At 42.2% G+C, this 121,896-nt stretch overlaps 7 protein-coding genes and 1 long non-coding RNA gene across 11 annotated transcripts in view; 2 read left to right on the forward strand and 6 right to left on the reverse strand.

The window, feature by feature from the left end:
* Window positions 1-929, reverse strand: part of LOC115576562 (trace amine-associated receptor 13c-like) — a 1,121-nt gene extending 192 nt beyond the window's left edge. Inside the window, exon 1 of the mRNA XM_030409088.1 lies at window positions 1-929. This exon is cut by the window's left edge and continues 192 nt beyond it. Coding sequence (XP_030264948.1) covers window positions 1-798 — 798 coding nt within the window. The 5' untranslated portion in view covers window positions 799-929.
* Window positions 1-2,024, forward strand: part of LOC115576565 (uncharacterized) — a 2,946-nt gene extending 922 nt beyond the window's left edge. Inside the window, exons 3-4 of the long non-coding RNA XR_003982884.1 lie at window positions 1,691-1,730; window positions 1,890-2,024. This is a non-coding gene — a long non-coding RNA (uncharacterized LOC115576565). The remainder of the gene's footprint in view (window positions 1-1,690; window positions 1,731-1,889) is intronic.
* A 675-nt stretch (window positions 2,025-2,699) lies between these two features.
* LOC115576564 (trace amine-associated receptor 13c-like) lies at window positions 2,700-3,689 on the reverse strand. The gene has a single exon (XM_030409090.1). The coding sequence runs from the start codon at window positions 3,687-3,689 to the stop codon at window positions 2,700-2,702; it is 990 nt and encodes a 329-aa protein (XP_030264950.1).
* A 4,295-nt stretch (window positions 3,690-7,984) lies between these two features.
* On the reverse strand, window positions 7,985-8,974 carry LOC115576561 (trace amine-associated receptor 13c-like). The gene has a single exon (XM_030409087.1). It carries the CDS (start codon window positions 8,972-8,974, stop codon window positions 7,985-7,987), a length of 990 nt encoding a protein of 329 aa, XP_030264947.1.
* Window positions 8,975-10,475: 1,501 nt separating this feature from the next.
* Window positions 10,476-11,538, reverse strand: LOC115576560 (trace amine-associated receptor 13c-like). Its single transcript, XM_030409086.1, has one exon. It carries the CDS (start codon window positions 11,536-11,538, stop codon window positions 10,549-10,551), a length of 990 nt encoding a protein of 329 aa, XP_030264946.1. The 3' UTR covers window positions 10,476-10,548.
* A 5,193-nt stretch (window positions 11,539-16,731) lies between these two features.
* hemk2 (HemK methyltransferase 2, ETF1 glutamine and histone H4 lysine) lies at window positions 16,732-21,178 on the forward strand. Of its 3 annotated transcripts, none has more exons than XM_030410055.1 (7): window positions 16,733-17,189; window positions 18,837-18,923; window positions 19,012-19,102; window positions 19,191-19,274; window positions 19,349-19,490; window positions 19,830-19,932; window positions 20,389-21,178. In XM_030410055.1, exons 1-7 carry the CDS (start codon window positions 17,053-17,055, stop codon window positions 20,390-20,392), a joined length of 648 nt encoding a protein of 215 aa, XP_030265915.1. In that variant the 5' UTR covers window positions 16,733-17,052; the 3' UTR covers window positions 20,393-21,178. The 3 variants fall into 3 exon arrangements, with proteins under 3 accessions (XP_030265916.1, XP_030265915.1, XP_030265917.1); XM_030410057.1 differs by lacking the exon at window positions 16,733-17,189 and adding an exon at window positions 17,196-18,293; XM_030410056.1 differs by lacking the exon at window positions 20,389-21,178 and having other exon boundaries at window positions 16,732-17,189; window positions 19,830-19,936.
* Window positions 19,949-34,901, reverse strand: gart (phosphoribosylglycinamide formyltransferase). The gene is made up of 23 exons (XM_030410058.1): window positions 34,794-34,901; window positions 34,511-34,602; window positions 32,386-32,535; window positions 31,410-31,505; window positions 31,153-31,327; window positions 30,446-30,557; window positions 29,833-29,901; window positions 29,596-29,755; window positions 29,458-29,541; window positions 29,287-29,372; window positions 29,042-29,210; window positions 27,567-27,798; window positions 27,208-27,302; window positions 27,017-27,126; window positions 26,361-26,559; window positions 25,982-26,233; window positions 25,356-25,508; window positions 24,820-25,023; window positions 24,597-24,737; window positions 24,110-24,240; window positions 20,904-21,045; window positions 20,700-20,815; window positions 19,949-20,561 (listed from the first exon to the last, which is right to left on the reverse strand). Exons 3-23 carry the CDS (start codon window positions 32,528-32,530, stop codon window positions 20,376-20,378), a joined length of 3,057 nt encoding a protein of 1,018 aa, XP_030265918.1. The 5' UTR covers window positions 32,531-32,535; window positions 34,511-34,602; window positions 34,794-34,901; the 3' UTR covers window positions 19,949-20,375.
* Window positions 34,902-35,960: 1,059 nt separating this feature from the next.
* LOC115577169 (uncharacterized) lies at window positions 35,961-118,132 on the reverse strand. 2 transcript variants are annotated; one of them, XM_030410054.1, is made up of 6 exons: window positions 118,019-118,132; window positions 117,497-117,540; window positions 37,859-38,162; window positions 36,536-36,802; window positions 36,322-36,462; window positions 35,961-36,227 (listed from the first exon to the last, which is right to left on the reverse strand). In XM_030410054.1, exons 3-6 carry the CDS (start codon window positions 38,145-38,147, stop codon window positions 36,061-36,063), a joined length of 864 nt encoding a protein of 287 aa, XP_030265914.1. In that variant the 5' UTR covers window positions 38,148-38,162; window positions 117,497-117,540; window positions 118,019-118,132; the 3' UTR covers window positions 35,961-36,060. The 2 variants fall into 2 exon arrangements, with proteins under 2 accessions (XP_030265914.1, XP_030265913.1); XM_030410053.1 differs by lacking the exons at window positions 117,497-117,540; window positions 118,019-118,132 and adding an exon at window positions 38,489-38,578 and having other exon boundaries at window positions 37,859-38,160.
* Between the last annotated feature and the right edge of the window lie 3,764 nt (window positions 118,133-121,896).

Here is a 121,896-nt window from a genome sequence, read left to right on the forward strand (position 1 = left end):
ATAGTAATACGGACAGAAACACATCAGAAACACGGCTACTACAATCCCAAGAGTCCTGGCTGCCTTCCTCTCTGATTTTTTAGTGGTTGGAGCTGCTCCCACAGTGGTGGCAGCAGTCTGCAGCCGAATGACACGCACCTGAGACACAGCAACCACAAACACCCTCATATAGAGAACAACCATGACAGTACAAGGCCCCACAAAGGTCATAAAGAGATCAACAGTTCCTGAGGTGTGGCTGATGACCACTACACACTCCCCATGACAGGAGCTGAATCTGTCCGGCTGCCCTAAGTGTCCCGTCAGAATGCAACCATTGTAGATAATTGAACAAGCCCAGCATACACAGATTGAAATTTTAACTCTGTTCAGTGTGATCTTAGCGGAATAGAGCAGTGGGTCACAGATAGCCAGATATCGGTCTATAGATATGAGCACCATGTTTCCTACGGAGGCAGAGAGTAGACAATAAGAAACATAAGGAGTCAGAGCACACATGAGCCCCCCCAGCAGCCAGCATGTCTCCATGTAGCGCAGGCCCTCGATGGGCATCACCAGCAGCCCCACCACCAGGTCGGACACAGCCAGGGACAGAAGCAGGGCGTTGGTCGGGGTGTGAAGCTGCCGAAAGTGGGAGATGGAGATGATGACGAGCACGTTGAGTGTCACTGTGAGCAGAGACATGAAGGCCAGCAGGGTGTAGAGTACTGCAGTCTCAGAGCGGGGTCGAGGCAGCAGCCTCCTGCAGGAGGAGTTGAGGTTGGGAAAGCAGAGAGGAGGGCTCTCAGCACCGTCCATCAGGAGAGAGAAGAGATGCAACTCCCCATCAGAAAGCTGATTTATAATCCTGTAACCAGCAGTTCTGCCTCCCCAAACACCTTATGGATGATGCAACATCTCTCCCTCTTCATCATCTTCATCACTTCCCCCCTCCCTAAACTTTTATTGTATTGATCCCAGGTTAAATTGTGTGGATCTTTAGGTACGTATGGGTGGTAGCAAGTAGTTGTATAATCTGTATTTTCCACAAGTAGCTATGAACAAGTCCTGTTTGGTATAAACCTCTACCACCTCAAAAGTAGAACAACAATAATTTTAAGCCAAGGTAGTAATTAACGTACTTGAATGTATTAAACTAAATGGAATTGATCATAACAGTTGTGTCTGTGAAATACAAGTTGTGCCATCAGTTTAAAATTAGTGAGAATCTGATCAGAATGAATTGGTTTTAAAAAGGGGAAAACAAGGTGTTAGAGTGCTTTAAAGCACGGCCGAATGTGGATTTTGCAGTATTTTGTAGGTCTGTAGGCCCTAAATCTTTCTGCTGTACAAACAGGCAGAAAGCACCTTCTGCAGTAAAGTGCTCTCTCATCACCCCCATGTGGCTACAGCCAGAATGTGAATGCCTTGTGACTGTGGCCCAATTCAACTGATTTGCTGAGATTTATTTGATCAAGAACCGGTTGATGTGTTTAACAAATTCATCTTTTACATTTTATTTTAGTTTTCACAGATTTATATCTAAGGAAATCACACTGCAAACAGCCGTCTACCACTCTCCAGTGTGAGATATGTCTTGTAAAATCAGCTATTCTTTTCCTCTTATTCATTATTTATTTTATTTTTGTAAATCTGTGACACTTCATGCTCTCATGTTTTCTAACTGTTTTCAAATCATTGTGATTTACAGGCCTGATTCAAACAGACACCTGGATGAAGCTCTCAAATTGGTAAGTCCATGGAGGCAAAAGGATCATTCTGAATATATATGTGAATATGTAGCATTATACTTATTGTACATGCACATTATGTATGTTTTACTTGGTGGGGCAGAACCCTTTTTTTGCATTTTGTTGCTAGAAATTCCTAGTTTTTGTGTTTCTTTTCAGAACCAGTAAGTTGCAGGGAAGACAGGAAGTGCATTTGACAGCAGCTCAGCGTTAAAGTAGATTGAACATGGCAGAGATGAAGACAACACAGGTTTGATTATCTTTAATAGCACAGCTGGCAAGGAAGCTAATAAAAGATGCAGTACAGCGCTGAACAGTAGTGCCAGTGATGACAATTTGGAACATACAAAAGTAAAATAAGGACAAAGTCTAGCAACGTCTATGGTACCCGATACTCCCCACAATTTCCCCCCCAGAACTCCCTGGGGGACACGGTCATGGACTTTCTCCACGTCCACAAAACACATGTAGACTGGATGAGCAAACTCATGTCTACCCCCTGAGCAGTCCTGCAAGGGTGAAGAGCTGGTCTACTGTTCCACGACCGAGAAGGACTCTGCATCGACAAAGAATAAGTAGAGAAACTAAAAAAGTCAGCGAGGCCCCCTGTTGAACAAAGACGTCACAATATATTGGCATGCATTAATTTAAAAAGCATTGATAAGACATGGATATAATTGTCATTGCACATGTGGTCAGTGGGAGGTAAACCTTTACCACCTTTTTTTTTATATCCAAGGAGTAATGGTGCATTTGTACATGCATAAGCCACTCACATGTACAGAATCAGTGTATAAGCAAAGTATTTTATGTCATATTTCAGGTTTCTTTTTTTGTGTGTCAGCTAAAGTACACAGATGAAATGGAAAGAACTGCACCAAAACATTCAAGTCATTGGACATCGGACAACATGCCAGAAAATGCTTTAGTATTTCTCATCCTTCATGTATGTATCAATTCAAGGCCTGTCTACAAGACCTTGACCTCCCGGGAGTGATGCTGCAGTATTCTCATCGTGACAATGAGTCTGATAGCTTTCCTAAACCAGGGGTAGAAGAGAGCATAGATCAGAGGGTTCACACAAGAGTTCGTCAGCATGATCCAAGACAAGACCGCAAAGTATGACAAGCTGTTTGAGGTGTCCGCACCTGCGATGGCGGGATAGTAATATGGACCGAAACACATCAGAAACACAGCTACTACAATCCCAAGAGTCCTGGCTGCCTTCCTCTCTGATTTTTTAGCGACTGGAGCTGCTCGCACAGTGGTGGCAGCAGTCTGCAGCTGAATGACACGCACCTGAGACACAGCAACCACAAACACCCTCATATAGAGAACAACCATGACAGTACAAGGCCCCACAAAGGTCATAAAGAGATCAACAGTTCCTGAGGTGTGGCTGATGACCACTACACACTCCCCATGACAGGAGCTGAATCTGTCCGGCTGCCCTAAGTGTCCCATCAGAATGCACCCATTGTAGATAATTGAACAAGCCCAGCATACACAGATTGAAATTATAACTCTGCTAAGTGTGATCTTAGCGGAATAGAGCAGTGGGTCACAGATAGCCAGATATCGGTCTATGGATATGAGCACCATGTTTCCTACAGAGGCAGAGAGTAGACAATAAGAAACATAAGGAGTCAGAGCACACATGAGCCTCCCCAGCAGCCAGCATGTCTCCATGTAGCGCAGGCCCTCGATGGGCATCACCAGCAGCCCCACCACCAGGTTGGACACAGCCAGGGACAGAAGCAGGGCGTTGGTCGGGGTGTGAAGCTGCCGGAAGTGGGAGATGGAGATGATGACGAGCAGGTTGAGTGTCACTGTGAGCAGAGAGATGAAGGCCAGCAGGGTGTAGAGTACTGCAGTCTCAGAGCGGGGTCGAGGCAGCAGCCTCCTGCAGGAGGAGTTGAGGTTGGGAAAGCAGAGAGGAGGGCTCTCAGCACCGTCCATCAGGAGGGAGAAGAGATGCAACTCCCCATCAGAAAGCTGATTTATAATCCTGTAACCTGCGGTTCTGCCTCCCCAAACACCTTATGGATGATGCAACATCTCTCCCTCTTCATCATCTTCATCACTTCCCCCCTCCCTAAACTTTTATTGTATTGATCCCAGGTTAAATTGTGTGGATCTTTAGGTACGTATGGGTGGTAGCAAGTAGTTGTATAATCTGTATTTTCCACAAGTAGCTATGAACAAGTCCTGTTTGGTATAAACCTCTACCACCTCAAAAGTAGAACAACAATAATTTTAAGCCAAGGTTGTAATTAATGTACTTGAATGTATTAAACTAAATGGAATTGATCATAACAGTTGTGTCGGTGAAATACAAGTTGTGCCATCAGTTTAAAATTAGTGAGAATCTGATCAGAATGAATTGGTTTTAAAAAGGGGAAAACAAGGTGGTAGAGTCCTTTAAAGCACGGCCGAATGTGGATTTTGCATTATTTTGAAGGTCTACAGGCCCTAAATCTTTCTGCTGTACAAACAGGCAGAAAGCACCTTCTGCAGTAAAGTGCTCTCTCATCACCCCCATGTGGCTACAGCCAGAATGTGAATGCCTTGTGACTGTGGCCCAATTCAACTGATTTGCTGAGATTTATTTTATCAAGAACCGGTTGATATCAAGAACCGGTTGATGTGTTTAGCAAATTCATCTTTTACATTTTATTTTAGTTTTCACAGATTTATACCTAAGGAAATCACACTGCAAACAGCCGTCTACCACTCTCCAGTGTGAGATATGTCTTGTAAAATCAGCTATTCTTTTCCTCTTATTCATTATTTACTAGTGCAGTGCCCGTAAGAAAAGTGCATTCCTATAAAAAAAAGTGGGAGGTTAAGCAGCTTTTTCATGGATGGCCAAATGAGGCTGTGTTTGAAGGTGGGACGTCAGGGATATTTAAGTTTTCTTTGAAATCCGATATTCCAGGGTATAATTGGCTGTTTTTGACTATTTTTGATTTTGCCATTATATTTCACCTTAAAAGCTATTTACTTGGTGTCATTATTTACAGCACAACCTCATTTGAAGATTGAACATGGCAGAGATAGAGACAACACAGGTTTGATTATCTTTAATAGCACAGCTGGCAAGAAAGCTAATAAAAGATGCAGTACAGCGCTGAACAGTAGTGCCAGTGATGACAATTTGGAACATACAAAAGTAAAATAAGGACTATTTCCACTGAGAGAATATTACTGAAGAGATATAAATCACTAGATAATTGACATTTTAAAGTTTATATCATTATATTTGCACGTTTGATGTCATTTTGCTGTCTAACACAAAATTTGTGCATTCACTGTTTCATCCATCCATCCATCCATTTTCTTCCGCTTATCCGGGGCCGGGTCGCGGGGGCAGCTGCCTGAGCAGGGACACCAGGACTTCCCTCTCCCCGGACACTGCCTCCAGCTCTTCCGGGAGGATCCCAAGGCGTTCCCAGGCCAGCTGAGTGACATAGTCACACCAGCGTGTCCTGGGTCTTCCTCGGAGTCTCCTCCCGGCGGGACATGCCAGGAACACCTCCCGAGGGAGGCGTCCCGGGAGCATCCGAAACAGATGCCCGAGCCACCTCAGCTGGCTCCTCTCGATGTGGAGGAGCAGCGGCTCTACTCCGAGCTCCTCCCGGGTGACAGAGCTCTTCACCCTATCTCTAAGGGAGCGCCCTGCCACCCTGCGGAGGAAACTCATTTCGGCCGCTTGTATCCGGGATCTTATTCTTTCGGTCATGACCCAAAGTTCATGGCCATAGGTGAGGGTAGGAACGTAGATTGACTGGTAAATCGAGAGCTTCGCCTTTCGGCTCAGCTCTCTCTTCACCACAAGGGACCGATACAATGACCGCATTACTGCGGCTGCCGCACCGATCCGCCTGTCAATCTCACGCTCCATCCTTCCCTCACTTGTGAACAAGACCCCAAGATACTTAAACTCCTCCACTTGAGGCAGGAACTCTCCCCCAACCTGGAGGGAGCAAGCCATTTGGAGGTGCTGATTCTCATCCCAGCCGCTTCACACTCGGCTGCAAACCGCCCCAGGACATGCTGGAGGTCCCGGCTCGAAGGAGTCAACAAGACCACATCATCCGCATCCTCCAGCACCCTGGAATAGACTTTCCCAGGGAGGCTGAGGAGTGTGATCCCCCGATAGTTGGAACACACCCTCCAGTCCGCCTTTTTAAATAGGGGGACCACCACCTCGGTCTGCCAGTCCAGAGGCACTGTCCCCGACTGCCACGCGATGCTGCAGAGACGTGTCAGCCAAGACAGCCCCACAACATCCAGAGACTTGAGGTACTCAGGGCGGATCTCATCCACCCCCAGTGCTTTGCCAGTGAGGAGCTTCCGGACTACCTCAGTGACTTCAGCTTGGGTGATGGATGGGTCAACCTCTGAGTCCCCAGCCTCTGCTTCCTCTATGGAAGGCGTGACAGTGGGATTGAGGAGATCCTTGAAGTATTCCTTCCACCGCCCGACGATGTCCCCAGTTGAGGTCAACAGCTCCCCACCTCCACTGTAAACAGTGTTGGTGGAGGTCCGCTTCCCCCTCCTGAGGCGCCGGATGGTTTGCCAGAATATCTTCGAGGCTGACCGGTAGTCCTCCTCCATGGCCTCCCCGAACTCTTCCCAGACCTGAGTTTTTGCTTCCGCGACTGCCCGTGCTGCCGCACGCTTGGCCTGCCGGTACCCGTTAGCTGCCTCAGGAGTCCCCCGGGCCAGCCAGGCTCGGTAGGACTCCTTCTTCAGCTTGACAGCAACCCTTACTTCCGGTGTCCACCACCGGGTTCGGGGATTGCCACCGCGACAGGCACCAGAGACCTTACGGCCACAGCTCCGGACAGCCGCGTCAACAATGGAAGTGGAGAACATCGTCCATTCGGACTCAATGTCCCCAGCCTCCCTCGGGATCTGGTCAAAGCTCTCCCGGAGGTGGGAGTTAAAGATCTCCCCGGCAGAGGGTTCCGCCAGACGTTCCCAGGAGACCCTCACAATACGTTTGGAACTGCCAGGTCTGTCCAGCTTCCTCCCCCGCCAGCGGATCAAACTCACCACCAGGTGGTGATCAGTTGACAGCTCAGCCCCCCTCTTCACCTGAGTGTCCAAGACATACGGCCGGAGGTCAGATGACACGACCACAAAGTCGATCATTGACCTCCGGCCTAGGGTGTCCTGGTGCCACGTGCACATATGGACACCCTTATGCTTGAACATGGTGTTTGTTATGGACAAACTGTGACTAGCACAGAAGTCCGGTAACAAAACACCACTCGGGTTCAGATCGGGGAGGCCGTTCCTCCCAATCACACCCCTCCAGGTAACACTGTCGCCGCCCACGTGTGCGTTGAAGTCCCCCAGCAGAACGACGGAGTCCCAGGTTGGAGCACTCTCCAGTACCCCTCCCAGGGACTCCAAGAAGGCCGGGTACTCTGCACCGCTGTTCGGCCCATAAGCCGAGACAACGGTGAGAGTCCTATCCCTGACCCGAAGGCGCAGGGAAGCGACCCTCTCGTTCACTTGGGAAAACTCCAACACATGGCGGCTGAGCTGAGGGGCTATAAGCAAGCCCACACCAGCTCGCCGCCTCTCACTGCGGGCAACTCCAGAGTAGAAGAGAGTCCAGCCTCTCTCAAGGAGTTGGGTTCCAGAGCCCAGACTGTGCGTGGAGGTGAGCCCGACTATTTCTAGCCGGTACCGCTCAACCTCCCGCATCTGCTCAGGCTCTTTCCCCCCCAGCGAGGTGACATTCCATGTCCCCATGGCTAGAGTCACCATCCGGGGATTGGGTCGCCGGGGCCCCCGCCCACGACTGCACTGGCCCCTTCTGAACCCTCCCGCGAGTGGTGAGCCCACGGGAGGGCGGACCCACGTTGCTCGTTCGGGCTGCGCCCGGCCGGGTCCCGTGGGCATTGACCCGGCCACCAGGCGCTCGCCTGCGAGCCCCAACCCCAGGCCTGGCTCCAGGGTGGGGCCCCGGTGACGCCAATCCGGGCGACGTGAACTTCCTTGCTGTTTTTTCTGTCATTAGGGGCATTCACTGTTTCATTCAAAGTCAATACAAGACATGTGCAGTGAGAGGTCACTGGTTAATGTGCTTCACCCAGAAATGAGGTGTGTATTTATGAGAAACAGCTCTTTACAACACAAGTGTGTGACAAAGGAGGTGCTGTAGGGGGTCTGTGATGATTGACCAGAGCTGAAACAAAAAACTGCAAAGTGCCTGAAAACTGATCATTTCAGTCCTGCTACAAGACCTTGACCTCCCGGGAGTGACTCTGCAGTATTCTGAGGGTGACGATGAGTTTGATAGCTTTCCTAAACCAGGGGTAGAAGAGAGCATAGATCAGAGGGTTCACACAAGAGTTCGTCAGCATGATCCAAGACAACAGAGCATAATAGGACAAGCTAGTGGAGGTGTCCTCACCAGCAATAGCGGGATAGTAATACGGACAGAAACACATCAGAAACACAGCTACTACAATCCCAAGAGTCCTGGCTGCCTTCCTCTCTGATTTTTTAGTGGTTGGAGCTGCTCGCACAGTGGTGGCAGCAGTCTGCAGCCGAATGACACGCACCTGAGACACAGCAACCACAAACACCCTCATATAGAGAACAACCATGACAGTACAAGGCCCCACAAATGAAAAGAGGAGATCTAGCATGCCTGAGGTGTGGCTGATGACCACCACACACTCCCCATGACAGGAGCTGAATCTGTCCGGTTGCCGTAAATGTCCCATCAGAATGCACCCATTGTAGATAATTGAACAAGCCCAGCATATACAGATTGAAATTTTAACTCTGTTCAGTGTGATCTTAGCGGAATAGAGCAATGGGTTACAGATAGCCAGATATCGGTCTATGGATATGAGCACCATGTTTCCTATGGAGGCAGAGAGTAAAGAGTAAGAAACCAAAGGAGTCAGAGCACACATGAGCCTCCCCAGCAGCCAGCATGTCTCCATGTAGCGCAGGCCCTCGATGGGCATCACCAGCAGCCCCACCACCAGGTCAGACACAGCCAGGGACAGAAGCAGGGCGTTGGTCGGGGTGTGAAGCTGCCGGAAGTGGGAGATGGAGATGATGACGAGCAGGTTGAGTGTCACTGTGAGCAGAGAGATGAAGGCCAGCAGGGTGTAGAGTACTGCAGTCTCAGAGCGGGGTCGAGGCAGCAGCCTCCTGCAGGAAGAGTTGAGGTTGGGAAAGCAGAGAGGAGGGCTCTCAGCACCGTCCATCAGGGAGGAGGAGAAGCAGTGATGAAGTGGGGCAAGAGAAATGGTTAAATCATCTGATAGACTGTGTATTTATCCACCTCCAAGATCATCCTCCTCTTTGTGGACCCTAAGAGATGATGTCATCTCTGTCCCTCATCTTCAAGGCAATCACCCCCTCTACATCTTATCTCCCTCTATTATCCTTTTACATTTTAAATAAGTTCAAATAATGCCTTTATTAATGTTTAATAAAGTATTGAAGTATATGTTATATTGTAAGAATCCGCCAAGAATAAGAACAATTTTGAGATGCTAGTGAAATACAAGTTGTGCCATCAGTTTAAAATTAGTGAGAATCTGATCAGAATGAATTGGTTTTAAAAAGGGGAAAACGAGGTGGTAGAGGGCTTTAAAGCACGGCCGAATGTGGATTTTGCAGTATTTTGTAGGTCTGTAGGCCCTAAATCTTTCTGCTGTACAAACAGGCAGAAAGCACCTTCTACAGTAAAGTGCTCTCTCATCACCCCCATGTGGCTACAGCCAGAATGTGAATGCCTTGTGACTGTGGCCCAATTCAACTGATTTGCTGAGATTTATTTTATCAAGAACCGGTTGATATCAAGAACTGGTTGATGTGTTTAGCAAATTCATCTTTTACATTTTATTTTAGTTTTCACAGATATATACCTAAGGAAATCACACTGCAAACAGCCGTCTACCACTCTCCAGTGTGAGATATGTCTTGTAAAATGTCAGCTATTCGTTTCTTCTTATTCATTATTTATTTTATTTTTGTAAATCTGTGACACTTCATGCTCTCATGTTTTCTAACTGTTTTCAAATCACTGTGATTTACAGGCCTGATTCAAACAGACACCTGGATGAAGCTCTCAAATTGGTAAGTCCATGGAGGCAAAAGGATCATTCTGAATATATATGTGAATATGTAGCATTATACTTATTGTATATGCACATTATGTATGTTTTACTTGGTGGGGCAGAACCCGTTTTTTGCATTTTGTCGCTAGAAATTCCTAGTTTTTGTGTTTCTTTTCAGAACCAGTAAGTTGCAGGGAGACAGGAAGTGCATTTGACAGCAGCTCAGTGTTAAAGTAGACTGAACATGGCAGAGATGAAGACAACACAGGTTTGATTATCTTTAATAGCACAGCTGGCAAGAAAGCTAATAAAAGATGCACTACAGCGCTGAACAGTAGTGCCAGTGATGACAATTTAGAACACACAAAAGTAAAATAAGGACAATTTCCACTGAGAGAATATTACTGAAGAGATACAAATCACTAGATAATTGACATTTTTAAGTTTATATCATTATATTTGCACGTTTGATGTCATTTTGCTGTCTAACACAAAATCTGTGCATTCACTGTTTCATTCAAAGTCAATACAAGACATGTGCAGTGAGAGGTCACTGGTTAATGTGCTTCACCCAGAAATGAGGTGTGTATTTATGAGAAACAGCTCTTTGCAACACAAGTGTGTGACAAATGAGGTACTGTAGGGGGTCTGTGATGATTGACCAGAGTTGAAACAAAAAACTGCAAAGTGCCTGAACACTGATCATTTCAGTCCTGCTACAAGACCTTGACCTCCTGGGAGTGACTCTGCAGTATTCTGAGGGTGACGATGAGTTTGATAGCTTTCCTAAACCAGGGGTAGAAGAGAGCATAGATCAGAGGGTTCACACAAGAGTTCGTCAGCATGATCCAAGACAACAGAGCATAATAGGACAAGCTAGTGGAGGTGTCTTCACCAGCAATAGCGGGATAGTAATACGGACAGAAACACATCAGAAACACAGCTACTACAATCCCAAGAGTCCTGGCTGCCTTCCTCTCTGATTTTTTAGTGGTTGGAGCTGCTCGCACAGTGGTGGCAGCAGTCTGCAGCCGAATGACACGCACCTGAGACACAGCAACCACAAACACCCTCATATAGAGAACAACCATGACAGTACAAGGCCCCACAAATGAAAAGAAGAGATCTAGCATGCCTGAGGTGTGGCTGATGACCACCACACACTCCCCATGACAGGAGCTGAACCTGTCCGGTTGCCGTAAGTGTCCCATCAGAATGCAACCATTGTAGATAATTGAACAAGCCCAGCATACACAGATTGAAATTTTAACTCTGTTCAGTGTGATCTTAGCGGAATAGAGCAGTGGGTCACAGATAGCCAGATATCGGTCTATGGATATGAGCACCATGTTTCCTATGGAGGCAGAGAGTAAAGAGTAAGAAACCAAAGGAGTCAGAGCACACATGAGCCTCCCCAGCAGCCAGCATGTCTCCATGTAGCGCAGGCCCTCGATGGGCATCACCAGCAGCCCCACCACCAGGTCGGACACAGCCAGGGACAGAAGCAGGGCGTTGGTCGGGGTGTGAAGCTGCCGGAAGTGGGAGATGGAGATGATGACGAGCAGGTTGAGTGTCACTGTGAGCAGAGAGATGAAGGCCAGCAGGGTGTAGAGTACTGCAGTCTCAGAGCGGGGTCGAGGTAGCAGCCTCCTGCAGGAAGAGTTGAGGTTGGGAAAGCAGAGAGGAGGGCTCTCAGCACCGTCCATCAGGGAGGAGGAGAAGCAGTGATGAAGTGGGGCAAGAGAAATGGTTAAATCATCTGATAGACTGTGTATTTATCCACCTCCAAGATCATCCTCCTCTTTGTGGACCCTAAGAGATGATGTCATCTCTGTCCCTCATCTTCAAGGCAATCACCCCCTCTACATCTTATCTCCCTCTATTATCCCTTTACATTTTAAATAAGACTTCAACTAATGCCTTTATTAATGTTTGATAAAGTATTAAAGTATATTTTATATTGTAAGAATAAGCCAAGAATAAGAACAATTTTGAGAAGCTAGCTTGCTAATAATCTCTTGTACATATTCCTGTAGAGCTGTACCATTCCTTTCATCATGCAGGAATACTACCTAAATCCTGACAGCCTTCAGAGAGCATTCTGATGAAAGTAAGTAAAGTAAGTTTTGTATTGTCTGATTAGTCAGTAGGTTTGCAGTTTTAGATATTAGCAAGCCATCCATAAAGGGACTTGGGTGTCTCATTGAGGAGCGATCTAAAAAGACAGCAACTTTGGCAGCAAAGAGTTTTAAAAAATTTATTCGACACACAAGTGCACTCATTTACTTTTCAAGACTTAGAGGAGAAATCAATACCACTCTCATGAAATGACAAGCAGGACTCTATTGAACGCCATTCATCACCTTATGCTTATCTTGGGTGATGACAGGTGCAGTGCTTTAAAACTCCTCCAGTGGTATCCCGAGGCAGTCAAAGGCCCTGCCCTGGTTCACTTCTGAGTTGGTCATGCCTATTCCGAGCTCTGTCTGGATGTTCGAGCTCCTCACTGGCAGGAAACCATGGCCTCAGTTTGGAAAGTTCTGACCATCATCCTGGCTGCTTTACACTCAGCTGCAAACCACCCCAGTGTCTGCTGGAGGTCATGGATGGAAGAAGCCATCAGAACCACTCCATCTGAAAAAATCAGAGACATTGGACAAACCTGGCGAAGTCTAGCAACGTCTATGGTACCCGATACTCCCCACAGTTTCCCCCACAGAACTCCCTGGGTGACATGGTCATAGGCTTTCTCCACGTCCACAAAACACATGTAGACTGGATGAGCAAACTCACGTCTACCCCCTGAGCAGTCCTGCAAGGGTGAAGAGCTGGTCTACTGTTCCACGACCATGAAGGACTCTGTATTGTTTCTCCTGAATTCAAGGTTCGACAATCAGTTGGAGCCTCTTCTGGGTCCTCAAAGATTTGCCACCTTAGTGTGGTGAGGGGTTTGTGTTTGCCTTTGATCCTGGGGGGTGTTGTAGGGACAGTAGCTTCTGGTACAGTTTACTAAGGCAAGTTGCTCTCAGGGGAGGGTCCAGACTAAGGGCCCGTCTTCGCCTGCCACCTGGGCATCCTGATCCCTGGCATCGCAGTCTGGTTGTAGAAGGGGAAGGAACTGCGATTGGAGCTGGTGCTGGACTTGGAGTGGTACCAAATAGATAAAAAGAGTTCAGCCTCTTGAACCGAACTCCTGGAGATGGGCTATACTATCTCCTTTTCTGGGGTTGCCCTGGGTCACCGGAGCAGATGCACAAAGTTCAATAAATTTGAACCTTGTCTCCAGTCACCTGACACCATTTCTTGAAAACCTTGGATTCAAGAGTGCAAACTTGTTCATGTTTATTTGACCTAACCCTTAGTGAATATGTTGGTTTAACTTTTATGTTTTGAATGACTCCAACCTTCAGACGCTCTCACACCTCGAGACTGGATGAGCAGCCGCCAGGATCCTGCTGGAGAAGTCGCAGGCCTCAGTGACCCTCCTTCATTTGGCCCTTACTGCAGCTCAGCAACAAGGCAGATAAGCTATACATCTCACTGAAGGCCGAGGACCATCGCATATCCATCTTGGATGAAAAGGTTTTTTCCATCTCAGAGCTAGGCTCTATCACACCCAGTCACCCACATTTAGGGGTGGTTAATCGGCCCAATTTCCCGATTCGATTCTGATTATTGAAGTCTCGATTTGATTACAAATCGAGTTTCGATTATTAACGATTATCGATTCGATTGTCAGTTATTAACGATTATTGATCTTCCATTTAACATCAGTCAGCTGCTGAATTATTTTACTTATCTTTTGAGTAACACCTCACAGCACCTTCAATATTGTATAGTGTAACTGTAATATCAAAATCATTATTTTTTTGTTTTAAATGTAGTCTTTCACTGTTAAAAGAAAGTTGCCAAGCTCAGCAGCCGGACTCATGTTAGAAGCATTGTTGGTGACGAGAACCAGGGTGTGTTTATCTGTTCCCCACTCGTCTGCCATTGCTTTGAGAAACTCACACATATTTGCGCTTGTGTGGCTATCATCCATAGCTTTCGTCTGAAGTACGTAGCACATTGGCTTCCATTAACTGCTGACATAATGAGCTGTAACGGTCACATATGAGACTGTAGCTCTGGATGTCCAGTCATCACAGGTTATTGCTACCCTGTGAGCAGAGTTGAGGGACTCTTGCATGGAAAGGTTTGTCTCCTTGTAAAGATTTGGAATCGATTTAAGTGTGAAAAAGCTCTGGGATGAGATAACATATCTTGGCTCCAGACTGTGGACCATGTAGCGGAAGCCAGTAAGAGGAGGACTCCAGTTTGTATTACTATTTCAAAAAAAAGAAAAAAAAAATTTAAAATCGATTTTTGGAAATTTAATAATCGAATCATAATCGTCAATATTATAATCGCGATTAATCAATAATTGATTTTTTTCACCACCCCTACCCACATTGTGTAAATCGTACATGTACGTGCACTGATAGCGGATTGCTATCTTGTGGCAGTGCAAAATGACAGTGCCATCAAACCAAAAGCTCGTCTACAGTCAAGAGCGCAGTCTGTTTACTGCTATTTATAGGATGCATTAGATGCGACTAACATTCAGGTTCATACAGTGCATGCACATATTATCATTTGAGAGTCTGTTTTCCAGTATTTTATACAGTTTGAAATGCTTCCAGGTACTGGCACACCTGGCTCTTAAAGGGAATTGGAGCCAGCACTTGGATTAGTTTGACTTAAGTTCTGCCCAAAACACACCTATGAGTCTAAATAATAAATAATAAATCAGAGTCTAAATATCCCTTCTTTGCCCTGATTATCCACTGTTTGACTAGAAAAACGAACTTGGAAAGGCCTAAACGCACTAGCACGTTGCACTTTAGACCATGCACTATAGACTGTCTAAATAGGGCCCAATATGTACAAGATGTTGACATCATGGTGAAAAAGACGGTGTTGTTGGGCCCCAGGAAAAATCACAGAATGTGTCAAACCTCGTCAAGTAAACGATCCTGTATGTTGAATATTTTTCATGACATCCAGGGAAGGTTGCATCATTTTGGAATACTTTTCCTAAGTTTGATTATCAAAGTTGCCATTTCACTTGTTTACCTGTTTTCATCATTACAGTTTGTTTTTTTAACACCTCAGATTGGCCCGGTGCTTCTGTACTTTAGAGGTGTTAAGGAACTGGCTCTTCTGCTAATGAGAGACGGCGCTCAGACATTAACTGTAATCGGTGCTTGTATTGCTGTGGTGTGAAAAGCTCTAATTTGATCTCGGAGGTATTGCTCTTGGTGTTTATTTGCACAGTTCCATGTGCTTGTTTGCATCACAGATGTTACATCATGTATTATCCCTATAGTGATGTAGAGGGGAGCAATTATGTTATGGGAAAGATCCATGTTAAGGCAAATATCAACAAAGGTTTTTATTTTGAATCACCAACCTCTCAATTACAAATAGTTTTATTTAAAAAAACAATGTTTAATTTATGTATTAAATCTTTAATCCAAAACAAACTTTGTTATATTTCATAATTACTTTTCACAAGTCAGTATTTGAACTTTTGCAATTACAGTGATTAGTTTTTCTAACAACTTGCCAAAACAATTATGATCAAGAAACTGTGTTTTTCATAAACTTGCCTTTAATTGTTGTTATCGTTTTTTTTATGCAGCGATAGTTTTGTTTATTTATTCGCCTGGAGTCCAATATGGCTCCTTAATTCAGCTGAATGTGTGTTAATAAGCCAGAACTATTCATTTCCTTGTTATCAGTCTGATATTGTATTCAGTGACCACTCAGTTGTTTATTTTGTCTCATTGCCATTATTTGTTTTGGCTTTAATGAATCCAGCAGACCATTTCCTCAATTTATTGTTACTGATTTTTTAATTCACAGCACTTATTGCAACCTTTTAAACAGTAGGTCAGTCTAAGATTTTCTCCTGCCCAGAATACACTCTTTTACTTTTTTCCTCTTTGGTCTTTTTGCATCTATGGCGTCTGTAAATGCTGCTGAGCTTGGTTGAGATTGTAGAGTAGATTCCGGTATAGCTAATAATCCAAATTTAAAGCCCTGAAACATTGTCCCTTTAATTAGATGTTTTAAATTGTACCTATTCTGTTCTCTTCTTTCATCTTGTATCTACTTCCCTATATAATTGTATGTTTAAACTCCATTTTTTCAGAAAGGTGCGACGCAACAATGATGATAATAATTCTGTGTCCATATTTACTTTTACTTCTGGTAACTTCAGGGACATTTAGCAACATATACAACAGTCCCTTGACCCTTCCTGTTAGTTTGTGCATCAGTTATTCTAATCCAAAGATACACTGGAAAATGCTACTTTAAAGTAGAAACACAAGGAGTACTAGGTGTTTCTTGCTTGTTGCACAATAATAATAACTTACAAAAATCAGCTAGTGGAGCAAGGGAAAATTGTCTAAAAATGAGTCCCATTTATTTCACTGAAATGCTACTTTCTAGGTGATTATGTCTTATCTCAAATGCAGTGAGAATATTATATTATATGACTAGAAATTAGTCAAATATCCTCAGTAGTATTTTGAGGTTTTGCAATGTTTATATTAAAATAACACCAATAATTCTACTGCATGATAACTGTTATTCTGAAAATACAAATGCACCTTTAATGCAGGACTTTTCCCTGTAATTTAGTTTTCTTATTCTGTGGTTTTGCGACTTTTAAGAAGCAAAAATAGTTAAGTTTGTAAACTGAATACAGCGAGTCATAAATATCAAAAGGTCTGTAGTAGCAGTGTAAGTATTACTGGAGAAGTACTATTACTTAAAACCAAACATTTTAGGTCTGAACAATTAAAAAAAGTTACTTTGAAACCCATCCGGTCCAGTTTTAAGGTCACATTGACACGTCACCGGCAAGGAAGGGGTTACGTGACGTCAGTGTGACGCAGTTGTATACACGGAAGTGTGTCGTGAATGAGCGAGTACGGACCCAAACCTAGCTATCTTTAATTTGCTGCTTTTATGGAAAATATTAGCGGTGTTTTTGAATGAACTTGACCGGAATGTTTGTCCGATAACACGGTGCCAAAGTCCGTTAACACGACCGACAATGTTAAAGTAACTGACGAGGAGCCAGGAGCACGTGCGGCCGGTTAGCGCTGCTGTTAGCGAGCTGCTAGTTAGCTGTTAGCTAGCTGCTAGCCTCCAGCTGTGAAGCCAACATGTCTGCAGGGTATCCCACTCCAGTGTACTCTCATGCTGGAAGAGGAGACTTCCGAGATGTTTACGAGCCTGCAGAAGACTCTTTCCTGTTGATAGACGCTCTGGAGAAAGATGCAGAGAAGCTGCAGCTCATGAGGTCAGACACAAACATGTAACTAAGTACATTTACTCAAGTACTTAACACTCAGGTAAACTTCAAAGGTACTTGAGTTTTTTTTCTTATTATACACATGCCACTTTATACTAGTACTCTGCTACATTTGAGAGGGAAATATTTATTACTTTGAGGACCTTTTACTTTTAAGTACGTGTACATGACCACAGATTCAGAGTTTTGTGTTATAATTTGTTTTGTTGGGTGTGTCTTCATGGTTTCAGCTTCACAAATATAAAGATTTTCTACAATTCCTTTTAAATTATTTTAATGAGCGTAGTAAGAAAAAGTAATGTCATAGTTGTTTTGGAAGATATTGCATTGCGAAAATGAGTCATCTTTGCGAATTGAGTAATTTCTGCATTTAATTGTCCCTGGGGAAAAAGTGATTTGTTTCAAAACAACAAACAAAACAAACATATTTCCTTCCATGTGTAGAATATGATGTGTTTTCCTGCCCTAATTTGATCTTATCTCCACAGAATTTTAGGTATTTGTCTGTTGATTTAACAAAACAAACACTGAAGAGCTCACTCTAGAATAATTTTGCATTGCAGATCATAGACTAATCCATAATCAAAAAAAATCATAAGTCGCAGTTCCAAACAAAACAGTTGTGAAATCCTGTTTTACATGACTTCATATGTAGGGCTGGGCGATGTGGCCGAAAGTGTTATCACGATATGTTTTTTTATATTGAACGATGTTGATAATTGTCACAATATATATTAAACAATAATAGTAATGTTTAATTTACAGTTTTAAGAGCATTCTCCTTAGGACAGAACCCAAACAAACCAGAAGGTTTAGAAAATACAATTATTTATAATCAGATACTAGACGACAAAGGCCCTGTTTTTAAACTGTGCTTACAGGCACCATATCTTCAGTGGTACAGTATGTATTTGCGCTTGTTATGTCTTTATCGCTTCAGTTTCTTCTTATATAGGGAAAAAGCAGTGGCGATTGTTGGTTGTCGAAGTGATATCTGACTGGTTGAAGCAGTGGGGCTGATCTGTTGGCTACTTGTGAGGAGGCTGTCGCTAGCATGAGAGCGCAAACTGATGCTCTCAGAGTTCTGTTTGGGTCGGTACCCATCAGTTTCTTCACTCATTTTCTTCTTCATTCTGAGTTGTTGTGGGTGGGAGGGGCCAGAAACACCCATCCACCACGTGCATTTGTTTCTCTGCTGTGTGATTGGCTGTTGGTGTAGTGTTTTTTAGGTAGAGGACAACAGACTCAAAACAAAAATCGTCATCATGGAAAATGTTATCGTGAAAATGATCGTACTTTAAGTACGTTTTCTAGATTCTGCGTCAAACTGGGCTGTCTATACTGTATAAAGTCCTTCACAACAAATAACACAACATATAGCTACAAGTCAAGATTAAATAATTTATAAAAGTAACATTTAAAGTTACAAATCAAATAATTAAGGAAATGCTAAACAATAAAAGTTGGTCTAGTTCCTCAGGTGAGCCCCGTCACAGGGTTGGAGCCCTCACAGCTAAAGCCTGGTCCCCTGGTCCCTCTTGGTCCTCAGTCGTTTTCCTGTTAGCATCACGTTTCTCCTGTAGTTCACCTGAATGACCTCTGAATATTTAAATGTTTATTCTCTGCTGTTTCCAGCCCGTGTGTGTGTCTGGAGGTGGGCAGCGGCTCAGGAGTGGTGTCAGCGTTTCTGGCATCAGTGGTTGGACCTTCAGCTTTATATCTGTGAGTAATTAAAAAAACGTTTTAAAAACTAATTTAAATGTGCTTACCTCTTCGTGTAAGGGTGTATGAGTATGTGTTTATCTTTCAGCTGCACTGATGTGAATCCTGCAGCAGCACAGTGCACCGCAAAGACAGCGTCCTGTAATAATGTGTCCCTGCAGCCCGTCATCACATCCCTGGTGAGACTTTAACAGCCACATTCAGGTTTTCACTTTTTTTACGTGCAATGACCTGAATGCTAAAGGTGTTTTCCTCTCCCTCCTTTAGGTGGAGAGTCTTCTGCCCCGCTTGAGTGGCAAAGTGGACGTCCTTCTCTTCAACCCTCCCTACGTGGTCACACCGTCAGAGGAGGTGGTTCAGCTCTGTACAAAAGGTCATCTTCAGTCCAGGGAAGAGGAGAATACTAATGAGTGCTTCTGCTTCAGGTCGGCAGCAGAGGTATAGAGGCGGCCTGGGCCGGAGGAGAGCGAGGACGAGAGGTGACCGACAGATTTCTGCCCGCTGTAGCTCAGCTGCTCTCCACCGAAGGGTTGTTTTACCTCATAACCATCGCTGAGAACGATCCAGGTGAGTTTACAGTAGAGCAGTATCTTGATATTATATCCTTATCATGGTACAATACTGTATAATCTTACATTTTAAATATAGTTACATCAGAGGCGCATGTACGTGATGGTTAAAGCAGCTACACATAACTTTAATGTAGTTGATTCTGGCGCCCCCATGTGGACACACTATTAAATATGTAGAAATACCCAGTCTTCTCGCTGATGGTCTCCTTTACTTATGTAGGTTGAATAGAGGCAGCAGTATTAAATTGTGATGTTTACAATCTCCTTGAAGGATGTTTAAATAAAGATTAATCATGTATCGACATACAAACAGCATTTTTTTTTTCCTCCCCAGAGGAGATAATCCGATTACTGGCCCAGTGTGGTTTGGTGGGAGAGTCAGTTCTGTCTACAAGAGCCAGAAATGAGAGGCTCTCCGTCCTGCGCTTCCACAGAACGTAAGAGACATGGAACTTTTATTTTGTCAGATAGCTTTATTGACTTCAAAAATGCGCCTCTCTACAAGACAAAGAGAAGTGGTTGCATTCACCCATACAGGTTTAATCATGACAGAACAGTTTCTGCTGTACAGACGTTCAAACATTCATGATTCTACTAACATACTTCCAGTGCAGTTTTATGGAATGTCTTTTCATTTCAAGTATCGTGCTTCTTAATACAAACAGTTTGAAATTCTACTTTATATTCTACATAATGTTTACAAGCTTTAAGCATCCCAAGAACAAATGTACCAAACTCAACTGGTGGTGGAAATGTGAAAAGGACAGTTTAGGAAATAGTTTGACCTCAGCTGATGCTTAAGAAACCCCATTAAATGTGTTTTCTAGCGTCAGTCTGCTTTGTTAGTGTCGTGTAAACTGTTAATGCTGATCTGTGTTGTCTAACTCTTCCAGGTGATGTGTCCGTCCTCTCCAAGCCGGACAGCTCCGCTGGCCACCAGCTCCAGAGCGGCGGGGAAGGCTCGGTGCTCGGCCTCTCGGATTCTGTCGCACAGGCTCTCCTCCGTGTCTCCGACCATCACGGGCACCGCCTCCTGCACGATGATGGCTCCTGCATCCACCTCTTCCTGAACACAGATCAACAAGTCAACATCAGTGTGGAAAGACCAAGTACTGGTGTCAATATATGCATTTCTGTTGGCATGTATAAAGTAATTACACTTGGGATACATCTCAGGTATCAGCTCTGGATTTGGATTACTTACTGCAACAAAGTGGACCGTGCAGCCAGCGACCCGAACCCCGGCCTGCAGAGCCTGCTTCTGGGCGTTCACACCCTTGAATGAAGGCAGCAGGGATGGGTGGATGTTCAGGAGCTTCCCTGTGACGTCAAAAAACCCCCAAACATTAAGACCTTCCTTTGATTGAAGACTATTTAATAATGTGAGAAATAGAGTCTGTTTTCTCACCGTTCCATTTCTTGACAAAAGTCCCCGTGAGTATCCTCATGAATCCAGCCAGACACACCAGCTCCACCCCGAACTCCTCCAGCACACGATCTATAGTGCCGTCAAACTCCGCTCTGCTCCCGTACAGTTTGTGGTCCACCACCTGAAGTTGGAGTAAACACACATGACTGTATCAACAGATCAGAGGCTTGTATATTTGTTCAGTTAAATGCTGTGATTCTCAGCTGCCAATGTAATATTGAATCTGTTTATAATAAATAATGATTGAAAGATGACGTGACGAGTTTCATCCTGCTTCTTATCTGTGGGGAGGAGACAACTTAATAAAAGTTTAGTTGTTGATGGTTCATTTTCCCATAACCCTCTGCTTACATCTGAGACAACAGTCCCCTCCCCTCAGCTTGAAGCAGACAAGGCAGGAGTTGAACCTCTGTGGTGACTACAAGCCAGGAGCACAACCCACTGCGCCAATCGGCCAAAAACTTGAAGTACTTCTCTGTGTGCTTTTGTACTTCACTGAGTTTTATAAGAGTCAAACCCATGACCTCAAGACTTCCAACCCTGGTTTAACCCTGCTGAGCTAAACAGTCTGCAACAACCAGAGAGTCTCAATTTAAGAGTCAGTCTCAGACCAATGTCGTTTTTATAAACAGTGATATTTGATAATCTAAATACTATAATAATTAGATTTATAAAGTCAGCAAATCAAGATAAGAAACTGCAGCTGGCAGTGAGCCTGCTTTCTGTTAGCAGTGAAGTGATATGCTCCATGCCAGAACATCATAAAATATAATGGTTAAAAAAAAAATGAAAGTTGCAGTAGGTTATAAATATGCACCATATATATAGTTTTTATTATTAACAGTATTATTTATTCTTGACTTTGACTGGGAGCAGCTGTAACTCAACTCCATCAGTATTTCTGATTCATATATTATGCAGTCAGTTGTCCATATTTAAAGTCAAATTAAACAAGTTAACAGCATGATAGATGTCACATTTACATGTCAGAATCTGGTTATTATAGACAGATTCAGTATTAAACTGTCATGCATCATCACAGTAACAGAGTAACATACATTGGCAGCAGTAAACACTCATAAAAACATTATAAACAGACTCAGCCTAGAGTAGAGTCGGAGAACAAGACGAAACATAACGTGAATTAAACATGTGTGTTCTCCGACAGATGAGGTCAAGTTTCAAAGTTTAACACCTCAGCAGGTGCAAAACACTTGCTGCGATATGTTGACGTGATTAGTGCTTAGATTATCACAAATCACTGCATTTATAAAAAAACGACGGTGCTTTTTATTCCCACAGATGTCACATTTACATGTCAGGATCTGGTTAATATAGACACAGATTCAATATTTTACTCATTTATCACCACAGTAACAGCATTATGTACATTAGCAGCTGTAAACACTCACAACATTATAAAAATACATATGTGGGTTTGGTGCTGACCTGTATACTGAACATATAAGGAGCAGTTAACGTTTCATTAACATCTGTTCAGTAACATCAGGGGTCCGTTTCACAAAGCAGGTTTAGTGAAAACTCTGAGTCTGTTAACCCTGAAATGAGGGAAACTGAGTTTTCCGTTTCACAAAGGGAGGTAACTCAAACCAGAGAAAGAGGGGTAACTCTAGCCTGTTTCACAGAGAGAGGTAACTTAAGCTCTCGGTCAGTTACCATGGTAACATACTCTCTGAAACTAACCTGGTCGGGACCAGGTTTTTCTAAACAAACCTCGAGTTTCTCTCTGTCTCCGCCCTCTTTCAGCCACACACGGTATTTGATTTCCTCATTCATTCAGTCAGCAGGCGAGTTTTGGCGTAGTATAGTTCTGCCGTCTGTAGTCTCAGTCAGTAAGCCTTCATTAGAAATTATATTAGGTGGCGACTATTTTCACTACCATTGCATGTCCTTTTGATAATGATCCCGTGGATGAAGGTGCAGCATTACTGCGCAGAGAATTAAATATTCGTCGGGAGATGATTATCAGACCGCGCATAGATGTTCTTGCATTTCCAGACAATTATCTTTTTGAGCGGTACCGTTTCACGTCACAGTCCATCATTTACATACACAACCTAATCCGTCCTTACATTTCCAACATTACCAACCGAAGTCATGCTCTCACATCCCAGCAGATATTGTGTGTTGCGCTGCGTTTTTTTGCAAATGGGAGTTTGTCATACACCGTCGGAGATGCAGAGCAGTTGAGCAAGGCAACTGTATGCAGAGCGGTCAGAAAAGTGTGCCTCGCCCTGAAACGGCTACTACCCATCTTTATCGTTTTCAGCTCCTCTGCCTCCGTTAGAGGTGGCGGTGCTGGGCCACCACCCGTTTTACGGGCATCTGCTTTCTTTCTGTTGGCTAAGTAGAAGTCTGTGTTAGTTTAAATAGGCTTAATTATTTAACAGAACATGATATAGATGAGAAGACATTTATGTGTGTGAAAACAGCATTATGTTGGAGAGAAAACAACTGTACAGTCAAACAGCCACTTAATATTTACTTTACAATGTAAAACATGATCAAAATGAGGTACCCCCATGAGATTATGCCGAGGTCTAACGTTTTTATGTTTCATCTTAAGTTGCTGCCAAGTGCGCTTCTCCCCCGCGGGATTGCACCTAAATGAAATAAATTAATAGGCTACCACTCAAGTTTCCCCCTGTAATATTATTGTGATTGCAAAGGACTACGTTTAAACTTACGCATTGACCCGAGCACCAATGTTCTCCCACGCCGTCTCCCTCTCTTTTGCTGCTGCAGCGGTGTTACACTTCCTTCTAAAAACGTGCTCAAACTCACCGTATGAGCGCATTAATATTTCCAATTTCAGTGGGTTGAAAAACGTAGCCCTCCTCTTCCCCGTTGTCATGGTGACTCGTCGAATCGGGGCTCCACTGATGCTGTCTTTTTATACTTGTGGTGCACGTGCTTAACTCCAGGTTAAACTACTCCGAGTTGATCAAACTAACTCAAATCTGCTGTTCTGGAACCGAAAACTCAGAGTTTCCTATCTCAGAGTAGATCAACTCAGAGTTCAGGGTTAGACTCAGAGATTGTTGAACCTGCTTTGTGAAACAGACCCCAGGTGCTCAATGAGGCGTCTATGTATATATGTCTACGCTTCTAACTACCAAATTGTGGGTAAAAATATTTCACGTAAAATTGTTACTGTTCTTTACCCGTGTCTGGATGCCAGCCAGCGACGCTCTCTTCAGGCCCTGAACTCCAGGTCTGTTGGAGATGACCACCACGATCTCTGCTGAGCTGGACGGTCGCTTGGCCTGCTCGATCAGCGCCTGCAGGTTGGTGCCTGGGACGGATACAGACGTGTTGATGCTTATTGGCTTTCTTGCCGAGTGTTAAATGGGAAGATTGATACCGCTCGTGTCTGCCCAGAAAAAACATAGCTGGAGCCAGCCGCCAGTTAGCTTAGCATAAAGATGGTAAACAGATGATTAGTGAGCCTCGCTGTGTGAAGGTCATAATTTGTGTTTAGAAGGACCACTGAAGCTCTCCGACATGTAATTCTTGCTGGTTTAATCTGTACTAAAACACATATTGTGGGTTTGCCTGGAAAGCTAATTTGCATATCTGCCAAAATGTGTAACTACTCCTTTAACGGAGAGAATCCCGACAGCACTTATTTGAAAATGAACAGAACCACACCTGTTCCAGAGATCAGAACAGCGACTCTGGTCCTCTTGTGTGGCGTGTTTCCATTCTGCTCGACCACCAGCTCTGCACTGGAGGCCGGTCCTGCGCTCAGCAGGCTGTGTTTCAGGTTCCTGACCACCACAGGTTCTGCCCCTGCATACAGAAAACACACAACATTATTTCCATCTTACAGTTCTTTAAGTTGTGTGATCATACTCATGTCTCCGTGTCTTACCGGGCTGTTTGTGTGCCAGTGAGCCCACGATCCAGGCCTCTTCCTGTGCCTGAAGCTGGCGTAGGACCCTCTGAGCGTCCAGGGGGGACACCACCAGCACCGCCCCCAGGCCGCAGTTGAAGGTGCGGGCCATCTCCTCCTCGCTCAGACCCCCCTCCTTATGGAGCCAGTTAAACACCGCGGGGATGCTCCATCTAGAGGCATCTGCATAGACACCAAGAGGAAATATTAATGAGGAGCCGTGGCCTGACATTACAAAGAAGTGACCTCTACGTTCTCAACAGAGGGAGAGTGATCCCAGCTGCACCACAATATGGACTGTACAAGCTGAACAGAGCAGAAAGCTGTTCATTGACTTTCATGTCATACAACTGTACATATGTTTGTCCAGGAGGCAACTATTTTTTCCTCAGACTGCCTTAAAAAAAAAAAGAAAGATGCAGCTCCATCCAGATGTCCACCCGTCTCATGTCTCTCCCGGTTGTTGACGTCAACATATTTATATGCTTGCGTTGCACTGCACGCTTTCATCTCACCTAAATCGACAGCCAGCTCCTGGGGCAACACCCGCGGGATGTTCTCCAGAAGTCCACCCCCTGTGATGTGAGCGTAGGCTTTGACAGCACCGCTGCGAAGGATCGGCAGCAGCAGACGGCTGTAGATCTTTGTTGGCGTCAGCAGAACCTCGCCTGGTGGTTTCATACAGGGTTAGAGTGACACAGAAAGATGGTGCGGCCGCAACTAACAATTAGTTTCTTTATCAGTGGGCTACATTTTCAATTGTTTGCTGTGAGAATGATCACAAAATAGTGAAAAATCCCTCTAAAAGTGTCCCAAAGAGCAAAATAATGTACATAAATCTATTGGAAAAACAGAAAGTGCCCACATTTTTAACAGGATAAATGTAGAAAAATTACAGAAATATTAAAAAATCTTAATAGTTGGCATTTACACTCCACCTAATTTCATAGCGAGTATATCATTTTTCAGATAAAACAGACTTTTAAACTCTTAGATTTTCAGATCATGAAGATGATGAAATTATTGATGAATGTCTACAAAATGTCACAGCAGTCCAGCTGCTAACATCACTAAAAGTGTCAAAATTAGAGACGGATTCTTCCTGTAAAATCTCCGACCTTGCGTCTTGAAGCTGACTTACCGACAGTCTGTCCCGACTTGCCAAAAGGAGCAGGGGAGCCGTAGCTGAGGTCGGCCTTCTCCAGGACTTTGCGGACGAGGCTGAAGCCGTTGCTGTGGACGCCAGAGGAGGCCACTCCGATCAGCATGTCTCCCTCTGCGATGTCGCCCAGCCTGGGCAGCAGGGCTCCACGCTCCACTGCTCCGACACAGAACCCAGCCAGGTCGTACTCTCCTGGAGCGTAGACGCCCGGCATTTCTGCCGTCTCACCACCTGGACCATCGACACGAAAGGAGAAAGGCATAAAATATGGCATCATGAAGGGAAGTCTGCATATTTTAGACAGTAGAGACACAACATCATCATCATCATCATCATCATCATCATCAAACCCTCTCACCCAGCAAAGCACAGCCGGCCATCTCACAGGCTTTAGCGATGCCGCCGACCACTGACGCGGCCACGTCGACGTCCAGGATCCCGCAGGAGAAGTAGTCGAGGAAGAAGAGCGGCTCGGCGCCTTGAGCCAGAACGTCGTTCACACACATGGCCACCAGGTCCTGCCCCAGGCCGCCGTGCTGGCTGCACGCCTGCGCGATCTGATGAAAATATAAAAAATAAAAAAATTGAATGAGAAGAGGTTTCTGTTACAAAGTGGACCTGTGACAAGTTTCATGTGATATTCACGGTCAAAGTTTTGTGTACAAAATGCACCCGACAATGAGCTAAACCTCCTTCCAAACGTCCGTGAAATAATCCCAGATCTTTCACACTTCAAGTTAATGAAATTTGTTTTTCTGTTCTGGGATTTTAAGGCGCTGGAGTCTAAGCCTTTGAATCCGGCTGCAGATAAGCACACCCCCCCCCCCTCCCCGCTGCGCCGTTACTCTGCAGCTAAATTTGGATCCAGTTTCTGAATTGTTATTTCTCGGCCGATCTGGCGTCAGCCAAAGCCAATTTGGAGCGAGTCGAATACTTAATTCATCTGTTTGTTCTCCGTTGCTCCAGGACTCTGCCACATATTTGCACAAACAACATCTTTCATATTCCCCCCACCTTGAGTTTGGTCCCCACTCCGTCGGTCCCGGACACCAGGATCGGGTCGATGAAGCCTGCTGCCTTCAGGTCAAACAGGCCAGCAAAGCCTCCCAGCTCTGCGTTACACCCTGGTGAAAGAAAACCCCGTTACCGCTTCATTCATTCTTTTCATCCTTTCTGTCCATCATTTATCATGAGAATGGGGTTACCAGCTCGGGAGGTCGCCTTGGCCAGAGGCTTGATCATGTCCACCAGCTTGTTACCAGCAGCGATGTCCACCCCGCTGTCCTTATAGGTCAGCCCTCTGTCAGAGACACAGTGACTGTTAGTCTCAGCACAGCTCGTCTTACAGGAGGCAGCTTTCAAAGTGTTCTACTGTTTTTTAAAGCATGTTGAGTTTGATGATCTGTGTTCTAATTTAAAGAAAAACTGACACGCTGCTGCTCTTTTTAAGTGAGGTTTATTATTCATGGTGTTCGACATGATGAACTGTAAACAATTCGCTTGAAAAAAATACAAAAAAGAAGTAGAAAACAGAGGGAATGTTTCGGTGTTTCACTCCACACACCTGTGTTTGTTCAGGTGAGCGATGGCCCGGTGGCCGATGTCGTGGCGGTACACGCTGCCGGGGAAGCTGACGGCTGCCACGCCCTGATTGGCCGCCTGCAGAGCTGTCTCCAAGGACGACCTGACGGCGGTGACGGTCAGGACCCGCCCGCCGCTGGACACCACGGCTCCGTCCTTCAGGGCGGTGCCGGCGTGGAAAACCTGCAGCCCCATGTCCTGAACCTGAGACAGACCTGAGGACGACATTTAGAAGGATTCATTCAGTGCTTTAGAATTTAAGATCTGTGTGGAAGATTTTATATGATGATTGTTTTCTTCCTCACTTTCCTTCTTTACAAAACATATCTAATCCACACATACCCGACTGGATCATGATAATCTCTGCTCAGCACTGTAAACGTTTCATCTTATCGTCTGTTCTTGTTCTTCTTCTGTTCTCATGTTTTCAGTCTTACTGTTGTTTTGTACACCTTTTCACCAATTAAAGAATTTGATTATAACAGTGTTCATTTTATTCTGATGGCATTCGTGCTGTGCTGGGGGGGAAAATTAAATCCTGGTGAAAATTGAAGTGTGTGTTTTGGCAGGTAAACAGTGTCTGTTTTGAAAGACCAAAGACAAATCTATCTAAATCCAAGACAGAGCAGCTTTCAGACAATGTTTGAACCCATTAAACCCCCATATTTGTAGTACAATAAGGACAATTAATGAATGAAGTTTGCTTTAAATCACCTCGTACAATATTAACACTCGAAGGTTTGTACTACAAGAAGTCCTTTATGAAGTTCTGCTCTGGTTCCAGCCTCTTAAATCTGATTTACTTCAAATTCAATGTTTCTAAAGAGAAAGCAATTGTTGGTTGCGGCCCTGAAGTTTGCATCCATTCAGTTCTGCTTTTACTTTCCCCTCCAGATTAAAAAGAAAAAATAATTACATCACACGAGTTCAGAGTAGAACAGAAATTACTTTGTCCACCTTTTCATTCAAAAATGTTGATTTCCCCCCCCCTTTGCTTGTGTGTGTTAATAAAAAGGGACATTAAAAAGACATATTACATCTAAAACATGACACAGTACAACACATTAACATTAAGGCTCTAATAGGAGCTCATCAAAAGAAGCACCGGGTACATGATAATTAGCTGTGGTTAATATAAAAAAGAAGAAAAAAACAGGTGTGTAAAGTTTGGAGGTGCAGAAGGACATTTTCATAGAAAGAAGAAGAATCAGACGCTCATGAATAAAACTTGCTTCACTGAGGGTGTCAGAGGGCAGTTACACAACAGACTTCACCACTAACACGTTTTGTTCATCATTCAATACAGAGCTACGTTTAAACAGTCTCCCTCTCTTCTAAAGTCAAGGACTGACAATTCAAAGTCTCTTAAGAAACTTGACGCCCACTCCAGCTTCTCAGCTGCTTGAAGCAGCTTTGTTCTGGTTGTTTTACACCTTCCTTCCTTTCTTCCTGCGTTACCTGTGATCTCCACCCCCTTCTTGTAGGAGCCGGGGTAACCGGCGCTGGCCATGACCACAGTGACTGCAGAGCTGTCCTGCTGCCACACGGGGGCGCTGGAGGCCAGTTTGCCACTCATGGTGTTCAGGATCACCTGGTACAGGTCGCTCTGCAGGAGCGGCAGCAGCACCTGGAGGAGACGCAGGTCGGATTAATGTTTGTTTGAAGAGAAGGTGCAGTGACTGATCAGAGGTCAGGAAGCCCACCTGACACTCAGGGTCTCCAAACCGACAGTTGAACTCGAGGACCTTCGGCCCCTGTTTGGTCAACATCAGTCCAGCGTACAGCACGCCTGGACGGAAGCAACACAAGCTTATAATAATCTGAAGCTAGAAAAACTCAGTGTGAACACAAAGAGATGCAGACAGAGCACCTACCAACATAAGGAGTCCCCTCCTCCTTCATCCCGTCCACCGTCTTCTGCAGCACCGTCTCTCTGATGTCCTGCAGCAGCTCCCTGGCTCACCTGCACAGGCAGCAGAGTCACGACGAGCAGGAGCGAAACGACAACTCACAAAAAGCTAGACGAGAGGTGGAGGCAGTGTGTACCTGAGGGGTGGGGCAGTAGGCCCCCATGCCGCCGGTGTTGGGGCCCAGGTCTCCGTCCTGCAGCCGCTTGTGGTCCTGCGCCGGAGGCATCGGAGACACCGAGGAGCCGTCGCTGAAACACAGACACTACAGGACGAGGGGAGGGTTAATCTGTTGGCTTCACAAACGCAGAGTAAAGTTACAGATTTCACTCGATCACTCACAGACACTTCCTCTCCCTCCAGGAGCTCTTCCACCACCACCGTCTCCCCTGCAGATCCAAAGGCTCGATCCTGCAACGCACAGACGAGGGAACTCAGAACTGGGAGAATCTCAAGACGACATGAATACTGTCATGATACTTCAATCATGAAGCTCCATGAAGCTATAAATTATCAGGTACTTTGCTCTGTTTGCATCGCCTGCATACGAGCGTGCTTATACCCTTCGTCTTAAATCTGAAGTATTTCCAAACAAGTTCAAGTATGAAGTTAAAAGATTGGGTGAAGGTACGTCAACTTTCATGCAGAAGAGCTCGACTCGTTTTGACAAAAATACATCAGACTTCAGACTAAATCGTGAGTTTTTTAAAAAGAGGACCTGCAGACAGTCTGTGCATAATGTCTGACTAAAAATAAGGAACAAGCTGTAGTAAATATCAGTCGCTGCTAGCTGGGCGAGAAAACATACTGTACTGACAAATTGTCTCAGTCCATTTAACACAAATGGATTCTACTGAGACTGATCTGTGGTCAGCAGCCAGATCTCAACGTTTCATTTAGCGTCAGTGAAACCTCATCTTTCCTCTCCTAATGAACACACAGAGATGTCTCCAACCTTCATGATGTCCATCACAGCCTGACAGGCCTCGTCCTGGTCTCGAGCCACGATGACTCCCTTCCCTGCTGCCAGCCCGCTGGCCTTCACCACCAGCGCCGGGAATTCGGCCCTGGAGACCCGCGAACGAGGAAATAAAGTCAGCTATATGCGAACTCTATCCACGGGAAAGCACATCTGGAACAGATGCTGCACGGCTGATATGGAGCATAAAATGTTTTTTTTGTGGACCATTTAACATTTGCGGTGCACAATATTGTTTGCTTGGGATCCATATGGATGGAGGCTGTCAGAACGTGGCAGCTGTTGTTGTTCTGCCCAAAGATGCTTTATAGGAAGAGAGAGATGACTTTCAGCGAGGAGGAGGGATTCTGGAAAAGTTACTACTTTGTTTATGGAGGCTTGGTTTGTGTGACTTCTGTGAGGGCGCTCTCATATGAAAGGCAATCATCACATCTTAGATCATTAACTCATGAATCCATCTGAGGAACCAAACTTTCATTTTCTATCACAGAGAAACTTCTGTGTGTTTAATGGCTCTGAAAACAAAACCGCACCGACTTTCCTGCTGGATAAACAAAACTGATACAAATGTTACAGCCTGTGAACCGAACAGCCAACACCTAATTCCCTCTAATAATTACTTCATTGTGTAAGTAAGTGTCCCTGTGTGTCCTCGTGCACAGGTACGTATAAACTTTACTGACGTGCGGATGTAGTTGCAGGCCTCCTGGGCGTCGGTGAAGGAGCCGTAGCGAGCGGTGGGGATGCCGTGGCGCTCCATGAAGGCCTTGGAGAAGCTCTTGCTGGCCTCCAACTGAGCCGCTTTGGCAGACGGGCCGAAACAGGGAACTCCTGCCGCCGTCAGGTCGTCCACGATGCCTGGAGGAGACCGTAAAGTTCAGGCAAAGAGACGAATCAAATCATATGAAAGAGTTACTGGAACATGATGGAGCTCGCTTACCTGCTGCCAGCGGCACCTCCGGTCCGACCACCACCAGCCCCACGTGATGGTCCTTGCAGAACTGAGCCAGGATGGTGTGGTTACTCACCGACACCTCTGCATGGACAGACCAGTTTATATTCACATTTAATATGATGTGATATGATTCTGATGTTTTTCTGGGGGTAATTTTTGACTTTTCTCAGGGTAATTTTTGAAATTTTCTTGGGGTAATTTTTGATATTTTCTGGAATAATTTTTTACATTTCTGGGGATCATTTTTGATATTTTCTTGGGGTAATCTTGACTATTCTGGGGGTCATTTTAGAAGTTTTATGGGGGTAATTTTGCACTTTTCTCAGGGTCGTTTTTGAAATTTTCTTGGGGTCATTTGTGACTTTTCTCTGGGTCACTTTTTGATATTTTCTGGAATCGTTTTTTTTTTTTACTTTTGTGGCGATAATTTTTGATATTTTCTTGGGGTAATTTTTGACTATTACGGGGGTCAGTTTATTTTTTTTTATATTTTCTGGGAGAAAAAGAGAGAGAAAAGTCAAAAACGATCCCCAGAAAACCTAAAAAATGACCCCAAGTAAAGTCATTTTAAAACAAAAAGTCATAGTAATAAAAGTTCTACAAATGTTATTGTCCTATAAACAACCAACATGTTTTTGTGACCAGTCAAATCAAACAAAAAAGTTTCATGTTTCAAAATGTGCCACTATTCACTATGAAATTATTGCAGATAGCATTTCTAGCACTTTATTCAAATTCAAGCACCTTTCAAGCCTTGAAAACACGACATTAACATTCAAGTGGATTATAGGATTTCCAGCACACATGTCCTGTTCATAAAGCATACAGACACTGATCCTGTCAACTCTCAGCCCAAACATGTGTTTGTATTTGTGGAAGGCCTGGCTTATTATACACACATCACTGAGGTAAAAGGCTGTCAGGAAATCTTGTAGAATGAAAAGATGGCGTTTGTATTTACCGGAGTTGCTGATCTTCCCGCAGCTGGCTGTGCCCGCGTTACCCGGGGCAACCAGGACCTGCTGAACCTGCGACGACTGGGCCAGCTTCCAGGCCAGCGTATGCTCCCGTCCGCCGCTGCCGACCACCAGCACCCTCTCTGCCATCGTACCTGAGCGACGAGAAGAGTCAAGGTGATTCAGAGAACAGCCAGCACTTGTCATTCTTTAACCGTCCGTAAAGCAGCTGTTTAATTGCATGCAAACATTGACCTATAACGAAAAAGAGTTCCCCTAAGCCGCGAGGAAGCGGTGACCTTTACTCGGGCCCGGGGTCTTATATTATCTTGTAACGCCACACTAACACGGATCCAATCAACTAGAACAAAAACACAAGTCAACAATTAAATGGCGTGGTCGCCAGGCGAGGCCAAATCACCAGCAGCTGCACACAGCGGCTCATTTGCATTGAAAAACAAAGCCATTATCAGGCTGATATACAGTGAGCCTCAGTCTGGTGCTGCAGCTATTCTGCAGTCTCTGTCTGCGGGTGCTTCTTTACAGAATCCAGTGACTGGATCATATATATTTTTCTGAAGCAAACCAAAGTATATTTCATTCAAGGAAAGAAATGCTGATTTTAGAGATATACAATCACCTGTAAAGACCTCTTGTTGTTATATTTACCAATGATTTTTGCAACCTTCTTTAATAATGTAGTTTTGTTTATATGTGGCGGACCCTGCCACCTCTCTAGCTTCACAGCAGTGTTCTGGGGACCTGATTTTCTTCTGAGAGCAGCTCGTTTATTCACTTATGGAAAAGATAAATACATCCGAGTTTGTATTATTACCTCATTGATATTGTTTATGTTTAAAAGTCGCAGTTTGAATTTCTTCTCCAAAACTACGTAATGCCCCTTTAAGAGGATGCCAAACTGAAAAGGAAAATCAAGTGAAACATGATATGCAGTGTCAAACCATTTTAATTCTACCATCAGAAACCTCATGACGCACATCTGGATGAAGACCAGATTGATTCAACCAGTTTTGGGGCTTCCATGTTGTCCCAAACCCCCCAAAAGACGCTAAATATCAACTTTTAGAACTTTAGGTGTAAAACTTCCGCATAAAAAAAGCCAAAAAAAGGAACAGAGATACTCGAACAAATCGGGGTCAGAGTTCAAACCGTCCCGACCCGCGGTGACCTGAATTCTTGACGATTTCGCAACGACATAGTGCAGATAGATTGTCTAAAAGCTGCATTGATCGGGCGCTGATACAGTACAAAGGGGTGAGTGTTGCGCTGCATGAGTGGTGCACATGTTCCACTATTAGTCGAATCACTGGCTTTGATTGGAATCACTCCGCTCATGTGACTCACATGTCAGGAGAGCAAATCAAAGGCGCGAGGCTGACAATGCAGAATTTAAAGACCACTTTAAAAAAAAAAGGAGCACTCAAACTCAAACATTTTAGATTTACAATATTAATAAGGTAAGAGCACACACTCATATTTCCATATTTGAATAAACAAGCTGTTCTCAATAAGGTCCCAAGAACACTACGGGAAGCTGGAAAGGTGGCAGGGTCCGCCACATAAACAGAGGAAAACAGTATGAAACTGTGTTGTCCTCTAAGGTCAGTTTGTTTATCCAGTTGTTAAATCAAAGACAGCTTGTTTAGGCACAAAAAACTCTCTCTTTAGATTAAAAGTCTTCCCCAAAACTACACAGTGACCCTTTAAACAAAATTGTGCAATATGGAGGTATCTAATTTTACTTGTCCATAATGATACTAGAATGTGAGGGCAGTAAGCTTTTCTGTGGCAGTCTTGTGTAAAAGATGTCAAACAAGCAAATACAAGCACTTCAATTGCATCAACATGGCTGCACATTTTTTGTGCAGATTGACAGGAGGATGGTTCTGTCTACATCCTGAAATCTACTTCAAAACCACAAAAATTTAAACAGTTTGCTTGAAATGAATTAAATAACTTCAATTAATTTCCTGTACAAGCTAGTAAAGCACAGGAAACATGCATTTATTCTGCTTTCACATGAAAAAAAACAACTTTTCATGACCAACTTGTGTTCTTTAGCAGCTTTAGCACATGAACGTCTAGCATGCTGTTTATTGGGACACTCACCTTTGTGTTAATTAATGAGTGAAGCAGGAAATAGCCGGAGCCCAGTTTAGGACAACAGTCCAGAAGAAGTGTCTCAGCTCTCAGCCTGCAGACTGACCGGGGATGCAAACTGTTATCACACACACCGACACACACACACCACGTGGATCCAATATATCACCGTGATGTGCTTATCAGCGAGCTAGCTGCTAGCAACATTAGCTCAAAGTGCTACGTAGCTTAAAAAACGCTGGACTTCGACATTGTTCACCTGCTGTGTTTTTACTGTGTGTCTTCTTCTTACCTCTATCTGCTGACCGAGAAGTGATTTTTTTGGGAAAAGTTTGGGTTGTTTTTCAACTTCCGCGGGGTGTATCTGTCTGGTGCATCATGGGAATTGAAGTTAATCGGCAATGTCTGGTCAAACGTTAGAATTTTCACATCGAAGAAAATGGGATTAAAATTGAATACTTTGAATTTATCAACAAATAATTATAGCAGGTTTACTCACAGGATTTTCTGCTTTTGAGGCTAAATTTGTCTGCAACTAGTTTTATTATTTTATTGTGAAAATGTACACAATGACCAAGTATTCAGATCCTTCAAAGTAAAAGTAAAAAATACTGTAAAAATACCCGAGTGCTTAAAAAGTAATATATTCTTGCAGCCATGTAAACGCACGATTTAAGTCAACTGAGGTGATTTTAACTATTTGTTAAATGATATTAATTATTTAATCTTTATAGATCACTCAATAATCATTATATCAATGATTTGTTTTATGAAAATGATAAAAGTAGTGAAAAATGTAGTCACAATTACCCACAGCCTCAACTGACACTGTCACAAACATGAATTGGCATGAGAAGAAAATACTAAAGTACAGGTATCTCAAATGTACTACCATTTGTAACCTACAAGCACTGACAATAATCAAAGATGACTTTTTAAGGAAGTACACTATGAGAAACAAGTACATGTGTTTATTACCAGATAATGAAAATAAATAACTTAACTTAAAAAATTAACTTGTTTTCAAAGGATAAAAAGGAAATGGCTTCGACCAATGTCCGTTAAGAGCTTCCGTACATAAGTGAGCTGTCTTTTGGGGAAAACCGATGGATATTTTTTCTTTAATTGTGCCAACATTTAATTACCCCGGCTCTAAAGACTCCGCCACCTTTATTGCTTTAATGTGGCCCGCAGAGCGACCACAGGAGTTCAGACTGCTGATAGAAGCTTCTGAGCATCAGGACATAACAGCTTTGAAATATAAGCTGGAGCTCTGCCATTTACTGCTGTGAGAGAAATCAATACATTCTGAAAGTCAATCTTAAAGTTAACTGAAAGAAGGTGTGAAGTGGCCAAATACGGCCTGATGGGAACTGACTTTTTAATTCTAGTTAAGAGTCTGGAGGCGGCGGGGAGCAGATGAGGTGAGGTTGTGAAAAAGTAGCCTTTCCGTCTCCTCTCTGTGTATTTGAAACATAATTTATTCGTGAGTCATTCATACAGGCATTTTTAAAAAAAATATTATAATAAATAAGTCGAGTCCATGAGTGTCAGTCCCGTCACAAACAAGGTAGTTCAGGAGCACTGAGGAGTTCTTGTCCTAACTCTGATTCTCGTAGGGCGAAGAAAGTGACGCCTGAACTGTACGCTGCAGGGATCCTGATGTGTGTTAACTTGGCTCCATCGTCTTCCTCTTCCTCTTCTTGGTGCATCTGTCTCACTTGACCTAACAGGAAGAAAAAACAGGCAGAGACACACTGAGAACATGTGTGCACACCAGATGAAAACTCAGAATATCAATAAAAGATCAACAGACTCACCCTCGACGTCCAGGGCTTTCCACCGCTGCTCGGATAAGCTTGACAGGCTGCAGTCCGGCGTCAGTCGCTGAAGAACGTCTTCTCGACGAATCAGCAGCACCGATTCGCTGCAGAGTCTCTGGTGCAACTCTCGGTCGCTCACTGGAGAGGCAGCAACAAAACATCACACATCGATATATTTTTAGAAAAGAGTTGTATCTATAACGTTACTCACCTACATCTAAAGGATTGGTCATGAAAACAGCATTCGATGCAACACCAAATATGAGCTGGTGGTGCCAGGCGTCAGGCACCTCCTCTCCCTCAGGTACGGCAAGCTGCATGTTCATGGTCGCCACGGGAACGGCGCCTTTTCGGATCCAGCTGGCGAGCCACGGTACCAGCCTGACCAGACGCCGGGGGTGGAGGTGGAAGAAGCGACCTGTCACCTTCCCATGACTGGCCTCTTCTGCTCCTTCAATGAGCTGAGCGTGAGTCGCACCTGAGACAAGTTTTATATGGAGTCATAAAAGTGCCATAAAAAAATAAAAAATCTGAAAAAAGGATTAGAATATAAATGTGGAAATATAAATGAGCTGAGCTGAGTCACACCCAAGATAAGGCCCAAACGGAGTCAGAGATGCCAAACAAAAGGAGAATCTTGTAGAAAAAAAAGAGAATAAATGGAGAAATATAAAGAGAAGAAAGTAAAAGACTAAATGAGTACAAACAAAAGAAAAAGTGAAAATATTAAGGAAAAATTAAGGTCTAAAAAGAAAAAATGGCAAAATTAAAAAGAAAAAATACACATACATAAACAAATAAGTGAATGTAAATTAAAAACACATTTATAATTTTAAAAAATATATCAAGAAAAAATGAACAAAATAATGAATAAAATTAAATGAAAAATATCCAGAAAACGTGAAGTTATTCAACTATAAAAATATATGTTTTTTTTAAATATAAAAATAAATAAACAAAATACAATGACAAAATATAAACAATTATTTTAGTATATTTATTTCGTATATTTCCATTGTTTTAATGTGTTTATTTTATATGTATTCCTTTTTATATTCCCACATTTATTTTCTTATTCTTTTACAAAAGTATTTTTTATTTTTTTTGGCACTGCTAGGACTCCACAGTCAACTATGTGTCCGTCTCCACTCAGGACCTCAAGTGTGTGATGACAGCTTGAGCTAAACGCCTGAAATGACGATGTAAAAAAATTGCAACACAGCTGAAACATTCAATTAAAGTCGCTCCTCTGAGAGCCATTAAACTCTTTGTCTAATTCAAGAGGGTACTTCTGAATTCGTCTGGTTGGCGGTGCAGCCAGCTGTCACTCTGGCAGGAAACAGCACTTATGGGTTGAGACGGTACAGAACCTCATTCAGGAGGGAAGTTATGGTCGCTAAAAGCATCTGTGACACCTGAGGTACCACTTTCTAATCTTAAATATGAACCAATATGAAGTATCATCATCACAGTTTTGTGTTTATATCATAATGTCTGAAATACAATAATCATTTCATGGTAGGAAGATATTTACCAGCTTCACTCCGGGACAGCAGGTAGTCCGGCAGCGGTGACTCGTTCCTCCTCAGGTGTGTCCGGACGCAGCGGTCTGCTTCCTCAGGGGCCACGTCCACGCCGAGGGCCTTCAGCACGTCCACCACAGCTGTGGCCCCGCAGGCTGACGCTCCTATCTGCAGGGTCTGCCTCTCCAGAGCCTCCTGGATGGACCACAGCATGGCTTCCTCTGCTCCTGCCTGCTCCTCCTCCTCCTCCTCATCACCACCACCACCACCTCCATGGAGCTGCTCACACACTGCCTCCATGAGAGAGCCTCACCTGGAAATAAAATAAATCAGATTACATTAAAACTACAGACGTGATATCAAGATAGTGTACCTATGGATGTAAAGTGCATCAGTGGAGTGCTCACATGTGGTGCAGCATTATATTTTAGTACTAAATGCGCTTAATTCCCCACTTTAATGTTTCAAAACAATGCAGCAGGTGCAAACACACAAAGCTAATGTTCACTAGCATTAGCTTAGTAGCATAATAACCCTGCTAAGTGAGAACTCCGCTAGAAACTACACTGTGTTAAACTTAAGAAACACTTAACTAAAGATGCTTATCTGTGTTAACAGAGTTATAACAACTCATTTCTTACCATCTCCCACACTGACAGACAGAAGCTGACGTCGACATCAACTAATATGAAGTGCGCATGCGCACACATTCTTCTTCGCTGTATTTGAAGGTCGCACAGAGAGGCAAAACGGCCGCCAGCGCCCCTGCAGGCCAGATCTATAGAAGGCTGTGGTGACTTAAGAAGCGATAAACTACATAAAATTTAGATTAAAAAGTAATATTTATAATGATATACGTTTAAATTACACAATTAAGAGTTCTGTTTATACATAGACATTCAACATATTGAGGGTAAGACTGTGGGCTATGTGCTTTATTAGGTATTAGCATCAGAATATAGCATTTTTATTTTTATCTAGCATTTCTATGTAATTATAGGGATTAGGATAAATATGTTATATACTGTGTTATGCTGGGATACCTTCCTATGAGGGGTGTTTGTTAAGAATTGTATAAATGTAATAAATATTTAATATTCTTTACTAAATGCAATGTGCAGTAAGTTTTTAATGTAAAGCTGTCACTAATTAATCAAATGTTTTTGTCAATATATTGAAATTACAACCTCAACTTGAATAATGCAATTATATTTTATTTATGTTTACATTTATAAACCACCTCCTAACCATGATACACTTTAGTCTAAATTAAATAAATGTAATTAATGAATGACATTATATATTGTGTCTTTATTTTATGTCTTTATTTCGTCCTTTACTGTCAATCTGATTTTTAAAGCTGCTACGTATTAAATATTTCTCACTTTTTTTCCTTTGCAGGCCTGCCATCAAATTAAATCTCTCTTTCTGTGTTATACAAACATCCTTAAAAAATCATAAAGTAGGCCTGATGAATAAATGTATAAAGATACAGTAGTTTTCTCATCATTGAACTGGAGACATGAATAATTCAGCACAGAGTTACTTTGTTTTCATGCAGCAACAATGAGGTGCAAGTTTACTGTGAGGAACCGCTGAGTCACGGAAGTCTGCTCAGCAACATGACTAATGTATGTTTTCATCCTGATGACCGCTGAACTAACTTTAATTTGTTTCCTCTTTACATGGAGGTTTGTCTCGTCATCTGTATGAATCTTGAAAAAAAACAGTTGAGAAATATTTTTTACTGAATTCATTATCTAGTTAAGCAGGATTTTGGACGCAGACTTTTACTTGTAATAAAGTGTTTTTACTGTATTGGCACTTCTTGGCAAGATCTGAACACGTCTTCCACTGCTGCGTTTCAGGTAATTTAGTGGTCACAGGACTCAGAATGTGACATGAAGAAGAAGAAGATGCCGTGACAGTTTCCCCGTCTGGCCAATAGATGTCAGTGTTGCTACACTCGTCTGCAGCAGGGCGCCCAGCAGCATACTGTACATGTGGGAACACAGCAGATAAGTGGTGTCACCGTGGTTGATGTACGGTGGAAACAGCCCGAGGTGTGCAGTGTGTCGCCGCCGGCCACCTCCTTTCTCGGTGTCGTGCGCGGGTGTCACATTGAGGAGAGGGCATCTGGCTGGAACAAACTGAATTCTTTGGATCTCATGAGCTGTAAAAAGCTTTTTCAGGGCGATCTTTTAACGTGGTATTTCAATTTCACAAGGTTTTTAGTTTTTGCGAGTTCAGAAGTTTAAAGCGAGTCGTCTTACGTAAGTTTGTAGTGAGTTAATATTCGTGGAGCCTCACAAAATGTAAATGTGGACCAGCGCGAATTAAAAACGCCAGACTACGAGCTCCAAATCATCCCAACAGGACTCCCAGCGGACAACAGTTTCCTCCCAATTATTTTTGACATAAATTGTACAAAACAGGCAACATCAGCTCTCCCTGGAAGTACTCGAAGAGCCCCAAATTAGTTGTGCCCCTGCATGCTGCCATCTGGTGGCGGGAAAGCACAAAAAAACAAAGATTAAGAAATTTTGGTGTGTTAAAAAAAAAAGCCTGATTTAAATGCGCCTGACCACCTTGCTTTGATCTCCGCCCTGTGTAACTCTATCCGAACAGGATCCAGGATCAGTCGTCAGCGCGTGTAATCGTGAACTCCAATCCTGGTTGGTATTCGTCTCGCCTCCGCTTCTTTCTCTGAGTTTTTTCCGCGGCTACAGCAGCTGGAAGCACTACAAGCGGAGTGTGATTAAACCTGACTGGGCTCTCTCGAACGTGACCCGGCAGCCGATATGAAGCATGTCAACAAAGAGATGAGGTAGGAGGGGAAAGTCTTCACAAGTCTCAGATGAAAGATAGAAAACGCAGAGGCTGTCTCGGTTTCTCAAAGGCTGCCTTCACCTCGACATCACCTTCTGCCATTTGCAGATGTGGAGGAGCTGAGTTTTCGGAGCGTGAAGTCATCACCAGGCTCGGCTTTCAGTCGTCATTGTTGTCAACAAATCTACAGATCGATACGTTTCTGAGAGGGGATGTGAATAATGTGAATACAGCTGGCCACGAGGGCTGCTTGGATACGTGCGGCGCGTTAATAATAAGCCAAGCGCTCCGATCTGCATACGGGAGTGAAAGCACAAACGCTCCAAATCAATGCTAACGAACGCGTAGCGGGACCGGGGGGAAGAGGTTTTTGACACGACAGTTAAAAAGATATCGAGCCAACACATCATAGCTCAGCAGCTGGCAGCGGTTCAAGACCGCATCACAGAGCGAATACTAAAGACGCTCGGCTCTGATTACAAACACATCTTCACCACCGAAATAAGTGCACTCAATCATCTGCTCCGCAAACGGAGTTGCTTCTGGCATTCCAGCTGAAAAGACTGAAAGAGCGTTTGAGTGTTGCTAATGACAGCCACGAAAACGCTGCAAATCTGAGCCCAGTTGTGTATTGACCTCACAGCAGCAACAGTCTGATCTGAGCACCGCCTCGAGGGAGCTGTAACATCACAGCGCTGTAAACGATGACGCAATCACTACTCATATGATCTGGACTTGACCTGTAACAAGATTGCCTCGCTTTGAAAAACTGGTTTAACTACAAGCATGTGGATATGAATATTTGATCTGAGCATCTTCATCCTCCTCAAGGCTTGTAAGTGAACTCACATGGTCGCCCCTCAGGGACGTTCACATGCCTCACCAGAAAAACGACTGCATAGGTCATCTGTGCAAACAGCTCAGCAGGACTCTTATTCAAGATGTTTTTTAAATGGTGACCTCTAGCGGCTGTAGTAATTAAGATGGGCGCAAAGGAGGAAGTCAGGTCAAGAAGTACAGTAAAAGGGAAAAAACTGTTGCGTCGACTGGGTCTCAGCTAAATTGCTGCTCTTGAACACATCGTAAAAACTACAGTCGAGTCCAGCTAGCTCCCAGATTCTGCACCTGCGTGAGAAGAAATAACTCTCCTTGCCACCAGGTAGTGGGATCTTAGAACCAGAAGACTCACAACTACAGATATACAAATTGCAACGTTCTTTTGACGCTACTTTCCTTAAAAAACACACATCTAACTGAGAATATGACTGATAAAAAGACGAGGGCCAGCTAGTGCCAACAGTGCGGGAAACACCGCAAAAACTAAGGGCACAGACGCTCACAAACAGCCCTGATATTGACATTGACATTGTCTGAAGTCGGGCCCCAAAGATGGAGGAGGCAGGGGTGGTTGGACGAATCAAACCCACACAAGACTTTCTTTGTGGAACCAAACGTTATTTCAACATGTCTAACGTACCTAACTCACGCCAGGTACGTAACGTAACTTCTGACCCCGACCATGTTCCTTACCCGAACCTAGCCCAGTAGCTCGTTGCCTGAACCTGACCAAGCGGCGGCCATTACATAACATTAACCAGATGATGATGAAGGTCGTGTCTGTCAATGGCACTGTCCAACGGTCATATGTGGTTTGGGAGTCATTGTCAATCAGCCTATTCATTAAGTAAATTTTTATAAAAAACATAAATAAACATTCTTTTCGTAACCGCCCTCAGGACCAGTTTGTTTGACACCGGTCTGCATGTCAGGTCTACAGCTCTTCTCAGACATTTCTGTGCATCTTCAAAGAACCATAATTCAAGATTTACTGGCCACATGCCACATTTAGTTTTGGAGCATCCGGCATTTCTGAAGAATGAAATCCGCTGGTGAATGAATATAAAAGCATATATTTATGGGCCCTAAACACGGCATTAATATTCAATGACGCGGTTCTTCCTTCTTTTTGACTTTGTCTGGCAGGAAGTCGTTTTTCTTGTTTGTTTACGCCGTTTCCCCTCCACAGTCTGAGAGACCGGGGGAAGGAAAGCGAAGATTGTCCCTGTACACCATTCAGGGAATGTGCAGATACAGAATAAAGATGAAAAGTGCAGCCACAAAGCATCTGTTACCACATTGATCATAAATGAGCTGCAAATGTGTTTTCAAAGTGCTTGCTAGTCACAAAGAAGTGTTGGCAAAGCAACTTTAAACAAAATTGCATATCCGACTGCTTTTGATGCTTCTGAAACATCTTCAGCGGATACTTGACGTAACTCGGGATCTGCTTCACTGTTGGCAAACGACTGGTTCGGTATATTGTTTCACTTTGTCTCTGATATTCTCATATTCGACTATTCTCCGACTGCTGGTGGAATGTATACAGCTACATGCATTTTCCAATATCTCAGCGTGTCGTAAAGTAACAGCTGGAGGCCCTTTGAAATTGTTTTTCCCTCCATTATACGTTGTCCATATTCCATATACATTTTATTTGGCCATCCTCTGCTCAAAGTGTCAGTGTTATTGTTGGTGATAGCTTCCTGTTAGCCTTCAGGTGATGACTAGTTGCTATGAGCTGCAGAGTTCATAAAGATACGCTGTGTTAAAACAATTATTTGGACAACATTGCAAATTATTAGCTGTTAAAAATGGAGTCAATAATCTAAATATCACTATATGAATTGGCCATATTCTGCAACTTTTGGATTTACTCAATACCAGTTAGTTGTTGGTGTTAGTGTTTACTGTAGCTAGCTGGAATTTTGTGTAGCTAACGTTAGCGGCTTGTCTTACCTGTAAATGTTTCTTTTACTTAGATTTGAGTCCGTGAACGATGACAGTAAGTATCATGATTTCATGCTACACGGTATCCGCTACAAAAGGTGCAATATGCAAGAATCGATGTTATTAAAGATGAATATGTATTGTGTTGCAGACATCTACTGAAATTAGCAGGCAACCAGCTAGCCTTGGTCCATGCTCTTCCAAAATACCGCTCAGAGCTCGCAGTTTTGAACACTAGCTTCATGGCTAACTGAGCTAACAAGCTAAAACACTGATGCATTATGTCTTATGTAAGCATGCTAACCACCACGCTGTAGCTGTAGGGGAGTGTTGGTGCTTACAGCTAGCATGCTAACCTCAGCAAATATCTCTTCAACATAAATGTCGTAACATTGTTATTTCTTTACATTATGTTAGAAATGCACTACATTTCCAACATATTGCTGCTACATATGAATGGAAAACAGCTGCTTTTATATTTGCAACCGAATTATGCAGCACCAGCTCTTGTACTCCCCCAAGCTGGCAGATAATTCCAAGAACTGAAGAAACAACCAGGGGAGGTCCTGGAGTGTGAACGCGACGTCTTAGTTAATCCTGTGATCTTCACCTTGCTGCCACTTACCAGATGTGCAGGAAAATGGGAGAAAACAGTGAATCTGTCGGCTGCATACAGGCCCGTAGTCGTCCCTTTGGAATAATAAGGGAGGTTGAGTCTATTTAAACACTATCTCCGTGACCTCTTGGAGCACAGCAGCTGTGCAGGGATCTACAGGATTAACCGGCGCCTCTCAGGTAAGCTGATTCATAATAAATAGAAGCAACGCTTTGAAAATACCCATAACAGCACATTAGCATTGAAATGAGGTAGCGCTCTTGTCAGGAGGTAGTTCTGGGTCACAGAGACAAACGCTGCATGCTGCCGGAGGGACTTCAGCACACACTTGGCTGTCCCCTCCCTGGCCCGGTACGCCTACACCGCTAATGTCAATAGTGTTAACATCCTGGCTCGTTTGCAGAGGAGCAGCGGATGGATTTCTTTAGAGAGCTGGGAGGCATCCATTTTGGACAGAACTCACCCCGAACCCCGCTTCTTATTACGTGTCACATCCATGGCAGGCTTTTCCACATAGGCTGTAAAGTTTAAGGGTCCTTAAAGCCACGAGGTGGAAGACATTTGTGCCTCACATTCTTCACTTCAACTGGCTGTTAAACATTCCTCGCTGTTAACTTACATTTATACCGGCCATTATAGCGGGCGAGCGCCAAACCTGATCTGACAGGACATTTAGTTTCTGCGGTGAAGGCGTTTTTTTTGTTTTTTGTCACACACATAATGTGAATTTTACAGTCAGGGGTAACATTTAAGTGTCCAAGTCACATAGGAGCAGAATCATGATCTGACGCTGATTAGAAATATGAAGGGAAACATCGCTGGATCAGAGACGCTCAATCGTCAAAAAACTATTTGATCTATTTTATGGTTTATTCAATGCTTCACCCAAGTGAATACTTTATAGCACCAATTGTTCTTTCAGAGGCAAATAGAAGGTTTCTTTCCCCTTTCTGTTCTTTTATTTAGGAGCCTATTATACTGTGTTCAATGAGCTGGAGCACCGCAGAGTCGCCATGCTGGGTGTCAGCCACTTTTTGGTGAAATTTAAAGTCATATTTAATCACTCGAGATAATAATAACTTTAGACATTTAGTGCAGTTGAAATATATGCATTTGGGAGTTTGGAGCCAAAAAAAAAAAAAAAAATCCAACCAGTTAAAGGTGCACTGAAGATTCATTTTTAACTCTCTTTGTTTCCCTGACTGTATAAACTGAATAAACAAACAGACCTTAAAAGGACAGCGCAATGTCATACTTTGTTTATATGTGGCGGACCCTGCCACCTTTCTAGCTTCAAACAGTGTTCTGGGGACCTTATATTACTTACTTCCGTCCGCTGTGTTTCAGCGTAAACTAGTGTGTGCCAAAGTTTTCTCCACGTTGTTGTTCCAACTTGAAGGAAGAAGCATTTATCCGATAATTTCGACAGCACTTAAGCGCACTGTTTTCTTATTCTTTTCACTTGTATTATTCCTTTTGTTGTTGCCAGCCTTTTGCTTTGTGGATAACAGCTTTATTTTATCAAGCTTTCTTCTTTCCCAACTTGCCGCTGTAGTCTCTTTTGTTTGGGTCCTTTTTCTGTAACAGCATAATGGAACACATCCTGTTTCTCTGTTTTCTTGGGTCAGCAGCAGTTTCAAAGATGATTGTTGTTTTGTTTTTTTGACCATATATACATCCCGCTTTTCTGCAAGGACCATCTTTCCAAGGACCAAGTATTACTTTAACATGGACTTCCCATGAACAGGAACTGTAACAGCTTGACAGGAGCGCTGCAACAGCTGCACGACTCGTTCATGAATATAAATCAAATCGTATGCCACTTCCAATTACATCTTTCGAGACCTCCCGCGCCATGTTTTATTACTGTCAAACGCTATGCTATGTATCACATAGACTACACGGATGAAAGCAGTAAGTCTGATCGTGTCATTTGGATGAATGTCTGACGCAACCCGATACGAAGCTGTTGTTCGGGCGTTTTGTGGGTAATCTCGAAAAAATGGTTTGCCGCACATTATCACGTCTGATCAGGATTCAGCTCCCGCCATCGCCTGACAACTGAAGAAACACTCGTCTACGCTAGCTGTGAAATGCTATACATCATCACCTAACTGCAAAAACAAACTGTCCTTGGCAGATAATGTTCCATCGAGTTGCTCGAGCTGGCTGATTTTCCTCTCCGCAAGGCATTCGTCAGGTTTCCCTGACACTGGGACAATTTCTGCTCCTTGCTCATACATCACAGCGGTATAGGGTGATGAGCTCCTTTCTGAAGACGCCAGCCTAAAATAGACGCACCGACTTTCCAAATCGCATGTGTGACATTCACAGAGCGCGCTGGAAAACTTTCCATCTGTTAACTTGTGGCTCCGTTTCAACTCTGACACGGCCGAGCTGAGCCCTCACACACTGATATGGCAGATGTGACTGAAAGGTGCTCTTTAGGTCCAGACACCTGCATCAGACAGCCTCGCATTAGCTCATGATGCCCGCTGTGGTAGCTGTCACTACAGCTGAGCGTCTCCGCAACAGAATGCCATTTTCCCTGCTCCGTTTTTTCCAGACCCTTGCTGCTCGGCCAGCAGTTTAGCTATCAACCCCTGACATTTATCAGCTTCCCTCAGACCCTGGCTCTTCCAAAACACCCTTTCACTATCCAGGAAGAGGTGGTAAAAGTTCAGGGAGGCTTCAAATTCAGGATGATGCACCAGCTGTCTGTTTCATCCACCCTGGCTGCGAGAGTTCGGCAGTGAGAGCAACAGGTACGGGGGCCAGGAGAGCGGCTTGACCAGACATGTTGGCTCTTGCTTGCTTCAGTCTGCTGTGGATCAGAAGTATTACAGCGCTGGATGTTCATGCCTGAAACCAACTTATATCCTCTGATGGCTGATTAAATTACACATTGTTGACGACTCCCTTTACCTCCAAAAAGAGTGATTGTAGCACGAAACACACATCGGTCACTTGCCAGATGGAGGTGATGCCAAAGGTTGCACTCATCCGCTTGTTGTTCCAATATTATTGTCATTGTCGATGAATCAGTTGATTATTTTCTTGATTAATCGAGTTGTTTGGGCTATAAAATGGCAGAAAATGGTGAAAAATTATGCCCTCCAATGTCTGAAACATGTCCAGTGTTTTGTCCAGAATCCAAGGATGTTTAGTTTACTTGATAGGTGCAGCGGTTCCGGTTGGGCTTGGTGGATCATTCGTCTTTGGTCCTCTTCAAGGAAGAGAAGGGTTTTGGGGTTTTATTTTCAGACACAAAGGCTGAACTAACGATTATTTTCATTGAGCGATGAAACCCTTGAAATATTTTTCAATTTATGAAATTGTTTGGTCCATGAGATGGCAGAAAAAAAGATAATAAATGTCCTCATGACATCCAAAGATGTCTCGTTTTCTCCACAACACAAAGATTCAGTTTCCTCTCATAGACTGGTGAAAAACACAACAAAACAAACAGAAAGAATTCACATTAAATGGTCCAATTTATAAGACAATAGATTTTTTGTGTCTTGTTTTTTTTTTGAGTTTGGAATGAGACAAAAACACAACAAGTTAATTACAAATTGGACCTTCAAGAAGCAGGAAACAGAGAATTTTGACCCTTGACTGACGCAAACCAATCAATCAATCAATCAACTATCAAAACAGATTAATTGTTGTAGCTCTAGTTTGGGGTTTGTTATCCGGAAGCACAAGAACTCCCAATTTAATCATATATTGAACATTTTTGTTTCATTTGATTTCTATCTACAAATGAACATCTTTCTGTTTTGAGAAAGAAGCTGCCAAGATAAAGATTGACACCCTACTAGTCTTAGATCAGCAGCCCAGACCTGACCTGGAGACTAACCATCATCCGTCCAGCCACTCTTTACAAGACAAAGACATTTCTGTGTGACAGAGTAGTATGTGGTGATGCTGGGAAATCTCTCATACTATATTTAGTATGTATGATTTTTTTTTCTCCATCATATTTCAGAGACTGCAAATAAATGGAAGCCTGTTTTCAGTCACTCTGCTGTATTGTTGGATCTGGATGATGGATGGAAAAAAGGCTCACATGTGTCTTTTTCAACAGGCGACGACAAACTGACTTCTGTGGGATTTGCTGCCGATGCCACATGTGCCCTCTCTCTGCCCTCTCTTCCCAACCGAGCTCCTCGTCTGACTCTCCAAGAAAGGCAGAAGTGACAAAGATGTCTGCTGTTAGTGGCTGATAAACTCCGAGGACCTCCTTATGTAATCAACATATGAATATGAAACAACTGGGGAATGGAGTTTGGAGGGACCAAAGGCATGTAAATTACAGATATCTTAAAAGAGAATGCCGTACAGAGCATTCCTGCATGTTAAAATCCTCTCTGGTCGCCACTCGCCCCCTTTTGGTAAACATGAAGGGTCGCCTTAGATCTATTTCTCATCATGTCCTCTCGTCTGACTTCCTTGAGGACTGCTTCATATTTTGGAGTGATTGGGCCTTAAAGGAACAGTCTCGCTTATAAGACTCTGTTTATTTGTGTGTGACAGCGGGAGAAGGCGAGAGGGAGATTTTTGAAGGCCCATCTCCCAATCTAGAACCAATTTCTATGCAAATGCTACGACCTGATTTGGAGGGGAGCTGCCATTGTTTGGCGTGGGCAGGCACGCTTGGCTTAAGGTGTCGTAACACTCAGTAGCCAAAGCGGGCCGGCACATATGCTCGTATTTTCTGAACTGACAAACTGGCCGTGTGATGCATTTTAGTGCGGCGGCACACGAGCGGAGGGCAATATATTACACAGCTATGACAAACAGCTGTGGGGGGAAGAGGCCAGCAAACTAATCGTAAGACTGCGGGGAAATGTTCCTCTTACCCAATGGGGCAGAAACCTGTGCGCTCATATTTCCTGTCCACTATATCGAAGCCCTGAAGCATCATTCAGGTAACGAATATCACCCTCTGCCTGTGTTTCTCAACAGCACCTTCAATCAAGCGCCGCGGGGGACGCAACACAAAACCGTGCGTGCCATTCCTGAAAGTGCTTGTTGGCCGCGATGGTTAGCTGTTGTTGTTGTCCGTAAAAATAGCACTGAGCAGTTGAGTGAGCAGAATTGCGGCGGCGCTGACATTTCTAGACCGTATCAACCATGAAAGTGGAAGAGAGAGGAGCTCCAGGATTTTCAAAAGAATATATAAATAGACGGGCAAAGAATTTGCAGCTTCACTTTTCTCATTCACTCGCCATCCTTCACACACTCTTAGCCCACTCGCGGACACACACATTGGGAACTTTGTGGAACTACAGAGGAGTGGGATGACCCCCATTTCACTCATGTGTTCCTGGATGAGTTCAGACACTGAAGTGAGCGTTAGCAATCTCGCCTGCAGCACTGGCAGCGCGCTGCCCTGCATTCGTTATGTGTGAATCTGATTTAAGAGGCGAGTACCTCAATCGTCTGTGGGGGAGGCCGTATCACACCTTCAATAAAATATTCCTTATCACTATGCAAACATGCACTGAAGAAAAAGTTTTGTACTTGTGCCATCACGGCAAGCCAACTCCTCCAGTTAATTACGTGCTCAGATGGTCTCGCTGACACGCAGTACTGTAGATCAGTGGTACTTGCGGTCCCGCTCAGGGGCCACTTGCAGCATATGAAAGACTTCTGAGTGGCCCCTTGAACACATTCCAGCGTGAAACATATTCTGCTGAACCACCTCGACGTTCAGGAAGATGACAGGATCCATAATTAATGCCTAATGACTTCATCCACGGTCCAAATGTTTGTATTACCATTCTCAAAACAGCTCCTCCAAAAGAGGGTCAATTTTCAAGTAATAATCCACTTCATTATTATTTTAACAAATGTCGGTTTTGCTTCACTTGAATGCTGATCGGTATAACACAGTTAAGCTTTTTGCATTTGCTGTTCTAAGCACTTCTTACATGGAAAAATCCTCTGGAAAACAGGGAGGGATTTGTTGGATAAAGACAGAGCAGTTTAAAACGACTGGGGAGAACTGGTTTAACTTCTCTTTTCTCTTTTAGACAACGCTGATATATTTACCCCTGATGAAGTTGAAATACAAAACATTTTATCCACATCCAGTTGACACATAGCATAAGCTTTCATCTGGAGCCGTGTTTCTGATTCAGTATTATTACATTTGCATTTTTGAGCTCTGTTTTGGTCTCCACCAAGTGACATATCTGGCACTTAAAGGAGAACTTCGGTGTTGAAGAAGCATGTGCATCTTCAACACATGCTATGTGTTGAAGATGCCGGATTGACTAGTTTGGTCTAGCTACCGGAACACACAGATGTCAACAAACAGGTAAGTAGCTCCTTGCACAAACACACTGTTTTAACTACTTTTTTATTCATTTTGAGTCATACACGCTACAGTGCTGTGTGCTAAGGTGTCTGCTGATGTTGCATAACTTTTGGTGTGAGATGTGGAGCATGTTAAGACGCTTAAAACACAGTGTAAAGTTCTGACCCCATGCTGTTAGCGTTCAATGCTAAATCTGCGTTCACGGAGCTCTGTAATGGTTGGACCAAATGTGTTCGCGTCTTCGGTACTGGCAAGTCAAGGGTAGCTTCAGCAATGAAGCTGCATGTTTAAATCGACCAAAGTTCTCCTTTAAAGATGCAAATTGTAACTTTTCTGCATTAAAATGCCTAAAAAAATGACCAGACCTTTGAGTAGGACTGGTATCAAGCTTTGATTCTTTTATGGCACCAACCGAATTGCCTTGATACTTTCAAGTATCAAAAAATGTCTTGTCTTTTCAACTCAATACCGAAGGAGTTAATCTCATCAGCATAAGGGAACCAATAAACATCACACAGATTTCATTAAATTGGTATTGAACCAGTGTTGAAGTCAAAGTTTTGTATGGGTATCATCATTTATTTAATGATACCCTGCCTTACTTTAAGACACATTTTGTTTGATTGTCTACTTAAATCCTCCAAAATGTGAGAAATATGTAACTTCACTCAAATTAGTGGTGCAACTCATATGGTCGCCTGTGGCTATACCTTGCAGGGAAACACCAGATTATAATCCAGCGAATAAAACTTTACCTCGTCCATGATCATTTATGCCGGAGCTGAGTCAGATTTTCAGATTAAGACGATGGGGGTTGATTAAAAAACAACTCCCATGATCCTGTGCTACTTCTCTTATCATCAAACTAAGTCTTGTCACATAGCATCTTCAACACCAAAGCTCTCATCAAAAATAAAAACAAACCCATAACTAGTAAAATCACATTTCAGATTCCCTACTATAGAATACGATTTAGCTCTCCAAAATGATTGACTCATTAAATTAAAGGCTGTCTAATTTCCGTCTCGCAGATTAAAATCATAGAAAGACGAAAAAACAAAATCATCGGAGCAATATTTAGTGCAGTGTTTAGTGGCACAGCTCGATGAGCTGGTTTCTTTTTTTATCATTTTAATGTCATGCATTGACAAGCATGAAACAAATAACCAAGATCTATGAGAGCATGAGAATACAGCATGAAACATACTCTGACACTCTGACTGTGAATCTGAATCTCGATACAAAAAAGCCTGACTTGTCCGTGAAAAGTAGATTGGATGAACAGAGTCAGTTATAGAGAAGAGGAGGAGAAGCACGTCAAGAGGAAAACATGCAGGGAGACACATCTGCACCTAACTAATGTAGTTAGGTGTCAGATTTGTCTCCCTATATGGATATATATTCAATACCGTATTTATAAAGCGTATAAAGAGATGCTAAAGGCCAAGTCGACGTGTATTTTTAGCGTTATTCTTGATGAAGTGAGTCACGACGCCACTGTCATCAACTCCTCAACTCTTCGTTGTACTTTCCTCTTGATTGACCATGGCTTTGATTTTTACTTCTTACCCTCCTACTATAGTTAACTTATAATTGACCAAACATCCATGCATGTTGCTATTCTACTGTCACTATTTGTCATGGGTGAAGATCAGTAGCAGGAACATGACATTAATTTGTCTGTTGTTATCAGAAAAACGAGATGTCAAGATCCCAGATTGATTTGAAAAGACATTAGACTAAAAGATAAAAAAAAAAAAACTAAGATGTGCTTAAGCACGCACCCTTTAAGTGGATGCACTAGCTTGATCACGTTTTGAGAGTGTAAATAACGTCTTTTTAAATGAATTTAGGGTCTCAGACTGCGCCCGATGAACTGTATGGAGCCACTTAATGTTTATTTCAGTTGTTGCTGTGAAGCTCCAGGAATGTTTTGTGGACTACGAAACTTCACCCGACTTTCCATCAGCATGACATTGATCAGATTATGACTGGATTTTCATTTTTTTGTTTAAACGTATGCTTTAAGACCTTGATCTCACAAACAGCAGGTGAGGCTCATGCGAAATGACCGAAAGCTACAGATCACCAGTAAATGACATGAGTTTCAAAATGTTTTGTCACATTTCCAGGATTAAAAAAACTCTGAAGCTCTGAAGTCCATTAAAGTGACAATATGTAAGAATTCATATTCCAAACAGAAGGGGCCAGCATATCACCAGAGTAGCCGCGACATGCTACCTGATGTAGCAGCTGGTAGGTAGTTAGCTTGCTTTGCTATGCATCTAGCTGTCTGGACTGGGAGCTAAGAGTTCAAGGGGCGTGTTGGCGTTTACCCAGCTAGTACAGCAGCTTTACTCCCGACAGGTATAGATATATCTACAACACAATGCGTAGATGCTATGCTGTAAAAATTGTGATGTAATTCATTCTCTTGATAATTTTAGTTGACATAAAGTAATCTTACGCATGGCACCTTTGAAACTGGAAAAACGATTTGATGAATCATGTGAAGCGATCAAAAGCTTAGGATCGGATTGTATTTAAGTGTATACACTAGATACGTAACAAACTATACAGGTAAATATAGTTAACTATCACAATTTTTCAATCACAGACCTTCAGCTCTAAAAAAAAAAATCCACATCTTTTAATTTGGCGCTGTCAGTCATCCCATCAGGATACAGGCCACTTTTTTTTAAATCATGCAGATCTCGCTCCACAAGTCTCGACTAATTTTTGCCTGTCAGAATCTCAGAAACTCAAGAGGTCTCCTCTATCCGCAGATCAAAATCACACCATACCGCTGATGGCTGTTTCTGAGCCACTCAGCGCTGTTAACCTCATTTCATTCTCAGGATTAATAAGCGTCAGAAGAGTGAAGCCTCTCAGGGTGCTGCTGAGATCTTCGGCTCAGTGGAAGTTTGCTCGGCTCCCTTTCTACTCGCCGGGTGTCTCATTACGGCGGCGCGGGAGCAGGTAGGGAGTCAGTCTGCTGGAAAACCCACCTGTGGACATTTGATAACTCTCTCTCCTTCACTTCTAAAGCTTCATTAATAATCTATTACTTTTATTGGCCTCGATCTAGACCCACTGCATCATCAGGCTTCTAAAAAATCAACACAGACAGATGTGACTGATGTAAAAAAGATGCAAGTTATTACTATTCAAATCATGCCGCTCATATAAATGTTTTTTTTAGTAAAAACTGCTCGCAAATGTGTGAAGGGGTCATGAGTGTTTTTGTTCAATATTGACTTAAAACTACAACTTTAATTTTGTGAGAGGAACTTTGGGTAAGAAGACAAGTCAGGGATTTTAATTTTGACAAGGTGCCGTAGCCAAATGACCCAGCAGAATACCAAAAGGTAAGAGGTCTGTGTGATAATTTCAATGAGGAGGAAAAAGTTCTCAAGGTCGAAGTTATCACGGTGTGTTTAATGATGATCCAGGGTGAAAAGGGCACTAAATTATTCTTGTCAAAGTAGATGTACCTGTCTAATACAGATTGGGCCTTTTGTACTTTTCTCCATTGTTTCCATTTGCAATAACGTCACAAAAAGGGTGAATTCAGGCGAAGTCGCTACAATTAAATTGAGGCAAAAAACAAAAAACAACTTATTTTGATTATCTGGACCACCGTTTTTTTTTTTTGTTAAACCACAAGTTAGCAGATCCAAAATGTTGTCTCAATAAGACACAGGTCGACTTAATTCCAAGCCAATTGGCAGAATAAATGTTTCTGCAAAACCATAGGTAAGTTAGAGCTTTATGTTTCTTTATGTTGCAACCATGTCATTACGGTCCTCCTTAGATTTGGGCACAAATGCCACTTGGTTAGGATTAGGAAGTCATCATGGTTTGGCTTGAAACACCACAAACACAGCTGGAAATGACCTGATATCTCTTTGAAAACACCTGGTTTTCTCTCCACAGAAACAGACGGAAAAGGGCAGAGATCTCCTTTAAAATATCTGATTTTGGTCGCAAAAATCATGGCAGGAAATATCCCAAGGCCCCATTCAAAACAATGTATTTTGTCACCACAAACACTGCTGGAAATGGCCTGATTCCTGGAAAACATACAAGTTTTTCGCCACCACAAACAAGGCTGGAACCAGTTCGACTTCCAATTAAACATCTGGTTTTGGTCACCACAAACACAGCTGGAAAGGTCCCCAGCTCTCTTTAAGTGTTCAGTGTGTCGTGCCAACATTATATCATGGCGACTAGACTGCTAATGTAGTCTTAATATGAACAGCCAGTCCCGTATCAATTTTGAGTGATTATTGCAAATTAGAATAAAAAGGAACAGAGATTCAAAGCTAATTGAAAGCGATGATTCAGCTCATAAGTGGATGTTATTTTTACCTTTCCAAAAAGTGGTTGAGCTTGTACCTCGCATCGAAAATGTACTTGTACAACAAGTGCTGTACTCCAGAAATACAAGCGCATGAAACAAGCACTTTAGAGTACTTGGAATTAGTTTCCACTGCCGATAACGATCAACTATCCAGTCAAACGTGGGCAGACTCGATCACTTTGTAGAACCCATCCGGCCCATTTGCGCAGAGATCACGGACAGAATCATTGTTAAATTCCACATCACCTCTTTGTGACATGCTCCCGCATTCTGCAAACGTAACACACACACGTTCTTGACCTTGGTTTTTGTCTATAAAAAGGAAATGAGGTGGCCGGGTGGCCTAGTGGGTACAGAGACCTTCCTTTATCGGAAAGGTCACAGGTTCTATCCCGGCAGACAGCCAGTGTGTATCCATCAAAAGCCGTTTATCCTCTCCAAATGTCCTTCGGCGAGACACTGAACTGCTTCCTGCTCACCCACTGTCACTTGGACTGACAGCTACATATCTTCAAGGTAAAAACATTCAAACTCCAGACTGTGGACTAGCTCTGATAGACACTGTTTGACTGGAAACTAAATTGATCTGTGTTGATGCCATGCAGGGATTATTCTTTGATTAATTTATCTTAAGGAGCCACGTCCACTTAGGCCCTTACAGCATCAGCAAACACTCACCGACACACATCGTCAAAGTGCAGGCCCGGACCCATCAAAGCACTCTTGCACGCACCAGAATCCAGTTCAATCGACTTGTTTGATCGAGGTATTCGTCAAATGTCAGCCTCTCTTTACAAAGTATAATCAGTCCCCAGGTGAATAATGTAGGAGGACAAATTTCCGATATTTCTCCCAAAGCTTGTGGTCGATGTTGTATCAACTGACCCATTTTTATACGGCTGCTGGAGAGATTAATTTACTTCAAAGTGGGAAAACCACAGCAGGAAATGACTTCAGAGGGCGAAAACCTCAAGAGTTTTTATGCGGCGTAACATTCTTCGAATTGCGCACACATACTGTATGTCAACAGACCGGGAGAGATCACAAAAAAATATCAAGCGTCCGAATTTACAGGCTTCGACACGCGACGTAAATTATGGTACGTGAATGATCAGTGAGAAACCCTGCAGCCAGAAGAATGCAGTCCAATTCATTTCTGTTCTCTCCTGAGACTCGTACAGTCGAGGGTCTGCATGAGTGAAGAGAGAAAAGGGGAAGCTGCCAGAACAGAGCAAAGGGAATAAAAATTGTTTATGCTCCCCTTTGTGCGAGGTCACATTTTTAATTATCTCCACAGCTCGGGAGGATTTAAGTCAAGGTCCCCAGTTGTGTGTAAATTGTTTTATTTGGAGTCTCAGCAAGAACCGGCGCTTCTTTCCTCATCAGGGTTTTCGACATTCTATAAAAAGATGCCACATAGGAGCTCGACCCCTTCACCTGCTCGGGACAGGAATGAGTTGCATCACAACCGCTCATGGGGAGCCATGCTGGACACTTGCCATGCCGAGGATTAAACACCATAATTATTAATCCTGAAGCCTCTTATAAAAGAGAATAATGTGCCAGTTGCCAAGAGACTGCGCTGTGCTTTGTATGTGAAGAGGTTTCCTGAGACAGAGAGGAACAGGGCTTATCTGCCATGAGCACTGAGGTGACGATACATGGAGTGATATTTGAGGGGTTTTATTCCTTACACAATACACTTATTTCTGGAAAGAAAAACAGGGAAATGTGAGCCTATATAGCCTCACCTCATGATCCTGTGTGTGGTCAAATTTACACATGTTGGGAAAAGATGGATACCGCTTTCATGTCATATTTTCTGTCGATTTTATTTCCCTACATAAAGGTTTAAATGCTGTTTTCTCCTCACTGCCAGGAATCAAACTGTGCCCTTTATGAGTATCAATCAATCTAGGGCCTGTTTTATTTCCCCAATGCTTCCTTTGGGGTCTATTTACAGTAATTCAACATCTCCTACCACTGGTTTGCCAACAATACCCAGCTGTACATCCCCCGGAAACCTGGTTGAGGATGTGCAATCTTGGCCTGCAAAGAGCTTCCTTCAGCTTAAACCAGAAATAAATCTTCGGTCCTAATCAGAAGCCCACGGGCCTCTGTCACCGGACCAATGCAAGAAATCTCAGCGTTATCTTTAAATCTGAAAAACAAGTCCACTCTGTGCAAGAACCAGCGTCTTCCATCTTAGATGGCGTGCAAAATTAAAATAATTCCTGCTCTTTAAAGATTTAGAGTCTATAGTTCACTTTTTTATATCCACTTGCCTCAATTATCTCTGTAGGCATCAGTCATGACCTGTCTGTCTGCAGCTGGTTCATAAAGCAGCAGCGAGACTCCTCTCCTCTCCTATTTTTGTTATGATATAATCAAAATATTGCAAGCTTTTATCAATTTATTTATATCAGTGGGTTTTATTTGATCTCTCCTGTGTTTATATTTGATAATTCCTGTGTTTTTTCTTTGACTGCAATCTTCAAGCAACTAATCTCAAATGTAATCTCTGCGTGAGACGCTTTGATCAAGGTTCGCTTTTTAAATGTGCTCTATAAATAAACGGCCTTAACAACAAATCGGTCGTTTGAAGTACAGAGCAAAATGTGTCAATATTTCAATTACTGAAAAGTGACAAACATCAGAAGGGAATCAAGTTCTGGCTTGTTTATTCATTCTTTTATCAGACCTTTCTTTAAAACTGAGACTAGAGTTACGTTCAGTTGAGCAATAATGACGATATATTTTGTTTGAGGAACAAAGGATTGTGTTCCCCTGAGTGAAATATCTAGAGATAAACTGAATCTGTTTAGGTTTACGCACAAAATCCACTTGGTTACAGTTTGGAAAGAAATCATGTTTTGGCTTGAAATACCACGATTCCCGTAAAAACATTAGCGGTAACCTGACCCCAGGTTGTCTTAAATGAAAACCAAGTTTTGAGACCACAAAAATGGAAAATGTCCGAGTGTTTCTGTGATATCCAGCGGTGCAACTGGAACTGTGGTTGGCTGCTTGGTAGCTTTGTTGGCTTGTAGTAAAGACACAACACCATCCCCTCTACCTCCTGATGTCCGACAAGGACTCTCTAACCTTTTCTTCTGGAAGTAAACATATAATGTGAACCTGATATGCCACGTTTGTTACAAATGTCTGCCTCGAAATCATCGGTGGTTTGTTTCGGATGTATTAACTGCTGCATTATATCCTGGCGACTGGGCTGATTTTCCAGTAGGCTAAATTGTTTACGTTTTGGTTAACACGGACTAATTGTGTGTGTGCTGCCTTTAGGAATTAAGTAGTTGTAAAAACTGGCGTCCCTCTCAAAGATTAGCTACCAAAGACGTGACCTCAGAGTCCTGGCGTGAAGTGAATGACATTGAAATCAAATTAGCAAAACAGCCGACACATGGTTCTACGATACATTTGGCACGTGCTACAGAGATGTGAAGGTTGACATGTGAAAGGAGAATTTCCATATTATGTTGTAAGAGTCTTTTAAGTATTGCTTTATTATAATGTAATTCTGAAAACAGCAGTGGGAATTGGTGGATGGCTGGTTGATGGGACATGGTTTGTTCGTTATATGGAGTCTAATGGGATTAAATCTGCATTTCCCACTGAAATATTACTCTTTAAAGCGCCCATTAACAAGCGGCACAGATGTTCCAGTAATGATGGAGATTGTTGGATCAAAGTGCTTAATGAAGAGGCTGTCAAAAAAGGGAATATGGAAAAAAGGGTTTTTACAATTTGAACACACCTATCGGTCTCCTTCTCGCCGACGACAGGAGCTTTATCAACCCGTCGCAGCATGGCCTTTGGTTTTCGATCAGCACGCCACGCCAAACAACAGTAAATCTTTTCAATCAGCCTCGCTTCGCTGCTCTCGCACCGACACACCCTCTGGAAACACTCCAATCAGTTTTACATGATTTTGAAATTGGGGATTGTTTTGCGAGATCGGAATAACAGATTGACACGTAAATTGCCGTGACTCTTCTTAATGTGCCGAAGTTTTTTGCAATCAGGAGATACCACTTCACCGTCACCGCCGTGGAGTCTCGAAGCTGCTTCTAACGTGACAGAACAACCTTTGACATTTTCATACTGTCAACAAAAGGCTGCTTGATTCTTTCCATAAATACCAGACAGGAGAATGTGCACACAGGGAGGCTTCAGTGCAAGTCCATGTGACTGAATACACAGCAGGATTTCTTTCTCAACCTAACCAAGTAAATTTAGTGCCTAAACCCGATCAACTAATTTGAGTTCCTAAACCTAACCAAACATCAGAGAGCTTTATTTTGAAAGGTCTAACTGGACCGTGCTTTTGTGCCAAAAGTTCAAAACAACATTTCATAGAAGGAAAAAAAGGTTCGCGTTTTGACCAACAGTCCAAAACCTGAAGATATTCAGCTTATAATGATAAACAACACAACAACAGCAAAACTGCAGAAGCTGGAACAAGATCATCTTTCATATTTATGCTTAAAAAATGATTTCTGTTGATCGATTAATCAACTAATTAAGTCTGTATCCTCTGAATTGGGCACTTTAAGGGTACAATATTTAAGCGGATGATTGTATTGTGACATGAATTAGTCAGTAATCATGAATATTAAGAGGGATTATGAATTTCTTTCTCTGTCTTAAAAAATGGATATTGTGTTAAATAAATTCTTAATAGATGGTATGGTATGGGACTCGTGGTATAAAGGCTCCAGCTCTGGAGGTCCTTTGTTTACACCACAACAGCTCTATCATCGCAGATTACACCGGGGTGCAGCACCGCAGCGCGACTCTAAGTAAAACACATCTCAGCTGGGATGCCCCGAGTTGTTCACCCCTGCACGAAGCATGAAGAGGTTGTTGACACCGCAGCGCTCCAGCGATCCAACGCGGGGCAGCCCACGCTCCGAGAGCCGCCAGGGTCTCGGAGCACCAATGGAGTGGCGGGGAGGAGAGTAGTGGGGAGGAGGGAGTACTCACACTTTCGTTGTTGACCCATGACTCACACCCAGGGACAGTATAAAAAAAAACATAGAGCTAAAGAGATTGGCTGGGAGGCAAAGTTGCCCCGTCGGGAGAGGGTGATAGTGAACTCTATTACGGTGAGTGCAGATTGAAATGGAAAAAGACGGTGCTGGGTTTGAATGGGGATGAGAGGCTTAACGCGATAGGGAGCATTATGGAAGTGATATGGAGTCTGTATGGGCATATGAAGTGGCCTGGGGTTGGAGGAGGGGGTGGCACAGGCACACACAAACACACACATATACACAGCAGCGTTCACAACTTTGTTCTGATCAAGAACATTTCCTGCAAATCACTGAGCTCACTTCAGACAGTGGGCGAGCCGGAGAACACAGCACGCTCCTCATGCGGCGAATAATAAAGAAAGAAAGAACTTAATTGCCATACTTTAATCACTTTGCTGTCGTTTTCCCCAAGGTGCCTTCAATTTCTAACTTTTGGATTTTTCATCACACGATCCTTGTCAAAGAAATTAGTTTTTTTTTCCCCCTTCTTGATAAAGATGAATCCACCTTAAACCAGAATTAACATGTGATGCGTTCATTTCTCGGATGGAAACAATATAATTGGGTAAAGATTATGTTTCAATATCTCTAAATTAGTGAATTCCCAGTCGATTCTTTAGGCAATAATACAGATAAAAAGTGCTGAGATTTGTTTTGACGTTGTGATATTTGTCATCGCACAGCTTCGCTTTTGTGCCGATTAAACTTGATTCTCTTTTTTTTCCCCACCCGTGTTCGAGCTGCGGTTCAAGGAAAAAGTCTCCCCGGCAACACCTGCTGCTTCATTCACTATATAAATCTATTCAACAACCTTCAAGATGTTCTCTAGCATGATTGCAGGTACTTTACTGCCGCTGACAGCAATTGGCTAACCGCTGCCAAACAGTACAGGTAATTACAGAACAATGCTCTTTAGGTGGTTTTGCTTCGCTGCAGGCTGCCGGTGAAGCACCGCGGTTGAATGGTTGAGTCGCTGCGGAACAATGACGTGGTTGTGAAAAAGAAGAAGTAGGTTCACTGTGTAGTTATGAAATAAGAATGCATATTTTCCAGTATTCAGAATTCCGTGTGCTTAAGTGGAAACTCTCCGTATTGTTCACATTGAATTTGACTCAACATGAGACTCAGAGACGGAAGGTGGTGTCAATGAGAAGTCAATAAATGTTCCCTCAAGGGACTGCTGGGAAATTATTGAGTGGGCAGGAAGTCTAAAAAGGATTCAGACCCATGTACTTTTTATTTTGGCCGGGAGAGCAAGGGATGGACTTTATAACTTTCTTAACTCAAATTTATATTTTCTATTCCATGTATTCTATTATTAAAACATCACAACACTGACAACGGCTGTTTTTGGTCGCCTAGCTGAAATGTTCACTAAACAGGGAACGCAAATAGATACGTCCGCCGTAACGTTCACAACCGCTGAGTCTTCCTGTATTGTGCATTTTGGCAGCAATGTGAAAATTAGACGTAAAACCTGTCGAGTTGGGGTCAGGCTGTGTTGCTACTCTCCTAATTGGATCAGAAAGTAGAGTTAAAGGTTCCCTCTTGAGGTTTTTTTCATGCACTGGTGGAGGAGAACTACAAGATGTGTTGCCCGTTGCCAGCAAAGGCATGGAAGAAGAAGAAGAAGAAGAAGAAAAAGTAGGAAACAATGTTGGCTCCAAAATACTTGAAAAAGTAGCCTCGCAAATATTTAATGAGGGGACCAAGACTTTGTGGAGTTATAATGAAAGTAAATAGAACTTTAGTTCGTTTACAGGGAAACACGGTGTATAAGTAAGAGTCTACAACAGATCTTGAGCGCAGTTGAGGACTCTGAATGCACTCACAGACAAATAGCCGTCTTATTTACTGTGGCTGATGATGGCTTCTGGCACAGATGCGTTCATATTTTGCCCCGCATTAAAATGGAAGACTGTTTATCAGTGAGTGCCAGGTGTTTTTTGTTTGTTTTTGTTTACAAGAAAAATCTCCACAGGGTGCCTTTAAAAGTGTGCGAGTTAAGTGAATCCAGAGTGATTAAAAATTTAACTCAATTTGGTTGAACTTTGGCTGCGGCGGCTCAAAAATAATGGAAGTTGGAGATAATGGCCGTGTTGGACTTAATTCAACAATGGAGTCCAAACAGTGTTTTCCCAGAGAGGCACCTTTCCTTCACTCCGTCTCGCAGCCTCGCGTCTCTGCGACTGAGCAGACAAGAAGTTTCGCTCCAGCTTATCGAAGCTCTCCAGTCAGGTCCGACTTTTATGTCATTATTTACTTTAACGACTGCAGCGATATGTGTCTTGTAAATGTTTTGGAGCTTCGGCCGCGTCCATTATTGGAGCTCATAAAAAGCTTTTAAGTCGTTCCTTTTTTTTTTTCCTTTCTGAGTGAGTGGATTAATGCTTTCACTACGTGCTGTAGCTACATATATTAGCGCACACACATTCGGTTGTAAGAGGGAATAACAGTTTCCCAGCTGCTGTTTTGTTTAGACTTTAATGTCATATGATCACTACATACATGGACTGACAAACGCTTGTGGAGAAAAAGTGCTATATATAAATATTCCCAACTAGAGAAAAGATGTCTTGTGACACTTATCCTCATTTGACAGTATTTGTACGTGGACGTCAAAACAATCCCCCGTGCTCATGTTCCTCTTTGTGAAACTGCACAATGGCGCCGGTTTTAACACCTAGTCTGTCATTTTGATGCCGTGGTAGAGTAATTACAGGACCACGGCCAGTTTTGTCTGCGGTTAATAGAGATTAATAAGATAATTCCTGCATGCGGAGGGGGAAATTAATTAAAGTACAATGTTCTGACCTCGATGGCTGCGACCTATAACATCCCCTAACCACATCGAGCCCTTAAATTACACCAGAAGCTCTTTTAATTCTGTGTATTTAATGATAGGAAATTAGATTCTGGTCTGTGCACACATACACACCTACACAATTTCCGCTGCTTTTAACACACTGTCTCCGATTTGTTTGTGTAATTAGTTCTTTAATTCAAATTTAGTTTTATCTGTTTTTCCATTTTGTTCCGTCGTCTCTCTGTTGGCTTCAACACGTTGCAGCGCTCAATCAAAATGGAGCGTTAATAATGCTCACTGATTGTAATTACTACCAAAGAGGTCAACGCATGTATTTATATCCTCATCAAAACAGGTTTCACACAGCTCCCTCACGCTGACAGTCTATTTTACAGCTCACATTCCGAATTAATCACCAGAATAAATGTTGGGCGAAGTTTACATTTCTTTGTATGGCAACGTTTCTTTGCGTTCAGTTTTCTTTGGCCTGTTTAACTCACCACAAACACGACTGGAAATGATCCCAAGATCTACTTAAAAATATCAAAATACTCTATTCTATCCTGTGACAATATCATGCTAATGGTGTAATTAGCTCAAGGCACAAAAACATCAGGTTAGGGTTTGGCTTGTTTTGGTCACCACAAACACAGCTGGAAATTTTCATGATATCTTCTTAACATGTCCACTTTTCTATATTTTGTAACATCGTTGTGCTTATGATCTGGTCAGGTTTAGACTCTAAGGCCAGTAAAGGGTTAGAAAATATCATGTTTTGGCATTGCGGGGTAAGGCCTGTATTGGTCACCACAAACGCAGCTGGAAATTAACCCTGTGATCTCCTTTTATGTTCCCAATTTTATGATTTATCTTGTGACACTATTGCGTCTGTGATCTGTATTGGGTTTAGACACAAGATCACCAGGTTAGGGTTTGGATAATATTATGTTTAGGTGCTCTGGAGTCAGGGTTTAGATTAGGTTAAGGTATAGAGTATTTACTGAATATAATTAAGTCAATTTGAAGAGCAGTCTGATGTGTTGATCAATAGTGGGTTCGCTTTGATCAGACAGTTTCAGCCTAAATCAGTTTCTACACTTCTCTGTTGATTATTTTAAGTAATAAGATGAAGCAACCTTTTTTTTCCAGTGATAACGGGTCGATTATTTCATTATCTCAAGATAACAAAAGCTTGTTTTCTCAAGATAACTAAATTAAATGAACTCAGTATCATGAGAAAACAAGGCTTGTTTGCTCAAGATAGCAAAAATAATTAACTCCTGATCCTGAGATAATAGTGTTAACAAAAAAATAATTGCAACTATGGCCATTCCAAGCTTCCGTAATCACTTCTGCTCTCGGGCATAAGACAAATATAGAAGTTTCATATTGGAATAGCTTTGGTGAGTATAAAACTGGTAATATTTGGCACCTAATCAAAAGAAAAAATCTATGTTTCTCAGCTCCGGAAGGAAAAAATGGACTTGGTAACTTGAACTCACCGCCTGAAGCATGAATACATGATAACTCACTGCATACAATACATATCACAGTGTGCTGTGGCTCGTATCTTCCAACATTTGCAAACATCCATTAAAGAGAGCTATTATATTTGTACATGTTGAAGGTTTAATGCATGTTTTTTTGCACGTGAGTGACAGTAAACGAGCTGAACTAGTCTCCTGCAGATCGTTTGTTTACTCCCGCCCTCTCCCCCGGCTCTGATCTGATTACCAATACGGAACTAATGTAGCATTGGCTCTGTCAGTCATTTGTCATAAGTTGGTCGTAGGTCAGGTTTCCTGTCTCTCTGATGGACGTGCAGGAGCCGGGTCGGTACATCAGCATCCGCGTCTATACATCAACTCCTGCCGCCTCATTTTGTTTGGGAATGAAAGTCTTTATTATTGATTTTTGGCTCCGACTGTACATCCGTCTCCAATTTGTACCCCATCCCTCCATGTCTAAAGCACACTATATTAAGCCAACTATCCATCTCCGGGCTGTGCTCACCGTCTGTGCATGCATGTGGGTGATTTTATAAGTGTGTCTGTGCGTGTGTGTGTGGGAGGTAGAGTGGGTTTCTTTTTACCTGTGTGTCTTAATGTTCCTGTGGGTAAAGATATATAAAAACAGTTTTTCCAAGATATGATTCAGGAATGGTTCACGACCCGGGGTTAGTGTTAGTATTTAAAAGTGTGTGATCTTTTAAGTATTCACAGGCGGCTGGAACTGTAAGATTTAAAACGGTTGTAAAAACACCAGATTGTAAAGTAAGAAAACACATAAATATGTAGAAAAAACACCTTAAAAATGTTCCTCTTTAGCTCTTTAGGAGGCATCATAATTCCCCTCATTAAATAAAGTTTGGAACTCTAACTATTATATCTGCTGGTCAGCAGTCTTGTAGAAAATGTTGTTTTCTGAGGCTGAGAAGAAACAGAGTTGACTATCGTGACCAGGGCCGTAGATCAAGGTCAGATTACTCTGGGCAGACTTTTTTTGGGGCCCCTCTACGCAAACAAATTGATATCTAGTAAGGAAACAAAATCACTTAAATGCCATGATTATTATTACACTCATTAATTTAGTTTGGTATCTATTTTAACTTACCTTTTTGTATATTTTGGTACCACAACTAATTCGTCACATACTTAAAAGAAAAGTAAATCCAACACTTTATATTTAAAAATGATTAAAAAAATAGACAAAAATTTAAATTAAGTTTTAGACAGGAAATTCTTTTAGGTTTTTATATTTCTAAAATTATTTAAAATGTATGTTAAACATTATATAGTGGCAATAACGCCCGACACTAGCTAGTTTAGCATAGCTGTATTTTGTTAAACTACATCTTTTTCTATTACATTGATTTTTCACCTTTTACAATACATTTACAAAATATGTAACATATATTATATATAAATATATATATAATCACACTTTTAACAGTCATTTATTGTGAACATTATAATAAGTAAATGTTTTTCAATAAATTGATGCATATTGCTAAAATATTCCAGTGTTTGTCATGATATTTATGAAAAAAATAAACAATTGTTGCAAAAATGAAAAGATTTAATCGATTAATCAGGCATTTCATCTGAAAAACAAAACATAAAATGAGTAAATGTAAGGAAAGGTGATACATTTGGACAAATAAGGAACACAAATAATTTAAAGTTAATATAATTTAACTTTTGTCTATATATTTCTTAATGTGGAATTTAAAGGGTTGAATCTTTGTTCTCTGCTTGCCAATTTGGCTAAATATATATCTGTCCATTACGTGTTGTTAACGGTGGCCTGCTTTAACAGAACACTTTATCAAGCTGGAAAGGGTCTGGAAAGTAAAAAGCTTTATTTCGAACATCGTTCAAGGTCAGAAAACTTTTCCTTTAAGGCCGTTTTATTAAACTAAAATTATAATACTCTGCTCTGAGTCGAATGAAGTCGCTTTGAATGTTCTCAAGCTATCCATTGTTGAAGCGACCCTGAGGTAACCATAACTGTCAGGGCCGAATTCACCATTGGAGCGCACACGGGACCAAGAGCACCCACCCTGTGAAACCATTCACAACTCTTCTCCATTAGAGTCAACCGATTTAGAAAAAGGTGACATGTGATTGATGTATTGATTGGCCTTAAAAGGAGATCCTTTCTTCAGAACCACAGCCTATAGGTTTGCTCACTGTGTCCATGTTAAGAGGACTATCTACCACCCGAGGCAGCGACAAACACATTGCCTTTAATAGACTGCACTTTTTGTTAAGGCTGGGCACCCTGGAGGCTTATAGCGGTCTTAAACCAGCCATGAGCTCGATGATGTGTGACTCCATGCACAGGAGCTGAAGACGACGGCTAGTTTGTCTGCGACACATGACGAGGACAGAGACGTGGTTAATGATTTTCTGTCTTAATCGGAGGGAAAATTCAGCTAACCTCAACGAAATCCATAAAAACTTTGTATCGTAAAATACAAACAGATTACAACCTTCTCAATTACTCATTCAATTGTTAAGTGGCAGATTAATTCCATATTGCAACATCACAGAGAACATTCTCAAATCCAGAGGAATGGGTCTCACCATCTCTCTCAGAAACACAGCAGTATTGGTCTAAGAAGTGTACTCTGTTGTAAGTATATGCTCAATTGTACGCACGTATACTTTTTGAAAATACTTATAGTGGTAGTTTAGCGTACTTACATGAGGTATTATTTTCATGTACTTTCTAATAGACTGTCGGTATGATTTCTAAAAATGTACTTAATTGTAGGTATTTTGTAGTAGATATACAAACGGTGGACTTGTCATTAATATACTTGACTCTGTCCTGATGATTAGTCTGGCTACAACTTTACTCAAGTATGCTCATATTTATTATATTTTTGTATATTTTATATTTTCACAAGTGGAGGCATTGCTTTCCCCGTTTGCTTCGTTTACAACAGGCTCATTTTGTACAAATTACAAGCTTTTTGCAACTCCATTATTAAAAATGAATCTTTCTCTTCATACTTTAGGGACAGAGTGAAAAAATACAATTATTAATTGGCAAATTTTAATGACGTTTAAGGTTTTTTACCTGCAACAGTGTAATTATTCTGATCAACAGCCCGGTGCATCCAAAGGGAGGGATGCTCTTCTCTGCTGAAGCCCCACTGTGGGATTCAGTTTGGTGTAACAGGCATAGTTCCTTTTTTTAACAACAATACTTAAATATCAACACAGAGAATGAGTGAACATGAAGGCGTCTTTTCAAGTGTGACACCGCGGGGAGCTGCCGCTGTGTGCTCGTGCATGATACGCCTTGTGTTTGTGTATTTCTAACTGGGTTCGTCTCTGCTTACAAGCCTTGACGGTTGTAAAGAGATTCCCATTAGCGTCTCCAACAATATGATCATTATTGGTTCTGTCGTTCAATCAACTCACCCCCCCCTCCTCATTTGAAGAGTTAAAAAACTCATCGTAATTACTTCCCATGCGGTCGTAGCTTTACACTTGGTCGGCGCCAAGGGCATCGGGACAAAGATGGAGGAGGGAGGAGGAGGAGGAGGTGGAGGGAGCAGAGGTTGAAAACACAACCCGCTGATTCTTTACTCTCCACGATAGCATCTCTTTCAAAACATCTCCAAACAAATTGCTTTGTGGGATTAACCTCGTCAAACGTTTCCCTCCAAACGACTCAGCGGCATCATCTCTTGTTTGTTTATGAATGATCCACACTTTTTTTGCTCTTTTCTCTTTATTTAACGCAGCGGGAGTTAATGGAATTGTTGTGAGGGTGATGTATGGGGGATTGTGCGAGGAGACAGATGGGGAAATGTAATTACGGATGTTTCAGGGCTTCGGGGAGGGGAAAGAAAAAAAAAACTTGTCACAAAAGAGAGTTCAAGAAACAAAGACAGCGCCATTCGTCATGTGAGACAATAGTCAGAAAAAATTAAATCAAGGGATTTTTACATAAACCGCTTTCTCTTAGAGTTGTGTTTCAAGCCCCGGCACAACTGAATGGTATTTTTTCATTATGTTGAAGCGAGTTATGCAACATATTTTTTGCAGAAGCCCTTTGTTGTTATGCTTGATTTGATTTTATATTCCCCGTCTACTTTTTGGAAAAATAATGAAACAACGATTAAAAAAAAATAGTGACAACTATTATACTGTTGTTGTTTAGATGAGGGTGTCTGAACTTAGCTTAGATAGATTTTAATAAATTTTGTACTGTCAGCTCTGATTATCTCGAGAAGCGCAGACCAGGGGCTCATATTCTCAGAAGAAATAATGTGCTGCCCTTAAAGTTTAACTCAAAAACATTAGCACCAACAACATTTACTAAAAAAAAATATGTGTTTTATTGTAATGTTTAGGGCAAATTACATGTTTGTGTCTTTTTGGACACAAGAAAGACCAAAAGTTGAGATCATAACCTCTAAAACACGCCTATTCACAATTCAATCATCCTAGTTTCCCACGTAAAATGTTGTTTACAAACCACTGTTCACATTTGTACGGGTCACAGGAAAGATACTATATTGATATTTCTACAATGCATGTCATAAGAAGGTCACATAAGGCCTTACATGTGAATAAACGAAGCCATGACAGCAGTTTGAGACCACGTTTCAACTTTTGTGAGCGTCACTTTCCACTCCCTTGTTTGTTTTTTGTAAATATATTATTTTTTTCCATCGATTTTCTATTTAACTTCATGCATATATGTCTGATTCCTTTTTCCTTGAGCTGTTGTAACAAGTGAATTTCTCCGTTGTTGGATTAATAAAAATTATCTAATCTAATCTGAAACCACTGGGTACTTTCAAGGAGACCTCGGGAACATCTCCGAGCACTTAGCAAGTTGTTTTGGTGCCTAAACCTAACCAAACCATAAGCACAACTTTGTCATAACATTAAATCAAACCTTAAGAATCACAAATCGTAAACATACATTGCCAGCATGTATTTGGGTTTGGGTTGATTATAAACACAGAGTTTTTGTTGCTACCAGTATCTGAAGTCAGCAAACTCAGCTTTTTCATGTTTTTTGGATTTTTCCATAATTTACCATTATCTGCTGTTTATCAGAAGGTACATAATCATAGCCATTTATCCATTCAGCTGTATTTCCCCCTTTATTTCAGCCTTTTATGCCTCAAAAAACACACAATATTAAACATGCTGAAGATATCCAGAAAAATCACTGAGGACGAAACCTTGGTTTGCTCGTTGGTACTGTTGCTATGGCCCTTTCTTACATATTTGATGTTGCTCTTTCACTCTATTGATTCATGCCTTTTGGTGAGGCACTCTCGAAAGCCTGGGTTTTTGATCTCTATTCATTTATTTCGTAGAATTGAACACTTTATCAGTGAGACGAGAGAGAGCTATCAAAGAGAGCTAAAATTTTACAAAGTGCCTCCAGAGTGACTTGCATTTTTTAAAAACTGTAGGTAAACCGTACATGTAGTATCTCACGCTACGGCACAGCAGCGCGCCAAGACGTAGATGGATGATGAGCGATGCATCACAAACTCATCTGTCAGACACATGTGGCAGGAAAGCAGCGGATGATATGAAGTTACCCGACGTTACTGAGCCCGAAGCGCAGATGGACAGAGGAGAGGCCGACGTCGACGCAGACAGGGACCGGGTCGTGACACTGACGCGCTGACCCTGTTGGGGATCAAACCGCAAAACCACAGAATCAAAACATTTTCACTTCCTCCTCCTCTTCCCACCCCTCCCCAAGACAGTCCGTCAATCTTTCTGCCCTCTCTTTTTAACCTTCCATCGGACATGTTTCACGGTGAAAGTACCCTGGCCGTCAAAGCCGCGGGGTGGAACGGGTCGCAGAGGGGTTTGGCAGGTTATTTTGAGGGCATGCACGATGGCAGTTTGAGGTGGTCATGCCTGCCGCTGTCGTTTTACAGCACACTGCTGTGGACAATGAGGCTGAGGAGAGTGGCAGGGATAAGTGGGAATAAACACATACTGAAGAACACTCTCGTCAGCTGCCTCTAAATAACAATCCAAACCATATGTTTGCTTTGTTGTGCCAAACTGTAACTACCGATTTCATCTTTGTTGGACTATCATTATGTTTAATGTGAATTTTCTGTGCTGCTGTTAAGACTGGTGTCGTTTTTCTATCGTCAACATATGCCGTAAAAATAGTGAAACTACAACATTGTCATGCAAAAAATATGAAAGCTGCAATCTGTCATATGTTTTGTTTAGAATATTTTTAAAAATGGACTAAAAATATCCACAGAAAGTAAAGAAATAGTTGCAGCCACGGATGTAATAATAAGATGTAACAATGTATAGATTAGAGTTAGCAGCAGTTAGCGCTTTAAATACACAACACTGAGCCACACTGTTGCACTGGGTGACTTGTTCCCTCCACCTCGGGGTCGGGACCTTCATAATCTGAGGGGTCGCGCGACGATTAACAACATTAGAAGGGCAGAAATATTATATCAATTATTCCACAATCGCTTCTAATTCTTATTTTTTTTGACCCTCGAGAATCAGTGGGTAGTTTAAAACATTCAGGCTTCTGAAAATCATTCAAAAGGAAAAAAAGAAAATAAGAAAAAAAAAATCCCCCTTTTGTTGAGCTGCTCACAGCGAGATGACATTGCTTCAGTTTAACGGGATCACAAGTGGTTGGGAACAAATGTGTTTTAATCCGTTGCTGAAAATAGACCCCCCACGTCTTCTATTTGAGGGAGGATTTGCTAAAAACCAACTTAGCCATAAAAAAAAATAAAGATGAAATAATCCATTTGTGATCAGGTTTTTAAATATTCATGTCTTAAGAACGGGTTGGGGGTTGAACACCACAGTAAGAGAGTCTTTTCATGGGATTTTTCACGCTGTGAAAAATCCCATTTAATGCTCCTATAAAACTTAACTTTATGGTTTGGTTAGATTTAAATGCATTCATCTATTTATTCAACCTAATTCGGGCAGCTCTTACAGCTGTCAGTCAAACTCGGGTTGGACTAAACAGATGGACCGATGCCGTCTGTTGTTCACCTCTAAATCTGTCTTCTAACCTGTCAGGGAAACAATCCTGCAGACCATCTTGACAGGCAACATATATATTTGTGCATGTTATCTGGTAGTCATGGTAACGTGAAATGGAGACGTATGTTGTGTGTTCTAGCATTTCCTCTGAGATACGAGACAAGCGGGGCATGATGGATGCTGTGTTTGCGCTCAGGCAGCAACTAATGTGTACAGTCCACGTCTGAAAACAAACTCAAGAGTATTAGTTACATGAGGCGACTGTATTTGCAGCTGATTACACTGACAACATTAATGAGGTAATAATAGAAAACTCGAAAACCTTTTTTTTCCATAACTGAGGAAACAAGCTGTTCTCAGAGGAAAATAAGGTCCCCAGAACACTGTTTGAAGCTAGAGAGGTGGCAGGGTCCGCCACATGAAAGTGAAACTGTCAGTTTGTTAATTTAGTTTGTTTAGACACAACAAAAAGATCTTTCTTTTCCGATTAAAATGTATTGCTCAAAACTACAAACTGCCCCTTTAATGTGATATGAATGTGACATTAGCTGAGGGTATTCCATGCTACTGTTTTCTGAGCGCTGAGTGTGAAAATCTATTTCCAACATCACAGATGTTCAAGCCGACAGGAGCTTCAAAATAAACCCAAGGTATGAAATATAGAGTTGCTTTTTTCACAACAATAGCTGACATGCTCATGAAGAATTTACGGCGCACGCTCCGGATCCGGTGAAAAGTAAGAACTGCAGCGCTGAGGGCAGAGCATGTCCTTTTAGCTACGTGATCTGGTTAGCATCCGTCCTCCTGAAGTGTCCCTTAGCAGAACGCCGAATGCTAACAGCTGACCCCAACGATCCAACAATTAAACCCCGACGAAAAAGTACAAACACATTAAGAACTGAAGGTTTCCCGATGCTCCACTGGACGGTTTTTGTCTTTACCCAGTGGGCCGCATACTGATGTATCAGTCTTTAACTCCCACCGACTCTGTATATTCTCACAAAGCATGAGTAAAAAGGAATCAATGAGGCCCTTTATGTAGATGGCTCATTGGCCAGTTGGAGTAATGGAGCGTAGACGGCCGCCACACCATTGGCCGCCACGTGTGATGCCTCGAAAAGATAGATGGAGAGCGAAATCACTCGCTGTCATTCCAAGTCTATCATTCTCAGCTCCCGGTAGCTTTGCCAGGAGGACCTGCGGTACGTGACTACGCCGCCTAAGCAGCTCCAAACCTTCCCTGCAGGAACAAAGCAGGGGCAGCGCCAGCGAAGCCAAGGAGTCAGTGAACTTTAAGGGCACGGGGAATAAAAAAACAAAAAACTCCTCGGGGCTCATTGTGGAAGAGATGCATTACAGAAGAGATAAAACAAGCCGGCCCGTTGAGGCGTATTCTTATCTCGTATCTTCTTAAGACACCAGGTGATCCAGTGAAGTGTTGGCGGGGCCGTCAGATGAAACCGTGATTTGTAACTTTCACCTTACCGCCACAGAAATGGGGGTGTGAGATTGTAAATTCTGCCCAGAGGCACTAGAGAAGAAGAGAGCTGCCTGGCTGTCTGAGAGTCAAGACGAGTCTCATTGGTATTCAGTGCATTAGCATGGGACCTGGCCCGGTCATGCTGCATATATTTATGAATAGCAGTTCTTCTGAGGTGTGAAGAGGGAAACAGGGCATCGGTGAGAACAGGGTGCAATTTACTGTGTGGGTGCTCTGCCCTCTTTCTCGAACTGTCCCGACGCTGCCAGGTTCAACAGCGAGCCAAGCGCCTCTGCAATGCGAGAAGAACAAGACGGTGCGCTCTCGCGGCGAGCTAATTCCCACGATTCTCCTTTAATTGCTTAAGTTCACATGAGAGGAGCTACTTGTGAGGTTGTTTCTTCCCTGTGTTACGGCAGCTCTCGAGTCTCCTCGCTCAGCAGAGAGGTAGAAAAGGAGCATTAATTCTTAACCCTGTGGGAGGAAACGGCAGAGAGCAAGGCAGACGACTGCGAGATCCATCTCTGTCTCGTCCTCCCTCGAGAGCCGAAAGGTCACTCTGCTGTCAGGAAGTAAAATTCAATACCTCAACCTTTCAAGCATGTCTCTATCCTCTGTGTCCGCGTCAGAGCTACACAATCCCTTTCTGATGCATCCCTGACAATCCGGCTGCTCGCTGTGTGGACGATTCATGTTCACTGTCCCTGGAATCCACGTCCTCGCTGACACCGACAGTCACCGCCGACACCGTGAGATCCACGAGTAATGAGTCGCATATTCACAGCGGAGCACATCCTAAACTGGCCTTACCTGTGCTCTTATTTCATGAGTAAGTATCAATATATATTAATCAATGCACGTAGCAAGAACATTTTAACTTAGCTTTCACATTTTGTTCCAATAAACACCCTTTTGTTATTATATATTTATAAGAATATATAAGAATTGGCCATTCATAACAAACAGGGGGCAGCATATCACCATAGTAACTGCTAACTGCCACCAATGGCTGCTATTAGCTAGTTAGCTCAGTTAGCTGTGCAGCTAGTGTTCTGGACTGGGAGCTTGGTGTGGTATTATGAGAAAGGACGGGGTGGGGCTGGTAGGTTAGCATGCTAACTTCCGGTGATTTAATGTAACTAGGTACACTTATTCAAGTACTGCACTTAAGAATGATTTTGATGTATTTGTATTTTACTTGAGTATTTCCATTTTTCTGCAGCTTTATACTTTGACTCGCCTACAATTTGAAGGCAAATATTGTACTTTTTAACTCAACCTGCATGACGTCACCAGGAAGAAGAAGCTAGCGGCCGACTTCCAGGAAGAAGGATGTAAACAAACAATGGCATCCAAAGAGGTGTGTATGATTCTGGCTGTCTTTGATTCGGAAAAGCCTAAAGAAAAGTATTTTGTGCTCCTATTGGTCAACGTCGTGGATCGCATGCAATTTGTCATAGTTGGCGACGCACAATGTTTCTCGTTTAATGTTGCTTGTCACCCACTGTACAGGTAGAAACTATAAATTGTCGCAGCTGACATCCATTTTGTTCCCGTTCCCTACACCTGTCAGGGCGGTCTATCATGAGACTGATATGGTGTAGTCTGGACCAGGAATAATGGCCCTGAGACGCTGGATCCAAGAAAACCCTTCTATACTGAACTGATTGGGAAAGCTTCCCCTTGACATTTAGAGTCAAGATATTTATTTCAACACATTTTTATGGACTCAGCAGTGAATTCCACAACAATATTTTCTAAAAAAAAGTTGATAAAACAGGCTTAAATTAATGTTTATTTGGCCACATCTCTGCTTGAATGACAGAAGTCTCACTGGAGCTTGGTCGCCTTTTTTTTGGTTATAAGTATGTGTGTTTTTTGTGGAATTTCTGCTACATGTGGACAATTCTGTCTCATTTTAATGATTAACAATTAACCACAACATCGTTCAGCAGCTGAAAGACTTTCTGACTGGCATGAACAGTGCACAAAGTGTATTTGTGGTCTGAGCACGGGCTCTTGAAGGACTGTGATAACTGCTGCAGGATCAATTATGTCAATTCAAAACGTCTTGACACACTCATGTCAAAACAAAAAGACAGAAGAATCTAAAGGCTGAGGCATCCAAAGTCGACCACATGACTACCGCTTGTTCATCAACAATGGCCGTGAGTTTTGAAGGCCCCCGTTGTTTTGTTGTTTAAAAGAGCGAAAATGACAGCGGCACAGCGGCGAGCCCGGCGCTTTGGTTGTTGCTCTTTGATCGTCAGGCATGACGGGTGCCTTTAATGTCACTTTGAAGAGAAGGGTTGCGGAGAAAAATACAGAGGCAGCGTGTTAAGTTTGAAAAAAATACACAGACACATAAACAACATCGGTAAGAACGCAGACCTCATCTGCTGTGGAAGGAAATGTCACTGTGCAGACATGCCTGAAAATACATTTCCAGTCAGTACTATATATAGACAGTCGGGGGCGGATGTGGAGTTATAATAAAAAGTAAACATCCATAGGTAGGGTTAGGAGGTGCGTGCAGCTGCCTGTGGTACTGTGGCATTAAAAACATAATTCAAAAGAACACATGCAAATGTATTCAAAAATTTAAAAAAGATCACTTAAAGGGTAACGCCACAAATTTTCCACATTAAAGTATGGTTACAGGTCTTCTTGAGGAGAACTACTGCGTATGTGAGCCTACATTACCCACAATGCAACTAAGCCACTGACTGACTTTAGCGGAGGCAGTTTAGCAGATTACATGCAGCTTCCTCTGGAGCCACAAAAGGCTAAATGCAACTTTTTTTTTTTTTTTTTTTACCAATGATGGAGTACTCAAGAGTTGTAAACACACTTTAATGTGGAAAACTGGTGGAGTTGCCCTTTAAGACAGCTGACATACAAGAAAAAGTTATAAGAGGCTGAAGGTTGCCCTTGAGCCAAACTGGTATTAAGATGTCTGTGGACTTCCTTCTCCTGTCCTTACCCTAACTTTTACCTCCTCTTCCCCCGTCTGGCAGGAGCAGCATTACAGATGCATGCCACTTCCCCTCGATTCTTTGATACTGGCAGAACTTTATTTCAAATTCAGGTCGAGATCGCAAAGTTTCCACAGATACCTTTTTTTCCCCCCCGTACAGTGATGTAATGCTGCAGGTATAAGTAGGTATAGCTGGTTTTAAACACTGTTGCAGTGCATGTGAATTAAGACTTTTTTAAATACATAAGAGGGGATTTTCACGACATTAACGCCGCGAGAGGTTCACTGAATCTTTTATCTGTCTGACCTTAAAGGTGCTCCATGTAAGAATGATCAGAAAGAGGAGTGTCCTGCCTTGTAAAGGAGCAGTGCAGACAATATTAGATCAACCACAGTTGTACATTTATGGGGAATATGCATGGCATGAGCATTTAAAGCAAAAGCTACAAGGTGTTTGTTTAAATGTAGTGTCTTATTAATATATCACCACTGTCAAGACACAGCTACATTTTAATAAATATGATTTCTTTATTAATAAATAGATAACTTATTAATTCCAAATGATTGCCACCAGGTCAGCAGCAAATACTTGCAATGGGAGTCTCGAGATAAATATGAATTACAAAATAGCCTGACCTGTAATCTGCTCAGTGTTATGGGTGTATAAATAGTCCTACGTATTGTGTCACATAGAGCAAACAGCTGTTTTTCCCTTCATAAAAACAAATGTTTGGTCGAAGGTCAGCAGCAGGCATTTGGAGATCCTTGGTAACAATCCAGTAACTCCTACAAGTTTTGTCTGGGATGCTTCCAACCTAACCGAAATCCAATGCTCAGTAAGTGTTTTGACTTCGCCCCTAACCCCGACATCGAATGATATCTTTTTCACTCCACAGATCTCAATGAGCCAATAAGTCTTAAATGAGACATATGAGATTCCTAAAGCGAATCATCAGCACGTATTCATGTTTGTTTTTGGGTCAGGCATCGAAAATTTACATGTGGGAGAAGACTGTGGTGAACAAAAGAGAATAACTGCACACAAAAAAGAAATGTTTTGTCTTAACTGAGACTATATCAGGCAAATTGCCAATATGGCAGAGGACAAACACACTGCTGTATATGGCCACCTTCCAACTGGGTCAACAACCCCTCAGATATGAAAATACAAAATGTTTGGATATATAAATAATCAGGTTACAGAGAGCACAATATGGATTAAACTGACTGTATAACACTGTGAGACAAACATGTTGGTGAGGCTTTATTTTAATAAGTTTGTCATTTTCTAATAATTTGCTCTGAAGTTTTGTGGAACCTCATAAAAATTAGATAGAGATAGCATTTAATTGGAATATTTTCAATTAATTAGTTCCAAACAATTTCCCGAGAATCTTTGAGTCGGTGCACAACGAATCGGGTCAATATGCAAAAACAAAAAAGTGATTTAAGTCTGAAAAACCCCCAAGTTGTACCAAATCACATTGATCTTTCCAAGAAACTTTCTATGAGATAACTGCGTTACAATCGACAAACTTTATCATTGTATATTCTGTGCATTTGTATTGTACACACATCTATCATGTCTGTCCTTGCTGGTGGAGGAATCCTTTCTCTGCTCCTCTTCATGGAGTTTCTTACATTTTGGGCAAAGTTTTCTACATTCAAATCAAGGATCTAAGGACAGACTTGCAGTACAGATTGTAAAAAAGCCAATTGAGGCAAATTGAGTTTTGTGATATTGGGCTATAAAAATAAAATTCATTGGTTTAGGACATTTCCAGCCACATTACAGTGCAGGACAGTATTTCAACAAATGAAAGAACACCCAGAATTGAGTTAATAAGCAATCAAACCCAGATGTAAGAATGAGACTCGAGAGGAAAGACCGGTGAGGAAGGCTTGACACCAATATCCTCATTGAAGTGTCAGGAGAAAGAGAGGTTATAAAATAAGAATGGTCGAGGTTTGAAGAACTCTGGATTGACTGTTGGTAGATAACATGTTCGTTGACCTGTTGGAAAAGTTATCTTGCTACACAACACGGTAGGCTGTTTCAAAAATGTTCTGGGGTTTGCAATCTAGATCTGGTCTGTTTGACAAAGAAGAGCACACCATTGCCCATCCACTGTGCACTAGTACTATTCATTGTTTTCTAGATGGAAAACCATTAAATAAATCATTGCAATGTTTTTTTCCGTTATTTCTTTGATGCTCCAGGCCAAAAAAAATCTGTATAAAATGGAATGTACTGATAATGTATGTTTTTGCACATAGACGGGTGCATTCATGTATGTGGTACCCTCCCAACTGGGAAAAGAATGGTTTCCCTAAAGGCCATATTGTAATGTTGTCTTCAAACACTGACACTTTGGGATTCAGAGGTTGTCAAATACTGATGCTTTGGGGTGTCTGAACTTGTAAATCACTGATGCTTTGGGTTTCCCAACTGTTAAATACTGGCGCGTTGGGTTCTGAACTCAAAGCATCTGATTTTGACAAGTTGTGACTAAAATATAAATTTTTCTCACAAATAGGACCTTAAACGACAACATCATGCTACTACTGCCACCTTTGCAACCGGAGGGAGAATAGTGTTAGTCTCACAACGTGTCAGAAGTGTAAAAATAAGTAGTTTGGAGTTTGAATTTGCTTTCAGATTTGAACACGTGACACCATTTTCCTCCACTCCATGTTGCCGTCACATGATCACTTTGTGTTTGGCGGACCACAAATCCACATTCTTCATGTCCCTGCCGGTAATCGTCATTCAGAGTTAAACTTGATTTCATCAAATGTTGCTTCCTTTGGCCGTCAGTGCCATAACCATCCTTTTAGTTCCACTTCTATTTTTGCCAGCGTGGTCTCAAATGCTTAATTACAGCGCTGCCGCTCACCCACCGCCCACATCTCTTTGATCCATTACCACGCTGGAGCCGTGAAACAGACAGACAGGCATGCTCAGTCCAGCCAAACCCCACAGCCATCTAGTCAAACCCCCTCGACGTCTTTTTATGGACACGGCACTGGCAGGACTGGTGGGATAAGCCTATTGGAAATCAAGTCTCTTCCTACAGTTGCTGGGACAATGGAGGGAGGCCTGCGGATCGGTCAGAGCAGCTTAAGAACCACTCAGAGCTCTGTGTGTGTTGACATCAATATCCTGCTCCTCCGGGAGGATAAAGAAAAAGAAAGGACAGACGGAAAAGAAAGGGGAAGAGACTGAGGGAGAAAGGGCAAGAGCAAGATGGGGTGGACGTATCAGTAAATGAGGGCAAGGTGCACAGGGAGGAAGGTAATAAACATAGAGGGAGACGGGAGGATTGATCCGGGGGAAATGGGAGTTCAATGCTAAAGATGGGGGAGGGAGGGAGATCGAGCGGCATTAGCAACGGAGCGCTAGAGAAAGAAAGTGAATTTGGAGATGAAAGGGGTTGAAAAGAAGAGGATGTGGGTGGCACTGGGAGAGAAGAAAAAAGGCTGGAGAGCGAGCGCGAACGAGAGAATTCCTCCGGGAAGCGAGCCAGTTCAGTTGAACAATGGGAGCGCATAGCAGTACTGATTAGGGTGGCGAGGTGGGAGATGACAATATGCTTACTGCTGTTCTTTATCCGGACTCCAGCTCCGCCGGTGCAGAAGGCACTCCACACTCAGCGAGACACTTTCTCTCCAACCAGCACCGCGGGCAATTAACCCAACCACCTGCTGCTCGCCAACAAATTGCCTCCCGTCATTGCCAGGCAAAGAAAGCCAAAACATCAAGACTCCGCTCAAAACACCCAGGATGCACATGATTGCAGTGGCATACAGTTCCATTCTATGGAGGGAGAAATACATTGTGTACATCTACGTGCGCACACCTCATCGATCCTTTTATTGCATGTGGTGTGGGATGTACCATATCTTGAAAGGTCCAAGGAAAGTGTGTTCATCCATCTTAAAGGCAGGATCTGGACCAAACCAACATCTGTGATCGATGAGGGCAGATATGGTGTTTGGGGGGGGGGATCAGAAATGCTCGCTATCGCAGGACAACACTGAAAAATGAGTCGCTATAGAATCAAACAGACACAGATACATATAAACCCATATGCTCCCTTTAGTCTTTGAATCAAACAGACGAAGATGAAATGCCTGATAATAGTAGATGAATGCAGTGTGCAGTTTTGCATATTAATAAGAATGATGTTGAACTGATAAACAGCTACATACGATTAGTGACTCTGAGAGATCCGGAGTTTATTTGCATGTATTACAAGGGTGGAAAACGCAAGTATTTAGATGGAAATCAAGAGGAATAAATAACCAAATATTAAAGCGTGAAACTCTAAAAATGAGTTTGAAAGAAATTAATTGACGAGAACTCGACAGCCTGATCCTCACCTCTACTTGAGGCTAACGCTCGAGGCAACGATATCCACTACGAGCATAACACATCCGAATCTCTGACCGGTCAAGTTGGGGGGCCAGTTGCATCGTGGGTAATTCAATGCCAGGTTTTGATAAGACAGAAAATGCGCAGAATAAAAAAAGAGGATTTCTGCTTCTCCTGGATCAGCTTTGACCCTTTGTATAAAAAAACGACACATCTTCGGTCCGACAATTCTATAGAGTGTCAACTGGGAAAAAAAATAAACTAAAGGGGCATTCCACATATAATAAACAAACACAAGAACTATTTTATGGAGTAGAGTGCGGAGGTTGAATTGAGGAGTCTCATGTCCTTGTGAAATAAGCTGCTCTGTAGTCTGGTGGTGCGGCAGCGGATACTTCTGTATCTTTTGCCAGGCATCAGTATTAAAATGACACTGATTCATAACCAGTCAAAAGTCCTTTGTAGTACAAGTAATGATTACCTTACTGAATTTGAATCTAGTGAACACGGGTATGTCGCAGCAATACCAGTGTAACTCTGGACAATCTAAAACCTCACTAACATTTAATCCATGTCAGTAAATTGGTCTGAAACCTGAAAGGATGGTTATAAGTGAGCACCAGACTTTCGAGTCAGCTGAAATAAGGAAATGGATTCTTGTTAATGTATGAATATATGAATAAAACACCCATTGTATTCGTTATTAGGAGCAGTGTTGAGACTTATAGAAGTGGTAATAATCTGATCACAACATGGGAGCCGCTTTCTGAAGCATTTCCACGTTCATTAACTCCACTTTCTCCTTTTATAATCAATCCCACACTGAGACTCTTGCATTGAGATTTCCAAGCCATACACAAAACGATCGCACTTTCCCGTTAATGCAAACAGTTAGAAGGGTAGCTAAATTGTAGTAAAATGCACATACACACACATTAAACTGCTCACACCCTGGTCTGAGGGTATCAGGGGATCCTCAGCAAACTTTGGCGTCACACAGAGGTATGAGAAAAATTCATCTGTTTGTTTGACGAGCGCTCCCTCTCGTCCTCTCTGGGTCAGCACAGCACACCCGAGTGTTGACAATCTCTTTCAAGCTTTTGGACTGACGCTCCATCATGGCCTTTCTGATGGCCTTTCCACACCTCCCCCACCCTCCATTGTCCATATAGTGATGAAATATGACCTGATCTCTGCCTCGGCTGCAGCCTCTGTCACACCTCTCGCCTCACAGCCTCAAACCCTGCCACTTCAATTTCCTCTCTGCCTCTTCCCTCCGTATCTTTTCTGACTTTTCCCTTCGCACTTGTGTCGCCTTTGCCTCCCAGAATCTCTTATTCAGCCCCCAAACAAGGAAAGCGGCTCACCCTGAAGAGAGATTGCTTAGCTCTCTGTACCTCTGCCATGTCAGAGGTTAAGCCTCTCAGTCTCTTCTTCTCTGAAATGCAATCTTTGTCATTTTCTCTCTGGATATCTGAAAAGCAACTGATGCAGCGCCACAATCCACAGTAGACTTTTAAAGGCATATGCTTCATTTCCAAAGTTGATATGGAAATTTGACCTTATGTCACCAGATCACACAATACATTCACATATAGCCTGAAAATTTCTTCACTTAAACATTTAAGTACATCTATATTGGTGTCTCCTGCTGCGCCTCCATCTGTTCACATCGCAGTTAACCGCGCTCGACACATGTAGATCTGTGATCGCTTAGCGACCGTCACATCTTACATACCTTGTTTTGAAGGTCTGATGCCAGAATCAGATTTTGGCATCAGACCTGTCACTTGTCCTGGTCTTGAAAGGATGATAAAAGCTGTATTTAAAATATATGAAAGTGCAACCTTGGCTAAGGGTGCAAGTGTTTGAAGTATTACGTGAGCAAATGTGTTGACAGAAAGTAAATGGTGAAGAACATTCAAAGGCACATCACATGCTGGGAAAAGTGAAGGTAAAATGACATTTGTGAATTCATTTATCTTAAAAGGGTCCGCACATAGTGTTGATGTACCCCGATATACTTGAAAAACAGCTCACATGCACACACTGGATACTATCTCGGATATCTGCTTACAAGGAAATAACAAGATGGAAAAAGTAAAGGTGTCTTTATATTTCTTCAAAAAACAGTTGCTAATTGACACATCCTGCCGACACGGAGCAACATTAGCATTCATTTGGATTGACGTTTCTTCTAATAAATGGAAGTTCAATATTTATTTTCCTTTTAGTTGCAATATTGGTCTCCACCAACTTCCGAGGGCTATTTAGTTGCTAAATGCACCACTGTGTTCATCAGCTAGCTGCTACCTTCGTCTGACTACTGTTCGGTGCTAGGTAGGTAATATTTAATTAGAAAATGGTTGATTAAGAGTGGCGAGAGTGAATAAGTCATATATAATCATTTCGTAGAGCGGAAACAATAAGCTAAAAGAAGCTAAAAGCTAAGGTGAGGGGAATTCCACAGATTCCAATCCAATCGAACATCCTTGGCAGGTACTGGAATGAGTTCGATCCATGGAGGCCCTACTCCTACTGTCTATTAGACTTGGCTCTGACCCCGCAAGGCAGTGTGGTATCTGGCCCTGGCGGCAGATCCTTTAGACATGATCTGGTACTCCAAGTGAATATCCCTGGGAAGTGCCGAAACATGTCCGATCCATGAAGGCCTCGCATCGCAACTAACAGGACTCAAAGGATCTGCTACCACGCCCTGGTGCCAGACTTCCTCTCAGGTCCTGTATCCATGCCTCGATGTCAGGGTCAAGTCCAGTCCACAGTGGGGCCTACATGGATTGAACCTGTTTAAGAATGCCCCACATAAGCTCCTCTCTGAGTATCTTTTCTACGGTGTGGCAGAGGACATTGTCATCGGGGAGTGACTGGCCATGGGGGATGTACTTGGTCTCCGACAATCTTTCAGAGGGTAGTGCAAGTCAAGTGGCATCCAGGACCCACAATTTCCAAGCAGAACATTTCATTGCAGCAAAATGATCAAAGTGATTCTCTTCACTTGTCAGCGGTTTAACTGTTGCAGCTGATTGGCTTTACAGCTGTTGTCTCAAAGGACGAGGACTTTGCCCACCAGCAATCGTTTAACCTCCAACTTCATTATCTTCACAACTAGCAAGGAACTGCAAAATTGTGTCGTCTGTCCTTTGAAAATTAGCACATGACCACTTTGGAGGTTGAGCAGTGCAGGAGATACTTTTGTTAATGAACCTGGTTATGACAATATGACCACTTGTTGAAAACCTATTACCGGATCCATCATCTGCTATTAGATGGCCCATCACCACGGCTGTTAATTTCCAGTAATGAGTCATTATCTGAACTTCACACTGCTATGGCCCTTTTGACTTCCCTGCTGTGTAAGTGGCGCTGTTCTTTCACAAGAACCTGAGTGGCTGTGAATGAGCTTGCTGACCTCTGAATGTTTGAGAAAACCACCAGCACAAAGGTAGCAATCTTACGCCAGAGGCACAAACAGACAAATCCTTACATCTAGCTTGCTATTGCATTATTTACCCCAAAACACGCCACTTGGTATGATGCATGTAAACAGGTCGAGGCTGAAAGAGCTGCCAACAGGTTGCCCATCAACAAACTGTGCAACGTTTGAGTTCTTATACCCTCATGAAAATGTTGTTCTGCTGCGCTGAATTGCCTCACCGTGGCACCGAAGAAGATATGTCAAAATTGCTTTTTCTGTTTCTCTCTCACTCTCTATCTCTATTGTGCAGTATGCCGAAGCATCCCTGACAGACCTCATCCACACCTTAGGCCATACATGAGTGGACAGCAGAAGAAAAGAGCGAGTTTTTAATCCAATATTACCAGCACGGTGGCATTGCAGTGGAAAATTACTGGGTTTTTTGCATGAGGGAGATCAAAGTCATTGGCCTTATTCTGCCTTTGGTGCTCAGGATTAAAGTTACCCTCTTTCCATGGACTCCTGATCGCCTGGCAACATCAAAGCCGATAGCACAGGCATCTGATTCATCAGAGAAAAAACATTTGTTAACACACTCACTTAAACAAGCGAGTGTTAAAAGAAAAAGGAAACAGGAAACGGTCAAATAAATTGTAAGATATAAATAAAAACTTTCAGCAAGTTGGCAAGAGCTGCCGTTCAGTTGGCTTCTCCAAAGGCTTAGCAAAGATCCAGTTGGCAGCAGACTGTCTCTGCAGAGCACAGATGGATTAGAAACCGACAGTCCAGACCATGCTAGCGGACGTCAGAATGACAGATGTGTCGCTTAGGCCCAACACATGCTTTATGAAGGTCTTGGATTAGCTAGAACTCTCCAGCATAGTGGGAGTTGTGTGTCTGGTGTGTGTGTGCGTGTGTCTGCTTCAGAGGACTCCATGTGAATCGTGATGCCATCTCACACTTTAGTTCAGCGTGGAAAGTGGCTGGAAAGCAGCAAAGTGTGCAAACGTGGGCTTAACGGCTCGTTCTCCGCGTCCCCAGAAATGAATTCCTCATTTATCCAACCTTAGGCTCGTCAGGGATCTCGGCTGTATGCATTCACGCGTACATTTACAGCTAATTTAATGTCATACTTACATCAACTTTACTGTTTTCCATAAAAAATATAATAAAATAAAAAAAAGTAATACGTGGTGGAAAGAAAAAGTGCTGTGCTGTGCTTTAAAAGGGAAAAGTCATTTAATTCTGGTGTCGCGTGTGAGAGGTGGAATGAGTTTTTCTATCCTGTCAAATGAAGCTGCTCAACTGTGCTTGTGCGGGAGAGGAGTTTTGGTGGAAAAATGACAATTTCTAAATGGTCTTAAACTCTGAAAATAGCGACTATGTGTGATTTAAAGCCACACCTTGCCAGACATGTGACTGCATCTGAAAAAAAAGAGAGCAGCTACGGGAGGAAGATGAAACAAGACAACCAAAGGATAAATAAATTATAAAGTAAATAACCTGGGCATTGTATAATTTCAGCATAATTCCAGAGGAAGACAGACACTAGCCAAGCGTGATCAAAAGCAGCACATGTGGCACTGCCAACTGTGACCCATTGGATTTAGCATCACTCATTAGCGGCGTCCGCTCTCATTAACCGACATCTGTATCTTAATTAAGCAAAAGAAGACAGGGATGGATGCAGGTGGCTGTCCAGGCTGGCCACTTAAGCATCCAGGCAGCGTTTCCTCTCACCTTTATTGGGATTTTAACAACTTTTATAAGGTACATGGGGCAGCGAGCAGCACTCTGTTTGGATTGCTAATAAGGCTCGCATGATATTGCTGCTCCGCTCAGGGATTATACAGGAAGGTGACTTAAAAGAAAAACAGCAGAGTCTTCACTTTTTTGTTCGATGCTTTAACCCTCAAGTCTTTTAAATCCTTGACCTAAACCACATGATCCTGACCCCTGTCCTCCCGTGAAATCTGCCTACAGCCTCGTAAACAGTAAGACCTGAGCTTGTGCTAATGCAGACTGTATTCAAACCTCCAATTCCAAGATATTTTATTTTACACAAGTTATTGATGGACTGGCTTGTTTGTTTGTCCTCTTTTGTCATTGGAGAGTGTCAGTCGTGTCGCCAGAATAAATCATTTCTGCAAACCAAGGATACACTCAGTTTGTCATTGTTAAGTATCATATCAACGTTTCTGCAATATCTGTCATGTCCGGTCTGATTACATGTGTATGAGGTGACTTTCATGTCAGGTGGACAATGGGATGGCAGTGGCATAAGGACATGGTTGCTAAGCCACCGACAAGTGTTCAAGAAGGTGTTACAACATTTGCTCGAAACCGCAGGATATTTCTAACGAGATGTCGTGGCAGTTTCCAGATGAAAACCAGATATTTTTAATCATGTATACCAAAATGTGATCTTTTCCTTACCCTATCCAGGTCTCTAAGTGGTTTATGTGAACATGATATGACAGGTCCATGACTGGGTTGAGAATGTACAATACAAATGAAGAATAATGTCCTAGTTATTTTCTGTAATAATCTGTTCTTTGTTAATATTCTCTATTTTTTAATCACGCACATTAATTGAAGTTTGAGAAAGTGCTTTCTTGCAGAGGTAAGACAAAAAGCTGTGCCAGATTAAAAAAAAAATGTACTGATTAAAGGTAACGTGACAGGTGCTCTAAATTCTTTGTATCCACAGTTAAGACCTCTTTATTGACAGTTGAATAGAAGAAACTGCTGAAGGCCTTTTTACTGCTAATTATCATTTTCCCATTATTATCCATTATGTATTAGCAGTTACTATTATCAATCAATTATGCAAGCAGTTGGCGATACAGTCAGGGAGAGCAGGTTGTAGCGATGTGGGCGAGGGCAATTTGGATTTTAACATCCTCTCTCTGGGTGTTTCGTCAAATGGAAAAGCAAATTAGATTTCTGACATTTACATTGGGTGGTTTGACCAGAGGAACTCATGGCATTAAGATGTAGAAGTCAGATGCACCACAGGTGTGTGAGAGTTAATTGGTGACACATCTGAAAGCCTGCAGCACAGTGTGGATTAGAGCAGAATGGAGGACCATACCTCAGGTTTGCAAGCTTTTACAGCACAGAGTTAAAATATGATTAACCGCCACACAGATTCTGTTGGGCTTCATTTGTTATGTTGTTTATAAAGTTTTCTTATATCTAATTAGGGGACTGGGTTTGTATGGGTTTGAATGCATATACTGATTTTGTAAAAAATACGGGGGGGGGTCCTTCAAAGTAAAATGGGGTGTTAAGTTGGTCTTTAAAGGTCAGGTAAAGATTATTGTGTTGAGTGTTTCCCTGATCTGTTTGTATCATGCACATGCAGGATACACCTAGACCTCAAGAATACACACAGTTTGTTTTTTATTAGAAACTTTAGTTCAGTCAGCTCAGGAGGAATCGGGTTCAGAACCAGACCCTCTGGAGGAATAAACAAACAGAGTCACATTGGATTCTGCTCTGATCTGGGGCTGCTTACCAATGGGAGAAAAGTTTAGAGATTACTTTTAAACTTTTGAGATTAAAAGTGGATTTATCCTCACTCAACCTGACTGCAGCAACGATCTGAGGTGATTTCCACTGTAGGGTGTTTATGTGCTGTAAGTTCATCAATTCATTAATTAAATCACAAAGAGTAGAGAGGAAAAGAAGAGAGAGAACCTGACCCTCTTGTGAGTGCTGAATTCACTGAGAGTTGACTTTGAGTTAATAACTGCAGAAACAGGTAATGTACAGGCTGCTCAGGGTGAAAAAACTCTTGCCCGAGTAACATGGATAACAACAAATGATCCCGCAGTCAAGCTCACTTCGCTGGTGGCAAAAACACCATTGAACAACCACCACTGCTGATATGAATCAGGCAAAAATGTTACAAAGGTAAAGTTTAGTCTCTTTCGCTGACTTCCATCCGTCTATTACAGCAACAGGACACCAAAGGAAATGCTGGGTAAGAGCAGCTATTTCCTACCTTATTATTCACTGTGAAGGCCAACCCAACCCCCTGCTTTGGCACTGGCCCTTGCATTGAGAGCTGAGAAATCATACATAATGAAGGTAATTATTAGAGATGTTGGGCTCAACGTGCTAATGGATCTACAGGGCGATTACAGCAGTAGTACAAAAGTAAAGGCAGTTTCTTGAAACCCACAAAGCTTGAGTTCTCTGAATTCCATTTCAGAATATACAGGAAATCTCCAACTGTGGAAGCTGAGAGGGAAAAGTTACACAGAGTTCTTTAATAACGACGCGACGCGGCCCGGCATCGCTGCATTTTCAGCGCGGAGAGAAGGGCACCTGATGAACTTGGGAGCTGAAATCATATTCCAATAAACCAAAAATTAATTAGGTCGATATGTCATTACTAAGAAATATGCCGTGGGACTCAACACTGTACTCGTTTAATTAGGCTCCATGAATATCTGATAACCTTGTCAGTTAAAGATGGAGAAAGCCAGACTTTCCCAAGCTGCCCTCGAACGCACCATGGGGGGCTGTTATCACGCGTTACACATCTTCCATTAGACCATCTGTCGGCACCACATACACCATATATATATACCACCGGTGGATAAAGTATGACACTATCTCTGCCAGGGTTGTTGGGTGCCACCTTAATACATGCAGCCACGATATTGTTATAGATAAAAGCATCCATCAGATAGAAAAATGAGCATCTATTTATGTATTATAGGACGTTTCTCACACACACATAAGCCTGCTGTCTACTCATCATATCTAGATGAGATGCTGGCTGTCTCAAAGCCATCAGTCCTGGCAGGATCTGCATCCCCTCCTCCTCTCCCTTCACTTCCTTTCTCCCTGCTGTACCGCTCTATCGACATTCAGTCATCCTGACAGATGTTTCAGTCACCTGGGATTAAAAATGAGGCAGGGGTGATAGATCACCTCCATTGTGAAGGATACAATTTTTTAAAAGGGCCCTACATATTGTAAATGGCACGCAAAACCACAATAAAATATGCTGTAAATTGAGAGCAGCTGAGGAGATTAAATGTAAAAGTCAGCGTTTAGAAACAGTTCCACTGTTTAAAAACTTATTAATTTGACTTATGGGATTCCGCAGGAGGCTATTACACATTTCATACACATTGGCATAGAACATTCTCTACAGTGGTAACTTCAGGACAGTCTTTTCATTCAGCTAGTGAACGCAACTACCATGCAAAGGCAGGTTTCTGACTTTAAACCCAGCCAGGACTTTAATGGCTTGTTACTTCCCCCTCGTTTCAGCCTCTTTTTACGGGGGGCCGTCTAATAAAGCAAGAGTGCCATGAAAATAGTCTTTACAAAGACATTTACACTGAAATGCTGCTGGGCAGCAGGGTCTGATGTTCCCTCTGGGAGAACTAGTCAAAAAATCAGCTTTTTAAAAACGTCTTTCTGGTGAGTTTTTGGCACAGCGGGGAATAAATATGCCTTCCAATCCTGCTTCAACTGTAAATGAGATGTAAAAATGAAAATGATCAACTTTAAATTACAGATTCACCCATATTGGGTTCGTCTCTGCTCAGGCATAAAGTAGATATGTCAGATAAAATATGATTTGCAGGGCAGGATGTCACAGTGACATACAACACTAACATGATACAAAGTTTTTTGGGGGGTTGCTGGAGAAACGATAATGGGTGATAGCATCTTTTTACCATGAGAAACACTGATTTTGCCTAAGTGACAGGATGCAGCCATTATTTCAAAGGTAACGTGGGGGCTCAAAATCATATATAAAATATATTATATAAAATACTTACCATAATCCCAATCCTACTTCATCACCATAGCATGCTAACATCTGCTAAAGAGCACTCACCACAAGTCACGACTAAGGCTGATGGGAACGCCAATCGTTTTGTCAGTATTACTAATCAAGGGCTCGCCAAAGCTGTTACAGTTCATCCTTAGAGAGACATGAATGTGTCGACCAAATTTCGCGCCAATCCATCCAACCGTTGTTGAGACAAACCAAGAAATATTCCCCCCACACCACATTCAATCAAAAAAGTCGTGTCACAAATGCCCATAAAGGCTTAAAACATCACACGTATAACTGGAACAGAAACACAAAAGGAACACCTCTTCAAACATACTCATGAAGTGATGTGTGAGCTTCCAAAGAAGAGCTCTTTTCTTTGTCTTTGTGGAAACAAGCCCGCAGTTCTTTAAGAAGACTCCCGTCATAAAGGCAAACTTGTGACGGGCAGATTCCTGGCACCGGCAACATGTGCCTCTGTTTACAGACATGAGTGTAATAGACCACTATGTCATTAACCAGTCCATTGAACTGGCTAATAATATGACTTACATGAGGGAGGCCAAACCACTGGGTGCCAGTTAGGTTTTTCCGCTGCTATCAATTTCACAGTGCGTGTTGTCAGCCACTGTCATTTCCTCCCAGTGCAGACCTTGGATATAGGTAATATCTGTAGCACAAATTAGATTTTTCTCTCCAAAGAAACTCCTTGGACTTGATTCAAATACAAGATGGGAAAGTCTGCTTCCAGAAAAAGGCAATGTGTCGGTTTAGATTGGCAGGCGGCTCGATGTAAATCAAGGACGTGAGAGTCAAATTAAAGAATCACCCAAATTATACCGAGGTTTTTTTGATTGCCTGATTAAATTTGAAAACAGCACTAACCCTCGCCAAAAAACAAAACAAAATACAACTAACTTCTTTCAGCCCTTCTTTAGGAGTCGGAGGAATTTGCAGGCTTAGAGCTGCAGCTTTTGATTCTACATTAACACCACTGAGGCTGAGCCAGGAAATGTTCCCGCATCCCTAAAAAAACGCCATCCTACTTAGTATCAAAGTGTTCTCCCCCAGTTTTTCTAATTGATTCCCTGCGGAGTTGCGCTGCTCACTGGCATGACATCAGAGATTACGAGGTGGGACGGGGCTGCGCTTTTCTGTTCTGCCGGTTTGAAGAATAAACATTTGCTCGTGTCAGCGGAGAGGAAGAAAACTAAAAAGGTGATCACGGGGAGGCAGCTTTCCTCTCTTTATTTCACGTCAGCTTAGACGGGAGATATTGCGAGATTCCAATCTACTGTCTGGTGTTGGGTCATTGAATATTGCGAGCTGAGACACAAACACAATAATCACAGAGCGAGGGAGGTGAGAAACGGCCATCACAACAATCCATCCCACACGGGCAACACACAAACAGGTGTGCTGGACGAGATTGTGATAGTAATTACAGAAGTGATCCTGCAGAGCCTGCCAGCCTGATAGCACGATAAGGAAGGAGTCAAGAGATGAAGAGAAATAAACAGTATTTTAACAAGTTTGCTCAAGGATTACAGCACGTTAGCGTGATTATGAATGCTAATAATTAAATCATGACGCCAAAGCACCTTCTATCTATAATTTATAGGTGCCCGAGGAGTTTGAAACTGAATAAACAAGCCGCAGTAACCCCCCAAGAGAAACATTCAGTGCCAATTAAGGATTTTTTCTTTGCAGCCTATCAGGACGGTTCCTCAAAGTCTAAGCACTCGCAAATTGGATCAAGTCAAAGTGCAAGAAACACGAGCGTCTGATTCAGAAAAAGATATTTTCCTGCTTATATTGGAGTCTAATCACACGCTTTTTTTCTAAAATGAAATGAAAAAAAACAAAAAAAACCTGCTACATTAATTAGAAACTCCAAGCTAAATTAATTTGATCCTCATCAAATCTCATGGCCCGGCTCGTGTTCGGAAGCTGCCAAGATTTTATGCCATTAGCTACATATTTCATTTTTGCTGTTTCACATGTGATTTAGCGTGCCATCTGGTAAAGTAAGGACGGCAATCCGGGGAGTCACTTGGCTCGATGTCGTACCTCAGATATGCCGGCTTTGAAGAGAATTAAGATGCGGTGCGGAGAATATTGATAACCGTCCCCACAGTGCAAGAGTGGCAGACGTCTTCCATGCAAAGTCCTAATTAAATGAAATTACAGTGAGGTATGATTAGTATGAAAAGAATAATGTTCCCTGTGACTTATTAAAGTGAGTTTATTAGGTTCTTGACACTAATGAAACATCGCATTTAATTCATGTAGATGTTTACCTTACTGTATGTACTGCTGTACAGAAGCCAGGAAGAAAGATCGCTTTTAAAAAAATGTCATTATGAGAAGTTAATCATTTTGTTATCTAAAGGTAGGAAAGCTTGATTCCTCTAGATAACAAGATAATTTATCGTAAGAGTAGAGCATCACATTGACACACTGCTCTTACGGGCGTAGCTGTTGCAATACTTTACTGTAAATATTGTCGTACGGAAGCCAACAGAGGCCATGACTGCAATTTAAAAAAAAAACAAACCATGTAATTATCTGTTTTTTGACTGTCATTATCATTAGTTAATCATTGTGTTATTTAAAGCTTGACTTATTGAGATAATGACATCGTTTATCACCAGAAAATGACTTTTATAAGAGTGAAGCATGAAGCATGACATACACACACTGCTCTGACTGGTGCTATGTGTATTACCGTACAGAAGCCAAGAGAGGCCATGACTGTAATACATTTTTTTTGGAGAAACTACCAACATACATAATTTAAATAAGTAAAGAGTACAGTCTGATTCACACAAGTTAATTAAGTGGTACTTGTTAATCTGACATTTTCATCTTAAACCAGTAGCTACAGATGTTGGGATGCCATCGTGATATGATAAACATTTGAAGTGGGAAAATAAAACAACCTTTTCATCTCTCATAACAGGTTATTTATCTCATTATCTCAAGATAACAAAGCTCATTTTCTCAAGATCGAAAATGTCATCAACTCTAATTTTGATGGCAAGCATGGCTGCTCTTGTCTTCCGTACTGTCGGGTAGTTTTAGTCCTGAGAGGTCTTGAAGAGTCATTATAACTTTCCTCTAGTTGCTGTGGTTCCAAGGATGTCTGAATGATGGAACAACAGATACTGAAACTTTCACTCAATTGAGCACAATAAATGAAAAAGGTACTTTTGAGCACAACAAAACAAACAATCTAACTATCTTTTCATTCATTGTTTAGATGGATAATTATTGGCCTTCTAGTAAAGTTTGAGGGCCACTGCTTTAATATTTGCTTTTGTTGAGACCTTGAATGGTTTAATTAGTTTAATCAATTTGAATCCAAGTGACTTAAAAGAATGCTCACAACTTCTTAAAGACGACAAGGAATCTCTCATACTTTTTCTAAATGGTCTCACACGCACACACACACAAAAACCCTATTATTCTTTTCAATGCATTGAATTTCATAAGCGTGTTTGATTCATTCTGAAACATATTGAGTAGGTGTATTTGTCAATGAAATGTTGCAGTGAAATAAAAGCAGTGGCATTAAAGAGAAAACGGGCAAATCAGAGAGAAAACAACACATCTGCAGCTGCAGCCCCTCAGAACTGTACACCGTCAACCCGATGGTACGTCTCTCAACACAAGCGATTGGTCGCAACCAGATACACATCGGCGTTCAGTCGGTGTGTGGAGGGCGAGTGGACCAGTGTGGGGAGAAATTCGACAGCACGAGAAAGACAGACAGCGAGAGGGAGTGCATTAAAAGGATGACAAGCCCGGGAGGAGAGTGCTGCTGAAAGCTGTAAAATTACAGATACGTTCACAAGCAGTGTAAATGGTTCGGGTTTAAAAAAGAAAAACAATCGGAGGGCCGCCCTCTGCACGTCATGTAACTCTTCCCAAGTTGATTCTTGTTATGAAAAACAGAAGATGAATATGCATGTAAAATTATCTGGAAAATAAAGACTTGTGTGACCTTTCCTGTCGAGTTGAAGCATCATGATGATAAATTCATGTCTGGTAAAGAGGTCTGAGGAAACAATCACCCCAGAACTGCACAAAAAGATGTATGCAAATGTTTTTGGAATTAATGGCATTAGTTATGGAAGTGCAATAGACCAACTCTTAGTGATCATTTGCGTGCATCATACTTGTCGCTCATGCCGATACTAAGGTCAAAATTAACATTGGAGCTTATGAGGGAGTTGGCCGGCACGCTTGTCGTTTGGAAGCGTATGCAGCCAAAAGTATAAGTCTGCTTGCTTCCAAAGTTACGTCCCCGCCACCAGAGCAAATCTCCCTACTTGTCTGATGCATTAATTATGAATGCGGAGTGAAATTTGTAGGTTGTTAATAAAGTTTAAGAGACGTTTTCCAGCTTCTCTCCAGTCTAGCGAGGATGTCATGAACATTCCCCAACACACACCTATTATAAAATCCCGTAAAGCTTAAGTAAGTAACGTACGATTTAGCGAAAACCATGCTAACTATCAAAATGCCAGTTAAGCCCAATAAAGTCCCAAGTGTTGTGCCCTGTTTAAACTTGTAATCACTTTTAATATGTTAAGATATGGCGAAGCACCAATGTCCCAAAGAGGAGTGGGTAACAGTGCGTTTATTTGCGATTATTGCGAAAATGGTTTGGTGAAATTCTATCAAAATAGTCTTTTTTGTGTTTTGTGGTGGTGCTCTCCCTCCACACCTGCAACACATCACCTTTGTTAGCCCAGCCGTGCTTCTAGAGTTTTTCCACCCGTTCCCCTCACCAGTGTTCCTCCGCCTCACTCCACCTGCACGACATCCCCTCGTTTGATTAGTGTGTATCATGGTTTGTATTTTAGTCCAGTCTTTGTGAAGCTTCTTGTCAAGTTTCCCTGATCCTGAAAACAAACTCCATCAAATGATATTCCTGCCTGCCATCTCATGCATGTGGGTACGCCTTCTTTGAGCTTGACAGTCATAGCACACCATTCCCAATCATTCCACACAATTTGGTGTATTTTTGGCACATGTGCGGCAAAGCTCTTAGGATAAATAAGAATAATATGTATTGGGAATAGTAATCAATGTGCGTAGGAGGCCCTGCACATCAGGCACACTGAATAATAGGCGACAACAAACGAATAGTATATGTGAACTGTCTACTTTGCTTGATTATTATCCATTCCGCCACTGCTGCAGCTAACTGGTCTTCAGTCTCTTTATTCATGTCACATTACGTGAACTCTGAGCATCCAGCATTTCCCGTCGTATCTGCTGTCATCTTCATGTTCTGCACAGTGCACCGCAGCGGCACAGAGATATCATTATTGGAGTGGATCTGCTGTTGGGAAAGCGACTCTAGAAGGTCAGCGGGCAGCGCTCGTGCCCTCGGCCAGAGGAGACGAAGGGGTGGATGGGATATCCCCCCGCGTCCTGTCTGGCCTCGGTGAGATTACGAGCGATGTAATAGGATCGTCCATTTTCTGTAATAGAACACAGAAAGGCTAAGCCCTGGCTTGGGTCTTACTTGCACCCCGGATCACCACCAAGGCAACAAAATATATATATATATAACTCCGTCTTCCCCTTGCTCAGAGGAAAGGAAGCTAAGCTGCCTTTAGACGTGAGTATAGATACACAGCGGCTGCTTTGCGCCGCAATATGAGGCTTTCAAGGCCACAAAAATCCCTGCTGAGCCGTAATGAGAAGTGAATAGGCTGCGATAGGAAAGGCTTTGGCTGGATTTGTTTAGTGTGTTTCGTGTTCTTTAATTGGCTCATTTGCAAACTGATGATACACGTTCAGCGATAATGGAGTACTGTAATGGATGACGTTCAGTGAAAGACTGGAACACAAGTCTCTTTTTTTATTGATGACTCAAAACGCCGCAAACAATCCGCCTGTACGTCTGACACGTTGAGGATAAACACTTCTTTTGTGTGAGTTATGTTTCATGAAAAAGATAAAAGAGGCAACACGGCATCATGTTTGTTGGTCTACAGCAGCAGTGAGGGCAAAAAAAAAAACAAACCTTAATTTGGTCTCTTGTGGCGTTCGACTTCCATCCTCAGCAAGTAATTTCTTTCCAGAGTTGCTCCCGTGAGTATATCTCAGAAAAGCCTTCAAAGGCTGTGAATTTGTATTGTCAATAGATGTATTGTTTCGGCAGGGGAATGTTTTTTACACGCAATTCCATCTGAAAGGATGTATCGATTGAATCATCCTGTGAGAGGGTGGCCATCAGACACAAGCAGAATCAACTGCTCACAAGAATCTGATATTGCCTCCCTCCCCTTTCGCTTCCTTTGCTCTTAAAAAGAGGCTACTCCACGTTAAACTGACTCCGGCCAACTGTCATCCGTCTGCTGAGGTTGCCATAGCAACTGCATTTCATTCCTCAAACAAGACGTGGTGCAAGTTAGGAGACTCAAATTCTCAGAGCTTCCCGGGGCGTCACCAGAGGACGAATATATTCAAAACAAACGTGGCTGCAAAGTAAAAAGAAAAAAAATAAAATAAATAAAACCGAGTCGTCGCATGATTTCAATTCAGCAAGTCAGTTATCAAAACAGATAAACACCGACGTCTGTTCCCCGTCCCGAGGCCTGGAAACAGTCACCATCTGTTCTGACAATTTCCCAGAGAGCAACATTTGAATTCCTCCTTAATGAATGCTCAGACGCTGCAAGTGTAGTCTGCCACCGCGGTGCTGTTGGTCTGGGGATGTTAATGAAACCTGAGGAGGGTGCAAGGAGGGGGAAGAGAAAAAAAAAACGTTGACAGCTACATTAGCCACATCTAATCCATTCAATTCCCATTATTTCAAACAACGGGAGGTATAAACAATGCATCCTCAGCCCGCAAACGTTTCCTGCAGCTAAAGCGATTTGATGCCAAACTTCTGACCGCGGGAGACGCTGAGGGAAAACTAATGAATACAGACTGAGGAGGAGAAAGGAGGTCTTTTCTCTGTTACCACGTCTTGTTTGCATGTCCCCTCGTATGTATTATATTATTGTGGCATCAAGCGCTCTCCGTGTCGGTGCAGATAAAAATAACCTTGTTTCTCTAGCTTCAAGGACCACAGTGGAGCAGAGTGGAACAAAAAAGAAAAGAAAAGTAGTAAAAAGAAATGCAGGCTTGAGAAAGACAAAGTCCACTGTGGTTCATAACGCATCAGAAAGTCTTATATCCCACATCTCGCCCACTCAGGCCGAGCCCTCTGTAGCCTTTGCATTGAGACGTTTGCCCTCCGTGATTAAAAGAACTGAGCCACGGTCAGCGACTGCCATACTGTCCGCACAATCTGTGCTGGTTTTAATCAGACCGCTGCATTCATTCACAAATGAGACATCCAACTTTTGAACAAGGCAGTAAAAGGATGTAACTTCGGTGGATGAGTCATTCACCTCTCGGGTTTGTAGCTCTGCGACTCACTCTTCTCTTCCTGCGGTATATTTCAGCAGATATAAATGTGCTTTTCATGTAATTTTGAACAGCGTTTTAATCGCATTTGCCAGCGGGATATTCTACAGTATGCAGAGAACAATTTGTTACGTAGACAGTAAGCGTTGTCTTGCACATGCTGAGTTAATGTCAGGGAGAAAAGACGGGTAAAGTGGTGGTAACATTTGTGCTTTGTATATTTAGTAACATTATTTTTTTTTTGATTCTGGCAGCTTCAGTCCTCCATACTGATGCACACGTTTCACAACCGAATGAATGAATGAATGAATGTATTGCTGATTATACCAATGGCTCATAGAACCAGTTTGTTGGCAGCTCCTGATAAGCAGAAGGGATTTAACTGTTTAACTATCTGACATCACACAGTCCTGCGGTTGGTATGTTTTGAACCGCAGCAGACATCTCTTGACGGCTTGCAGTAAATGAACCAAACACACCAAAGTCTGTTTGGATCGTTTGTGAAGCAGCCTCTGTATTGGTCGTGCGTTGTTTCCTGTAAATCCTGATGCAGGTCTGCAATCTGAATCCCATTTAACAAGAAAGTCTGCTTGTCAAATATCTAGTAACAATGAAAGCTGCTATCTATAACTTTAAGCGTGGATGGTTGAGGAGGTATGACAGGATCAATATGTAAGAACTGTAATTGAAAATGTACCATCTATGTATTGCGCTTGAAAGATATCTATTTAAGATAGCATGATAATCAGCTACATGCTACCTCTCCGGACACTGCACAGCTAATTGAGCTAACTAGCTAACGACAGCTAAACTTAGCAGCAGTTAGCTGTAAATGTGGTGATACGTTTGACAATTGGCAAATGTTGCAACTTTAAGATACATTAAAGTTGCATTTAAAGCACTTAAATGCTGAGTTGCATTGTGGGTAATAAAGGCACCGTGTTTTGACAAGCAGTCCACTGGTCCAAAATTGATACAGCGGAACCAAAGATATCCCATTTTTACTCCACACTTTGTCTGCCCTTTCAAAATCAGGTGCCTACATTACCCAAAATGCAAAGTGAGTGCCACTGGGTGACATCACTGGAGGCAATCTATATGTTTTATGACATATAAAGTAGTTTTTTCATTCTAATCAGAAGAGAATGCTTAATTCCGTTCTTAAGACTGAATTAAACCAAATAAACAAACTGACAAGAACATCACAATGTTTTACTTTGTTTATATGTGGCGGACCCTGCCACCTTTCTAGCTTTAAACGGTGATCTGGGGACCTTATTTCCCTCCTTATTACCTTTCACAATCTTGTAAATCTTACCTTTCTGAGCTTATGGATTCTTTTCCAAAACTACTAAGTGCACCTTTAATGTGTTACTATAATAAAGTACCTGATGTGCTATGATACTTTCCACCACTCTTTAAATATACAGTGATAAAATGTGCTTGCCCCCCCTCTCTGCTGAGCTACAGTTAACATAATTGCACAGTACGTCGGCCAGAAGTTATCAAAAGCCTCAAAATTGGACTGATTTAGTGCAACAGACTCCAAATTAGTTAATTACCAAAAAAACTGCTGATTGTGCCCAACAAGAGGCGAACATGCCTTCTTGGATGAAGCGCACACACGTCTTATCAGGGTGCCTGGTGGGATGAAATAAAGGGATCTCCCGAGGGTTGTTACTGACTCAAAGTAAAGTCTATTCCCTAATTTACATACAGTACTCTCTGTCTCACCCTGCCTCACTGCCCCTATGATAAATGAATCAGATGGTGTGTCAGCTTTCATTTAATTATGTGCTTTTTGGTTGAATCCTATGAATGAATCATCTAATTAAATGCAAATGAGGAAGCAGAGAGTTGACGGATACGAGGGATCTGTTTTACCCAGTGAGATTTTTTTTTTTTCCCCTGTTTTTGTTGTGTTTAATAAGAACAGGCTGGTAACGAAAAAGGCGAGTACAGGGAAAGGGGAAATCATGTTAGGAGCTTTGGCGAAATGAGCTCGCCACGGGGTGCTCCGCTTCCCCAAAAAACTGGTTGTTGACCTCCATCTTACAGGGTGCGAGTGAGTAACAAGCTCCCGGGAGAGAAGCACATGAAAATACATCTGCTTAATGCCGGTCTTTTATCTTCAGAGGTATGAAGAGCGGTGGAATCTGCACTTTTCTGTCTCGGTTATTCATTAATTTGCAACAGCGCTCGCCTTAAAAGAGATATTAGTTGCACTCTGACCTGCCTCCATCTTTCCAAAATACATTCATTATTGCAAACATTTTGTGTTCCCTTGTGTTCGCCGGAGAGCTGCTGAAGTTCGTCTGCGCCTGAAGAACTCACCATGCCCGTTTCTGTCAAAACGCGGCGTTAATGACTCTTTTAAAGAAGCTAATTGTATAGATTTTCTGTCGTATTAGACCTTCCACAGCGGAGGGAACTCAAATTAAAGAGGAGTGAAACGAGGTGATACAACATGCAGCAACCGCTGCAGGCAAACACGTTCAAACATCCTGAGGGGAACCCAGAATGCCTCGTTTCTCAGCGCAGAGGTATTTACTCTGACAACACTGAGATCTGTTTCTGTAAGAGAAAGAAGATGAGGTACAAACACCCGACATCTTGAGAACTGGTGTAGCAGTTTCTGGGTTTTTAGTAATTTTGAGCTATCGGAGAGTTGTTTTTGGTCTTGATTTCATCCAATCTTCTCCACTTTGAGACATTTCCAAGAGCCCACTTTGGATGAGAAATTGCATTTCTGTAGGAATAGCTTACTTTTGTACAAACTGAGCAATTGCAACTGAACGATCCTACAAAAGTTGGTGATATTAAGCAGCAGGAATAACATTAACAGCACCACTGGTATCCTCAATAGTAGTTGTAGTTGTAGTTTTGGAGAAAACATTTAAACTCTTTACATTATTAATTAGGTAAAAATACACACTCAGAAATATTAATTCTCTATAAGTGAATAAACAAGCTGTTCTCAGAGGAAAAAAAGATTCCCAGAACACGGTTGTAAGATACAGAGGTGGCAGGGTCCGCCACATATAAACAAAGTGAAACAATATGAAATTGTGTTGTCCTTTAAAGTCAGTTTGTGAGGGGAGGAGAGGTGGTGTAGCAGTTATTCTACTCTAATTTACTCACATTTTTTCTCAAATAGTAAACGCTGACTTAATTCACGACATGATGAACATCTCTATTTATTTCAGGCCCCAATTAAATTATCACCCCAGTGTGATAATTGCAATAGTAATTAGCGTTTATTGTAATTACAGGGCGTGATTCGGATGGATAACTCACCAAATGATTCAGGCTATCTGTGAGTGGTCTGTATGGCTTCACAAGTCAAATGTATCTATAGGTTAATAATACATTTCAGGACCTAATACTGTGCTTCAGATTGCTTTTTCCACAGCACGCTGCTTTCAACACGCAGCATGAATAATGCTGCTTTTCTTTGACACAGCAGGACAACAGAAAGGAAATCACTCTATAGGGAAGTGACCTTCCGCAGCTGAGGGGGAAGTGTACATTAGAGTACAAATGTATCACGTTGGGTGTCAATTAGAAACTGTTATCTTGCTTTAATATTTGAAAAGCAACATTATTCTGTCCATTGCTGCAGCACTTCATTTCACCATTTGTTTTTAGCTCCTGTCTCTTTAAGCCATCCTCCTTTCTACTCTGCTCTGATTGGTCAGCTCTCACAGGCCTGAGCAGACGTTGCCCACCGCGTTTCCCAATATCAGCCTGCAGCCTCGGAACGAACGTGAAGGAATTCATTCAACAATTCATAGTTTATCTTCATCTGCTGAAATATTTGGATTCCCCAGGTCAATTTTGTTTGCATTAATTCATGAGGAGGAAAAAGAAGAAGAAGAAGAAGAAGAAGAAGAAGAAGTCGTCTATGTCAAGGTCATTTCTTTGCCTTGTAGTTACTAAAATGGCTAGCTTTTAATAACATTTTCAATTTGACTTTTTAATCTAATGTCCTCCTCAGCCACCATAGCGTTGTGCTTTGGAGGAGGTGTGCTTTGTACCGTAGGGGCGTGGCCAAGAGTGCTGAGTTTTAGTCGTGACATCACAACTTTACGGAAGTCCTGAGGTACAGTTTCTTTTTACAGGTTTGTCCGTTTCGCCTTGGATTGAGCATCTTTTTATACTTCCCAGTATTTATACAGCAACTAGACCTGCTTAATGATCTAATAGAGGAAATCTCACTCTCTACAATATGGGACCTTTAATCTCAATTTATAGATGTAAGAATAACAGTGAATTTAGCTTAAATGCTGAGAAAAATAACCACTTTTGAAGAATGTTTTTTTAAAATTACCCACTCATGCCATACTGAGATAAACCAAAGCAAAGGGTAGATAGTACCGAAAGACTGGGCTGCTTATCGATGCATATGTACCACCAATGCTTGTTTATGTGGCAGCTCCCAGATAAGTTTCGCTGCCTTATCTCCCGTTGCGCTATCAAAGAATTCAAGCACAATTCAGCACAGATTTAAAGCAGCATCTGGCTCCCCGTTACACCCGGGCCCCGAGGAAAACCCTCCCTCAGACGAAAAAGGGAAAAATAGCAAAAAAAATAAGATGACATCTGTTCTTTCATCCGAACCGCTGCCGTCCAACGAAGAAAAACAGAAGTTGTCAGCTGGCGAATTAACACGAACCAGTTTACATCTCATTCGATTACGAGTGGTTTCAAATTTGACGCGAATTGGAGCTCAAAAGGATGTGAACTCTTTCATCTGGAGCTGATGAAGCCGCCGCGAGATGCGCCTGGCGTGCCCCACAGGAGAGTTGTTCCACTTCTCAGAGAACGTCATCGCCATCACCGCTGACACTTTTATTTCCTTAACCGACTCTAAACGCGCTTTTGTGTTCAATTATCTCCCAGCATTCGACATCTCTGTTTGTAAAAAGCTCATTAATGCAAAACTGCAATTTCCTGCTGCACACCATTAAGATAAAATATCCGTACTAGCAGCTGATAAACACATCTTAAGCTTAATATGGTGCTTTTTTTTAAACTCGCAACAACCCCTAGGCAGCTGATATCTTATGCTGTCGCTAACTAACCTCAGTCTAATTTAAATGAACTACCTGTAGCAACATTTAAATTCATGTAGCGAGCAGGAAGCTGCAAAGTGACAGACGACACAAGTTTGTCGACTGCACTGCAGCACGTTGACGTTTTTTCCTCCAGGTCTCGGAGGCGCTCTGACATTTCCATATGAAATACATCTGGTTTGTCGAGGCTCCTGAGTGACTTCAAGCTCTGCATCCTCCTCCTCCTCCTCCTCCTCCTCCTCCTCCTCCTCCTCAGGGCTGTTTGTCGCAAAAAGCATTTGCGGGTTCAAACAGGAACGCTAGATTACACCCAAGGGACACAAACACCAGCGCGCAACAGGAGCAAATTGGGAGCTGAATGAAAGAAAAATCAATTATGTCGAACCCCCTTATTAACAATTAGTGCTGGTGAGGGGGCTTTCTCTCACTTTTGTTGTGCCTGATTGTTTTGAGAGTGGCATCCAAGGCAGCTGGGGCTGTTTGTCTCACTATTGTCTTCAATACTGATTGCCGCTGCCCAAAGGGGGAGCTTGACAAAATGCACTTTTGGCAGGAAACAAACTCAAACTTTGGGGTCACAAAGCTTGGACATTACCGGCGATGGTCCAAATCATATAACAAGGACTTCACGAGTATTTAACTATTGTGCTGCACATGTGACGCATGTTCAAGTCGTTCCACTCTCTTATCACAGTATGCTGACCTTTAAAGAAACAAGTCTATATATTCTCTGAAAGATGCGAATTAAAGTAAATGTCACTGGACTTCATAGACACTCGCTGCAGTAAATGTCTGCAAGTTTACCACTCGAACTCTTCCTCTGCTAAAAAAGTTTGACAGACTATAATCAACCGTTTATGCAATAAAGACCTGAGGGGTAATTTAAGGTATTATGATGGCCAGTAGTGCCGTAACATTTTCTGTAAACAAAAGATGACTGCCGCACCACATTTAACCCTAGGCTGGTTTTTAATCACACACAATAATTGAGTTAATTCACCACTTAAGGGGGGAGCCTAATAGTGTTAAATGAGAAATTAATTAGGGTAATATGTCAGGACTTTAAGTGTATCACAACCTCTGCCAACTCCAAATGTTGATATTGTAATTGTTGCTGAATTAAACACTTTATTGGGGGTAAAAAAAAAAAAACAACTCTAGTATTGTAAAAAAATAGATAATCAACCAATTGAAAAGGTCAGCTAGTTTGCCAAACAATACAAACACGCCAAACGAAAAGGCAAACGCCTCAATTTAAGTGTAGAGTCACGCCATACATCATTAAAACACTTAGACTCTGTCAAGCTGTCTTCTCTTGTCTTCTCTCTGTCCAGTAGATCCAACAAAGTGTAATAACTAACACTATTACATGCTTGTATCTGTCAAAAAGCTCCACTACTTGAATGCAAAATGTCTACGCTGGCTGCCAACTTCTGATCTATTGATTGACACCTCATTTGACCAGTTAGGAGCTTCGATGCCCGCCCTGTGGCCTGCAACAGCAAACAAGTGATTTTATAGACAGGAGACCCCGCCCCTCTCTCCTGAGCCACTCATACGCTAGAATCTGGATGATTGACGAGTCATGTAGCCAATGGCATAGTAAATTTGTAATTCTATGCAAGTTTATGTGATTTTATGCAATTTATCATAACATTTTTGTATTTTTTGCACTTTTGTTTGGCGATTTTATACACAGAAGTTAGTTAGAACAAGGAAATGAACACCTATAATAACGTAATTGCTATGTTACATGCAAGCAAGAGTATTTTGAGATCACAAAAGGTAATTTCCCTCCAGTTTCCTGGATATTTCTTTGATTGGACTGATGGTTCATTCATTTGTGTTATTTAATTTATCATCATCAAGTAACTCTGTGTTTACTTCATCTTTTCTTATACCTCCTAATACAGCCTACTCTGATTTTGTCAAACATAGATCATATCAGTGGTTAAAACAGGTTTCTCATTAAAATATATTCAACACACACACATATGTATATATATATATATATATATATATATATATATATATATATATATATATATATATATATATATATATATATATATATATATATATATATATATATATACTGCATCACTCATTAAAATACTTTTTAAAAAGTGTATAAAAGACAGAAAAGATGAGGGGCTGTAAGTCTGGGTGCATATCAAGGTGAACTCGCTCAAAAGGTGGAAAAACTCAAATAAAACACCTGAAATAATAAGATAGTGATCGCAGGAACCTGCTGTGAGCGATCATTTGTTCCACTGTACATTTAAGATTCTTTCCTCTCTCTTTCACACTGCTTCTCCGCTGCTCACAGACATCTGACCTTTCCTTTTAGTCTCCGCTCCTTATCACATCACATCTCTGCTCCGATCCACTTTTTGTGTCGAAGACGGATCACAGTGATAAACTTTCTTGTACCTGGCTAGTAAAATTAACTTCTGTTATTGAAGCAGCTTCAAAGTTAGGAACACAGTTCAGCTCACTTATCTGTGTAGAGGACATGTCTGAGCTGGCTGATCCGCCCTCGGGGCCCCTGCCGGCCGAGCTGGGCGACCCCTTACATCCAATCACAGCTGGTGAGAGGCTGCTTGGGCAATGATGAGCAGCTGGCTTTGTCACATTAGCCGTGACCGCGTGCGACCCCGGGGTGGCTCGGCAGCCTGCCGGCTCACCAGGAAGGCCTGGGAGGGAGCTCGGTGTGGGGATCGGGGAGGGAAATGAGCCGGAGAGGGCGCCGACAACGACAGGACGCTGGCGGACTACAAGGAAAAGGGGGGATGCGACGGTGCATTCGCCTCGGCTCGAGCTGGCTGGCAGCCAACCGGAGCAGATGTTATATGTTGATTTGGAGACTGGGACGCTCCAGGGAGGGTTATTTATAAAAAGATCTCATGGTTGGATGTGATTTCAGCAATGTGGTAGGCAGGTAGAGGAAGTGTTTGTTCACAGAAGTTAAAAATGTTGGCTTGAGATGCACTTCTTTGTGTTCCTCGTGGCAGTTTTGGGGTTGGTAGAGGTTGAGCAGTGTAAATACGAAGTTAAAACCAATCCAAGCTTGGTTTTTCTTATTTCAAGGCTCAAATTACCCTCGAAGGAGGGAGAAAGCTAACAAGAGGACATTTGAAATCATTTTTAATGGTAGCCCTGCGAGCCCACCATTTAGAAAGAGCCATAATGTCACAAAGGTAATGTCCAAATGTCAACTGAAGGCACAGCGTGCGGCCGGACAAGAGAATAAGCTAGAAGGCAATTTAATTAAACTTTTATAAAGGTATAAAAGGAGTTTCACACCCTTCAGTTCCAACAGCTATATACCCAGCCTGGCTGTCAACGATTTATCCTTTCACTCGGCCCAGAGACCGCAATAGAGGTTAATTATTCTAAAGCATAATAAAATCTAACCGTGCACTGACAGGTTACTTGTTACTGCTAAAAACAGAGCAGCGCTCACTCAGGTATAAGCCCACACATGATAAGCAGGGAACATGATTTCGCATGTCAGCTAAAACTGGCATGGAATATTTATAGGACAACGATATGAGGCATGAAAAAAGGACTTGTGATGAAAGTGAAGATCACGTCGAAGTAAGTGCCCGAGGCTGGACTCCCCACTGAGAGGAGAGAGGGAGAGGCAGAAGGAGGTGAAAGGACAGGAAGTGGACGAGAGGAGAGAAGACAGGAGGGTTGGTCAGACTGAGACAGTCACCAACTGAGTCTTTAGAGAGACAGACATAAAGATTGGGGGAGAATCAGGAAATGGACTTGCTCAGAAGATGATATTTGCTCAAAATGAAAAAAGAAAAGAAGAAATTGTAAATTTCCCCAAGAGTTAAAGATACCATCACTGAATGTTAGAGGTGCATATTAAATACACCATTTTCAAACTGAAGATGGAAAACAGAAAGTGAGAGTGAACAACATAAAATGGAAACAAGTTCTGTATGTTTGCCTTGACCCACATTAGCCTTTAGCTTAGAGTTAGCTCGATATTTAAGGAGCTTATTCGCGTGACAAATGAGATTAACACCACAGATATTAAAATCTGTAAGATAAATATGCAGCTGTATTAAGCAGTGTTAATGTAAACATTGGAAACAGCTAGCAGCCACAGCTAGCGAGACTGTAGTTAGCTACAGGCATCAGGTAACAGACTATGTATTGGCTGTGCTAGCCATTCTCCCCTTATTTTTCCCCATTCTGGAGAAAAATCAGATGATACGTCAGAGAGGGGAAGGAAGTCGGCCAATGGTGGTTTAACCAAGAAGAGTTAGCATGCTAACTAGCAAGCCCCAGGATGTCCCGGTCCAAAGTACCCCTGCTAGCTGTGTAGATACTAGCACTCCCCTGGACCCTGAGCTCCCGGTCTGAACCGCTTGCTGCACGTCTAACTGAGCTAACCAGCTAATGGTAGAAAATTAAATAATAACTAAAGCTGTTAAAATTGTAGTTGAATAGAAGAAGAAGGTTGCATGAACGTGCCTTATAATTATAATTGAGTAAATACACTCATTTACATTCCACTACTTCAGTCTTCTGATCTAACTCTTTGCCAGGAAGTGAATAAGCAAGTTTCCCAAACTATTCCTTTGACCACATCCAAGAGAGGCAGGTCTCGTGTCGTCTCTGAGTCATGTTGCTGCTTTGAGGCTTCAGCTGTGAAGCAGCTGAGGGTGTCGGGTTTACATTACCATTACTTTAACATTTCAAAGCATTTCATTACACTTCTGATGAAGCACAACAATGGGGGAAAGGACCAGAAAAACAGCAAGGATCCAAGTGTTGGATGAAATAAAACAAAACCCCACATGACAGCGACATTATGCAGAAGCAAAGAGAAGCCCAGTGCTTCTTATTAATCATTCTCTCTTTTCTATCCGGAGGGTACACCTACTCCCCAGTCCTTTTCAAGCCCACCCTGTTCACTTTGATGAGACAGCAACAGCATGGAGGAGTACAAGATACAAAAGTGGACGAGAAACCCCAACAGCGGTTCATTTCAGTCGAGAAGTCACTGCAAAATTCAACAGAATTGCTTCAAAACAACGCTAAATTAAAGGAACTTTCAGTTTCCCCTTTGTTTCTGGCTTTGGATATCAGATATTAAGAACTGTAAATCCCATAATCGGCATGAATATCCCCCCCAAAAAATTATATGAGCAAGAACCCGGCGCTGAGCTTGTACACCTGCAGAGTGAATATATCCTCTGATTTCCGCGCAGCACGACTTAAAGGATGACTTATAGAGACTCAGGAAGGAGGATGAGGAGCAGGAACCGTAAAGTTAACAAGGTGGATTTAATCATCTACATTATAAAGGAGCTACCGCTGTCTCAAATACCCCTCCTTGGTTTTAAAGTATATTATCAGCCAGTGACTCATCAGCTATTACTTACACTAAATTCTCTGTCAGAAAGTATATGGTGTTAGAAAATGCATTAGAAATAGCAAAATGACCTCGAGAGGCTCTCAGAAATGAAGGTGCAACAGATGTTTTACACACACACCAGCCAGAATCATCGCTTCAGCCACTAAGCTAAAAGCATTAGTGTGCAACCCCCTGTCTGAAGCTGGACTGCACAGTGAGGGTTCAAATAATGCCTTTAAGAATCAAACTGGGATCTTGGGGCTTCAGCAGACTTGAATTACGCTGGACGTGTTCTCTGGAGCCTCGACCAAGGCGGTTACGTTCTCACCTGTGTCGGTTTGTTGGTTGTCTGGTTGGTTCGTCTGCAGGATTACCCAAAAACTACAGAACTGATTTCCATGACACCTGATGGCAGGGACGATATCAGCGCAGAAATGACCCCAAATGCTTTTGGTGTGGATCTGGATTTCTCAGGGAATAACGGTTAAGGAGGTTCAGGAGTATTTAGGAGTAAAATTTGATGTGGTTCTGAATAGATATATGGTCGTAGTGGATTTAAATTGGTTTTATTTAAAGATCCAAAACGTAAGATCTGACCACCTGTTGAAATAATACTCCAAACAAATAGGGGGCAGCATATCACCTGAGTTTCAAACGCCAATTCTTACATATTGCACCTTTAATATTGGATAAGGCTTGACTGAATTAAAGGGGACTGTTGGGCCTTTAACATTTTCAGGTCCCCATTTACTTCAGTTATTTAGGAGAAGGCTGCGACGCTGTTCTGCCGACACTTTGGTGTCACGTTGGTGGGTAGATAACGACATATTTGTGTGAACTTCTCCTTTAATGTGGACTTTGTGTTGCTCAAAACAATCATCATAACAGCGCTGATAGGAGAGCTATAATTAAACCTTCTACAGCAGCTAAAAAAAAGCACATTTGCATGATAACAATACTACAGTCTGTTGCAGCCTGCTTTTATTGTGACTGTAGCCTAATCGCAAAAATAATATTATAGCCAGAAATGATTGCAATTAGAATCATTTCCTCCACTTCCAATTCAATTTAGCAAACTTTAAATGTTATTTTGCAATTTGAGAATCACTTGCAAGCGAAAAGAGAAATAAATTGTTTCTCGGATAACCACAATAATTACACAGCATATATCATATTTTGACTTCATTTTGGCATTTGCATTAATTTATTGATTTGAAAGCATGTTTGTTTACCATATTTAAAAGGGCGAAGTTAAATTGAATTAAAATCCTGTGAGCCATAAAGGGAGAGCGGCACCATCTCTCCTGCTGCACCTGGATGATTCATGTGTGTTTGGAGACACACAGCCATTTCTATTTATGTAGTGCATCAGCGATCGCTCTCAAACAGCATCTGTCACCTTTTCAGAGGGTGGACATCTCATTTTAAAGCAGCATCCATATACGATATTAAGCCGGGGATGTGTGTGTGTGTGCGTGCGTGCGAGCGTGTGCGCATCTTTCTGCCTTTGTGCCTCACATGGTCTCCAAAATTAAAGTAAGTTAATTTAGCGGTCTATTGAGTAGTCCATTCTATTTCCCATCACATCCCAAGGTGACAGCATGATACTCTATAATACACTTTCCTGTTGTTTTGAAGACAGCGCAGGAAGGGAGAGGGTAAAACGGGGGGGACAAAGAGTGAGCTGGTGTGTTTGCTCTGTCCTCTCATACACTATAGTGCTTTCTCGCACAAAACCTGCTATTACATCCCCTCTAATCAGATTTGCAGAGTGAGGGCAAATACAGGGCTCCTATCTTGACTACCCTTAACGCAGTGAAGGGGCGAGCCATCGGAGCCCCTCTTTGGACGGGCAGCTGAAATAACAGTGATCACTCCTGACAGCGGCGCATGAGTGGAGAGTGCACTCACATTTGGCACAGCGCTCAAATGTCATTTCACCTTCGGCGCACACTAAAAGGTGACAGGCTTCATCCTTCTTGCCAGGCGGACAGGTTGTGGCTGTAGGGGAGGACTCTGGGATGTGTATCGAAACCAATATGTAGCGCGAAATGGAATGACTCCGTGCCCCGTGACTGACAGAGCCCAGGATGAACCGATATGTTAATGATACATATTAAATGTCACTCGGGTAGGCTTGATGTTTTCGGATGCGCGCGGCATAATTAGGTAATATTTGAGGGCAAACTGTTCTGTTGACGGGATAATGTTGCGGAATCAATAGAAGAACACGTCCAATTACAGGTCAAGTATCATCTGCAAAAGGACATGCGACCCAATTTGTGAATGTTTCAGATGATCCAAGCAACATGTTTCTCCAGACTTGTTGATTTAGATTTTTTTCTGGTAAGCTCATGGTGGAAGTGTTCACTATTGTGTTTCAAAAATTCTCCTACTTCTTAAATTGAATAGACGATTGAAAGCATGCAACACGGCGAGTACTGATGCTTTGGGATTGTAGGTCGGGTCGGTCCCCGTGCCAAACGGTGTGAATCAACCTTTAAGAACCTGCTTAGATTAGCTGAAAACTGCAATGTCAAAGAGCTGAAAACAGGCTGGTTTTCACATTAAAAGTCTTTTTAGCAACCCACTCGCACCACTACATTTTTGCCGATAGACATTTCTGCAATGTTCAATTTTCACTTTGAGGTACAGCATCTTAGTTAGGGTTAGAGATCATATTTTGGCTTATTTGGTTTTTACAATATCTTGTTAAAAATATCCAGTGGTTTCGTGCTTACAAATTTTGAAACACAGTCACCCGGTCCGTGGGTAAGAAGTTGGCTTACCTCGGTGTAATACCTCCACCATACCCTCCTCCTTCTAACATGAAAGTCAGCACAGCTCAACACATCACGTGATCTGAACTTGATGTGACACGTTTTGTAGAAATGTTGATATGATACTTAAGAAACATACACATTTTAATGTATCCAGTTTGCAGAAATGTAAAATGGCAACATTTTTTTCTGGCGACAGATTCGCATTTCTGAAGTATGTTTAATAGTCACTCTCACAATAGTTTTCATGGTCAATTTCATCCATAATTGTAACGTTGTAGAGTTAAACATTGTGGTCCAACCTATCCGATGTTTTTGTTGTGAATTTATGTATTGTGTTGCCTGGAACCAAAGCTACTCAACAGAAGCATTTCACTGCCAATTGAACCAAATGCTACTTTTGGGTAAACGCAAGATGTCATTTTGCTTTGGTTAATTTCTACATTTAGATTAGATCTTCAAGTTAGCAATACTGTTAATGGCATTACCATTTTATAGGCTATGTGGTACTTATGTGGTTTTATGTATTGAGACTCTCAGGCGAAGCACAAATGAGTCTCTCTACCTTCCATTCTAGGCCCGTTAAACATATGTTTATCATGAAATTGTTCAACGTTCACATTTAAACACGTCTTTTCTCATGCCAGACTCCACTCTTCCTGCTTTATGTCTGTCAGATGGTTCGCCAAACGTCCCTGAGCGGATCATTTAAAGGGAAGTTATGAGGAACATATGGGATTATCTCTTTAAAGTCACATTTAACGAAATTTGCAAGCACACACTAAAACCTGTACTATATGAATCTATTTTAAGAGAAAATATCTGATGCTGGATGGAACTGCCATCAAGCCTTGTAGGTCTCCAACCTACCTGTCTGGACACATAACCTGGCGCAAGAGTCACATCCCTCCTTTCTCTCTATATCTGGGCATTTGTAGAGGTAGAAAGAAATTAGGCTTCATGAAAAGCAGGATGAAGCCGTCCACAGTCTCCCTGATCCTCACATCAAAATACCATTGAACATTCACAGGACGAACTGGAGCACTGGGCAGATTTCCAATTCCTTCATCTCTCAAAGAACTGGAAGCTTTTCCCTTTGAAGAAATGATCCAATCTCCCACAACACGCAGTGGAGGAGGACTGAAGCTGATCTGAAGGCAGAAGATGACCCTTTTCTTTCACCGGTAGTATTCATAGATAGTGAGGCATTATAGTGTCAAGTGCCTTGTAATTCTGCAGCCAAATTTAGAAACTTTAAGTATGTATGTTAGTAAGTGTTTCAACTGTCAAGCTTTAGGAGGTTTTAGTGGATTTGATAGTTGTGATGTTTCATTTGTGATCAGCCATGATTAATTCCTTCAAACTGGTATTTTATTGCGAGATATACAACTTGTGCTTCACTTATAGTTCTCTGTGCAAATGGAAGTCAACCAGAAGTCTATTCATTCCTGGGAACCTCCTTGGTCTCGGGTGGGTTTGCGATCTGCAGCGAGTTTTGGACTTCCTGTGCCACAGGAAGTTAGCATAAACGAATTAGCTGGTGGCTTGCTAGCTTGATGAATGCGATACGGCTCTATTCATAAATTCTCTCAGTTTTAAGTTTGACAGCATAACATTGATAGCAAGTAAGCATAAAGGAATGAGCTAACTTGCTGGCTTTATGAATGTGATACAGCGCTTTCTTTATACATTAGTATAAAATATATTAAGTATAAAGTTCAATATCATATTTAGCAAACAGTGGTTGCATGCTAGCTGTGTAGCATATAGTAACGTTAGTGGTTCTTTTTTCTTTTAACAAAATGCTTTGCTAAACTAGCTAAAAAACTGAGAAAATTAGCTTCTCTCTTGCTTTGGCGTACATAAATGTATAACCTTGTGTTGAACACTAGGGGCGTATGTCAGTAAATACAGCCACAAACACAAAGTCTGTGGAAACAAGGTGAAATTCACACTGTTTTTGGCTTTAAAATGTAAATGTTAAGTTAAATCAGCCAAGTGACATGGATATTCATTTTTCTGCAGCTGACTAATATTTGTGCCTTATTTCACTTGAAATATGTTTCGTGGTTTTGGACAGTTTGATGCATAATCCTCTGTTTAACCTCTATTGGACTTAAAGAACAATGAACATCTTTTTATATTATTTCTTGTTAGTGATTGATACAGCCCAGGAAGGCCACAATGAGATAAGGGGAGCAGTATCAATCATCATTTGCAGAAGGTCATTGGTGTGGACAGTGAAACCGCTCTGTCCCTTCACTTGAGTCCGGTCGGCTTTAGGAGTCTGGACATTACAGCAAAAGAACCCACAGTGATGAGGCGGGGATATTAATTAACGTGACCTTCAGAATGGTACTAGGAACTCGTATGTATGTTTTTAATTTAGTAATATGTTTAATCCTATTTATTATGACCATTTAATTAGTTTGACCTGCGGGGGTATCACATTAATGTTCAGATAGGAAATTCAATTAAGACCTGTGCTAAGAAAAGTGTCTTACAAGAAATAGAGACAACAGTAACCCCTTGCTCCTAACGAACATTTTCATGGTCTTATCTACCATCTGCTGCACTGACAAGGTGTTGTCTCTCTGTGATGGTTAATTATGTGCTGTACACTGGCAGAAATGCATTAGTGGAAGTGCTGTCCTCCAGTCCGTGCGATGAACTCAACCTTAAATGTTGTTAAACTGATTAAACCTTTGCTCAGAAGTTACTCCGACTTGTGTGTGGCTTTTTTCCAGTGATGAGGCTCTAACTTTAGCCGGTATTAAACATAATTAATCTATTGTTGCCTAGCAGCAGGTTGGGAGACTCACTATCATTTCCAATCATCCTATCTGAAACAGGGAAGTGTCTGGAGATGCCATTCTTTTAAACTGACTGTTAAAAGCACAGAATATAAGTTTGCCACTTGCTCAAGCTTGCAAAAACTGTTTTTTTTGTGCCACTTATGGGCAGTGGATGCAACCTGTCGATGCATCACTGATGTATCATCACCTGTACAGCAACCATAGCATTTAAAGTCACGTATTTATCCACCTGATGAATCAAGGTGCAATATTAATTTTCCTTTTAGCTCTGTTTTTGGTCTCCACCACCTCCTGAGGGTCTCTTTAGCTGTAAAACGCTTCACTATAGTCATCAGCTAGTTACATTTTGTCTGGTGAGTCAGTTAGGTAAATACTCTCGGTGCATCCATCACTATAGGAGACCCCTGTTACACACAACTAGTCTTAATTGATTTCAAGCTATTAAAGTTAAAGGTAAAGTACAGGCAAAGTAGACATGTCAAGGACAACAACAGTCCTTCACATATTAGCCATTTATACAAAGATCCTGCGGTATTGTCGCAGCAAAGACTCTCCATGACAGCAGCTTTGCTCCGTTCTTGCCCCGTTGAGTTTTCGATAGCTTGCCACTGTTCCAGAAGCAAAGGAGGCACGTCATGTAACACAGCAGCAGCATATGTCTTGCAAGCGAAACCACTTATCGTCGCGCAGTTCTACCGCATAGCTGTTGCGTTTTGATCTGGTTGCGCTTTCAAAATAAAAATCACAAGTGTGAAAACCCAGACCTCCTCCCTTCATGGACTTTCTGGCTATTTAAACTACATTTTCCCTTTGCGGCAGCCATCATAGACGCTTGTACTCGGGTCTATTACACGCTTTGGCATGAGACTAGCTGGAACAACAACCCCCCCACCCTTTTGCACGTAGGGAACAATAGATGGACAATAGCATGTTGATTGTTTGAAAATGCAAGCCATTGCAGATACAAGGTAAGTGTAATTTGAGGTTTAATTCCACCTCTATTCTGCCCAGGCTACCCCTGTGGCCCAAATTGTTAAAAGAACTGCAAAAGAACTAAGAAATCACACCCGCCTGCCAATAAGACTCTCTGGTTTGCAAGAACTTTATTGAATCTTTGTTAACACTCATTGCTGTCTTTGTCAGCACTGAGACGTAAAGCAAAAAGCAGGATTTGAGAGTTAAGCTCCACTCAGAATGTGTCATATAAAGCCTTCTTTCCTAACACATGCCGTTTTAGATTGTCTAAAATCAATAGTGATCCTTTTTGTAGACAAAATAACTCGATGGGAATGCCTGTTTTTGGTTAATTAGATACTTGACACATAAAGGTGCTTCATCACATTAATGCAGAAGTTCTCTAAGTCCAATATTGCCCGATAAGCAGTCCTGCTCATTGATTACCTGCATTGCTCATGATGGACTTTTACAACAACGGGCATTTAGGAGGCAGCTCGGTTGAAACAGAGCAGCAAAATATGTCTAATCAACAAATTCACAGCACCAATTCTGTCAAGCTTTTAAGAGACTAAACTGAAAATAATTGCACTCGTCTGATTTAGTTATTTCCTCTTGAATACGACATGATCTGAGAACTGCTACACTAATGTGTGCTTTTTTTTTTTTTACAGCTGCATCACACCACAACCAGCTACATCCTGTTAGAGTCCCAAATCTGTTGCCGTCTTGTGGAATTTCAACATTAATCATTTTTCTGAAGTATCCAGCCCCGAAGTCAATGCTGTGAAGTTACCGTGCAACCCCGCTGGATGGCGGTTACATTGCTTCATTACATCGCACCTTGTGAGGAATCATTCAAAACATCACATGCTCCGAAATCATGATGTTTGGCTGCCTCAAATGACGCGGCAGTAACCCTATCACGCATCCGAATATAGATATTTTCATCTTGGCTGGATGCTTCCCCCTTTGATAGTCTTATGCATATTCATTAGCCGTGATATCCACCAGAAGGTTATTATCCATAAATGTCACTCTGTAATTAATTAATCCTGTCTGCTGGTTGCTCTCCCTGCCTCATTAATGAGCCAAGTCGAGCTGATTGTATTCATATTCATGTGTCCAAGTATACAGCTCTATTTTGGATTTAGATGCCAGAATATTTCACTTCATTAGCAGCAGGAATCGCCGGAGGGCCATTTGACAGGCCGGATCTGCGTTCTGATTTTCCTGTCAGCACCGCGCGCAGGATCCCGTTCGCCTGTTTTGGTTGTTACAGTAATGAGGGAACACATGGCTCCGGAGTGGAGAGTGAGGGAACGTTGCGGTCGATGAGGCAAAGTTTACTCACATTCGAATGAGAATCACCTTTGATGGGTAATGCGGTCCAAGGAGACAATTATGGGGTAATTTTGTGCTGTTTAGCAAATTGATTTTTAAAGCTATCCCAGAGGCACATCTATTACTGTTGGTTTGAGTTTTAATAAAAATCCAATATGAATTTGCACAAAGCCAAGATGAGTAACTCTGGCACATTAGGCTAATAGAGAAGAATACCACAGCTCACGAATGGCTCGCAAATAGTTTGACATTTACCCCCGCCATGCACTCAATTATTGGGTGAGAATTTTATCCTTAGGCTCTACTCAGTTATGCACGGTGCTTCCTCCGAATGGTAATAATCTATATAGGCTTTCAGGGACAGTGTAACACATGCTCCGCCGATATGTGGCCAAAGTGTGTGCTTAGCAGGATGGCTCAGCACTAAGTTAGATAGCATCATAATTGGAAGCTCACATGTCAAATCCCCCAACATCGGCCAGGCGGCGAGTGTTTCTTGAACAAAACATTAAATCCCCCCTCGCGTGCTGTCACTTCTGATAGGAACATCAGCGAGATGTATAAAACATAAATGTAAATCGAACGACTTGAGCAAAGGGCTTCTATTGTGCGCCAAGGGCCCTCTGATTTAAATCACAGGCAGTTGGGTCTGTTACATTAAACCACAATCCCCCAGCAGTTTGAGAAAAGCCATCGTGTTTAACTGGTTCGCTAGCCGGCTAATGTTAGAAAATGATGAGAAAGCTTGCCTGCTATATGAGACACAGCACTGGAAATAAAGGAGATTATGGAATATATTTTTAAAGATGACTGCAAATTTATCCGTGCATTGAAAAATGTCTTTAATCACACAGAGTATTATCATTATTACTAAAAACTAAAAAGAAACGCCCTCAGGTGAGGATTCTAAATTGGAGCGTAACTGAATTAGCAACCCAAAAGTTTCATCAAATGAACTCATTTTTAGCCTTTTTGCGCTCAGTTTGCAATCTTGTTTTAAAGGTCTAATATGTAAGAACTTAAGTTTAAAACATTAAAAAATTTACTAAAACTATCAGCGGAAAGCTAAAATATAAAAAGGTTTGACATTAAGTCGAAGATATCTATCAAGGTTAGCATGCTAAACCGCTAGCCTCCAGCTAGTTTGTATCTCAAGAGGTGATTGTTCAAAACACAGAGTCAGCTCATACCAACATTACCTGAGCTTACTAGCTTGCAGCAGATACAGTTAGCAGCAGTTAGCAATAATATAATAATTGGTGCTTTGCGGAGCCCGTTATGTTTGGATTATGAATTTGACAGGTGGCAAGTTCTTACAATTTGCACCTTTAAAGTATTTGGACGACAGCAGGGCTATACTTGTGTACAGTGGTGCTTTGAGCTACATGCTAACATGCTTGGAATAACAATGCTAACATGCTAATGCTCAGTGACTGCCTGTATACAAATACAGAGGGAGCTTTTGAGTCTGAAAGGTGAAGCCAATGCCTTAAACCGTCTTCCACTGGTTTCCAAAAGAAGCCTAATTATATGTAAGTTAATGAGAAAATGACCCTACTTCTCGCTTGAATTATTTCCTCACTGAACAGTTTCCTGATGAATTTATGGTCCCAATTACTAACTGCAAGTCTTCTTAATCATAAAAAATAAATCATGATCACATTTAGAGTGAAACAGATGATGCTTTAGGGCGTGGCTACCTCATGATGCTCACTTCTGGGTCCATAAAAACAAGATGGTGACCGCCATTATTTCCAAAAAATTTAAATGGCTGTCCACCAACTAATGGGTGATACTGCAATAGGATAACACTTGTGTTTCACCAGCACGGGTTAATTTAAAGTCTTAGCATGCTAATTTCCCCTGAAGCTAATTTCTTTATTTATTATGGGACTAATAAAGGGTTATCTTATCTTATCTTATCATTTTCCACTGAGGCTGATAAGAATGTAATTAGTTCCTGCAAGTGATGATGACGATGAAGCTCGATGTAAAGTGACAAAATCACTAAAGCAATATCATGTAAAGGACCCATCTCAAAGAAACGTCATGCTAATCCACTCAATCCATAGCTGTCAAGACATGTCACTCAAAACCAAAAGGTTAAAGGAAAAGTCAGGGAGTCACCAAAGTCGTAAAGGATTCATCCTCTTGGCACTATGCATGATTTTTGATAACGCATCCAACAATTATGATACTAAATGGAAGACTGACAATTAAACCCCAGAGGCACAGCACTGGTTTAACTAAATACAAATTAATCACATGGAATTACATAAATAGAGGGCAGAGGTGATATTAGTTTGATATTCATCTGTATTTTCCAAGTATTATTAATGTTAAAATTGACTAATTAACAGGGACATATCTGGGGAGAGAAGCCATCAACACCTCTCCCACCAGACATGCCAGCGGTTATTACATGATGTAGGTCAACACTGTGATACAGTGTGCAGTGACTCATACCTGCGAAAAGAGCCTCAGCGCTGGTTCTGGATCCGACAGGGCTTCTCCTGGAAGAAATCTTTAATATATTAATTATATATTAAATCTTTTCCTCTCATCACATCAGATCGCAGGATTATCTCAAAAAACACTGTCACTAAGCTTCAATCAAGGCTGCTTCTTTAGTCCCTGGAAAAATTACATTTTAGATGTAACGTGGTTTTTACTGCAGAGCGACGTGTGCTAGCTCGTTAATCCTAAAAGCAATGAATTACCGTGATTAGGTGACATTAGCTTAATCAAGATTTGTGGTTTATTCACTTTCAAGCATATGTAAAACGACTTTAGGACTTTTGAGTTGAGTAAACCTTTGTGGTTGCTAACAAAGTTTCTGTGGTGAAAACAAAGTGACAGCTAACTGCTGTTTAATCAGCTTGTTAGCTTACTGTTAGCTAGCAAGCTAAAAGGGCCACAAGCACAACTGATATTCAGGTTTCACGAGATGAACTGAGCCGTTAAAACCCAAAACTGAATGAATTTATTTACCTCACATGAAGACTTGATGGTTTTTGAGTCACACTGCAGCTGCGTCACTTCCTTGAAGTTGATGTACTTTCTGTTGTAACAGGATGTAGACAGCCAGCTTCCTGATACATATCTGTATTTTGAAATAAAATAGACACAACAGTGAGTTAAGATAATTCCCTCATCTATTATTTTGCTCCTACATTATGTTTAAAGATAAAATTCACCACAAAACAGTTAGCAAGTCTAAATATACAGCTGCTGTGGGGGTGCTAAATCACCTTTTAGCTCTCTGTTAGCTAGCAAACAACACGGCCACAGTACAGCTGATATCCATGTGTCACAAGATAAACTGGGCTGTTAATTATAACACTGAATACATTAATTGACCTCACATGAAGCTGTTGGAGGCTTTGGAGTTGCACTGCAGCTGCGTCACTTCCTTGAAGTCGATGTACTTCCTGTTGATACAGGATGTGATAGTGTTTATACTGTTAGCTTGTAGAAAAACACAATTTTTTTTGCATTTTGGTGAAAAACAGACAACTTGTTACACAGTGACTTAGACAATGCACTCATGCACAGTTTTCTGCTTATACAGTCTGTCTTAACATACAATTCACCCTAAAATGTCGCAATGTACATGTATTATAGTTTTTATTGGCCTTGTGAGCACATATAACATGAAAAATGAATCCTTCCCTGTCTCTCTGGTTTTATACACGCCTGTGGACGACTTGTTTAAGTTGTTTCATGCTGCTGGACTGTGCCGCTAACGGATAGCATCAGTGGCTAACATTAGTTACCGACAGAGACACGACTGCCTCCGCGGAGCCCCCTATTTTTAAATGCTTGGCTCTGCCGTTACTCAAATGTAGATTCAAAACGGCCATATCGCTATTATATTTCAAGCACAGCTGCTTCCGCCAAAGCAAAGTAATTACAACGTTTGATTGTAAAATAATGCACCATGCATCACTAATTGACGATGGCTAATTGGGTGAGATTATCCGGGGGTGAAGTGTTACTCTAAACTCAGCCCGCGGCGGCCGTTCCTCTCTGCGGCACGCGCTGAATTTTAACATCAGAAAAGGAGAATAATCCCACAGATTAGTGGCAGTGTTAAGAACTGTGGAGAAAACATTGTTTTATATTCTCTTTTATGAACTACGACAGGGAAGTCATCTCGATACCTGCAGCAGTAAAATGCTATACCTGCACAAGTGCAAAAATCAAAGCACGCTGTCGACTTATTTAGATTTTTAGACACTTGCTAGGCAGCTGCTCGCGTAAAATCCAATCACTGTGATTTGACTCCGCCGAGAAAAAGAAATCCACGGTGAAAGTTCTCCACCGCACCGTGCGGCGTCCTTTCAACCAGCACAAAAAGGTGTTTCACAGCTCGGCTGTGTATGCACAGACTCAATTATGTCCCCGGTAGCTCCAAGCTTTATAATGACAGAGCCCTGAATCACAGCGCGCGGAGATAAAGTGACCAGCGGACGTGACTTCTTCCAGAGCCACATCCTAATGTATCTATCTGCGTCTGCGCTGAATATCAAAAGGCCTTTTTTTTTCTTTTTTCTCACAAAGGCTCAACACTCCTCATGTGTTCCTCTTTTAAGGCACTGCATCACTTTGAAAGAGTTACAACCTGAAGTAATTTAGGCCTATTCCCTTGGAAAATCCTCCCGGTGTGTCCTTGAACACTGAGCCCGCGGTGCGAGCAGCCATAAAGCTCTCATTTGTCATTTGGATTGTGTCTCAGTTCCCTCCAGAGCTTTGCTTGTTGGGACGAGGAAAAAAAAAAAAAGGGAGACAGCGTGAGGGCTGTTTTTATCACTGATGTTTAGTTGCTTTTAATAAGAAAAATAGCGGCGTCGCGGCTTTGTTTTGTTCCTCGCAAATTTATGTTTCCACTTTTGCCCCCCGTCGTTACAGCCCAATGTTTTCTCCCAGAGCCAATTTAAGAGGCTCCGGCGCTGACGTGACCCCATCTTGAATGTATAAAGCGTAAACTCGGCAAGTTCTTGGAGATATTAAGAATTCCGGGCCCAGTGGCTCCTCTTTTGCGCCAGTTAATAGGGTTGCATTGAGTTCGACAGATGTGAATGCCCGAGAAGTCTTGTTACGGAGTGCTCGGCTGTTGCCTCGAAAGGAATGCCGCTTGTAATGGCTTTCATAGAAATGCTAAAGAGATGCTTCTTTGGCCGAACTCGCTGATAGAATTGCCTCGCGTGAGAATACTGTGGGGAAATGTCCCTCGAGCACGCTGAAGAGCCAAACAGCATCGTCCAAGTGTGTTCACCTTTAAATCCTCGATGGAGCTGCGACTGTCAAACATTATCCAAAACCTTTATTACCTGTTTGTATCTTAAAATAATAATACGAGCTTTACCCAATAGTAGTGATATTTTCCCAAAGGCTTACCCAACTCCATTATCTTACGTATTCAAAGATTCTGGCAGGTAATTACATTCTAATTGGTATCTAAGTTGATATTTTTCCCCTTTGAAATGACTAAAAATCTATAGTAAGTGGGTCTTTCTTCTGATGGCGTTTGAATTCACACAGGTATTCTTCTGTAAACTATTCCAGGCTCTCAATACAAACAGATCTGCAAGCATCCAGCAAATTACACTTACTCATCCCCTCGGCTGAGTTCTTCTCCATTTGAAAAGAAAAAAAGGAACGGAGCGTATATAAAGTCAAACTGACTTGTTAAAGTTAATATTTATGCTCGAATAAAAGCGGAGCAGCGACTGAAGGCTCGTGATCATCCGTCTTGAAGGCTCCCCGTGGAGCTTTTGAAGACGGCTATAGAGCGTATTCACATGGCGGCCATTCCCCCTCTGATGTGGCGCTCAGGGTGGGAAGCCCAAACGTTGTACCGCTGTGTTTCACAATGACAATAAAGAAAGGAAATCTGGAAAAAGACAATTGATAGTGATAATCTGGAGGGACAGTGGGGCATATTTCAAGGGTAAACAACCTCTCTGATAATCTCACATTAGCTTCGATTAGACGACAGCAAACTTGAGCATTCAACCACCTCCTAGTTGACATATCTGTGACACTGTAACACCATACGAAAGGAAAGACATACATTCATTCTAAAATATCAATATCAATATTTTAAGCCTGGAAGTGAAACGCACTGGATGCAATCAAATGTTGAAGTTAGCTAGGAAGTAGCTGAATGCTAACATTAGCTATTGGGTCGTGAAATATGTTGTTTTACCTTGAAATACAGTCCGATGTCCCTCCAGATTATGAATACGAATCAACTTTTCAGTTGCTGATCGATCAAGATCAATGTCCTCTTGCTAATTTGAAGCTTTCCCACTGATAATTAATAATAATTGTTGATAACAGTTGCTGGCAGTAGCACGCTAAGAAATGCAGCGCTGTGCCAAAAAAGGCGGGAAAGGGGAACAACAACAAGCTAGCAAACATGGTTGTTAACATTTCCAGACACTTTAAAGGGGCCCTACGTAAAAATCACCTTTTTATTGGCCATATGTAAGCAGACTGTAGTGTGATACAAAAAATTACACCTTTACCACCTTGACACAAACCTGTAGACGGTTTGTTTGAGGCGTTTAATGCTACCGGACTGACCGAAGGACGTGACTCCATGAACGCTCTTGAGCGCCTTGTCTCAGGGCCTCTCTCCACTCTGCTAACAGTAGCTAACGCTAGCTTAGAAATAGATTCCACTAATGTAAGCGAATCTTCAGGCCTCAACAATGATTTCAATGGATTTTACTGAAAGTTAGGATAAAATTGTGTCATTTGACAAAATCTCCACACCCGGTGATGTCACATTTCAGGGCGTGCTAGGAACTGCAACTGAGGTAACGCTTTAAAGCCGGGAAGGTCGCAACAATACTCTTCTG

This window comes from Sparus aurata, chromosome 24 (genome assembly GCF_900880675.1).
Source record: "Sparus aurata chromosome 24, fSpaAur1.1, whole genome shotgun sequence".
Taxonomy (NCBI): Eukaryota; Metazoa; Chordata; class Actinopteri; order Spariformes; family Sparidae; genus Sparus; species Sparus aurata.

Excerpts from the sequence above, each read along its gene's own strand:
- LOC115576564 (XM_030409090.1), bottom strand. The coding sequence starts at position 3,689 with ATGGACGGTGCTGAGAGCCCTCCTCTCTGCTTTCCCAACCTCAACTCC.
- LOC115576561 (XM_030409087.1), bottom strand. The coding sequence starts at position 8,974 with ATGGACGGTGCTGAGAGCCCTCCTCTCTGCTTTCCCAACCTCAACTCT.
- LOC115576560 (XM_030409086.1), bottom strand. The coding sequence starts at position 11,538 with ATGGACGGTGCTGAGAGCCCTCCTCTCTGCTTTCCCAACCTCAACTCT.
- hemk2 (XM_030410056.1), top strand. The coding sequence starts at position 17,053 with ATGTCTGCAGGGTATCCCACTCCAGTGTACTCTCATGCTGGAAGAGGA. Across the intron at positions 19,275-19,348 it reads TGGTCACACCGTCAGAGGAG|GTCGGCAGCAGAGGTATAGA; the intron begins GTGGTTCAGCTC and ends CTTCTGCTTCAG. Across the intron at positions 19,491-19,829 it reads CATCGCTGAGAACGATCCAG|AGGAGATAATCCGATTACTG; the intron begins GTGAGTTTACAG and ends TTTCCTCCCCAG.
- gart (XM_030410058.1), bottom strand. The coding sequence starts at position 32,530 with ATGGCAGAGAGGGTGCTGGTGGTCGGCAGCGGCGGACGGGAGCATACG. Across the intron at positions 29,756-29,832 it reads TGGAGGGAGAGGAAGTGTCT|TGTCTGTGTTTCAGCGACGG; the intron begins GTGAGTGATCGA and ends CTCGTCCTGTAG. Across the intron at positions 27,303-27,566 it reads GCTCACCTGAACAAACACAG|AGGGCTGACCTATAAGGACA; the intron begins GTGTGTGGAGTG and ends TGTCTCTGACAG.
- LOC115577169 (XM_030410054.1), bottom strand. The coding sequence starts at position 38,147 with ATGGAGGCAGTGTGTGAGCAGCTCCATGGAGGTGGTGGTGGTGGTGAT. Across the intron at positions 36,803-37,858 it reads GCTGTCCCGGAGTGAAGCTG|GTGCGACTCACGCTCAGCTC; the intron begins GTAAATATCTTC and ends AACTTGTCTCAG. Across the intron at positions 36,463-36,535 it reads GACCAATCCTTTAGATGTAG|TGAGCGACCGAGAGTTGCAC; the intron begins GTGAGTAACGTT and ends CTGCCTCTCCAG.